The sequence below is a fragment of the Lepidothrix coronata genome, unplaced genomic scaffold (genome assembly GCF_001604755.1).
Source record: "Lepidothrix coronata isolate B3197 unplaced genomic scaffold, Lepidothrix_coronata-1.0 Scaffold111, whole genome shotgun sequence".
In the NCBI taxonomy this organism is placed as follows: domain Eukaryota; kingdom Metazoa; phylum Chordata; class Aves; order Passeriformes; family Pipridae; genus Lepidothrix; species Lepidothrix coronata.
The window spans coordinates 658172-802350 of NW_016690291.1; the positions used below are offsets into that span (position 1 = coordinate 658172).

General features: G+C 37.6%; 1 protein-coding gene across 4 annotated transcripts; it reads left to right on the plus strand.

The window, feature by feature from the left end:
* Positions 1–9287: 9287 nt before the first annotated feature.
* Positions 9288–72098, plus strand: RAB28 (RAB28, member RAS oncogene family). 4 transcript variants are annotated; one of them, XM_017824560.1, is made up of 8 exons: positions 9288–9546; positions 16669–16765; positions 21963–22051; positions 30437–30566; positions 61548–61651; positions 64503–64580; positions 70437–70537; positions 71427–72098. In XM_017824560.1, the coding sequence occupies exons 1-7, from the start codon at positions 9469–9471 to the stop codon at positions 70530–70532; spliced, it is 672 nt and encodes a 223-aa protein (XP_017680049.1). In that variant the 5' UTR covers positions 9288–9468; the 3' UTR covers positions 70533–70537; positions 71427–72098. The 4 variants fall into 4 exon arrangements, 3 of the variants coding, with proteins under 3 accessions (XP_017680049.1, XP_017680050.1, XP_017680051.1); XR_001876341.1 differs by lacking the exon at positions 71427–72098 and adding an exon at positions 68284–68450 and having other exon boundaries at positions 9289–9546; positions 70437–70513; XM_017824561.1 differs by lacking the exon at positions 70437–70537 and having other exon boundaries at positions 9289–9546.
* The last annotated feature ends 72081 nt before the right edge of the window (positions 72099–144179 follow it).

Genomic DNA, 144179 nt, shown 5'->3' on the forward strand with positions numbered 1-144179 from the left:
CTTGACAGTGAGCTGTGAATTTTACTGGGTTAAATAATGTAATATCTAAGAGAGCATGTTTATTAGAGCTACGAGAGGTCAGCTAATGAAACGGACTGAGGTGCCCAGCTGCCATCCAGGACATCGGCTCTCCAGTTTGCTGGATGTCACAGCAGCTGAAGAGCCTGAAGGGACTTGTGCCCAGCTCTCTGCTCATGCCATGGCTTAAGTCACTGATGAAGATGAGCTCAGGCAGAGCCGTGGTGTGGGTGCGGTGTGGGCACGTGTTCACTGCTGCCAAATCTCTTGCTGTGGTGGCAGCAAATCATGGAGGGGGTGTGGATGGTGACATCCTGAATTGCTGCAGCTGTTTGCTCCCTGAATACGAGTTGAAGCCCTCTGCCACACCAGGTAGTGCTATGAATGCCTGTTGGGCACAACAGATATTTCAAAGCTGATTAAGATGTTACATTTAGCTATTAAAATGGGGATCATTTTCTGTAAAAGCACACTGGGGTAGTTAGTGTTTGCCTTAATTTGCTGACATGTGGCACTGAAATGGCACAGCTGATGAATGGCTGGATGGCTTGTGGAGGTAACACTAGGCTTATGCTTCATCCTCTCTAGTACTGTATCTTATATAGACTAACAGTAGTACATAGCTGAGTTAGAGGCTACTAAATGACACTTTACATGTATTTCAAATTAATTTTAGACTGGAATAGTTGTCTTCTCAAGAAAATCATGCTTGTGTGTCTGCAGTCAGTGCAAGCCTACCTCTACCATGAAAGTTTTACAGGAAAGTGTGCATCCAATAATTCCAAACTGAGCTGTACACCTAACCGTATTGCTGGAATATTCATAGCAGCTAAAATTTGTAGTCAGACATGAGGATCTCAGTTCACCAGATGATGTACACAGGTATAGCCAATAGATAATATTTGATCCTTAAAAATTACAAACTGCAATCTAGGGAAAAACAAAGAAACAGAAATTTGCCACAGTCATGGGGGACAACCAAAGAACAGTGAGATAATTTTATACAATATGGCAGACAATTGCACTGGATCATCAATATATTCCAGCTGCCAAGGTACTCACAGATGAGGCTGAGCAGTGAAGGAGCAGAGGAGGAGGCTCTCACCTCTTCACATGTGAGTCCTTGTGTAATCAGACTGGTAATGTTTTTCCCCATACAGTATGGGAGCTTCTTGAAGACCTATGCAGATGCATATCCAAGTCTAGAGAGATCACATTCTGGAAAAAAAGCTCCTGGAACGGGGATTCAAATCACATACCACTTATGTGCTATACAGAGATTAGTAAAATAAAGGCTGAGAGTCTAGAGAACTAATTAGGTTTGAGCACACTGAAAGCATGGTTGGTACGTGCTGCAGTGAACACAGAACTGCAGGTCATGACTATAACATGTGCAGATAAGTGTTGGAGAGAAATGTATATTTGGAGAGTTCAGTGTAGGAAACCCTGAGCTCTGTTCTTGCCTTTGAGGCTGACATCACGCATGACTTTGAACAGGTCAGTTAGACTTGGCAGAAAGGGAATTGCAGTGGATTTCCCACGTCAAGATGCATTCAACTCATAACTGTGCAGTTCCTTGGATGAAGATCAATAATAAGTAATTATTGCTGTGGAGGCTGATCATAAAAATGCTGAAAGGAATATATTCCCTGTCATGGGAGTCTTAAGAAATCATTTGCAATTAACAATTTCTTTAGAAAATTGAGTTTATCTTCTTCTGAATTGTTCATAAGTAGATTATAACTTCAGACTGATAGATTATATAAAGGCTTTAACTGATGTAGTTCCAAGGGATTTCTGTTGGCATACAGTTCAGTGTGAAAAAAATATTCATAAGGACCTCTATGCAAGTGAAAAATTGGATACACTATGACACAGGTTTACTTCATGTGTCAGATTAATGTGCCAGTTGATTTCCTGGAAGATTTTTTAGACAAGGGTGGCATGGTAGTGTATTGCTTTTGTGTGGCCAGTTTTTGGTAGGGGGGGACCTACAGGGGTGGCTTCTGTGAGAAGGTGCTAGAACTTCCCCATGTCTGACAAAGCCAACAGCAGCCAGCTCCAAAACGGACCTGCCACTTTCCAAGGCCAATCTCAAGAGCGGCAGTGCTTGTGCCTCTGGGATAACAGAATTAAGAAGAGGGCGGAAAAAACTGCACAACTGCATCTGAAGACAGGAATGAGAATATGTGAGAGGAACAGCCTTGCAGACACTGAGGTCAGTGCAGAAGGAAGGGGAGAAGGTGCTCCAGGTGCTGGAGCAGAGATTTATTCCCCTGCAGCCCGTGGTGCAGACCATGGTGAGTCAGGCTGTCCTCCCACAGCCTGTGGAGGTGCACAGTGGAGCAGAGACCCACCTGCAACTCCTGGTGGGCCCCCCACTGGACCAGGTGGATCCCTGAAGGAGGCTGTGACCCTGTGGGAACCCCACGCTGAAGGAGGGGAAGAGTGTGAGGAGTCTCCCCCCTCAGAGGAAGGAGTGGCAGAGACAATACGTGATCAACTGACTGCAGCTCCCATTCCCCGTCCTCTTGCACTGCTGCGGAGAAGAAGGTAGAGAATTCAGGAGTGAAGATGAGCCTGGGAAGAAGGAAGGGTGGGGGGATGGTGTTTTAAGATTTGGATTTATTTCTCGTTTTCCTACTCTAATTTGGTTGGCAATAATTAAAACTAATTTTCGCAGGTCGAGTCAGTTTTACCCGTGACAGTAACTGGTGAGTGAACTCTTCCTGCCCTTATCTTGACCCATGAGCCTTTCATTGTATTTTCTGGCTGCTGTCCAGCTAAGGAAGAGAGTGATAGAGTGGCTTTGGTGGGTATCTGGTGCCCAGTGAGGGTCAACCCACTTCAGGTGGATATCATCCTGTTCATAGACAGGAGCTACAGATTAAGTCAGAAAGGTGGAAATCAGTAGATAAGGTGAAGATGGGAGAACTAGCTAAAGAGAAAACCATGATGGATGTTATTGAAAGAAGTATCAGGTTGCAGGGGATTGGCTAACTAAACAATAAGCTTCAGGTGCAATATTGTGCAATGCATTTCTTAATGAGCTGCCCACAAAAGCCAGGATGAGTCTGATTAACTGGTAAGAGGATTTTTAGAAGCTATAGCAGAGGCTCAAGATACTGGGCCAAAAGAACTGTATAACTGTGACCTGAAACCCTTGATGCGAGGTAAGATTCAGCCATAAAAAGCACAACGTCATAGGCTTGGAAACTAGTAACCAGATGTTTAAAAGAAGATAAAACATTCTATCTAACAGCTTAAAAGGAGAATGAGATGGCTACTAGATCTATTGGAAACATGATTTATTTGTGAAAAAAGCAGATGCAATTGTTTGCTCAGTAATAAAAGATGGGAAAGAAGAAGAGGAAAATTTGAGGTTATTGTATTTGCCTTCCCAAGCAGGCATGCTGATGCTCTGTCTTCCAGGAAGTGTCTAAACATCTACCTGCCGATGGAAAGTAGTGAATTAATTCCCTCTTTTTTTTTTTTTTTTTTTTTTTTTCTTTTTTTTTTGTGTGTAGCTTTGTTTCACTTATTAAACTGTCATTATTTCAATCTTCGTTTCTTGGTTTTGTCCTTCTGATTCTCTCCTTGATCCTGCTGAGGGAGAGTGAGCAAGTGCCTGAGTGGGAACCAATCCGTCAGGTGGAGTGTTGTGATTTCACCCCAGCCAGCAACCAAGCCCCATGCAGCCGCTTGCTTACTGCCCCACCAGCAGGACTGGGAAGAGAATCAGAAGGGTAAAAGCTGGAAAACTTGTGGACTGAGATAAAGACAGCTTAGTAGGGAAAGTAAAAGCCACGCACACAAGCAAAGCAGAAAAAGGAATTAATTCACTGCTTCCCATGGGCAGGCAGGTGTTCAGCCATCTCTGGGAAAGCAGAGCCCCGTCATATGTAACAGTTACCTGGGAAGGCAAACATCATCAATCCAAATGTCTCCTCTTCCCTCCTTCTTCTCCCCATTTTATATACTGAGCATGATGTTGTATGGTATGGAATATCCCTTCAGTCAGTTTGGGTTACCTGTCCTGGCTGTATCTTCTCCCAGCTTCCTTGCCAGCATGGCAGAACAAAAAACAGAAAAGGTCTTGGCTCTGTGTAAGCCCTGCTAAGCAATAACAAAAGCATCTCTTTTATCATCACTGTGTTCAGCACAAACCCAAAACACAGCCCCATACTAGCCACTGTGAAGAAAATTAATTCTACCTCAGCCAAACCAGCAAATGGGGTCAACCCACCATATGGAGTTAAACCACCAGGCTCTAGAAAAAAACTTCCAGGAAGACTGGTGAGGGTAAATAACTTTCCTGCTTGTGTGATGGAACTTGGTGTTTTCATTCAGGTATTCGATAAGATACCACTGATTCATGTGAGTTTTTCCAAACCTGCAGTACTACACGCTAAAAAAAAATTTTAGAATTATTTTCCATGTTGTTATAAAAGGAAAAAAAATGGCTTTTTATTGAACTGATAACAGGTCAAGACTGAGAAGGACAGCTTTCTCCATTATTACAACAAGCATTGTGGTTTGGAGACAAGAAACAGGAGTTCCCAATGATCCTCTGTGTTCAGGAGGGAAATTTCAAATTTGCATGACCCTATAATTAGAAGTTAGATGTACTTCTTTTATAAATTTATTCTTGTTCTGAAGATATTTTTGACCCCTTCTCTTTCTCCAACTGTTGTTGTTGTTAGCCTGGCTGTTGCTGGACTTTCTACTCTGAGCTTCATAGTGTGCTTTAGTGAGAAAAAGAGTTTTACCACACTGGAAATGTGGTGTGGCTTTATTAGTAGATTCAGCTAGTGGAAAGACCAGAGAACTTGTTTGTCCATTCACACAGCTGAAGAGAAGGTTTCCAATGTATTTTTTTTCATGTTAGCTGTGGGCAGAATTAGTGCTCATGTCTTAAATACCAGCCAGGTGTTAGTTAGCTATTTCCCTTTCCACAATACAGGGAAAAAGGTAGCACCTTACACAAATTAAAAAACTACTACTCATATTACTCTTCTCTCCCCTCCCCACCACAGACAATGTAGGAGGAGACAGTTTCTTTGGGACCACATACCTTGGTCACTTTTGCTGAAGGGAGGATGTGGTTAGCTTTCTCTTAAACATTTAGCTTGGCCTCCATAATCTTGTGCTTGGTGAGCCTCACTGGTCCGGTTTTACTGCGTAGTTTGTGGGGAACAGCTGGCTAGCGGTTCTTCCCTGTTTTATTAGGCAATGTAGTTTATAAAAGTTGTGGCCTTCAGCTTAACCATATTCCTGTGTGGAAAGTCTTGTTCACTGCAGTGTCTGGGCCAGAGACATTTGCATCGCTGCAATCAACAAGCATTTAAAACTGTTGCTCCTTAAGTGACATTAGGTTAGCAGGAAGCAAGATAGAAGAACGCCCTTCCAAAAGCAAGGATTTCCAACTTGAGTAGGAACCGGTTTTTACATGTATAAAAACAAGTGATTATTTACCATTTCCACTCACTTGTCCGTCTAGTCAGCCTCATTAATCACTGAGTTTCACTCAAGGCACAGTCATCAAGCAGTGCAGAAGAAAACACTATCTGGTAAAGACATTAGAGATGATATTGCTGAAGAAGAAACAGTTTAGATCTTATTTGCAAGTCTGTAGTGCAATTAAAAATAACAGTTGCTTTCTACTATGCTCCAGAGATGAGTGGCAAAATCAACATAATAATACAAATATGTGGTTTTTTTTTTTTAAATGCACTTTCCACTTTTCTGGCAACAATTTTGCTTTTCTTTTCAAAAAGGACACTTTCCTCATTCAAACAGACGTAATAGCAATTTCCACCTTGAAGAAGAGAAGCGCGTATGCATACCAGCACCAGAGACTTGAAATAGAAAAATTGATATGAAACACAAAAATAGAATGTGTATTGTTGTATAAGCACAGGAAGAAAAAGCAGAATAACAGTTAAAAGAATGGCTTGTATTGGTAACAGAGGACACAGCTCCTGTCAATTGCTCTGAGAAATGTGTTGTTTCCATCAAGCACCCGAAGGCGATAGCACAGATGACTCGGTATCTAATGACCCTGCATTCCTGATGCCTGATGGCAAAAAGGTTGCAGGCTCTCACACATGCTATTCCTTTTTCTGTTAGTCCAGAATTCCACCTCATTCAGCCTGATTTCCACCTTTTCTCAGCCTGCGGGAAGCACATGTCTATTTCCTACGTCACCATATGTAGGTAATGATTTTTGGTGCTTTTGAAGATACTTGCATGTAGGGAATGCAACCTTATACTATATTCTAAAAAAACCCTTTCACATTCATAAAGGTCTAGTTTGCACTTGCAAAGTTCGCATTTGCAAACACAGTTGACCATGTATGCTGCAACTACTTAGTCAGGGTAACTTAAGAACAGGGCAAAGGAACCAAAACTGGAACTGTGCTATTTCTTCTTTAAACTGAAACTGATTACCAAAAATGGTTTTCTAGTTAAACTGCAACAAAATGACAGCAAAAAAAAAGACTCTCTCTGACTGCCAGCTCCAAAAATGTCATAGAGCTCTTCCCTCCCTTTTTCTCAAGTATAGACATAGAAAACTGTTTACACCATTTGGTTTCACATATTTAGAAGTAGATTTAATTCAGTAAAAAATGATCAAGTAAAGTAATAGGCCAAAACCTGACAAAGAATGAGTATGCAATTACTTTATAGTTTGTAGTCTAAATGAAATATGGGAATTTTTAAACTGTTGTCATCGCAGTTGTCATTAACAATATTCTGAGTTACCAGTGGATTAGCAGTGAATTTTCATCAAACAAACAATATAAATTTATTTAACAATATATATTTAGGTGATGATGTTAATTTTTAATGAGCTTGGGTGATTTGAGGAGGAAAAACTAAAATAATTTAAGAAGAAAATTAAGTTTGGGGATGTGTATTATAACACACATTTCTTTGTTGTATTTCAAATGACAATATATGTAGCCTGGACACCTGGAGCACCTTTCTTTCTGATCATCCTGATTTTGCACCCTTAACCTTTCATCTTGGGGCTTGAATAAAGCCCTATTTCTCTCCAAAAGCATCATGAAGCTTTGAATTAATCTTTTATGTTTTTTTCTGACTGAGGTAGAATCTCAGGGATATGAACAGTTCCACCAACAATGTATATCAATCACATGTCTGCCCTGGTGTGAGATGTGGAGCTTTTAAATGTTTAATGACGATTGTACATTTGTTCATTATGTCACAAATCATAAAGGAAAATTTTATGCTTATCCCTTGTGTTCTTCCTTTGAAAAAATGCTGTTCAGCCAAGTCCTGATGCTGATCTTGCTTAAGTTCCTAGTTAGAGAACTTGCAGTGTAATTAGGCTAAAAGATGATTTGAAGTGGAAAATAGTTGATGAGTAAGATGTTTAATTTGATTTTAAGTATGGAGTGACAAAAATGAGTATCTCTGGTCTTCCATTAGAAATTTAAGTCTTCTATGCTCCCCTCACCCTTTTTTTTCCTTTTTTTTTTTTTTCCCAGAATGTCATTGGGAAAGCATTTGGCCACAAACATTTGAATACACGAGTAATAAGGAACCTTCTTGATGCTGCTGAAAGTTGAGTAAAAAAGTGTACTTGTAATATTGGAAATTTCAGACACACATTTCAAGAAGAAAGCCTGAAAGAGACTGAAACAAGTATGGTTTCTATTCAGGCATTACACAAGGTTGTTCTAAAAATTCTTTAAATCCACTGAAGTACATTTATATGTTAAAGAGTTCTAGCTGTCTCTATATTCAAATTGTCATGTATATAGTGTCCAAAGAATTGTTGTTACTCGTCATACTGGAAAAATATGTCAAATAGGGCTTGCAGAGATTTGGCACTATTGAATATCAGTATTAATGACTTTTGAATAGGTAATATGGTTCTTAAAGTTGTGGATATAAAAAGTTGGAAGGGATGGCATGCACTTTGGAGGAAAAGATTATAAATAAAGTTATACTGACAAATGGTACCTGAAACATAGGATGAAATTCAATGGGGAAAAGCAGAAAGCACTACAGTTAAACAGGAATAAAACTTCGACGTGGCTGAAATTTCAATAACAGGAGAGGATTCAGAAGTTTTTTAGTAAATCAAGATCAGTATGAATCAGCAATGTCATACTGTCAGAAAACAAACATCGTGCTGGGATATATAAACAGGAGTCTGTAAGACGCATGTAAGACGCATGAAGTAATACTTCCACTCTACTCAGTATTCCCAAGGCCTCAACAGAAGTACTGTATCCAGTTTTTGGCACACCATGGCAAGAAAGTGGAGAGAGGCCAAAGGAAAGCAAAAAGAATAATCAGAAGTTTAGGAAAGACAACCCAGGGAAAGACTGACAGAAGAGCAGTTGTTTAGTCTATGGGAAAGATGACAGGCTGAAGGCACAGTGAAGTTTTCAAATATGGGGAAGGTGAGAGAGGAGATTATAACCTGTTCTCTGTGGATGTGGTGCAAGATAAAGTAAACGGTCTAAAATTCAGCTTGGGCTATGTCAAGTTTTCTTAATGATTGCCTGTATGGATAGAAAAGTTCTGAGATTGTGTAAGAAAGCAGTGGCATCCCTAGAATTGGGATTGTTCAGTCTGCAGAAAAGAAGGCTCTGGAGTGACATTCTTGGGCCTTTCAGCACCTAAAGGGGGTTACGAGAAAGCTGGAGAGGGACTTTATACAAGAGCACGTAGTGATAGAATAAGGGGGAATGGCCTTAAGATGAAGGAGAATAGTTTGGGATTAGATATTAGGAAGAAATTCTTTCCTTTGTGGGTGGTGAGGCAGTGGAACAGGTTTTCCACAGAAGTTGTGGATGCCCTATCCCCTTAGGTGTTCAAGGCCGGGTTGGTGGGGTGTCCCTGGCCATGGCAGGACGGGTAGGAACTAAATGATCTTTCAGTTCCCGTCCAACCCAAACCATTCAATGACTCTATGATTCAGTTTTCACATCTATTTATTTAATTGCCACAACAAGTCACCGGCCTCACCGCGCAGCCCCACGCGGAGCGGACCCGACCCGGGCCCTCAGCCTCGCCCCCGCCCCGCCCCCCGTTGCTTGGTTACCGCGCGGGGCGTCACTGTGGGGCCGAGCCACCGCGGCGTGCGACGGGGAGACGGGCTGAACCATTCGCCTGGTCTTTGAGGGGGCTGCAGTGGGGGCGTCCCGCAGCAGCTGCTGGACTTGTTGCTGTAGCTACCGCCCGCGATCTACCGCCTTCCCCCCTTTCCTCAGCGCTCCTGTTGGTCTCGCCCCGCGCGGGCCATAGCGACGGCGGGCGCGCCGAGGGAAGATGGCGGTTGGGGCCCCTGCGCTGCTGCGGGCTCCGTGAGCGCCGCGCTCGCTCTGTGCCCCGTCCCCTTCTCGCTCCTGTGCCCAGCTCCTCCCGGCTGACCTCCGCCTCTTCTCCTTCCCCGCCGGGGCCGTAGGGACCATGTCGGACTCGGAGGAGGAGGAGAGTCCGGACCGCCAGCTCAAGCTGGTGGTGCTGGGGGACGGCACCACTGGCAAGGTCAGTGCCGGCCCCGCCGGCAGCTCCTCTCTCTCGCCGCGGTGCCCCGTGTCCCTTCCCGGCCTTCCCCCTCAGCGCTCTCCCCTGGAGGGGAGGGAGCAACCCGCGGCGGCTTCCCGTCTGTCGCGCTGTCGCGATGCCCGGCTGGCTGCTCCCCCTCAGCTCCTGGCCCTTCGCGGCAGTCGCGGGCTCTCCCCGCCGATGTCCGCGCCGTGCCCGGCAGCCGAACCCTCTGACGGGGCTCCCGCACCCGGAGAGGCATCATCAACAAGTAGACTTTAATCCAATTTTCTTGAGCCGTAAGGAAAAGAGCGGCGAATCACGTAATTCCTGTGGTGCTGACGGAGTTTCCCGCCGATCCCCCTGCGCTGCTGGTCGCGCGCCGGAGGCAGGAATTGCTGGGCTGGAGTCGCTGGAATAGCCCAGAGTTGCTCTCGGTGGCCGCAGTGACCCGGGCCGGGGCCGGGGTCGGGGTCGGGGCCGAGCACAGGATGCGCGGTTCCCCTCGAAAGGACGAGCTGGGAAGGCTCCTTAGCTGGGTCTCCAGGCGCCCCTCGTTTCGGCTGCAGAGCCACCAACCTCCTGGGGTGGATAGAACCCTTTGCGACTACTGGAGTTACTGTTTCAGAGTTTGGAAAGGCACTGCTGGGTCCATTTGATTTTTGTTTGTGACTTTCATGTTTTAGTTTTATTTCCCTTCCCCCATCTAATAATCAGCATAATGAAATACAGTTTCTAAAAGTTTATTTATCAACAAGTAGTACTTGCCTTTTTAAAAGAGAAATTTTGACAAGGAGAGACCAAAGAAGACAAAAGAAAGGCCGGTTTCTTACCATTAAAATAGTCACTGATCTTTACCATATTCTTGAATGTATCTATTGCCATATGTAACCTGAATAATTTTGTGAGATACACCTGAAAATAGTAAATTTATTATATGCTTGAATTATACAGTTTTTTCCTCTGTTATTAACTGAAACCATAGGGAGTAGAAAGTTTGCCTGCCTCACAGTTCATATGAAAAGTGAGAAATGTCCTTAGAGCTGTTTAAATGAACTGCCTGACATTTATTAGTGAAAGTACATGTGTGGTTTTGCTCACTTACTTATTCAGAGCCCTATGAAGAAACAAAACATTTTTTTGTCTCTGGTGATTCTAAACGCAGTCTGAAGTGGTATTGTGTTCATCTGAGTCAGTAGATGGGCAATTCCAAGCAACTGTGTGATGAGAGTGTAATAAATACAGAGAACTGACAGCTGAAGTGCTGCTTCACTGGTAGCATTCCCCAGGAGTTTTCCATTCAAACTGAGGAATCCTTTCCCTACTGCTGTTCAGCAACTTGTGGCAAGACCTCTCACCAAACATGGATTTTCAAGTGTTCTTGAATTTTGATGTATATTCCTGCTGGTCCCTACCTCCCTCATAAGAGCTGCCACTCACTGGAACTCCTGCTGGCTCTAGGAATCCCGTGCTTCCAGTGCAGGTTATTGGGTGTGAGCAGCAGCAATGCTCTGGTGTGCTGCTTTTCCTCTTGTCCCCCCTAGATGATGCTGTAATAGAAGCTCCTTCCTGCCATCCAAATGGCCTGGAGCACACACATGAAATAATAGGTTTATTGTAAGACCTTGCCTTGAAAAAATAAAGAAGCGATTGGGTCATGGAATGGAAGGATAAAATGTACCTAGTGCTATTTCAAGCACCTCAGAAGACTAAATTGTTGAGGTTCCTCTCCTTCATTGGCTACTCGTTCTGCTTACTTGTTGAAATGTGTATATCTGTGTGTTTTCAACTCTAAATATCCAGCCTCTCACATCTGGTTCACAGCTGGTCTTTACACACATACATACTTAGCTTCTCTTTTACTGTGCAAGGTGTTGGTTTTTCTCTTCCTCTGTTGCTAGGATCATTGGACACAAGGAGTGTAGACAATAATGGCATATATCCAAAATATTGTATCTTGTGTTCAGTGTGAGATGTTCATGTTTGACTTCTGTCCTTTACTCCCTCTCCTGCCAAAAAAAAAGGCGGGGGGGGGGAGATTTTATTTCCTCCTGCTTGGCCATCTGGGGTTGCCTGGTCTTTGCTTCTCCAGGAAAAAGAAATGTTATTGTGAGTCAGGTGTAAACTTGCTTTCTGTTTTCCTCACTCATTGTTTAGAAGAAGTGTGACTCAGGTTCTGTGGAAGGATTGGTAGTAGATTAAAACCAAATCAGTGTCAGTTCAAGCTAAGGGTAATGTACTTCCACTAGCTGGGAATTGCTCTATCCATGAGGCAAGGGAGGGGTGTTGTGCTTCTATTAATTCATTTTAAGGTGCTTAAATGAATAACTGGATACTTAGAATTTTAAGGATTGGAATAAGCACTCCTGGAGCAAACTCTAAGTAGAGAAGAGTAAAAATGGAAGAAGGAATAAGAGGAGTAAGAGTAGAATCTATAAAAGTATTTGGGTAAAACAGAGACAGTAATGAAATGGTGAATTGTTGAAAAGAAAAATTGAGGGAGGCATGACTGGTTAGGAAAAAGATAATAGAGAATGACTTTAACAAACTAGACAAACTAGGAAAGCAATCTAAAAGGCAATCAGAGGCAGGGAGAATGTGAAATGAAGATAAACAGCAATTATTAATATCAGTTGGCTCTTTGATTTTGATTACAGGACGGATCATGTACACACACAGCAGCCTTATGTATCTAGCTTTTAAATCAACCCATTCTTCCTGAGCCAAAATGATTTTCCATTAAAATAAACCCACATTACTAGCATGGATTGAAAAAAATATTATGATCGAGATATTTTTACTCTTTTTGTGCACAGATTGTCTTAATATTGAAGTATGTAGCGATACTGATTTAAGGTAGATTGCTTTGATCTGCTACTGTTGAAAAAGATTTTGGGCCTCTGGAAGCAAATCTTGGAGCTATTCGTGGAAAGGGAGGTGCTGAAGAATAGGTGTACTGAGGTTCTCTTTATTTGCTGTCTGTTGTAGCTGGGACTAAAGTATGGTGGCAGAAACATCCTACCTTTTCCTGTTAACAATGGATGATGAAAATGGAAGAATGAATGCCTGAGCTGGTAGGGGAATTTGCAGAGCTAAAACATAGGCTGGCATAAAGAGTGGTGCTTGCTTTAGGATTTTTTAGGATATCAGATTTTTAAGCATTGAGCCAATTCTGAATTGTCTTGTTACACTTAGGCTCAAAAACTTCATCAATGTTGTAAAAAATAACTGTTGTCACTGTTGAGTCTTGCAAAATGAATCACATGTCCTGTGCAGATTGGCCCAGCTGTGTCAAATAGATCAGCATCAAATATCAAAAAATCATGATAAGTTTCTCTTTTTCAGTGAACAAAGTTGCATCAGTAGTTAGGAGTGGAGTGGAAAGACATCAGCTTGGACAGTTCTTTGTTTTTATGGTAGTTAAAACATTTCATTATTTAGCCTCATGTTTCTTTTCATTTAGTCTGTCCTAACATTTTTCCCAGTAGGATAGGACAGGACTCAGGGGTGAGTGTTGCTGTGCATTGACTTCTGGAAGGGAGTGAGGGAAGGGCTAGATAGATACATGTTACTTTTTGGAAAGTGCATTTCAATTAGCCAGTGAAGTTGGTACGTGCACGGAAAATCATGATGTTGGAATTTTCTGCTTGCATCCATTTGAATTTTGGGTTGAATTTTCTTTCTTCCAGCTGTGATACTACACTTTGGCATTGCTTTCTCAAAGGTTTCTTTTATAGGATTTTACTCAAAGAATTTTCATTGGTGGAATTTTCTCTAAAAGTTTCTGTGTTTCCCTGGTGTGTAGTCAGTATCAGAGCTGGCTATCATTGCTTGTATTTGACTTAAAATTTACTTAAACTTGTTGACTTTTCAATTTATTTCTTAGATATTTTTTGCTTTTTTCCCATTTATTCATTAATGTAGGTGTTAGGAACAGCATGTCATCAGTTTATACTGAGTTGTTGACATTGGAAAATGGAAGCAAGAAGCTGTCGTGCCTTGCATATGAGGTTAAATTCCATTCTAGCTTCTTTCAAAAAAAGCTGTCCCAAATATCCCATTGTATTTTGCACCTAGAATACTGTAAATTTTATGTATGATATTTTACTGGTATCTTGGTCGCTGTATATTAGAGCTCAAAGACCTTTTCTTTTCTGAAAGGAGGGAATTTGTAAAGCCAACCTTCAACAGCGTACTGATATTTAGAATAGCTTGTCGTCATTCACTTTGAGGTATTTAAGACAAGTGTGTGAACCTGCCAAACTGATGGAATTTCTAATGGAAATTCTGCTGTGCAAGTTGGTGGCCTGATTGTCTTAGTAGAGATGTGAAGAAACAAGGCTTTCATACTATCATGCTGTTCTCTGATCTCTGCATTAAGGGATGAAATTGTGTGGAGTAGAATCTTTTTAGAACATGGTCACTGATCACTTATTTACTTTTACAACCACAGTTCTACTGAACCTTTTTTAAACTTTTGTTAGTTTTTACATGGATTATACTCAACATATCCTCTCAGGTGAAATTGTTGTGCAAAATCTTTTATGGCAAGCACAGCAGAGAACACTTTTGGGATTTGAAGGGAGTATTTGCATTGTAGAGGCACTTGAATATGCATTGACAGAACTTGTTTGTTGTTGTAGAGAAGTTTCAACTATTGCTCTTAGTATTTTGTGGATAAATGCTTGTTCTGTGAATAAATAGGACTCTAGTCTGGTAATCCAGCACCTTCTTGAGCTCTAACATTTATTAGAAAAAATTTAGAAAGGAGTTAGTCAATGATTTGCTGCTATAAATTCCTTTGCATTCAAGAGCGCAGTAGAGAAAAACAGTTTAAGAGAACTTTGCCATGCTGTTGATTACTTGCTGCTCTTACTGGTTGGCTGTTAATTGAATGTATGTTGTTTATTTTTACTAACACCCCAAGAAGCTCTCAGGGAATATTGAGTGTCACAGAGTGATAAGCTAATATTTACTGAGCCTTTAAAACAAGAAGGGAGGGGTTACTTATTTAATGAGGATCTAAATTAGTGTGTTGGAGAATGTAGAATACCATGATATAGTCAGATGATACTTTAATCTGTACTGCAGGCACTGGTTACTTTTCCAAAAAAAGGAAAATTTCAAGGAAAAGGCTGAACGGTGTATTTCTGCAATCTTCTTGTTCTCATCTACATCTTTAAGGTCATGACAGATTAAACACAATGTCTTTGTAATTTTGGCATGCTAACTACTGTGATTAAAAGAATCAGCTCTACTGACTTTTTCTATCCTACAGACTGAATCTGTGTTGAATTTTATTTTGTGTGTTGTCAGTGTTACTGTCACGTAGCTGAAGGCAGAACAATATTCTCACGATTCATCCTCCGTGGTGTTCCCCCTTTGCACGCTGATGTTAATATATTTGCATACTCTTGCTATTTGTAGTTTACTTGCGTTTTCCCCCATTTATTTATTTAGTTTTAATCCTCGCAGGGCTTGAGTGCTGTGAAGTAAATGAAAATGTTGCCATAGTCTATAATTGAGAATTTGGCTTACTCTCTAAACATATCTTCTGATATCAAAATATCATGCATTATATATACAGCAGTGATAGGAATATAGATATGATATAGAAACATGAAAACAGTATATAGTTTTATTTACTTCACAGGAAATTTAATAGTTGAATAAATGTTTGCCTGTTCATTCTAGAGCTTTAATGCTGGAGCTCTGGTGATCATGTTTTAATGAAAAAAAAGTAACTTACCTTTTCTTTCTGTGTACATTTGACTTCATTAGCCTAATTTAGATCTTTGTTGTAACCATCCTGTTCTTAGACCTCACCTATTCTCATTTTTCAGAACTATTGGCATTATTTTGCTGTTGAATTTTTGACTAAATGTACTCTAACCACAATTTCTAATAACAATTGGTGTGACTCATCTCTTTGGGTCTTGATGAACAGAAAACTGGCAAAAAAGAAGAACCTTCTTGCCTGTTTTGAGTTTTCTCAGACGATGTAAGGGTTTTGTGAGGCTCTTAGTCTTTTTCCCTCCCTATGTATGTAAATACATATTTAGATTTTTTTATGTAGGTGATTTGTATTTATATTTACAAATGTCATGCCAACAAGAGATTTGTAAGTGTACAGCACTAATTTGATGTAGGATGTAGTTTATGATTTTTAATAAAGTATTTCATTTTTTGGGCAGTACAGACTTTTGTATTCTTTATGATTGTACCATACTTTTCTTCTTTACTTCTTTGTTGGGCTTTCTTTTTTTCTTTCTTTCCCTTTCTCTTCCCCCTCCTTTTTGTTTGTTTTTTTTTTTTTTCTTGCCTTGCATGGAGACCTTAAATTGCTATTAAATTGCTACTGACACAATATAAATTGTCTTGCTTCATTAGTTTATCTAGGTTAGTTGTGTATCCTTTTATCAGTATGTAGTAAAAACTGATTATTAGGTCAGTAATGTATTGGTCTGCTTTCATAAGTGCACAAAATATCAGTTGAAGAAATAAGTTTCCAAAGTTCTGCTGCAAGGAATGAGTCTGCAAATGCGCATTCTTAACATGAATTTAGTTTTCTTTTTCCATGTGCAAGAAAGTATTCTCCCCATATTAGACTTCCTGTAGTCCCTGATCCTGAAACTGATGTACAGTGGCAGGAATCTCGCCACACTTGGTTCCTGTGGGACTCTGCACTGTGCAGATCTCTGTTCTCTCCCAGAAGGTTGGTTTGGGATCATGATGTTCTGTACCAGGGGATGACCCTTGTTTTGGAAATGAACGCTTTTAAAAATATTAAAATCTTCAGGTACAGAGAGTGTTACTTAGATTTGTGTCAGTTTGAGCATATTAATGATTCCTCATTTAAATCCGTGTATTATTTTGTAATATTACTATTACAGTATTTTTGAAATCAGGAAATACGCACCTTGCTTCTTTTTGCATAAATTAGTAGCCTCTGCCTCCTGTTATTATGTTGAAGCTGACTGGACTGCTTGTCAATCCAAATCCATGAACACTGTTAGCATTCATTGATTTAAAAAGTGGTTAACTGTATTTCATACTTCTGGTTTAACATAAAGTTTTTTGCTGTTTAAAATGACAACTTAATTTGATGCTGTTCTGTTTTAGACATCCTTAGCTACACGTTTTGCCCAAGAAACATTTGGAAAGCAGTACAAACAAACCATAGGACTGGACTTCTTCTTGAAAAGGATATTATTGCCAGGTAAGAGAATAAAAACTAACACTGAAAGGTTGGGTGACAGCAAGACTTGCAGAAACAGATTCTTCAAAGTAATGTGTACTTAATAAGCTTAGTACAGTGATTTTTATGGCAAAGTAAATTGGGTTGTTCAGTGAAAATTTTGTTAGTATGTTCTTGCCAGGTGACAGAGTTACATATCTGCAACTTGCATCTCGATTTCAAATAAAAGGAATGCTGTCTATATTGATGAATTTTATTATCCCTGCTTGAGTGCACTCACTGTCCATGTGCGTAGTGTAACACACAACAATGAAATGGAACTTTAAATATATTAATTGAAAAAGTATATGTGTTTTGAAAGAAATATATATATATATTTAATGAAATACACGACTTCTATTTGAGTTGTGTGAGAGAAGAATAATGCAGCTATGGACTCACAGTGCTCTAATATGTGAATGCTGTTTTATGCAAGGCAGCATGAAATTGCTGGCATTTAATAGACCACTAAAATTTAGGGTCCCTCGGCACTCATAAAAATACAGTTTGAGCATTCAAGATGTTTCACTTCATGATGGCAAAGAAACTATTTAGATGCCAGTTGCAGCACACTGCATGGAAAATGCAAAGAAATAATTAAAAAAGAATAGTTGCTGGTACGAGTTTGTCTTTGAACAATTGGGGATTTGAAATAAGTCTTTTTATTGATTTGTGTTTGCTCATATTCTAAGTATGCAAGTATTGAATTAAATGCATTTTCTTCTGGATTCAGAAATCAGAAGAAGTTAGAAAAAGTATGTGTAATTATTAAAAGTTGACTCAAGTTCTGTAGTTCTGTCTTTTTTCCTTGTGAAGAGTGGGGAGGAAAGCAAACCCAGAAATTAAACATTTTATCTATAACCTGTAGTTATAAGAAAATATATGCAGTTCTTGAACTTATTTTTTAAAAATTATATTGCCAATAATTTCTTGGTTATGTTTATATATTTTCTTAAGTGAAACAGAATAATCTTTTCAGACTATTACTGCATTCACTATTTTGGTTTGGTCATTTTGCTGTACTTTTTTACTATCTGATGAGTGATAAAGTACCAAATTCCAGTGCTTATTTCTTCATAAAATCAACAGAATAATTTTTTTATTGTCCTGCTCATGCCTCTAAAAATACCAGTGTACATATTACTTAGCAGCAGTACTTGCAAGTGGAATGTGTCCACAAATCATGCAGTGTGCATGCTGAGAACTTTTATTTTGCAAGTTTTTTTCCTGCTGTTAAGCATACAGAAGCTATTAGTATGTTACTGGGATTTTAAATAATCTTGTTGAGTAGAAAATTTGGAAAATTATCAACTATTGCTTCATTCATTTTTGTTCATAGTTTATTTTGTGTGTGAATTTCGTTCATTCATAGTTTATTTTGTAATAAAATCAGAATAGCACCAAAAAGTCTGTACATCTCTTTTCCTCACCATTAACAAAACAGTAATGTTTGTATTCGTATTTAGGAAGATAACATTTTTCTGTAGGTTGTCATTCTGGTTTTACTTATGCTTATATATGTGTTTAGGTATATATGGCTCTCTGTGTTTTATAGGTAAGCTGGACTGGTCATGGGGAGTGAGAGGGAGGGAGGGAAGGTGGTAAAATATCTAAATACTGGAATGGGAAGCATTACTTTAGTAAGCGGATTTTTCTAATTTCTCGGTTAGTTCTGGGTTTGCAGAGCTGCTGTGTTTGCTTGAAAGGTTAGTTGATACCACTGCACAGAAATTATGTGTGTATCAATAGGAAAAAAAGCCTCGATTTCTCTTATCTAGTAGGAGAAATAATGAATAACTGTGGTTCAGTAGTTGATTTTTTCCTTCTTCAGTGTAAGCAAAGATTTCAGAAGTTAAAACTCCCTATTTCTAGAATTGCTCAGAAGTTTACATTAAGCCACAGTAGAAATACATTTTAGCTTGTAAAATAAAGTACTGTTTTTCTGGGAGTTTCTTGGTTTTTGTAAGATAAAAGTGGCATTTGTCTCCAGTTGTTTTAGCAATTAATGCAGTTTTTCAGTGAAGATAGTAAATATTTTACATAATAAAACAATATAGTTTAATACAAATAATAAATCCTTTGATTTTGAACAATGACTTCTAGTATTCAGCTTGACAGATTCGCTTTATGCAATTTGGTCAATTTTTTTTTTCCAAATGCAAATCAGTTTCATTATATTTATTGATGCAGAATCTTGTATAGTCTGGATGCAACCATGGTATAGGTTTTAGTGCTTAAATAGTGTATCTGTTAGTCAGAGGGTCTGCTGATAGAGACTCCTAAGAGCCGTAGTCATATACATTTTGGAAGGTTGTGAGCACAGTTCAGTAGACAGGATCCTTCTGTTTAAAGGATTTTTTTAAAGTCATTGGTGCAAAAAGTGGGCAGACTTGTGTTTTTAGTTCCATCCTGACCGTGCAGTGCTGTAAGTCAGGTTAACCAGTGCACCACGTGTGCTCCTGCAGGATCACTGCTACATCAGCCCAGTGGCTTCAGTTCATACCAGAAACAATCTAGATACCTGCACTGTGTTGCCTCAGTTATTTTAACTTGCACTTGTGTGTATTTTCTACAGAGTAAGGTGCTGAGGTTTTCTTGTTCCTTATGGGTGTATAAAATGTTATTTTGAGGGGATTCTTCAGTTATTTTTATTGGTATGTTAAGACTGTTTTTAAGAACTGTCTTATGATGCATTGTTTCTTTTTGGTTTTTTAGTAAGTCTGCAGTTTGTATGTTCCTCTTAAATCTATGAAAAAACAGATTTCAAACTTTTTGTAGAAAACTTTGTGTGCTACTGTCATACTTGTTAATTAAATATTGGGTAGGCAAATGCCTGGAGTTTTTAATTTTGTCCGAATAATCTTAACATCCTTCTTTCTTCCCCAGAATCAATTAGAGCACAAACCAAATATTACAAAATCTAACTGAAAAAAAGGGAAAATGAAACATTTTGCCCAGGAGATGATCAACATGAATTTCAGTAGTTAATGAGGCCCTAATTCACAACCAGTTCACCTTAAATGAACATACCGATCTTTTTTTTTTTCTACCCTGTTTCTTTTTTCTGTTGTTAGTGAAGGAAAGTAAATAATTTCTAATAGTAGATTTTTTTTAGTTGAACAGTCACTGTTAGATCATTTAATATAACTTAACTGCATTAAAATTTTTCAGGTCATTCCATGCAGTTATCCAGATACTAAGCCCAGTATGCTGTTCATAATTTTTAGTTGTAGGAGGAAAGATGAAGTTAGAAACTTCTTAAAGCACTCAAACACAAAATTAGACATCTGAAAATTGTTGAGCTTGAAAGTGATAATATTTATAAAGCTTTGTTTTTAAAACAGCTGGCATGAATGACATGGTGACATTCCAGTAGAGTACATAGGGGTAGAATACTACAGCATGGTGAGCCTTTGAGCATGCATAGTTTGTTTACCCACTGAGGATGTGTAGTCTTTTAGACTGCGAGTTCACCAGTTTATCCATGCCAGATGCTTTATGGAAGACTTTCCTGCATTGTTTGCAGTCATTTATGTTCTGAGCTTTTAAAAAAATTGATTAATTCATAGTATATGCACTATCAAAAGAAATAATCTTTTTACTCATTATAAGGTTTTCTTTATTGAACTGGAGTGTTTATGAGGTATTTTCTAAACTCCATTTAGAAATTCTCTTACTATTAGATAAAACTCAGTGTAGCTTAAAAGTGCTGTCTCATACTCATCCTCTATATTTTTGAGACCAGTGTAGTAGTTTTGGAAATCTTCACTTTTAACCAGATTAAAGCCAAGTGCATTGTAAAAATATAATGTGATATATTTAATACTACAAATAACATATGTCCAGCTCTATAGTTCTAATTTGCTGGTTATTTTCACGCAGTGCTGTGATGTGTTTCCATGGAGCACACTCCCTTGTGTAACCAATGTGAGCATGTTAGTTATAAATTGACAGATGAATAGATAACGTTGTGTAAAATAAGGTCGTTAACTATATAAAATATTTGAATTAAGGATATGTCTTTCTTAGCAGCCCAAAGTAATTTGTTCATTTTCACTCAACTCTCACTTGTTGTGTTGTGGAATTCATTGCATTTTTTTAAAATCTAGGAATAAAGTTAATAGGCAGTTGTGATTATTTGTGCATAAGTAGAATTGGTATTAACATGTAATTCATGTGAGTTGTATGTAGATCAGAAAAGGTTTTATCAGTCCTTACTCTATTAGAGTGGTATTCCAAGGTAATCAGTACAGTTTTGAAAACAATTCTCACCTTGCAAAATGAGACAAATTATACTTTAATATATTTGTACGTATATGGTTACATACCTTTCTGTGTGTATTTTTGATCTATGAGTTTCTGAGTTGTTAGCTTACAGAATATGTAAGACTTGTAGGATGTTAAATATTTTGTATTTAACCTGATTTTTTTATTAATTTGTTTTTAAAAACCTGTTAGCACTTTCAACATAGCTTAAAAACTGTTTAGAGTAGGAAGGAAGGTCTATTCTTGGTACAGATTCTTTGAAGATGAAATTATGTAAATCATGCCCAATTTAGCTTCCTGCTTTGGGGTGGTGGGTGGAGGAAGTAATCACAGTTTGCATCCTCAACTTAGATGTGTGTTGGTATTTCCATTTTTTTAATCTCTCAACTATATAATTCTTTAACTGTATGCTACTATCAGCATCACTACCAAAATGAAGTTACCTGGTGGGTTTTCCTCTCTTCTGGATTTGTAAAGATGATTTGTGGTGGGGAAGGGACACACGGTATGAAAAAATGTGGTTAAGTTGGCATTAATTGTGTTACCTTTCAGTTCCCAGTACTGTGCTATAGAATGTTCTCTGTGAAGTTTTATGTGTTTCTTCAGTGGAGTATGTTATATAATTTCTAGTCAGGAGTGTTATACTTTATGCAATTCCAATTATTTTCTGTTACTATTAAATATGTGAATATCTAGCTATAATTTTACTGTATCTTAATGACTTAGCTGGAAACAAATGACTTTTTTCCAAATGATACAATCATCTTTCTGTTGAAATTTACTTCCTATTTATTGTATACTTGTAAAAAGCTATTGCTGTTGATATACTAGAGCTGTATTACCTGCTCTGATAATATATCTTTATTATCTAAATTTTCCAGGTTACACAATATCTATAATTTTTTTTCCCCAGGAAATTTGAATGTTACTCTTCAAGTGTGGGATGTAGGGGGACAAACGATAGGAGGCAAAATGCTGGATAAATATATTTATGGAGCTCAGGTACAGTATAAATGCTGATAATTTTATTTATAGTAATGATTAATTGAAACTTTGTTCTTAAAATTTTACATGCATTATGCAGAACTTTTAGTTTGTTGTGTTATTAATCTCAAAAATTTTATGGAGCTCGGGAAACTATAAATGCTGATAATTGTATCTATGGTAATGATATTAAATTAATTGAAACTTTGTTCTTAAAATTATACATGCATAGATACATTATACATAGCTTTTAGTTTGTTTTGTAAATCTCAAAAATGTTGAATCTTTCTTCTATCTAAACTTAATTGATATTAACATGCTAATTTAATTTTCATGTATGGCTAAGTTCTTAGAGCTGACATGAAAAGCAAAGCAAGGGTACGCATTTGTAGATCTGAATAACTCTCCAGAGCAGATGTTTGTTTCCAGGCTTTGTGTCTTGAATTAAGAAAAGCAATCATAGTAAATGGTAAAGGCTATTTGGATATCCACATGGTAGATAGAGTGGCTGCTTTTAGAACAGCTGCCTCCTGGGGGAAAAAGTAGAAGGAGGAAATTAAGAGCAATCCTACACCGTTAAACTCATACATGCAACTGGGGTTATAAGAAGGCAAACAAAAGGAGGCAACCAGGTAGCTAAATATTTTTGCAGAACTCCTATCCAGTGAAAATTAATTTTATCTTGAGGTTAACTGAGAAACTTGAAGTGAATGGTAGGATCAAGAAAGAGCTAAATAGTATAACATTATAATGTTAATATATATATATAATATTGACTCATGAGATGATTTAGAAAGATGTATTATATACCAAACTTCTTAGCATGAATAATCCTAAAATGTATTCTGTTCCTTAATTTGGAGTTTGTAATGAGAACAATAGGCATAACATATTTTATTAGATAATATTGTACTTAAGTGAAAAGAAAACAAACACACCTATTTCTTTTGTCCCAGTACTTTAAGCAATAGGAATATGGAATCCTAAAACTCTTATTGGACAGAAACTTTATATTAACAAGTATAACACAGAGATTAGGATCTGTTAGTTAATGGGATTAAGTCAAACTTGTCAGTGTAACATTCTCTCACTTTCAAAAAAATGTCTGAATGTTTTTAGCTGCTGCAGCTCTTTTATAGCATTTTCTTTTTTTTTAATAAAACTCGATTTGCTGCCTGTTACCAAGCAATAGGAGAAAGTGGCTTCCATGACAGAGGAAATTTGATTAATCACAAATTGTTGCCATATGCCCAAAGTAAACTCAGTGGAGGAAATAAAAAGGCTATTAACTTTGTTGGCATTGAATTTGGTGATAAACTTAGGTGTTTCTTATCAGAAATAACAGGTCAAAAAGTTAATACCAGTTCCCAAAAGTAGTGAAAAAGTTGATATCAGTAAGACTAACGTTTGATTTTTCTAGTCATTCGGAACACATTAACAAAAAGCCCCCTATGTCCAATCTCTTCGACTTTAATCCTCCCTCAACCCTCATTGTAACCCTAATTTTTTAAATGGACTAGTTACTCCCGATGTCGACATGTATTGCCAATGTGTGTAATAGGCTTCTTATCATCAAAGCTGACTTCTAACACACTTTTCTATTAACTTTGTAACAGTGCCTGTTGAAGACGCATAAAACTATCTCCATTTTCATCTATTCATGAAACGCCATGAAGAGTTTGGAAAAACACTGCTTTCAGCTTATTTCTAGACAGAAGCTTAATGCATGTTGAACATCTGTAGCTTTTTATAAGAAAAAGGGGAAAAGTAAAGTAGAAGAAGTAGGAGTATTTATAAAGGAAAATCCTTTTAAATATGGATAAAAATTCTTGTGAATAGACAACAAAACAGCAGGAAAGTAATGAGGAAGAGGTAACATGGAATTAGCAAGAGTGTGTAGCCAAGGGCCAAGAGTCTGGTTAATGGACTGGGGCATTTCTCCTATGAGGAGAGGCTGAAGGAGCAGTAGTAACTCTTCAGGGTAGAGAATAGAAGGCTTATCTATATATATACATATATGAAGGAAGGATGCAAAGATGACAGAACCAGGCTCTTTTCTGTAGTGTCTGTTGACAGGACCAGAGGCAATGGGTACAAACTGAAACACAGAGGATTCCTTCTGAACATCAAGAAACACTTTTTCCACTGTGAGAATGACTGAACGCTGGCACAGGTTGATGAGAGGGGTTGTAGAGTCTCCATCCTCAGAGATAGTCAGAAGCCAATTGGACATGGTCCTTGGCAGCTGGCTTAGGTGCTTCAACAGGAACATTGAACCAGATGACTTCTAGAGGTCCCTCCCAACCTCAGTCATTCTGTGAAATGGCTTTGTAGTAAAAAGCCCTTGGATGGGTGTCCTGTTGGGGAAAAAAACCCAACAGTTGGATGGGAGTTTGCAGTGCACCTTTGCAACAGTAGAAGCTAACTGAATACTGAGCTGTGTTAGTATGTAGTAGAATGAACTAGAATAATGAAGTAGTCAGATCAAGGAAAGTGATTATCATACTGTCTGACATTTTTGAGGCTGCATTTGGAGTATTGTATTCAGTTTGGGGTTCCCCAGTACAAGAAAGCCTTTAAAATAATGAAGTAACTCTAGTGAAGGTTGCTGCAAAAGAAGTATGTGTGCCTATGATGCGTTGCACTTGGTCAGCATGCGTGGTGCAACTGGGATTTTAAACATCTTGTTTGTAAAATACATGAGCTGCACAGATACATATAGAGTAGATGATTTGGATCTGTTGCAAAAATTGTGTTCATCTGTGTATTCTCCAAATCTACATAATTCAGATTATGTGTGGAATTGTTTGTAGCATACCTACAATATGGGTCATGCTTTTATCCAGTATTTGCAGATGCCCGTAGCTTCATGTAGACTTCCATCTGGTTGATCATTGTGAGATTTGGAAATCATAAGTGGCAGAATTCTTGGTTTTATGCTCAGAAATCTTAAGTGTATGGTAGACCTACTTATAAAATACTATAACCAGCTGGAGATGGAAGTTTTGAGCATCTAAGAAGCAACTGCAAAGATTATCTATGATCTACAGTTCAACTGGATCTTGGTTGGAATTTGATCAGGATATCGGGGGGGGAGTGAGTGGAGTAGTTCATCTATACTTTGCTGCAAACCTTGCCCACTGGAGGTTTCCTTCTCTTTGAAAAATGAGACCTGAATCAATTCTCTAGGATAGATCTTCTGGTTAAGTTACTGTTAAGATGCCATATTTTGATTGAGATCCCTAACTTCTTGTGCCATGTTTTAAAATAAGAATGGCAGATTTGAGAATGAGAACCTATGTAATTTGCTTGCATGCTTGCAGTTGCAGTTGGAGAAAGTGCAGTTCACCTGCTGGCTTGAAGCAGTTGCTTTCCCTAAGCCCATTTTTCCTCTCTGATGTTGCTCATTTAGAACATTATAATTGATGCATCCCGTCTTGGTAGCTGAATTTCAGTGGTGAGTCAGAAGAACTCTGCAAGCTGTGGGGAAAAAAGAGCTCTTTGTTCTTTATAAATAAAAGGTGTTAATAATCAACAGTGAGAGAAAGCTGTTTAAAACTGGCATGTTTATCTCAGAATTGAGAGAGGCTAAGAGTAATTGTGTAGTCGGGTGCCACAGCTGTACTGATAGACAGCAGCTCATTCAATTATGGCAACTCAATCACGTATATTTGAGTGACCATGTCCTCAGTATCAACAAAGACAACAGTGGTTAAGTAAATGTGGACTGTAAACTGTTTTCACTTGCAAAAGTAGCATTTCTGGAAATGTATAAGGTGTCATAATGCAGTTGCTTTTACTAAATGAATACTCTGTGACTAGAAAAAATAATTTAGAATTTTGGTCTGACTTATTTAATGAATATTAATGAAAATTTGGAAGTTAATTTAGTTCCTTCATACTAAAGTCAGTCATAGGATGAGGGTAGCTGAGGATAAATCTGAAGAAGAAAACATATGGTTTTAATTACTGTTTTCTGTAGCTTCCTTTTATTGTGACAAATCTTGATGTAAACTTGACACCTTCTAAATGTTGATTGTCTAATGCGAATGTATTGCTGGTTACAAACACTTCCATAATAGCAGTTCTGCTGTAAAATAACTGCTACTGTTTGTGTGGTAAATCTTTCAGAACCACTCCCATCTCTTATCTGTAATTGCTGCCCCTACCCACATATCTAGTTTAAATTATCTTTAAGATCTAGTATATGCTACCTCATAAATTGGCTTGTTAGTAGAATAAGAGTACTGCAGACTCTACTTTCTCCAGGGATCAGCAAATAATTTCTGCAATATTCTCAGTTTTGAGTGACCTGTTTCTGAAAATGCTCTATAATTCCAAAACAAAAAGCACTCACATATGCACTAATGTAGGCAAAATGTCTCTCTTACTAGAGTGCAATTATGCAAGCAGGGACTATTTGACACGTTGCTGGAGACTAGAGAATTAACGTGCTGTTCTTGGCATGTCAACCACCATGTGTTTCAAACCTTTTTCACTGCAGGGAAATACACTACTTTTGTGTAAAAAGGCCAGTGTTAATTTTCCACCTTAGTTCCTCATACCTAATAGGGAAACAACAACTTTTACACTGTCTACTTGTTCTATACTTCATATACTGTAAGTTTGTGGAAAATATGACATTTTTTTGAAAGCAATGATGGGATTTCTCTATAATAAAAAAAGGCGACATAAATTTTAACCATGGAGTTGTGACTAGTCCTTTGTTAATTATCTGTATCATAGTAAGTTGCTTGTAGAGTGCTGTTGTGATAAAAATCTAAGCAGAAAGTATTCTTTATGACCTGGATGCCATGCTGCCTTTTTTTGAATCTCTAAGATGTCATGCCTGCCATCTTTGTTTCTTAAGTATGGCAGATATCGACAAGATTAAAAAAAAAATAAGAAAAGAATGTGCTTTAGAGGCAGTGTTTCAGATCACAGAGAAAGGGACCAAAGGGAAGTTAGATGAACTGTAGTTGCAAACTTTGTTCAATGGTCTCTTTCAGGGTGAATCCACTGTGAATACCTTTTCTTCCAAAGGGGTGGGTGAGCTGCAGTTGTCTAGAGGACATATAGCAGAGTAGAATTTTGTTGAAGAATTAGTTAGAGTTGTCTAACCCTAAATGTTCAGACTCTCTTAACTTTTTCTTTCATCTAACTCTGGTTAGTGCTGAAGATGGTTTAGTTAGTCTGCTCTTCTGCAGGCCGGTGAGAGAACTTGACTGCTGGTGAAAGAAGCATTGCCGTGTGCTCTTCCTCATTTACAACCTTCAGCCTTATGGCTGGTATTTTTTATTAACCTTTACCATACCTGTCCTTTAGCTTGAGTTTCTTCTTTTTCATTGAGCATTTAATAACACAAGTATGTCCTTCCTAGAGCAAGACTTAGATAGTGAAAGACAATATGTACGTGCACAGGGATTTGGGTAAAGACAGGAGAAGTTAACTGAGATGCAAGATATTAAGGAATAAATTGTACCAAAGTTGGAAGAGGGAAGTGGATGTTTAATATTAGATTTGATTGGTAAAGAAGGAAAGAAAATAAAGATAAAGTTGTGTGTCATAATTTTTAATTTCCTTAAAGGAATTGGTAAAAGCTGTTCCATAGAAAATAGCAGCTATATAAATTTAAGGAACAAGAACTTATTTTGCCAAGGTGTTATTGACATTGGAGGAAAAGAGATAGATTGGTACTGCTGTCATAAGAAAGTAGGAGTTGAAGGGATCTCAGTAGGGTCTGTTGCCCTCCTTCAGAGCTGCATGTATAAAGTCTATTTAATTTTTGGTAACCTTAAAAATTTTCCAGTGTTGGTGACTTTGTTATAGGTGGTGTATTTCAGAGCTTTGACATTCATACTGTGTCCATGGGGTGTTTTTTGTTGTTCATTTGTTTTTACACCTGCTATAATCTTATTGCTGTAAACCTATTGCTACATGTCGTATTGATCACAGATTTGTAAGAACGTTCAGGGTGGGAGGGATCTCAGGAGGTCTGTAGTCAAACCTCCTGCCCTAAGTAGTGTCAACTGTGGGAGGCAACTAGGCTGCTCAAGGATTTATCCAGTTCTTTCCCGAAAACCTCTAAGGATGGAGTCTGGGCAACCTTTGGATCAATCCACTTGATTTTTGTAATGGTAAAAAAGCTTTTCATGATATGTAGCTTGAATTTCTCTTGTTTCAGCTTATGCCCATTGTGTTTCATCCCCCTGCCATGCACTGTTGTGAAAAGCTTGGCTCTATCTCCTTCATAGCTTCTTCATGGGTATAGAAGGCTGCTTTTGGGTCCTCCCAGGGCTACCTCCCTTCCATGCTGAAGAATTCAGGTTCACTCATCTTTTCCTTGTAGGACAAATGCTCCAACCTCTGATCGTCTTGGTGGCTCTCTGCTGAACTTACTCCACTTCACTGATGTCTCGAGGGGCCTTAGGATGTGTTCTGACTGGATGCATTCTTTTAGATATGACCTTACAAGTGCTGAGTAGAACAGTTGCTTGGTTTAGTGGCTGTGCTTCTGCTAATTCAGCCCAGTTGGCCATCCTTGCTGCCAGGGAACATTGCTGGCTCATATTTGGCTTTCTGTCTGACAGGACCTGCAGATCATTTTCAGTTGCTCCCCAGCCAGTCAGTCCCACCAGCCTTTATTATTTATTCATCTGCAGCTGCTGGGCTTTGCATTTATCCTTTTTGAATGTTGAAAGATTTCCGTTCACCCATTCCCTGAGCACGTCTACATAGCCCTGCCGTCAGGCATATTGGCTGGTCCTCCCAGTTTAGTGTCATCTGCAAACTATGTGTAAGATCAGATGCAAAGAGAACTGTTATCTTCTCTTGAAACTTGTACCAGCATCATCATGCCTACTATCAGTCTTGTGTTTGTTAAACTGTCCATTTTTTTGCCCAGTTTTCTCATGTCAGTCGTGGTTTCTAAACCTCTGATATTGTTACTGGTCTCTAGAATTCTGGTCTACCTTTTTTTTTGATACTCAGTGTCCAAAGCTGGATGCATTGTTTCATCTGGAATGTTTCATGCCAGTGTGATATTTGCAAAATAAGCCTGACATGTTCAACTGTGATCTGTAACACCTTGATCCTATTGTATGGAACCTGTTACAAAGCCAGATGCTTCCTAGTGTGCACTTGATTATTGCTTCCTTTGAACTTGTCATGGTATTTATTGAATTGCATCCTATTATTTTTAAATTGTTTCTCATCATATAATCTAAACTATTCTCAAGTAATCTTACAGTCTGTACCATTTTTTTGTCATATGTGAAATTAATTAAGTGTACACTCTGTGTTGGGATCTAAGACACTTCTTGTGAAACTATCAATTAAAGCTGGGCCCAGACAAATGCCTGAAAAAATTTGACTTGAAAAATCTTTTCTGTTGATAGTAGGTCATTGAACCAGCTACTTTTGTGTGCATTACATTATTTCTTCAGAGTATTTGTGAAAATTTCATGTGAGAAACAGTGTGCAATTGCAGGGTTTTTTTGTCCTAGGTGTGAACTCCATGAGAATAACTGCAACTGAAATTCTGATTTTATTCCTCATTTACAAGATACTGACTTTATTAGGGTGTAGTGGAAGGAAGGGGCAGAAGAGTCAATAATTGAGATCTGAGAGCTGATCTTAGAATTGTGGAGGGGACAGGGATGACATTTGGGCTGTTAATAGGCTGTGCTTTATAATATTGGCTATTAGTGCTGAGTAATCCTCAGTAATGTCTGCTTTGAGTATTTTATACCTGCAGCTTGGCCCAAAACCTCTGAAATATATGGGACATCCTTCTTTTTGAGTTCTGACCATATCTTTAATTTTCTTTGGAAAGTTTAAAGCTCACCAGTACTTCTTGCTTGTCTTCTACAGCACTGAAGAAGGGGAGTCTGGTCTTTCTCCCCGACAGACAGCAGAAACATGACAGTCAGACAATGCACAGAAATGTAAAACTGAACATCTTTTTTTTTTATTTTTTTTTTCCAAAATAGGAAAAGTGAAACTACAACTAATATTAGCTAAAAGTCCTTCTCCAGTGCAATTTTTATCTTCCTATTAGTGTGAAATACTTTTTTGAGTTTCCCATAAAGCAAATGGAGTTTTTAATATTTCTGATATAACTAATTGTGCTCTTTACTGTGTTGCCATATTTTTTCTGCCATTGTAGAATTTGAAACACCTGGAATATGGGAGTAATACTGTAATGACGTGTATACCTCAAAAGTTTAGAATCCCTTTAATTGATCCTCATAAGATATGATGCCATTGTTTGTTAATGCTCTATTTTATGATGATGATGACGATGATGATGATAATAATAATAATAATTTAGGCTGATGCAAATTTTACTGTATTAAAGTGTTTTTACAATCTGTAACATTTAAAATATATCTTTTTATTTAGGGTATTCTCTTGGTTTATGATATTACCAATGTCCAGAGTTTTGAAAATTTAGAAGACTGGTATAATGTGGTAAAAAAAGTGAATGAAGAATCAGAAACACAGCCACTTGTGGCCTTGGTTGGAAATAAAAGTAAGTTACTCATATTACATATTATTTTATATACTCTCGATGTGGTTTGCTATTAAAGAAATTACATAGGGTATATGTATTTAGTAAAATGAAACTAAATACTATCTTGTGTGTTGTTGCTGTGTACGGAAGTCAAACTTGGGTACACCTCAGGATTCTGGCTCTAGGCAGACAGGTTACAGGACTTGCTGCACTATTCTTTACCCAGCCTTCAGCCTCTCTCCTGGTGTTCTCTTTGCTTGGAGAGCAGCACACAGGAGTGGAGAGATCACTCGCCCATGCTTGAATTTGACACGGCCCCGGGATATAGCCATGGCACGTGTCTGGAATGGAGATCTGGAAAGCATTCCTGTTTGTAGTAACAGGTATATTTCATGATTCTGTATGTCAAAGGACTGCTAGGTTAAGTACTGGTATATATTTAAAATAACTGCACTATTCCCTAGGTGAAATACTTATGAGTTGTTTATTTGACTTTTTTTTATGGTATCTGCAGATTTGCATGAAGTAACTAACTTCATGTTGTTTTGGGATTTTTTTTAACCTGTCCTCTTTTTGATCATGTAAGTATCATACAATGGTTTATTCTAACCATCAAAATATGCAACTTTAAATAATCCTCGCGTAGTTAGTTTCCTAATTAGATGGATTCCAAATTCCCCTATTTCCAACTAAGAAATCTTACAGAAACATCCTTATTACTGTCCTGGCTCTCCTACCATTTTTCTATTGAAATTATATTATTGAAACATCTAGCAATTTTTGAAACAAAATGGTAGAAACATATACATAATTTTTAAGCTTCATAAATATATTTACTTGAACAGCAGAAAAAGATTTGATTTTTTTCACTTTCCAAGTAATTTGTTGTCATGTTACAGTGACCATGTCGTGAGCAAACCTGAAAAAAGACCTTACCCAGCAAGTTAAAATTGTTTAAAAGGATTTGAAAACAATACAGAGACAAAACATTTTAATTCAGAACCATTAACTGTACTACAGTGATACTGTAACATTTTATGATATTAATTATGAAAGACTAATTTCCTGTGAAGAAAACAAAGAAGCTCTTAGAGTTACAATATATAAATAGCACTTCTGAAAGTGTAACATAGACAGTGTTGTACTCTAGCAGACTGGAGTCAATAATACAGATTCTGTTGAAGTTCAAATGAAAAATATTTTTCACTGATTTATATTTTACCCCAAAATATGATTTCTTCTCTGGAGTTCTGCAAATCTTATGAAGTATTTACAGTAAGATACACTGTAACATAGGATAAAAAATGTTTTTTTCCTGAAGTGACACCATAAAGGTAGAAAATCAGACACCAGTTTCCATTTGGAGGAATTTTATTTCTGTTATTTTTCACATAGGCATGCCTGCATATCTTTAATATCCAAGTGTTTCCTTGGAAGCATCTGGAAGTAGAATCTGGTTTCCTAGATGAGTTTTCAGGTAGTGGCTGACACTGGCTAGTGAAAGGGCTTTCATTTTATGAAAATACCAACTGAAGGAACAGTGTACTTGCAACCTTGTTTTCTTTCAGAAGCTGTATATAAAGAAAAGAAGCAAAATAGTGCTTTTGCATAATGCTGAGTTGTTGCTGTTGTACATGTTGATTATGCAGGGGTTACTATTTACAGAGGTATTTTTTTGCTTTATTTTTGTTTCAGCATGATAAAAATTAGATTTTAGAAGTGTATTGCTTTTCTGAGATCTGTAGGAGGAGAAGAATATCTAGGAGGACTTCCACCCCAGTATTAAAAAATTAATGGCCTGTGAGAGGAAACTGTAGCCAGGCTCCTGTTGTTACATAAAGAGAAAACAAGGTGTTTACACAGAAGTATGATGTTGACTCTTGTGTATTATGAAAAGATAAAAGTACCAGTACTAACAAGCTATTGAGAAGGAATCACTTGTTCAACTTCTTTACTTACTTAGTGATGAAACACCGAGATACAGTGCAAGAGCAGTAACAGGTTTAAAGCCAGGAAAAGCCATTTGATGAATTGATGAACTCACTTGACCTCCTGCATCATACAAGAGAAATACTTTCAGGCAGTAGTTTCTGTCACAGGATTGTACTTGGTTTTTGAGCTATACATGCCTTTTAGGAAAATATCCAGGTATGCTGACCTAAAGATTGGAAATGTCAATGTACACAGACAAGTTATTCTAACACTTAACTTGCTCTCTGATAGAAGTGTTTAAAAATTGTGAAGAATTGAGTTATTTTCATTCACAGCAACTGGAAAGCTTTGGGACAATATTTAGATACCTAGATAAGAATTTGGGAGCTCAGCTGAAACATTCCGTTTTGAAACCTTGGCCTAAAGTTAGTTACTTAATTTGGGCTTAGGCTATCCTTTGTCTTTTTTCAAATAGTAATACTTTATGAAATATATGTGTACTTTTCCATTTTGGGGTAGATACCCCTGGGATCTATTTCTGAAGCTCTAGTGCTTCAGAAATAGGAGTAAAGCTATAGTTAAAAAAAAAAAAAGCTTGGAAGAAAACAAAAATATTTTTCTTCACAATGTAATGTAGAAAACTGTATACTTGAATGCTATTAGAGGAAAATAATTTCCTTGAGTAATTTTGTCATTGAAAGTAAGTTACTTGAGATATAACAGTATATGGTGCATAATTGGGTACTAGCTGTTAAATCATGCAGTTTTAGAGGTAATTTATTGTTGGTTTCTAGTATAATTTATAATCATTCTGTTAAATGTTAAGTTTGCAAGGATTTCTCTAACATTCCACAAAACTTGAAGAAATTGTTCAGTGCTAGTTTTGTTTGTGTTATTCTGTTTCATTGTACATTGAAATAGATTAGAAGCATGAACACAGTAAACTGCTGTGTCTGTTTAAAGTGTGGTTATTAACTTCAGAGTGGTGTTGATCTATTAAAATGTCTTATTGTGATTGCAAGAGATTAAGATTTAGTCATGAAACAGTGGAAAGGTAATTTCTACTTTAAAAGCTCCAGTCGGTCACAAGTCTCTCATTCGTCAGAAATTTATTTGAAAATAATAGAGCAGTATGAATTGACATCTAAATTCTGGACCTTCCCCTCTTTTTTTTTGGTGTTTGTTTTGTTTTTGGTTTTTGTTTGGTTGGGTTTTTTTGGTTTTTTATTTAGTAGTAGCTAAAATGAAGGACTGTCATTGTCCGCTAATTTATTAAAAATAATTGGTAAAACAAGAACTTCAGAGATGCAGACCTTAGTTGTAAAAGTAGTACTTTATTTAAGGTTACTGGCTTTACTCCTGGATGCTTAGTTTCAGTTTTCATTCTTTCTTCCTTCCTGTACATTTTTCCTTTTTTTCCATAGCTTGATCTACATGCGTGGTCAGAGAGAGTAGAAAACTGATTTGAATCAAGATCTTGGCCACACCTGCTTTCTGCACTTGTGTTATCAATTAATTCTCTGTCTTTCCATAGATTTTTGTCTGTGTGTTTGGTGAACAACAGAAGAAATTGTAAAATTTAATGTAAAACTTCTTTTTCCCTATTAATTATAAGTCATAAGATGTTAATAATCCTGAAATTTACAGCTGATATTGAATCTTATATTTGCTTTTCCTAGTAATTTACTTTGTGTTATTACATTCTTATTTAATACAAAGTATATTTGAAGTGTGCTTTTTTCAGTGTTGCTAATACCAATTCCTTTGCACTGGAAGTTGGGGAGTAAACCTTAGTTTAAACAAATGCTTTTGAGTTTCAATGCAGTAGCTTAAAACTTCTATAGATATGTTGCTCTCAAATACTTTGACTCGTATAAATGAAACTATAATTATCAAGTGAATGAATTGTGTTTTGTGCACTTAGGATCTTTGCTTAAATTTGGTATTGATAAAGTTCAGTGATCACAATGGGTCTTCTAGTCATTAAGTGTGAATGAGAGAGGGTTTACTGTGTTTTGTGTGACTGATGTATTTCCTTCCTTTCTGCCTTGACTACTTTATATATTTTCTTCTGCACTAATCTATAAGCAGTCTCCTCAAGTGTCCTACCAACATTTTCAGTGGATGTATTGTAAACAAAAATTAACCCAGGTTGCTTGGGAGCCACACTCGTTTTGATTTATAGCTACCAAGATGGTCTGAGGACAGTGGTTATCTGTAGCTTATGTAGGGGGTAGGAATTATCAGGTACCAGTGTATAGTGGCTAGATGAATGATTTCTATTCTTACAGATATTAACCAGATCCATTCCTCAATAAAGACTAATAACTCAGATTTTTAAACAGTCTTCATGACAGATGAGGGCACAGAGGAGAATGCATCAGCACTAATTAAGAATGTTGACCATTTGTTCGTCTTAGCCATGATTAATTGATCTGGGAGTGCTATCTCTGAACAGGAAGTGGTGTGCTGTTACATTGTGAAGTTTAAAGGTTACATTTTAGTGTACCCTTTAACTTGCCTTTGCAGGCAACCTAAAATGTTTTTACCTATCTTATCTGAGTGCAGAAAGAAACATTTTCCACCCCAGATACGAGTTAATATTTGGTGTACTGTGTACTAATGTGAATCTGGCTGGTAATGGGACATGCCCAGTCTGCTTTTGGACTCTATTGCTGCCTTATATACTTAGTCTCTGAGTACATTTTCTGTACTCAGAAAATTTCTTCATTAATACTCATTTTGAGATTCTGGCTTATTAAAATTCAGAGCCGTGTATTCACACTCTTGTCCCTCCCAGCCTCCCCCAGCTATTTTCTGTTCTTGCTTCCTGTGGGCTTGTACTTTTTAGGTATTTCACCTGTAGTTAAGACAAGCGTTGAGCAGGTAATGCAAAGACCCCTGTTCTTTTGAGTCTTGTGCCTGATTAAACTGAAGTTCCTGTATGCCTGACAGCGGGTCTGGTCACCTGAGCCTCACACATGCTCCTGGGATTGGAGGGTAAACTACTTACATGTAGAGACTCCTTCAGAAAGAGAACCTTGTCCTGTGCTACACTCAGTTTACCAACTGATTTGAATAAATGTAGAATGATACCCTGTTTTTAAAATATGTATAGCATGTTTGTCTCAGCAAACTTGTAAGATTAATAAAAAATTGCAATCTTATGGATTTTTTTGTTTCAATAGCCAGGTAAATTCATAAAAAATTATTTTTAACAAGAAACTTAAATTAATGAAAGGGAAAATCATGTGAAAATGATCTTTTATTCACCATAATATTATATTTCCAACCCAGTGTCTGAATGTGCTCTGTAACTTTAGTGGTGGGGGCGACCTAGAAACATACGCATTTTTTCAATGAGAAAATCACCTTGCTTGTCTGAGAAAGTATCTGTCTTGCAAGATTTTGATCCTTAATCATGCTTGGCTTAATATTAATGGTGCTGGGTACCATCGATGCTGAAGACATCTATGTAATTATATCTGTTAAATTCCAATGTGGACAAACCTCCTAAACAATGATTAGTAGACAGAGCCTGAGCCTCAAGTGCTATTTTTTAGAAAGGATCTGAGCTCACGGAAAATTATACAGAACAAAAGAAGGAAGGTTTATTGCTGTTGTGTGGTATTTACCTTGCCATATTCCATTGGCTGAGAAGGAAAAACAGCTGGCAGGAAAGATCACAAGGATCTGTGCATGTGTTCCATTCTGGCTCTAGTCTTCATATGATCTGCTGTGATAAAGGTATTTGTTGCATCTGATTACAAATCAGCTCATGTTTTACTTGGACCCTTCTTTCAGAATCCTTCATAAAATGATCTCTTGGATGGGAAGGCACAGTGGATACAGAAGCCGCTAAGTAACCCCGTTAAAGGCAAATTTTTAGAATTCTGTACTTTCTTCCAGTGCTGCAGCCGTTACTGAAGCATGTATACAGGATAGGTTTTGATGGTGGCTCTCAAAAGCCAAGTGGCCTCTGCCACAGTACCCACACCAAAAAAAAAAAGAGTGGAAAGAGGAAGTCTTTTCTCTTGTGCTGCTCAAAAAATAATTAATAATCCTTATTATAGTTTTCTGCCCTGCCTGTATTAAGCCCAGATAGCATTAGTTAGTAGTGAGCTTACTTTCGATTTGTGGTCTGCTGAACTGTGGGGTTCTGTACAGGGTTGAAGCTGAACAATATACACAGCTTGCACACAGAAGATGTGTTACTGTTATGCGACTTGTCTGAGTTTGAGAGTTGTACAGCTAGACAGAGCCCTGATATAAACAGGTGTAATTCTATGAAAATCAGTGAATTTGCATTCATTTGAACCAGGACAGTTTAGATATATGCAAACTTTGGAAATTGTTTTCTCATTTGGATCCTATGCTGCTTTAACAAGAAAGTGAGGATAGTCATGCACTATTCCAACTACTGGAAAATTCTTTTGTTCTGCTTTTTTATTTTAGTGACTATGAATAAACTGGTTTCTTCTTCCTACACTTAAAATCTTGGAGCTGCACTCCAGGTTTTTGTTTTGTGCATGTAAGTTTTGCCTGCTGAGACCAACTGAGAGCTACGACCAAGGTCAAGGACCTGGTAGATTGCTGTTAGTATAGCTGGAACTCAAACACCAGTGTGACAGAAGTGCCAGTAAATAATATATTCTCGTTCCCTAACAGTTGTGCTTAAATTCAGAAAAATCTTTAAAAATGTCATTGAAAAATGGAAATAGAAGTAAACTGTTTAAATACAAAGGTTAGAACAGTATATGTATCGTATTTTTATAATACACAAACGAAATGCTGAGAGATCTCTTACTGTTTCCATGGATTTTGTCTGTAGTTTATTTAGCAATGTAGACATACGTCCAATAAAAAAGATGCTGCATAAACTATAGTCCAGGCTGAATGTGCTTCTGTTTTTGGTTTAGGTAGAAATGTTTTTTCTGGCTGCGTCCTTCATACTTAAGTCTTCTTACAACAAATGGAAAACCCTTAATTGTACCTAAGGGAATAGTTAATCTACGGTGGACATATGGTGGACAAAAGCTGAGTCTAGTAAATGAAAAAAATTATAAACAGAAAATGTGTGAATGTCTGCACAGTCTGAGTCATGGGAGATATTGTGCTTTTGGATTGTAGTTTATTTTAATTCAATTCACTGCTCTTTTCTATCAGTATATTAATGGAAGTCAGTGCAGCATAAAGTATGTAGTTTTAAAACCCAATCAAATTCATGTGTTTTTTATTGGATTGAAAAAAATTCCTGGTTTTAAGACAGGACAGAATTTCTTTTCTTTGCAAGTTGTCCTGCTCCCACCTTTGCCATATGACATAAATGCAATTTGATTTCATTAGTGGAGGGAAGCTCTCTGAAATTTTTAAAAGTTATAACATTTGATTGGGGGCAGTTAATCAGTGTTAACCCTGAGCAGCTCTTGGGCTTTATGGATTCAAGCATTATATGTGGTTGCACTGCTCCAGCAAAAGGTTAAGTATTAATGGAAAATGTTCACAGCTCTTTTACTCAAAGAAAACATGTTACTTGTAAGTTTTCTTTTGATTTTACTTTTACAGTTACATTGAATGTCTTCATTCATTTAGCCATCCATAAAGCAAATATTGTTGCACATGCAGTGGATAATAAGTCTTTTTAGGACTACTTGTGTGGTATGTCACAGATCATTAACTGCAAGTAACCACCTGACTTGAGGGAAGTCTGGAAGCATCATTACAGTGAAATAAGCTTTTATTTCTGTATCACTGCAGCACATTGATTTGTAGGAATGTCTCCATTAGCTACTGTGGAAATATATTCTCATATATTATTATTGAAGAAAGTTGATGAGAGAGGATAACCAAATTTTGGGTGTGAATAGGGCATTAGTATTAGGATTTCGGACAAAGTGAGGGAAAAGACAAGTGCTATTGTAGCACTATTTTCTTTTTAAAAACTAGAGAAGTCAGTAAGCTAATCTTTTTGTAAAGCTTCACAGTTTCAGAGTCAGACTGATAAATATAGTAACAGTTGTACAGAATTTATATGTACTCTGCAACTTCAACTGAAATGTATATAGTAATTGAATATATTTACTACTCTATATGTGCAGAAAGTGTGGAAGAGAAGTTTCTTCCTAATCAGCGGGGTAAACTTAAGCTTTTTCTGTTTATTTCAGTGAACCACAAAAATTTAAGACTTTTATTGGAGGTAACCAGCTCAATTTAGAGGATGAAGGATAGTCAATGCTAATATGGGGAATAATAATAATGGATAACCTTCACTCTCTTAGTGCTATAGTATAAGCTCTGTGCATGCAGATTTAAGAACAAAGAAGAAAAGTTATGGGAAATGCATTTATATGTATTTCAAAATAGTGTAACTGTCAGGACATCACCGTGTTTATTGGGGATTTGCAAGAGAAGTGGAATAGTGCTGTGTAAAGTTTAGTCTACAGTTACAGCTCCATACATGAGACATTCTGAGTTTATTACGCCCATTTCAGTATAGGAACATGTATACCCTGCTAAATGTGTGGCTTTTTTGATAGAGCTTTATTAAAGCCTTCAAGACATTAAGCACTTATGGTTATGAATTCTTCACTGTTCCAGTATTTGAGATGGTATGTCTTGATGAGGTACTAATTGTGCTGCCATTTCTTTCCACTGTCTACTTTGGTGTATTTTATAGGTCATGTTTTTTTGAGGGGAAAAATGGTATTTAGAAAAATAAAAAGATGTTTCATTACTTATGTGTGTAGTTGAGCCTGCGAAGGTGTTACCATGGGAGTAACTACTAAGCCAGTATCAAACTTTGATCGTAACAGATCACTGAGGTAAGCCAGGTAGTTTAAATGCAGTCAGCATTATTGTTATTGTTGTTATTTACACTCTGTGCTTCCAGCCCTCATGATTTGGAGGATAACCTCAAAATATGCTTGTTTTCAAAGGAGAGATCTAAGATTCTATAGCATTAAATTCAGTTAAAATCAGTTAAAAATCAATTAAGATTTACTGAAATGTGTTGATTAAGGAGGGGGAGCGCAGTGATGATGAAAGATAAATTAGTAACCTAAATTATTTATTTTAGAAAAGGTCTTAAGAGAGGAGAGCTTTTTGTATATTGCACATAGTTTCTATTTAAAAAATACTGAGCTCCCTATGAAATTTTCATGATACATTTTTGATTTTGTAACTAATTTTTTTTGCAGAAGTAGTGCTTAAGATAAAAAATTTTGTTGTTTACGTGGATGTGAATTTAGAGCATGTTTAGCGAGCTCCTCTGAGATTACTCTGATGTTTTCATGACTAGCCTCTAGATTATAGTATTCTTTTGGATTACACTTTTTAATCTGTATACTTTGTGGTTTTTCTTTTGCTTGTGAGTATTGTCCAATCTTTGCTTAATTATGTGTAATAACAGAAATATACCATACTAGTATAATACTAGTATGTGATGGTATAATTCACTAAAGTTTTGAAATATATGTACAGAAAGAAGAATAACATTACCTTTTTCTGACTTTTGACTCAATCATTCCTATGTAATAGCATTTGAAAACTGCTATCAGGACCATTGCACTTTTGTTTCTTATGGTAAAGAAACACCAATTCAAAAAAAGCTACAGACTAAATAGTTGAATGGAACACACAGAATAATAAAATGTCTTGAGAAAGGCTTGCTTTGGAAAAATACAGGGATATAATCATTGTGTATATTGAGAGCAACTTTAAATTGTTGGATTTTGCAATCAAGCATTTTTTTGTGGTAGATAATTTAAAATGAAGACTGGAAAAAACAAGATTCGTACAGATAGCGCACCTTTGATGCTGTGGACAGGAAGAGAGACCCTCAGTTGCTAAAAACTTACTTTATACATTAGCAGGAGACTTTGAAATGTAATTTGCTGTAGGCATGCAGAAGCAAGAAAGCAGTGTATAGGAGTTGTTGGTCAGGCTGCTAAGCTGAACTGTTTCAAAAATATTCTGTTCGCGTCATAGAAAATGGTGGCATTTTAGAGTCTACTTCCCAGTCCCCCTTCAAAAGCATTATGGAAAAGCTTGAAGGTATTTTGGTTTGGAGATGCCACTGCTATGTCTCATGGGATGTGCAGTGCTGATGCTTCTCTTCATTATTCATTCTCCCACAGGCTGTGCTCCTGATGCTGTGGGTAGCAAGGCTGGTTTTGTTTTTATTTTATTTTTCCATTCATGTCTTCCATGATGTAGGTCTGCCTTCCCCCTAGGTGTGATAGGACTTCATGAGAATAATGCATCATGGATACTGTCCAACTGGCAAATTGAAACTTGGGAGAAAATAGCAGTGTAAGACAAACAAAAAAACCCTCTCATGAGGCACCATACTGATCTTTCTGAATCAAACTGTTTGGTTCTCTTGGTTGGAATTTTTTTTAGGGAGTTAGTTTTACATGGAAAAAGGAATCTATTTTGTCAGAAAAAGTAATTTTCAGTGTAATAGGAAACCCCTAGCAGTTCTGACTGATGATTCTGGACTAGTTCAGCTGTAGAGAGTATCCAGAGTTTTTGAGTTTGATTCGTTGTTCAATTCTAAGAATACTCTTGTGGTAGTTTATTTTAATAACATTACTCTCTACTTGCAGATAATGAAGGAAAAAAGCCTAGTCTGGTTGTATTGTAATTCTGTGAGATTAAAAATGGTTCTCTATGAACATAGAGTGTTGACAGTTCTTTCATAGTAATATTCAGTAAACAACACTTGAAAGAAAATTTCTAGAAAGCGCTCTATAAAGCAGTTCTAAAATCTTTTATTTCTTAAGTTGTCTCAGGCTAAACAGTAGAAGTAAGGGAAACAATGTATTGAAAGAATGAAGAACAGTCATAGAGATCTCTATTGCCAGCTAATACACAGCCTAATTAATAATTTAGCAATTTTCTTGGTCTAGCTTTTTAAATTACATCTGTTAAGATGACCTCCTCTTACATCGTAAGTTTTGCAGTTTTATTTTGGGAATGGTGTATACAAAATTTTATTAGAGAATGGTTACTGGTGTAGTTGCATGTTTCAGTGGTTGATCACTAGGGCAATAATGCTGGTTTCTGAGCACAGCCAGTACTTTTTCCAGCTGCTTTATAGTGATATCATGAAGCTTAAAATGTAATCTATATGGGTAAGCCACAAAAGCCACTATATATTAAAGCAGACTCTGACAGTAAATCAAAATTGAACAGCTGGCAACACTACTAAAGTCATAAACTTATTTATTAAAAAAACTAAACAGAAGAATTATATTAAAAAGAGAGGAATATGTTCTACAGACCAGTGGATATAGCTTAAAACCTGGAAAGTGCTGCAGATTAAGGGCCCAATTTATGAACATCTGTTCTGGCACTTTCTGTGAGATTCTCATGTTCTTTACAATAAAAGTGTGAAACATGTTTCCCCCCCCCCACTAATCATGCTTTTCTGCAGTTCATAAAACCTGCATTGAGCCTTATGCAACTGGGCCTGTCTGCTTTACACACTTGCAGAGTAATTACTATTCATGAAAGGGCACTATAGCAACGTCGCAGTCCCACCGTATACATTTGTCCTCACTTGTTCCAAGCAGTCTCACTGCCTTCAAAAGCAGTGAAGGAACACTGAAGTTTCCTTCATATTTTTAAGCTTAGAGCGTGGCAATGAACTAATAATGGAAGCAGGAACTAGAGTGCAAAGTGGACAGAAAACCATCTTGAAGCATACTTATAAATCCACTGTTTTGGTCTTTAGCAGTCACCAAAGCAACTGTTAACTCTTCTCATATCTTAATTTTGAAATAAATAGGTGAGGATAAGCTTTAGGATTTGATCTACTTTGAGAGGGAACTGAAAAATCATAAATTTAAAACTGAGTTTCTAGTTCTGTTGTCAGCAGTACTGTTTTGCCTTTGACATCAGTGTGACCAAGATTTCTTTTAGAGATTTTAGCCTTGTTTTATAATGAACTGCATGGCACAGGGCATAATATTTTGTTCTCCAGCTCTTGCTTCATGTTGAGTAATTCAGACTGAACTAGAACAGATCATTTTGAAATGCTGTCAGTTTTTCTCTCATGTTAGACTCTACTAACATTCTAAGTCCTGCTGCCATAAGGAAACAAAATCAGGTTCTAAATGAAGTGATGTTCTAAACCCAGTCAGTGATTAGGAAACCAAGGATCAAAGGGAACATTGTGCAAACATGCAATAAAACCACTTCCCTTGTTTTGAGCAGATTATGTTGCTTTATTGATGAAAATGGTTATGCTTTCTTTCCATTTGAATTTGATTACTTTTGCTGTGTTATGCTTTATTTGTTAGGTTGCAGAACCACGTGCTTTTATAATTGTTTAACCTGAGGGGAACACTTCCAGCTAAGAATTCTCAGGACAGAAAAATATCTGTGTTCCTTTTGGGAACTAACTTCTCATACATTTAAGCTCAGGCTCACTGACAGCAGGGAAAAGAAAGGACTTTTGGTATCCTCTTGACAAAGAAATATCTTATAGTAGCAAGGCATTTTATCTTTCTGTGCTATCCTTTTTTGAGCATTTTATAGTATGAGTTCATCTCTGTCCTATTTGTAGAATGTATCCATTTCTGAGTTTGCTTGGCCAGTTTTTTTCCAGCTCATTAGTGGAATATTAAGGAACTGTATAAAAATGTATATTGATCATTGATAGTTCCTTTTGTCTTTTCATTGAGCGATACTTTTATAATTGATTTATATATATGTTTGTAGTGCTGAGGATAGTACTATTAGAATCTAAACAAAAAGCGACTTATAACCACTTTGCAGTTATGGAAATTGAGTTTCCTTCTGCTCTTTCTACAATGAAACGTGTAAATTGGTGCAGTATGAATCATTTTGTCTGCAAGTGTTGTACAGTATACTAATCTTGGTTCTTAAGTCATGGTGGGTTTTTTTGTAGAAGATTCAGAAATGTTAATACTGTATTTGCTTTGTCGGTGTGTTTACCTGTAGTGAACTTTTATTTGTTACCTTTGATGTGTTAAAGTGCACAAATGTAATTTATATGCACCTGCATAAAACGTTTTACTTGTGAATTATATTTCTTTTGTCTGACTGTACCTTGGATTCAGCAAGGAACTAACCCAACAGAAATCAAGGCTTCACATCATCAAAGACGAGGAATGTCCCAGGGGAACCCTAGGCAGGGATCCAGGTCGTAGTGTTTTATTGGAAGTGATGAGAATATTCTGGATTCCTGGTTTTGATTAGCTCAGATTTTCAGATTTATTCTGGGTAGTTTATTTCTCAGTCTTGAGTCTCTTGTATGTGGGTGGATAAGGGAGGCAAACAAATGATTGGATCACTATAATTTTCTTTTCCACCTGCCTCTCTCTGTTAGACTCTGCTGTCCAGGCTGGATTAGATGTCTCTCTTCTTCCACTTTTTCATCTTCTCCATTCTCTTTACACCTAGTTCCTTGTGCTTGGTGCAGAGGGAATGCTCTTGATGTTGTTTGGTTTCTTTTTCATCCATAGATGATCTGGGAGTGTCACTTCATCAGCCCAGTATGGACACCAAAGTTTTGTTTTCCTTTTTTTTTCTTCTTTTGTTTGTTTTTGTTTGTTTGTTTGTTTTTGTTTGGTTTTTCTTTTGTTTGTTTTTGTTTGTTTGATTGTTTTTTAAATAATTACATTTTCAGAAGTGTGGCTTACTTTGCATACTTTTGTACTATATTAGTCATGGAAGTTCTAGCAGCTTCTTTGAATAAGCTTGATGGATGAACTACCGAAGTCTTTTGGTTTCAATAGCAGCTCTACTAGTGCACTGGAAAAGATTTCTTTTGGAGTTGTTACAGACTGCGGGGTACATAATCCACATGAATTAATGTGGCATTTCCTTCATAATCCTATGAATTTTCTGCTTTAGAAATGCTTTTATGTTTTTCATAAGAATTTTAGTAGAAAAGACCCTTTAAATATCTGTCTAGAATTATTGTATTGTCATTGTGTGCTTTTGTACTTTATGCGTACAAGTAGAAATAAACCATGGAACCTTTATTATTTCTGTGGGTTGTTTGTTTGAATTTATTATCTAGTGCTATGTGTTAAGTAATTAGGCCAAGAGGAAAGAATTTTTTGAGCATACTGGTGCTTAAAAATGTAGACTGCTGTCTGGTGAGACTTTCAAAGGTGGTTAAGCCATTGCCTAGTTGGTACTTTTAAAAGTGCTCCTATGAATACCTGCTTGCATCTTTCAGTCTCTCAGTACCATTGCAAATCTGACTCTAAACATTTAATTATTCTAAGATGTTTAAATGCAGGGGAGGTTGAATTCTTTTGAGAACCAAACAGTAAGTAAATATGGCAATATTAGCGAGTTAGTTCTGAGTTGTGTGTCTGAGTTTTCTGAGTTTCTAAAGGAATATGGGAATAATTGGAACCTGTGAAGCCACTTCATTCTGGAATTAATTTTAGAATTGCTCTGAGGGAAAAGCGTACTAGATATCCAAATTGTATTATATTTGCAAAACACAATTTAGTTTCATTTTGAAAAACATTTCTGAAGACACATAGAGTTAAATTGCTGTTAGCTAAAAAAGAATCACTTAATGTGGTGTGCACTTAGTGTTGTGAAACTTACTTCATGTTTACTCTACCTCACTTCTTGTTCTGGAATTCTTTTCCCTAGCATCAGCACAGCTGCATCATCCATTTCCATGGTCCTTTTAACCTCTGCTTTTAATTAAAAAAAAATTAAATCAGATGCTGTTTAAAGCTTCCCATTTAGTTTTGGGAAAATAAAAGTTCACATCTAGCTTAGGCGTGTGTGAACAGCTGTTAAAAGCCACAAGCAAAACGATACTTATAAAAGTGGTGGGGGGAATTTTAAGAGCAAGCTGCCAGTTTGACTCTACTTTTCAATAGCTCTTCACTTTCAGCCAAATGGTTTTAACAATAATTTTCTTTGAAAAAAACCCTGTTTTATAGAACCAGCAGCCCAAGCAGTTAGACCAGTGGTAATAGGAGGCAACTTGCCATTTCTCTTTAACTTTTTATGAAATTTTTCTTTGAATCTGAGGAAATTGCTCATTATAGGGGTTGGAGGGGCTGATGTCCACCCATGCCCACCCACCATGTAAGTACATCTGTCCCCATGTGATTCTAATGAGGGATCTTGTTCATTGAAATTCCCAAGTTCCAAGACTAAGCATAGAAGAATAATACTTCCCTTGTGCCATGTTTTGCAGGCATTATAGTCCTGCTCATGTTTTAAGCATTTTGAGGTAATCATAGGATTTCTTTTTTTTAGTCCAGGTGACCAAATCTGACTAATCTGTTGGACAGAAACAGGCAGAGAATTTATCAGATGTTGAATATTTAAAAGAAAGAGGAAAGATTTAGGCTGTTCCTTGTTCAATCCACCTTTTATAAGGAGCTTTCAGAGAAAAAAAAGTAGTTCCTTCAAGAACATTTTGTCTTTACGGATGCTGGGGGTGGTGGGGCTGGAATATAAAATGCTCTGTGACCTAAGGACCATGCATATGTATCTCTGGAGTTTGGGCAATTTCCTTTGAACCTGTCCTAGCTGGTCTATTCCATAAGCGAGACATTGTCACTGCAAGGCCTTCCCAGATGTGGCATGTACGGTGGCAGTCTGAGCAGGTGTGACCTGTCCCACCAGGTTACCCTGTGGTAGGGGGACACTGAGTTCACTTAGCTCAAGCTTACTGTGTCAGTGTGCACTGATGCTCTTCAGAGCATGCATTTGGATGTGGAATTGTCTTCATACAGTTTGGAAGCCTGGCAGATACATGGTTGTAATCTTTGACTGTTTTGTGTGGCAGCAGAATGTTAATTAATAATCAAAGACGCTTTTGAAGTTTCTTCAAAGCTGCATTTTTTTTTTAATTGAGTTTGTTGAGGTGTCTGTTGGCTTTTAATCTTAGCAGATTACAGCATATCATAACTGATGCTGTCACTATCTTGGTCTTGGTATTTGTTGCTTTGTTACACTTCCAGCTGCTGTGTTGGGGTTTCCACACTTGTGGATACCTTCAGTATCATTTTTGCCCCCAACAGTATAGCCTGTGGTGTGCAGCCAAATGTTTTGGATTTGAAGGTTTGGTATGGTTTCCGTTTGACACATCTATCTTTGCAATATGTCCTTGTTTTCTTTGCATGGGCAGCTGGTGAAGATGAGCTGGGTTGCAATGCAAATTCTTTTAAAGTTATTTTGTCATTGTTTTCTGCTTATACGTGTAAGTACGTTATGACTTCATAACAAACGTGTTTAGCAAACAAGAACCCAAAAAGTTGATCTCTTCCAGTTTCTTGCACGTCTTGTTTTTGTGTTGTTCAGTTAGAATTCCTTAAAAATTTCCCACTATCATTTCTGAAATGAAAAGAAGGAACAGGTAGGACAAACAAAATGCCAAGTGAGTAGTTTCGTTCTAACACAGTGTGTATCCCTGGTGCCAAACTGTAAAGCTCTTATAAGATTGGGATTAGAATTTTGGGTAGGAATCACAGAATTATCCTGAAGAATTGGGAAAAGTTTAGGTGATATGTATGTATATAGACAATGTAAATAGGAGAGCAATAATGACAGAAGAATGAAAAAGCATTTATATGACGGACAAAATAGATGGAGTTCCTTAGCATAGGAAAAAGACAAACAGGTGTATAAAACCATGAGAAGAGAGTAGAGAACCATTATACAGCATCTTTTCAGTACAAACCCGAGAAAATCTCATGCTTTTTTATTAAGTAGCTTAAAATAAACAGATGAAATTACTGTTTCACATTGTGAATGTGTGGAAATTCTATTCATTGTAGAAGCCAAAAGTACACATGGGAAGGGAACCACAGAGACTTGTGAAGGGCTGGTCCACCAGTGCAATGAAACATTTCAGATGTATTCCTGAGAACCTGGAGATGTAGTGTCAGGCTGAGGAACGCAGGCTGCCTGAAAGTGGGGTGTGTATCAAGGAATGATCACTGTAGTTGCACTGTTTCTTATTTTCCTGCCTCAATACCTGCTGTTGAGTGAATGCTCCTTGAGGCAGGTTGCTGGCGTGGGTTATACCAGACCTTCAAGTACCAGATTTAAAAAAAACCAAACCGAAACAAATTCCTGATCTCGAGGTGTTACAATTTCTTTTCCCCCACTCCAGCCTCCAAAAAACCCTCTAGAACAAACGCCCCCCACACGCACACACCCACCCCTTGCAATTTTGACCTCAGAGCCTTAGGTCTGTAGCTGTCTTTATGCGTATTACTTTGTAGCTGATTGGTTCGAACAGTGCAGGTGAGAGAACGTGAGCTGAATTCTGGTGGTTGCTTCACAGTCTCATTTATTTTTCAATACAACAGTCTTTGGATAAAATAATTAAGAAGTCCGTGGGACATAGTGAAGTACTGAGTATTTGAGTAATCCCGGTGATTAATTTTAGGCCCTCAAGGTCTTTCTTTACAGTATCTACTCTTAACAAATTCAGCTGTGTGAATCTCACAGACTCCTGAAAACCCCACTTCTTGCCTAGTCTGTGTTAAATAAATTTGTGTTGATGAAAAGTTCTAAAAATCTAACGTGTTAATATAATTTTAGAAATATGTTTTAAATGGAGTTATGACGTTGACATAAATTTGTAAAAGAGTGCTCAATGATGGCCTAAACAAATGCTTGACCATAAACTAAAGTCTCTTTACTATCCTAATTCATAAAATTTTACCCATGGAAATTGTACCTGTGGCTCCATGCCCTCTTAATGTATATTGGAAGAGGAAGAGTGTACTAAGTCACAAAGAAAGTAGGTCATCATGATAGCCATGCTCAATTTTTAGTAGATAATATCTTGAGGCTGTTTATAAGGGACTTGTTAACTTCTTGACACATATTCTACCTTTCTTTTTCAAACCTAGCAGAGAAAGTGCTGCTGATCCCTGAGGACTCTGAACTGTAAAACGTAGAATGGATTTGTTTAACTATTTGAAGTCATAACTGACCAAATGATCTGGGAAAATACACTTTCAGCAACTAAGTTCTGCTTTAAGTCAGATACAGATGATTTCTCTACCTTCAGCAAAAATGGGATGAAGCAGAAACTCTTAAAATCACCTTTGGTTTTAGGAAGTTTTAGAAAAAAAGTGTTAAAAAGTTTACAAAAAGAAGTCCCAGCTGAACTATAACTTATGTGCTTAATATTTTCAAATTAGAGTGAATCCTGACAAAAAATGTATTAGGATGCATATATGTGTCCAAATTTAGCTATTCTCAGTGATGTATTCCCCACAACACAGCCCAATCTGAGGAGGTGATTTCATGATTGACTTAACCCAATTTTGCTTTTAGCATCTGCAGTCATGGTAGCCCTGCACAGAGAGTCGATTCCAGCCTCAGGTGAACAGAACAAGGAGGAGTTCTTGTTAAAATGTACTTGTGGGTTCCTTTTGTTCTAAGTGGTACTGTCACATGAGAAGGTTTGGAAGTGCTCAGCTGACAGCACTTGTGGCTCAATTTAAGAATTAGCTGATAAATGTACTATCATTGATCTGAATATGATTGGGTTTGATTTCTCCTTTTATAGTTAATTGAAGTATGTTATGTTTCTTTGCTAAGCAGTTGTTTTCATATAAAAAATAATTTAATATAAAGTTGAGTTGTACAATTAATTTTTTAACTGCCAGTTGAAATTAGTTTGGCTTAGTAATAATTAGTTACAAGATCTTCCAAATGGAAGAAAACTGGGCTTCTGTTAAACAGGATTTGATACACATGGAACAGTTAAGCAATAATAAATTGCCTAGTAACTGAGTAATTTCACTCAGATATGTGCCAATCTTGCCTCTACATTGAAAAAGGTTTGGATGAAGAACTGATGTTTGAAATTGCTTAATGCTGGAGGTTTATTGTAATAACAGTAATACGGACTTGGCCCGCTCTTTGAACATTTAAGGCTTGCTTTTATATCCCAGTGAATGATTTAATGTTTATTTATAATTTTTGTTGTGGGAGAGTTCCCAGAGGGATATGTAGGAGAAGCACTAAGTGTCTCCAACTCCTTATTACATCTGCTGGAAGCACAATGGAATCAGGCATGGAAGGGCCCTGGAGCTGACCTGGGTTGGCTTTGTTAGAAGCAAGTAATTCAGAGTATTGGATAAAAGCATCACACTTGAGAGGACAGCCAGTTTTTAACGTGGCTGCTTGGCGTGAAGTCAACAGAAGCATACCTGTGGAAACAGTCTGTAGAGATGGATGCAGCAGTGGCCATCAAGAATGCTGGCATGGGTCCTCTGAGGAATTGTTATTTATTAGGTAAATGCTTTTTATAGGAGCAAGCTTGGTATTAATAGTTTCTTTCCATGGCTTCATGAAATATATTACTCTGAGATATGTTCCTATGCATTATTTGGAAAACACTGTTTTAGGAACTGCTAGGTAAGGATAAGGCTTTTTGCTTGATGTTTAAGTATGTCCGGATTTACTATTTTTGGAAGAAATTACTTGTACAACTTGAACCTAGTCTGGAAAGCACTGTAGAATGGTTGAATTATAGGCAGAACTGCAAATGTGTTCAAGATTTTGTAGGGAATTGGTGGGGGGAAGGTAGGTGGTTTGTTTTGATTTCTGTCTATAGCTACAGACTGCATCTAGTATCTTAATAAGTAGATATCTGCCTTTAATAATATGAAAAAAATAGTTTTTCATATGCAGTAATGAGACTGACTTTGTTAACTTACCAGCCCTTTTCAATGCTGACAAGGAATTCAGCCCTTCCAAGCTCATGGAGGCTGCAGTTCTGCAATTGGTAGGTTTTGTGCTGAAGCCAGTTTGCAGCTTGAAGTTGGCACCACTGCTCCATGGGAAATCGGATCTGTGACTTCATCTGGGTTAAACGGGACGATGCAAAAAGAAATGGTTATTTTTAACATGGATCAGCTCATTGAGCCTCATAAGCTTGTAGGAGTTGCATGGCCTCCTAAGTAGGTGATGGGAGAACAGTGCTCTGTGACATGAAGGCAGGAATGAAGAGCCAGGAGTGGGACAGGTGAGATTTTCCAAGCTTTGGTGCTGGCATTGGTAGGTCTTGAAAGGGTGACTTGAAAGGCATTGGTAGGTCTTGAAAGGCTTTTGACTGCAAAAGGAGACAAATGTGAGTGATTGAAAGCAGAATGTAAGATATGTTGTATGAGTTTTATTGAGATCCCAAGACCTTGAGTTTATGAAATTACAGTGAACTTTATATTTTATGCCTGTCAATCCACTAAATCTTTGTGAATTTTAGAATTATATATCATTTAGTAATGTTCTTTAATATTAAATGAAGATGACTGTACCTTTTACTGGGATAAATTCAGTGATGATATAGTAGGTACATCAAAATTGGAGAAAACATTTGAAAGAGATGAAGGAAAGCTGATCCACCCATGGCTTGTGGATATATTGGACTAGCACCATCTTCTGAATATTTAGTACATTGCAGCTTTATGTCTTCACTAATGTACTAAAGAACCTCTTAAAAAACATTCACTTAACTTTGAATTTCAGTAATTGCATCACTGTTATAACTTTTTTTACACTCTATTGAGCTTAGGTAATTGTTAAATTCAACCAAAACAAAGGATATCTATAGTTAGATTAGTGGGAAATTAAGATTCTTGTTTTTTACACTTTTTTAACCTCTGTCCTAAACCATAAAATGTTAATTATTATACATTATTATTATATACATTATTATAAGGAGGGAATTTATTTTGTGAAAAAAGCTGTTGTATCCAGCAATTTGCAACTAGTAGCTCGACTAAATCAATTTAAACATTTTTTTTTAAAGTTTCAGTGATCTTGATAAAATTCATTTCATGTTGAATCAAAGAAGAGTCTCTCGGTTTTTTGTCTTGTTTCAGAGCGCTAGGGCAGTCATTGAAGTTCATTATAGGGAAATTTGGGAGCTACTGTCAAAACCAGCAATGTCTAATCTAAAGAGAAATGTGTTTTTTGAAGTTAGGTTCATAGAAATTAACTTTTCCATAGTAGTTCATATGAACATTTTAAAAAATGTATTGCAGTCATCACAGTAAATTACAAAGCAGTAAGTTGATGGTTCAGTGAAAGTTCTTGTGATCTTAGCAAGGCATTAAATTTATCTTTTCGTACATGTTTCATTTTCTGTTTGTAAAAATCAGAATGATATTTGCCTAATTTATTGGGAAGTGAATTAGTCAGCAAATGATCTATTAGTAATTGCAAAGGGCTTATAAACTGGCACTGGGGCCATGTGAGAATCTGACTGACTGGATAAAAAGCTACAGTGAACAAACTGTCTTCTTTTCCAGGAGGAGCTTGTAATCTTAGGATATGTTTCTCTGTGGAAAGTAAAAACTAATTAACCAAAGGTGTGAAATTAGAGAACATTAAAGTCCTGTGAGATGATGCTTTTGAGAGTGACATTAATTTTTTGAAGCCAGGCTATTCATTCTCTGTACCAGAATGCACAAAAGTGTTTCATGTTCTTTCATTCACAACCCCACTTAATTTGTTAAACTTACCCTGAGGGCGTATTTGTTTAGGTCTGTACACTGCAGATGGTAAACAGAGATATGTGGTAAAATCATCTGCACAGAAGTCTGTGTGCTACGTCTGAACTCCTTGTGCCCAGATTAATGCACTCTGAGTTAATTTGGCCATATGTTTGCTATGCCACTGTCTCTACATGGATAGATCTTCAGCCTACTTAGTTACTTGAGTTGCAATGTGGGGTGGAGACAGTCAACACATGCCTTTAATCCACCTCTGTTGCTTACTGTGGCCTTATGATATCCTTTTAAAAAGAAAAAAAAAAAGTAGAGTTGCTCCAATTATTGTAATATTCAAGGTGGCTCAATTTTGTTTTAGTTTAATAATATAATATTTTCTGAATACTTGTTTCCAAAAATGTCAGCATTAGAGTTAGGGATAAGGAGTATAGGTACCTAGCAGAAAGGATCAGATTCCAATTGTCAGTGTAGTCGTAGTATGTTCAGTCAAATGAGAAATGATTGCAAGAATTTATTAAGAAATAAAAACGAGAAATGTCTAGCTTAGAAAAAATTATTCTTATTTTCTCTTTAACTGTCTTTTCAAGCTGTGTAAGCCAGTCATCTGTCTTACTAGTTTTGAAAAGAAACTTGGGTATATTGTTTTATTCTTCATAAGAAAATTTACTCTTGTATGAAAAGATGCCTGCTGTTTGTATTTGTAAAGGTTAACATCATCTTAAAAATGACCTGCCATCAACCAGACATTAAACATGCTTGTTATTAGGCAAGAATCCTGTCACATTGTGTCCTCTTTACTTAGCTGCACTTGGTGTGCTGAGATGGAGGCATTTGCTTCTGGCTGCTTTTCTTGGTTTCTGTTGAAACCTATTTTAGATCTTGGAAGTGTTAACTTCATTAACCTAAGATGCACAAGAACCACTGTGTTTTATAGCTTCAGCAAAAGTACTGCAATTGTTTATTGTTTAATAGTACTTGAAAGTCTCATTTAATATGGGGTATTTTTATAAATAAAAGTATAAAGTAAAAAACTTAATATAACAGCTACTTTCATAAATCAGAGATCATGCAAATTGTAGAACTTGTCATTCTTTGTTTCCTGTGCTGGAACAAACTGTCGGCGATAGCAATGTGATTTTATGTGAAATATCCTTATTCCAAGAAGCTTATGGCAGATTTTGTGTCTTTGTATGTCATTTCTTGAGAAGACACAGAATTTCACATATCTTTGTACAAATAAGTGGAGGTCTGTAAGAGAGAGTGGAGGCCTATAAGAGAGATGTGCATAAAACCAGGCAGACCTCATTCACAGGAAAGATGTCTTTTTGTTTTTAACTGGACCTAGGAATTGTTCACCTTTCCTTTCCCATATTAGGCATACATTTTCATGTCTTGTGTCTGTAGGAATTTGCCTTTTGGAAGGAGCTCAGATCATAGATTTGACATTTAGAAAGCTGTATTTTTCTTTAGTTATTGAGAAGCATATTTGCTGATAATTCCAATTTATTTTTTTTTTTAGAGGAGGAAGTGTTACAGTGTTCTGTGTAAATTACATGAGTTTTTAAGCTACCTTTTTTTTTTTTTTTTTGCTTTCTGAAACCAGTAATTTCCTGTTGTAGCTGGAAATGTTAAGTATAGTTTTTTAAGTATTAAAGTGCAGCGCCAGCTATTATTCTGCCTTACCAAGTCTTCTAATACAACGTTTGATTTGTTACTGTGTCCTCATAGGGAAGCATCAGCAGTAGAGGGTACATGACAGTAATAAAGTAAACACATGCTTGCAATCAAATTAATGTATTTCATCTGTCTTCAATTAATAACACTCTGTCATGCTATCTATCTGAGAAGCGGCATAAACAGTTTATTTTGTGTTTGGAATAACTTCCTGGAGGTAGTTAATGTGACATGTAGTTTGTCTGACATGAGTATAACCAGATCAACACTCTAGATGTTTTCTTGATAACCTAAAAAAATTACTGAGAAAATCTGTATGGAAACTATATTTATGTTTCGTTTTGAGCTTCCTTAAATCAGAGTAGTGGCATAATTTTCAGGACTTCCATGGAAGAGTTTTCTTTTCTTGGCAGTTATACAGTTTTAGTGTGAGAAAAAGATTGAAAGTGTTAACAAAAAATTAACTACGAAAAGCTGCAGTTTGCCCTCTGACATTTGGGATTGAATATTTGAGAATGTGTGCTGTAGTAATTTAAAGTACCAGATCAAAATAGATTTTCAAAAAGCTAGCTAATACGTGAAGTTTGATAGTGCTGTAGACTCGGTACAATTTATTGGCAGATTAATTTATTGTTATTTCTGTATAAATCTGGTTATTCTTATGTTATTATATTGGATAATAATAATTATTAATACCACCAGAAATTAGATTTTTTTTTATTTACACAGAAAGAACCTCTGTGTCTAAATAGGAAAGGAAAGTGCACTGGCTTTAAGTTCTAAGTAACCTATTGAAATATTCTTTAAATACTGAAATGTAATGAAATAGCTCCATCTTTTAGTTGGAAAGCAGTAGGTTACTAGTAAGCTATGCAATAAAAAGCTAGAGAGGGTTTTTTTTTCTTGCTCTTTTTTTTTTTACTTTTTTCTTTGGATTGGTGGTAGAATTCGGTTAAGACTGGGTAATACTGCTTATGGTAGAAGAGGCCTGAGAGGGTTCCTTCTGGCCAGAGCAGTGGGACCTGCTAAGCTATTCTCTGCTGACATGCTACAGCATAGAGGTCTGATGATCTGGAAAGTAAATCCTGTTGCCTAGAATGCTGCTCTCAGTGTTCAGCTTGATTTCTGGTTTATTCTTTAGAATAGTGGATATTTGTCACCTCTTGGAGAAATCCCTTTTTATTCCCTTTTTCATGCACATTTGATTATGCATGGGAGAAGCAGAATCTTCACACACTGGAGTTAAACTGACTGCACTTGTTGAGCAGCATGTATTAATGCTGTATAACACTATTGTTGTCTTCAGTCTGTTAGGTCTTCAGTTGCTCAAGCTATGTGTGTTCTTACGGAAATCAGTCTGAAATTATACAAAAAAATAGGATGAAAAAGGGATTGTCATATACATATACAACCACCTTTTTTATGACCCTGGAGTATTTTCAGAAGAGAAAATGTGTACATAATTTTAAGCACATGTAAATCAAATTAATAAATTATTAGAGCATTTTACTTGTCATGTCTGTGTGGGCTAATCGTGATAGCTCATTATTTAAACATTATGTAATTGTATACCTTGTGTGCACAGCTGCAAGTGCTTTGCAGAAAGATTTATATTTCATTTTTCACAGCATACTATAAAAGAATATATTTTTGTGTGGTACCATAGATTAATAAAGATATTTACTCATAACTTTAAAAGTACCCTTAATTTTACTGAAATATGAAATAGTTATAATATGTAAGGTAACTAACAAACTAGAGAGCTGTAACTTCATTTATGTACTAATACCAGTTTTAATGGAAAATACTGTTATCAATAAAAAAAAAGTTCATCTTAAACAGAACTGCCCCTTTGCAACAGAATCCCTTGCAGTTATTACAATTCAGGGTCTGGAAGTGAAGATGGTCAGATTTGGGTGGAGAGACGTCCCTTTACTGAAACACTCTGAACTGTCATGTTTCTTTTCATACATAAGGTTTAAAAAGTGGTTAGGTTAGTTATCACTGGTATAATCATTTGAAAGGGCTTACAGTTTGCAAGTGTAATCTCACTATCCAGGAGGAATGCCAACAAATTTAAACAGTCAGACTTACTTCCCATGCGTTATGTGTGGCACTGAGCTGTTAGTGCCGTTCTCAGCAAGTAATGTCACTATTTTCTCAGGTGTTTGGAAGTACCTGTACAAGTTATCTATTTGTGTTTCTTCCAGAATTACATGAAAGGAAGATTCATGCAAAATGGATGTTTTCTTACTTAAAAAAATCCTGTAGTTTTACATGGAGTTCTTCTCCAGTGATGTTATGAAAGAAGAGACTGGCAGTCCTGTGGGAAAGGGAGATAAATAGAATGATGTTTATGTATTTATCATCTGCATAAATGATGTTCTGTTGTCTTTTTAGAGTATGTGCAGTTATTTACTTGTATAATTTTGAAAGATTATAAAACTAGAACATTGATCATTCTTCTAACTGAAGATACATATTTTAAAATGCTTACTGGCTTTGTGTTTGTACCAGTTGTATTACTCTGGTAAATTGTTACATGTATTTTATTATTGCCTTAATTTTAAGACAGTGCAGTTCTGGGGTTTGATATCACTCTTTATTCCTCAAAGCAAACTCTGGTGAGCTAATTATATTTGTTCTAGGTAATTTAGCAAAGCAGGTGAGTTAAAGTAATATTTAAGCTGCCTGACCATTGGTTTTCCACATAGATAGGGTATATTGGAATGGAAATGGTTGTTCCTGCGCAGTGGTGCTATGTGGCTCATTGCAGGCCATTTTTTATCTTATGGGATTACACATATATCTAAACAGTGTAAGAGAAACAAATTTGACATCAATTTATTTACCATTAGTGGTTTCAGAGTGAAGTCAAAAGCAGCAGAACTATTCAATCAAGACTGAATTGCTGTTGAATGGCTGAGTGTGGGTAGATTGTAAAGCACCCATTTGTGTTTTATCTAGCACTTTCTAAGATTTTTTTGTTCCCTTGCTACTGCCCAATAAACTGAAATTTCAGGGACTTACTCTTAATTTCTCAAGTAAATTCATATGGAGTTTTGACTTTGAAGAACAGTTTTTGCTGTCTCAAATGTTTGCTCAGAATTTATTAATCATTGGATAGATAGCTAGCCTTGCAGTCATTTAAAATACAGTTTCCTTTCCCATTTTGATTTAACATTGTCTTATCAGCTTTTCACTGCAAATAAGTGATGTAGAGTAGCAATTTGAAGGATAGTGAAAATGTTTGCGTAAACAATCACCTGAAGATGTAACCTAATCAAGTCTGTCTGGTTCTAACTTAAAATTACTATTTTGTCCTTGTCTTCTTTGAAATGCCACTTGCTCTCCACAAAGGTTGCCGTGATGGTGTTTGCATCTCTTTGCTTACCTAAATTCTGCAGTGTTGTTCTTATCTGTTTTTTTTCTGCTGCGCTGGTTTTGGCTGGGATGGAGTTGGTTTTCTTTGCAGGAATTTTCAGGACATCTTCAGGAATGCCTTAAAGGGAGTATCCTTGGGATTTCTGTGGGAGTTCCATACTTCTCATTCTGTTTTCTTTTTTTACCTCACTAGATCTCTGTTTAATCTCACCTATAAATCAAAATTGAACTCTCCGGAATTCATGAGGAGCAAGTATTTTAGTAAGCCTTACCTACTTTTGCTGATCTCTGCTGGTTTATTCTTGGAGGGGAGAGTTTGACTTGGATCTGTTTGGCTTGGTCAAAGTTCAGTCTGGATTCCTGAATTTTCTAACCTATTTTTGTTGTGCTGGTGTCTTTATGGGAGACCTGTACACACAGATGTGTATAGATCTGTTAGGTATGGAACAGCAATTTATCTTGCTAGCTTTAATTGAAATGACTCTTCGTACTAGACAAGCTTAAAGGTGAATGTTTAGTCTTATTTTAGAGAATCAACAGGATGGGCTCTTGATGGATTGCAGGAGAGGTTAAGTAAGGCAATGGAGATAATGTTTGGAGAATATCTGGCAACCCTGGGGTTTTTTTTGTAGTTGTTGCTTGAGATTTTTAGTGTGCATTTCAGGCATAAAGATGAGCAAAACTACAATGGCCCATATTGTGGATGCCTTTGCTTAGAAAGGGATTTCAAAGGTACTTTGGGGGCTGATGAGCCCCTTTTTCCTGTCCTCATCAGGCCAGTCAGGGAAACAGTACTGTGACCCCCTCTTTCCTCCATTGCTTATGATGTCCTTCTGCTTCTCCTGATTTGAGTTGAAGTATTCCATTTAATGCAAATATAAGTATATAATAAGTATAATAATATAATGTTCCTTCTAGCCAAAGAATTAGGAATGTAATCCTTTGACATTTTAACTATTGCTTTGCTAATTTATACTTTTAACTACCCTTTCTGCCTGTTGGTCCTATTTTTAAGAAGTTTAGAATTTTTGAAATGATAGGTCAAAGAAATACCCTCACTACATTCTCCAAAGTTTACACACCCTGGGCTTGCTTTAGCTTTTCATGATCAGGAAACATAATTTATTAATGTAGTTAGCAGAGCTTGTATTCAAGTACTTGACCCAAACTACCGATTTGCAACATTTGTGTGCTGTAGAGATTCACTGTTCGCAAACAGTTAAATCTCTTTTCACTTTTCAAACTTGTGACCTTGTGTCCTTTATACGTCCCATTGTGAATCTCTAGCTATTCAGTTTATATTCTACTTGGTAAAAATGAAGCTATTAATTTTGCCATGCTGTTGTCTTCTTTCTCATTCCCTTCAGATGAGGAGGATGACTGTACCATCTGGCACGTAAACTTCACTTTCTCTAAATGTTTGTGTTTGATGTGTGGCCAAATCTTACAGATGCTTTCTTTGAGACCTTTGTTAGATATGGCCTATTACTACAGTTAAAATGTTCTCATTTTGTATCTTAATTTCAGTAATTCCTTTTTTCTTGGCCAGTGACATGTTATCTAGTCATTTAGAATATTCTACAAGATCATTTTCCTGGTTTGTAAAATCAAACTGTATTTATGTATCTTACTCATTTTCTTTCTGTCCAAAATTTAATTGTCCTTGCCTTTAAACTTTTCATGGTTTAAGTGTATCCTCATATCATCCTTCATCCCAAAATATCTATTCTTGCTGTTAATTGGCTCATCATATGAGTCATTGGCCAGCTGTTAGTTTTCTTTCTATAAAATCCCTGCATTCCTTATAAACATCTTTTTTAGAAAATAATTTTTCTCCTCCAAAGCTCTCTTTAAAGTCTTTTTGCTGTGATGTCTAAATAAAAGCTGGACAAGACTTATCTCCTGGTGTGCTAAGAATTCTGCCTGTCGAGCTGACCAGTGTCAGATACTCAGAAAAAAGTACTGGAGGGTAACTATTCATGTCTTTTAGCTGATCTTCAGTAACTGATTGTGCCCTTGGCCTATGGGCAATGCAAAGGAATTGGAATTAGGATCATTGCCCTTCACTGACTGCACACTGCAATTTTGTAAAGTTAAATATTTATTAACGGTTGAAACTCTTTCTTGTACTAAACCTGCCCTTTTTCACCAAGAGCTGATGTAATATGAATTACCTGGAATTACTGTGGGCTGAGAATGTGCAATGGACACTCACCTGGCAGTCACCTGGCATAACAGTGACTGTACAGTTCACAGCAGACTGCCTGAAATTCAGGAGGCATAAGGTGCAATATTTGTAAGTGGGAGAAGGACTGAGAACTACACAAAATTTAGAAACATAATTTCACCTTGATTTTTTCACTTTCAGTCTGTTATTTTCTACAGTCTTGTGTGCTTTAATTTCTCTGCTGTAGTAAAGTATGTGCTCCCCTGACCATATAGTATTCTTGATGTTTCTTCATAGATGAGGCATTTGAGGATATGATTTCCAATATGTCAGTGGTGTTTTCTTCCTTAAAATTCATCAGCCTTTTAGCCTGCTGTTTTGTTCATCCACTCTCTATTCTTCCCTTCCTGGGAAGGAGAGTTTGAGAGATTGTAAATTGTGAGCTTGTCTTTGTGGAGTTACGTAAGCATGTCATGGTATGTTAGAGGAATATAGTGTAAATACTGTCTGTCTATCTATCTATCTATCTATCTATTTATTTTTATCTCTATCTATCTATCTATCTATCTATTTATTTTTATCATAACTGTGTGTAGGTGTTTGGAATCCAAGTATAGTCAAAGAAATACGAGTGAAATCTGGAGGTGGGGTCAAAGTTCCTTTAAAAGCTCATGAAATAAAACCAAAGAAAATATATATTTATTTTTCCCAAAAGAGTAATCTCACTGTTGTGTTTTCCAAGCTGCACTTGAAGCTAATATGTGAAGCATAAAAATAATAGTTAACAATGAAATGTTTTGGGCAGGATGCTGTATTTTATTCTTAAAAGCATTTCAAAAGAGTCTCTCTCATGGTAGTTATTTTTCAGAGGAAAAAGTTAAGTGATTGCATGAGTTTTTAACAAAATTGTTGCTGACTTTGGGTTTTATTTTAGTAAATGTATTTGTTCTTCCTTTTTTTTTAAATGAAACTATATTATATGCTCAACATTTAGTATTATGGAAAAACCATACTACAAATATTAGTGTTAATAGCTTAGTATTTTAGTCCTTTACAAATTAATGTCTGTGGTAACTGGATGATTTTAGGCCTGTTCTTATGAACAAGGCCTTACTGATGTGCAAGGAACAGTACTATGTGGCAAAAACTCCACATTAACCAAGGTAAGCAGTATAAATAGAGTGTAGGAATCCGCTGTTAGACTAAAAATCTCCAAGAGAAAATCTCCAGAGCCTACAAATTAAAGACCTCCAATATCATTTAAAAATAAAACCTTTTATGTAGTAGGAGAGCATTTTTTCAGCTGATAATCAAATGACACTATTATACAGGCTTACTAGATTTGCAAATTTACAAGTTTTTACAAGTCAGTTGGGTCCCTTCCTCAGGAAATCAGTTTAAGTTTTTTTTTCCTGTATTGACTCAAAGAGCCTGGTTGTCCTTAAATCCTTCTGAATATATTTGCCTTATAATTTGACTGCATTGAGTCAACAGCCTTATAGAAACTGTAATGCAATAAAAAAAGAGAAACTGTTCAATATAGTTTCCAATTACCTTAGGATCAGATTTGGAGAAACTGGAATGTACACAATAAAACTGTGCAAGACTTGAGTTCCATGAGGTTTTGGAAGCAACCAGTGCTTTTCAACATAACATACCGTTTGAAAGCTTTTCTCTGCTTTCAGTGGTTGTAAAATGATAAAGATGGAAATATATGTGCATCTCAAAATGTGCATTTTACTTTTTTAAATTTTCTGAACCATACCTTTATAGAATTTCAAGTTTGATATATAGGTAACTAAGCATCACTGTTTTTACTCAGTTAATTTTTTTATTATAGTGAATGCTTTTGCTCTGCCATGTTCTTCAATAAAATTCTTTGTAACTCATTTACATTTTTTACTTAGGAAAAATGTGTCCATTCAGATGTGCTCAGTGAACTTTATTTTGTAAAAGTCTTTAGGTTACACTGGAATCCCCAATATGTATCATGCTTGCAAACAGAATATACAATATTTAGTTCTGTCTCATTTTCATATGTCATTAGCAGTAAAGTTATTACAAATTGTTTTAGTGTAGCCAGAAACAAATTTGTCCTTTTTTGAGATACAAATTTGTTGCTTTTGTCCATACAGTTTTAATTGTGTTTTCATTTTAGTTTTGCAAATAAAATTAATCTGATGTAATTCATTACCTTTATTTTGGCAAACGATTATAAAAAGACTCTTGCATTTGCATACACCTGTAAAGGAAAATACTACGTCTGATGTTTCCAATGAATAATTTCTAAGACAGGTAACTAAATGGGCTCCAGTGTAATAATTTTTCCTTTCTTCAACTTATTTTTAGTTGACTTGGAGCATATGCGCACAGTGAAATCTGACAAGCACCAGCGATTTTGTCAGGAAAACAATTTCAGTAGCCATTTTGTGTCAGCCAAGACAGGAGATTCTGTAAGTAAAAAAAAGAAACTTCTAGATGTCTTTTTTTTTCCAAGATGCAGCAGTTTTATTGTACTTCACATAACAAACCTTTGAGAATTTGGGCTGCTGCAGGTCCTTTGTTGCTTCCCTAGTTGCACGAAAAGTAGATCTTTCTATGAGTATATATTATCGTTATTAAATTACAGTGGCTTCTCCTCTGATTTTCAGTTTGAAATACAGATTTTAATGGAAGTGGTCTAGCTTACATGTCAGTTTGAGAACCGAGACCAGCTAAATCTCTTTGCTGTCAGCCTGTAATTAAATATATTCATTCCAGGTGGAATCCTATCTATAGAAACTTCCAACAATTGCTAAATAATGTGACAAGACCCTATTGCAGTCAAAGTTTTTAATATGAGTCCTGAGCCATGAGAAACACTCCCTCTGCAGGCCCATTGAAATTTGAACATTCTGACATTCGTAGCAGATGCTTTGCAGAGTGCATTTTTGAACAGTCTTTTGACTCTGAGCTAACTGGGTTATTTGTTTTAGTTGGACGCATACGAAAGAAAACATTCCTTTTCAGTTGACACCATCAGTCAAATAAAATCATATTGTATTGTTTTACTTGATTTCTGTCACTTGCCTAATATGTTTGTCATTTCCATAAAAGAGTCTTGTATCTGTCTCCTTAATATTACTGTTGACAACAAAATTTACTTTATTTTTATGTTATTGAAGAGTTAGACCATGTTCAATTACATGGAAGTATAGTTCTGTAACACAAATGGAATCACTTGTTGTTTTAAGGTCTTTGATGAAACTTCTGCAGTGGACTGCCTAATTTTATAAGATAATAGTTTTTCTGTAAAGTATAACTACTGCTGTTATAAATGCAGTGAGTTGTGATTCTCTGTATAGTTTGTGTTAAATCTTTGGCATAATTTTTTGTTTAAAGTGGGAAAATACAGGCTTTTTATACTAGAAACAGAGAAAAATTTTATAATACTTCACTCAATGAAATGTGCATCTGATAAAATGTATTCTTTTCTCAAGGAGACAACCTTTCTGTGGGATTTGGTGATAAGGAGAAAAATCAGTTCATTTTATAACATTGGCATATTTATCATTACAAATTATAAAGGAATCTTCATTACATCTTTTTAATTGATTCATGAATTACAGCAGCATTACACTATATATACTTATTGTACTTTTCATAACTTACTGTTTAAAAACAAAAGTAAATCTGAACATACCTAGAAAGCATTAACCAGAAATCTCTGCCTAAATATCTACTAAGAAAAGTAGTTTACAGTAGCTCATTTTTAGTTTCAATGTAAACTTAGTTTCAGTGTAAATTTGAATTAGCCCCTTCACTGTTACTGCACACTGACTTTTCAAAATCTTCATATGTTTTGGTAGTTGTGTAGAAAGGATGGGGTTTTTATCCTAGACGCTGATTTAAGAAGAGGCCAACCATTGCTAAGGTGAATATAGACTAGAGGAGTTTTACTCAGTTAAGATAAATGGTTTGTTTTGTTTACCTCAGATCTTTCCAACAGATTTGTTTGCAAAAAATGATTTTATGTACATATGAAAGCCCAAAAGTCTCCTCGGGGGAGAAAAATTTTCATGAAAGGTTTAGTATATAACTAACTGTCTTACTGTCCATCAAATAGTGTAACCAAAGCACTGAACTTGAGCCTGATGTTTTGTGCACTAAGTGTCTTCAGGGCAGGTGATGCATCTCAGAACACCTGAGATCTTGGTGTGGGTTAAAGGAGGTCTCTGGACCACAGAGTTTCTGTTCAGTATTTCCTCTCATGTTGTGTGGATGTTAGTAGAACAGACCAGTACTAGACCATGTAGTTCAGAGGAAGAGAAATTGTTTTGGAAGCTACCAGAGTTTGTTGATTGTGCCACTAATTTGTTACTGGTTTCCATCTTGGGTATAAGAGATTGTGAAAATGTTATTTACAGAATTTTCTCTCAAAATTGGAAAATGACTGAGAACACATACACAGGCTTTACCTTTTGGGTGTGACGAAAACCAATGTTTGTTAGTAGTTTAGATCGTGAGCTCAGACGAACAGCCCAATAGATAAAATATAACGTGTAGCTTGACAATAAGTGTTCAGCAGCAGTGCAAGCTTAAGCTGCTCCTCTTGAACATCTGTTGTTTTCTTTAATCTCATTTAAAATGCAGTTGCCTAAACAGGTAGATAGGTGGAGTGCCTTGAGATGAATTAAAGGAGTTATTTAAGATAGCATTGTCACCCAATATTATGTATTAAATGTCCAGAGTCTAACTCTGCGACATTGCTGCTGCAGGCTGTACTACATCTTGTTTGTTCTAAATACCTCTGTTCAGTGTAAATAATGTTTTGTAAGACTCTTCAGAAGTCTTTCATGATTTTGTTTTTTAAAATGTGTGTAGTAGAGATTTTGGTGATGTTGATGCACCGTTCTGTTGTTCTAAATTTCAGAAATCAACTTCTCTATTGCACAACACACTAGTAATATATTTTTGTGCTAAACATTAGTGAATACCCTTATTCATATTTTATAGCACTGAGAGTAGTATTTGAGAGGTGGGTTGTGTAAAAGCTTGTTTAAACTTAGGTCTCTGGAGGCAGAGTAGAAGTGTTGCTTAACAATCCAGCATACTGTTCATTCCTTGTACCATTGTTGAGTTATTTTCTCAAATTTTTAAACAAAATTGAAAGTACCAGATGAGGTTATTTTCAGATCTGCTTTGCACAGGTCATAATTTTGTATATCTCATTGTTTACAGTTCAAGTATGGTTTGATATATTTGAAAGAACCTCAAGGATGTCTGGTTTTAATCATTTAAATGCAATTTATTTTTTTTCCATAGGTCTTCCTGTGTTTTCAGAGAATTGCTGCTGACATACTCGGCATCAAATTAAACAAAGCAGAGTTGGAACAATCACAGGTGATTTTCCATAAAAACTTAATTTTTCTTAGTATTTTATTTACTATTAAAAATAATCTAATTGCATATTAATTGCTGTCCTTTAAATCAATCTTCATATGTTGTTCTGAAGATAATTATTTAATTTCACAACTTTTTAAAAATAAAATAATTCTTTATTTATCCATCAGGATAAACTTGCTGAAACAACAAAAAACGTGTTCAAAAAATTAAGGAAAAACTTGAATTTTAGGGATTTTTTTTAGAAAGAGCACTTGAGTCTCTGTATATATATGCATATACAGGTAGCAAGGAAGATATTCTTATATATACATTAAATACTGTACATTCATGTCAGATGCAGTTTTTATAACAATCATTCCTTTTTAATTCTATATGCATTTAAAAACAAATCTCATTTTAGAACACTACAGATTTAAGTCACAGAAGGCATGAGCTTCTGGGAGTGGAAATATTGTAAATCAATATTCATTGCAGTCATAGAGCAAAATTTATTATTTGTCAGTCAGGAGTTAACTATGTCAAATCCTTTGTTTTGTTAATCTTAGGTCTTAGTCTTCACTGTGTGCCTGTGTAATACAGGACCTCAGTAGTGACCATCTGCCTTGGGGAAGGACAGTTGGCTTTGTAAGGTCACTATTTCCCTTTTTATTTGGAAGTGCAAATTCTGAAAACAGAATCCTGTTCTGGTTCAGTATACCCATTCTCAAGAGCAGATAGACTTGTGGAATCATGCTTTTTGAGTAGCTATTATGGCTCCCTGGCATCTGCAATGATATTTCTCACTGTAGCAGTCCCCAATAATCTCCCCCTAAAGGAGCTGTATAATTTCTGCCCTTGCGTTTTGTGTTTTGTTCTTTGTATTATGAGTGTTATTTTAGGGGGTTTCTGCCATTTCCTCTGTACGAAAGGGCTGAGAGACGGGAGAATGTTTCCCAGCGCTGGGTAGGAAAGTTGTCAGGAAGGTTGTCCCCCATCTTTTACATTGGTTTGTGTTAGGCAGGGATGTAAATATAGGGATTCTACCGTAAACATGTGGCAAACCTGCTGCGTGTCCTGCTCCAAACTGTAGCAGAGCTTTGTTGCAGTTCATGCTGTTCAGTAATTGCTGTATGCAAAATGGCTCTAATGAGAGCATTGGTTTAGCACCATATAAATTAATTGGAAAAAGGTGTTTTCACTATTTTAAAAAATTTGAACTGTAACTATATGATTTAAAATATGAACACTTGCTTAACTGTATGTACCAGAGTTGGAAGTCAACTGGTTTTTGTCAGTGAAATTTAGGAGATCAAAAATGTGTTAATTGTTCAAATAAGCAAGCAAGCAAGAGGTTTTCTAATATAACCCCTTTTCCTTTGCCACTTTCTTCTTTCTAGTTTCTGCTTCTAAAAATAACTTTTCTGCCTGTAAGACTGTGTGCATAGGTTTAAACCAAAAAGTTTTTCTACAAACCCAGTTTCAGAAACCTCAAAAGCAAAGATTATGCTACTGAGGCAATCCTGCATAATGACGTTTGAGATTGCAATTATTTAAATTTACTTATTGAACCAAAAGGTTGCTGTTTTAATGGCGTAATATCCTGGAACTGCTAGTTACTACCAGTATTAAACAAGTACCACAAAATTAAATCAACAAGTTTATTTAAAATAAAAAGGCCAAACATTTCTTTTATGCAGCTTGGTGTCTCCTGCTTTTTGAAATATACAATAAATATGTAATTTCTGAAAGTGTTTTGCCACAGCAGTGTTTACAATCTGTGTTGGAGTGGTTAACTAGAAAACTGTATTGCAAACAGTAAAATTGTAAAATATACTTACAGAGCATACCCATCAAGCAAAGTATCTTCAAAAAGCTGTAATTTATAGGTAGAGAAATATTGAGTGTGTCTTCTCAATGATCTGGTACTACTAAGGTACCATCCATCTGTTGTTCTGAGCTCTCTGATTATTTGCATATAAATGGTTGAGCATGCAGAGTTCTCTAATTATTCCTTGGTCATTTAGCTAGCACTGGAAGATTGGCCTTAGACCTCTCTGTGCTGTGTGGTGTTGTGTTCTGTGATGCAGGTATAAGGTTGTAGAAAGGTATGCAAATACCTTAAATTTAAAGGAAACTATGATAAAAAGGGTTATACAGAAAGTTGTAGCTTTCTAAAGAGTGTGCCTGTGTTTAGTTTTTTTTTTAAAGTAAGAACCTCTACATAGCTTTGACTCAAGAGTACATAACTTTCTATGTCATATTGATATCAGCTTTAAGTAGGCTTCCTTCTACCTTAGTATTGTAATTAATTTTTAACTTTGTTGAGCAGATCAGTGGAATATGCAATATGTGGATCAAAGTAAACATTACACAAGTAGCATTAGCAATAACCTATAAATAGTTAATATGCATAAATTAAATACTCACCGTGGCACACATTACTGTTAATGTGAATCCAGGCTCTAGTGATTAAAAAAAGGTAAAAATCTCTAGATAAAACTGGAGAAAGAAAACTTTAACGTTCATATCCTTGAGGAGATGACTAGAAGGGCATGTCTTGAGAGAAATTCATTAGTCTGCAGTACAAAAGCCTAATTAAAGTAATATGCAGATGCTGTTTCCCAAAGGCATGGAGCTGGTCTCATGGCTAGAAGGATGTGCTGTTAGATGATGTTGCCATTATAGATTTCTGGTGTACCATATACTCTTATATGACAGGTACAGGTACCTTAGTGTGGTGATGGTTTTTTTTCCCTATTCCATTGATAAAATGGGCATATGATTTCCTTAAATTGTGGAACAGTTATGTAAATGTGTTCCTTAAAATTTTTAGGCATTGAATACTCTGACTCCTGGACTGTAAAAGTCGATTGGTAAATGGATGGATGCTAGATAAGTGCTATAAAGAATCAAATAGAAACAACACAATACCCAGTGTGACTCATCCTTAAAGTATGCAAGTGTTGATTTGAATTTAATCTTTAAATAAAGAGTAAAAAACATTGTAGTTTTTATAAATGTGCACAATTTACATGCTGGATTTTATATTTGAATTTTCTGTATTTTTTGTAATGCGAGATTTCCTCATTTTGAAAACTGAGAAGGTTGCTGCCTGAATGTGTTTGTCAGAGTATGTGGGGATATGTTCATTCAGTCTAGGTGATAACAAAGAATAAGATGAAATACTGAGTTTATGTAAAATGCCAACAGTCGAATGCTTTGTGTGAATCATGTTTTATTGTCTCGTATTGAGAATATGCTTTATAAATTATTTCTAGCACTCTTGATTTTATGCCTGAAGATCATATTTGTCATTTTTAGAATCAATTACAACTGTCACAGTCACTAAGAAGATCTTAGATGTGACTCATAGGTGGATAGAAATAAGTAATAGGAATCCCATTATTTTAACTTGAATGAATTAGTGGAGTTTGGCTCACGACTTTTGAGCTTTGACGACTGGCAGAACTGCAGAAGCTCTTGTGAAAAATGGGTGGGATTCTCGGTCCCTTTCAAATTAGCAGCACAACTTGTTAATTAACTGCAAGAAGAAGCCTTAGAAATTGAGTTATATTTACCCTGCATTGTTTTAGAAAGCAGCTGCAGCGGTTTAAGATATTAATGCAACCCAAGCTATTTGCTACTGCCCTTTTGCTGGAATGTATCGCTCCCACAGCAGAATCAGAAAATGGAAGGTGATCATGTGCTTTGGCCACATCAGGGTGAAGTTGAGCAGTTTAGCTTAAACTGCTGCTGAAAGTTGTTTCAAAGTGAAGCTGCCAGATTTTGTGCCGAAGTGGATGAGGTGCAAGTACATGTTACATTCCACCAACTCTCCTTTGGCAGCAATGATCTCCAGCAGAGGAATAGGACAGACATTTGAGGGTGGTAAGTTTTTAAACTGTCTCAGCTAGAGCTACTAACCCTTGTCTGTTAACATGCTGAGATGACTGTTAATCAAACCTTTATTTGGACAAAACTGTGGTGAAACAAAGAACTAGATTACTCTTTATGCGTGACTGGAAAGCAGAGCATGTTTTTTGAAATGGAACGGTTCCAAAGTAAGAAAATTGCAGTTTCTGACTTATTTTCAGTCCTCAAAATACTCTCCCTTTTAAATTGAAAGGGTCTGATGAAATTTGAGGAAATAGCTCCTTTACTAATCAAATGTTTTTCTTTCTATATTTTTTACTTTCAACCGTAGTGTAAAAACTGCATGGGGTACAGCTTTGTTCCTTGGCATTGGCAAGAGCTAGCATTTTTGTAAGTGATGTGTAGTTTTCTCTCTAACTAAATGCCAATTCAGCAAATTAGTGTGTGTGCGCCAGCTTTGTACAATAAAATGTTTGGCAGATAAGTCAGACCTGGAATACAGAGCACCTGCACCAAGAAAGGTTATTTCTCATTATTGACAGTGATTTGAACCATGGCAATGATACGCCTCACATAGAAACTGATGCAAAGAGGCCCACTTTTTTAATTACCATGAAGTTAATAAAAGAAATGTTGCAGTGGTATTTTTTTAGTCTTATTTGGATGAAATTCCTTTAGAAAATCCGAGTCATTTATGATAGTCTGTTTCTCGCTACAGTGTGCCTAAGCATGGGTCACTAACCTGCCTGTGTTTACAGGATGGGATTTAGACCAATGTTTGGAGGAACAATTAATTGCCTACTGATTGCAAGACTATTTTTTCTTTTTTTTTTTTTTTTCCCCCTCAGCTCTAGTCAAAAGGTTGGTATGAAGAAACTAGGTCCTGTGAGGTCAGATAACACTGTTTAATGCTAAAACTACTACTTACTGCCTTACATGGGATTTGGAAACCTTTCCCTTGATAACATCGGGCCAGGAGTCCAGTAAATCATGAGTGTTGTCCACTAGATAAGATAATATGAATGTGATCAATTAGACTCAAGAAGAGTACTTCAGCAGCTAATAAATCCAGGTCCCTTACCAGACAATTCAGTTATTGTTGTTTGCTTGACATAAAGGTTTTATTTACAGAGGTAATCTTTAACATATACTGTTTATATATTCATATAATCCAGTTTATACATTGTTTCCTTTAAAATAATAGTATTTATTCGTTTGTTCATTTTATCCTTGAAGATATGTTGCATGAAAGTTGAAGAATTTAGGAAAAAAATATTAAACTGGTTTACTGTATCTTTCACAGCAGTCCTACCTCCTCTGCTTCTCCTTTCCTGAAATTGTTACATGAATTTTACTACCCTTTGCATGAATTTTCATTAATAATGAAAAGCTTTTAACAGTTTTGTTTGTCTTTAAGGGGAAAAATGAGAATCTTTTATAAAAATGAGAACCTTTTACTTTTATATGAAGTAAAGACAAAATCAAAGCGTGGAGGAAGTGAGGTTGTTAATTTATTTCCCTGGTTTGGATTATAATTTTAGGTATAATGTAATTGTTGCGTCACTTAAAAAGTTGAAAAGTTGCTTGTGTAAGGCTACTGCACTTGTTACAAGCTGACAATGTAGTATTTATCTTAGACTTAAAGGAGGAATAGGCCATTGTCATCTTTCTCCCACTGAATCGCCTGCCTTTTAATTCTGTCCCTTCTCTTGCCATTTAATACACTTTTGTTGATTGCATGGACCTTTCGCTTCGGTGCTTTGAAAGGGCATCTCCTTGGAGAAGCTTGAGGAGCAGCCCTGGAGCTGCTTTCAGCCAGACATGTTGCTCTTATATCAACCTAAGGCCAGAAAATGCATTCATTTTGCTTCTGCGTAGTCTTCTTGTGTTATTAATTCATACTTTTCAACTTCTGATTAATCTCTCCATTGTTTTCCTTCTCTTTTCTTTTTACATTCTTCTCCTTGCCCTCTATCCATCATGTTGATACATGGTTAACAGCATGTTGTCAGGGCAGAACTAGTGAAATATCCTGAAGAAGATAACCAACCTCAGAACACTTCCAACTGCCAGAGCAAAATCTGCTCAATGCAGTAGTTCAGGTATTGATGGAAAACTTGGGTGGTTTCTTTTTATAAAGTGCGTTGCTGTTACGTGAAGGAACAAGTGTTACAGTAAGTTCTATTGGAAAATTATGTTTTATATATGTAAGCACTTTGGAACTCTGTGTGCAATTAATTACACAGTGTTTCTAATAACCAGATAGTTCATAGAAACCTTGAAATACTTTGTGTTACTGTATTCAGTGCTGTGCATTCAAAGTATTGCATAGCTGTCTCAGATGGAGATGGACAGAAAATATTCTCATTTCCTTCTCCTCGTGTAGGAGAGACCATTAGTCTTATCAATTGCTTTGTAAATAGTATGGGTAGTATCTGTTGTATCTGTATTGGAAAATACATATTTATGGTATGGAGAGCTTCTTTTTATGTTAATTTAGTCTTTAGCCAGTATGCTTGTCAAAGGTTTTAGTGAAACAGGTCTGTATTTGAAATATTCTTTGAATTCTATCCATATTTTCTGGTGAAGTGCTTTGAGTAAAGACAAAAACAAAAACTTAGGTACAATTTCCAATTACAATTTAAGCAGTTATTCTTAAAGAACAAATGACACCATCTTTGCAAACAAATAGTTTTATTATTTTCATACGAAAGAATTTTCATGAAAGTAGAACTGTCTTTACTGTTTGGCAAAAAAGTCATGTTCCATTTGTAATGTTGTGAAAACCTACCAAGGCAATTGCTTTTGCTTAGTATGGATAAACTGATAGAATGAGAATTAGCACCTGATAAGACTTTCTGTAGGGTAAGGACAAACCTCCTGTTTTATCTGTTATTTTTCCTTCATGTTTCATATTAAAATATCCGTTGAATGCTTTGCCAGCCTGAAGATAGTATTTTCTGATTGTTACTGTGTTTTCTTTTGTGACAGAGGGTGGTGAAGGCAGATATTGTCAACTACAGTCAGGAGCCTGTGACGAGATCCATTAATCCTCCTAGAAGCTCCATGTGTGCAGTTCAATGACCATGCTGTTCTTCTCTGGTTTGATACCTCTGCAGTCCTCCTGCCTTGACACAGGCTCTGGGATTACCCAGAATTTTGTTTTAACAGTGACCAGCGCAACAACGCAATTAGAGGTTTCAGAAGGGTGTTGCGCCGTTGTGCATTAGGAAGCATCAGCCAGTTTTTTGACTGACTGAAATTAAAATGTGAGAACACATATTTTGAAAAATTAAGATCTATATTCTTTTAAATTATATTTAAATAAAACTGTATAATGGTATAACTGTTTATATGTTTCCTCCTGTCTATTTGACTGATACCAGAATAAAAATGGATGAAACAGCCCTGCATTCAAAATGCTTTTACAGACATTACTATGGAAGGGTATTTTGCCAAAGCATTTTTAATATTTTTTTCTCCTGTGATCTGAACTAAGACTCAGCAAAATGTAACTTGGAAAAACTATTGCTGGAATAATTTTAATCATGTAATATATTTTATCTAAGGATAATTTCTAAAGTATTCCATTAATATATATACCTAGCATAAAATGTATAAATTGTATCCAGTGAGAAACAGTGCTTGAAATAAAGTTGTTATAAAAATAGTTACTTCTTTGAAGTCTGAAGTTGTCTCTATGGATGCTCTAAAAAATGCTAGTGTTTTTGTGTATTTTTATTACTACAGCAGCATCACTTCTTACAGTAATAGATGAGCTCATATGTCTTTATGAATATGGATGAATCTCAGTCAACAGTTTGGTCTGTAAATGTTGAGTGATATATTCAACATGCATTAGAAACTGTTGATAGATCAATTAGGATCGGTCACTTTAAATAATTAACAGAATGACTTTTCTCCTGGTACTCTTTTCTTTCTAATTCAGAGTAAATGACAAATAAAAAGCTGTCTGTACACTTCTCCTCCGTTCCTTTTCTAGCAGTCTCTTAGGCATGCAGTTCTCTGCTGGCACATCTGAACAGAAAGCTAAGGACTGAAAAAAAAATTAAGCTATCTCAATTCCAAACTAGAATTCTTTTCCTATTTAAACTCTAGAGTGTGCTTTCTTATAACTACAAGAAAACATTTGGAGATTCAGAAAATTAATGAGGCTGTGAAGGAAGCTTATATATCACAAGTGAAAATTACGAGGTTCTTCAAGTGAATGTTCCTATTAAACTGTTCAAGCTTAATAACTGGAACAATTAAACAATTAGTGGCTTAATAAAATAGTTGAACTATTTTAACCATGTTAAAAAAAGATTGCAGATGGCAAAAAAGTGTGATTTGTTAGCTTGCCACATGGTTTTATAACTCCATGGTATGACTTAGTGTGTAATATTTTATCATTCATATGTGGGAATTCTGAGAAAGCAGCTAAGATATTGAGAAATTATCCTACACTAAGGTAGGTATGAATTTGCAGTAAATTATTTATTCTGGGCTTACAGTCTGTTGTTGCTCCTGTCCCATGGAGTTCATGTCCCACTGCCTGGCTTTACCGTATAGTTAACTGCAACTGTAAGGTGAATTCTCTTCCACTACCACCAGATGAGAACTTCTCTTCAAAGAGTTTTTCTGAAGTAGTTGGTAAATTTCACGAATTTATGGCGTCCAAAGCAGGTGGAAAGTTTTTTTGAACGTTCAGATTTTCTGTTGTGTTTCTGCCCTGAAAGCTGCCCGTATGTTCAACTCTTGACTTCATAGTCCTGCTTCTCAAGTAATATGTAGCATGGTCTTAAAGACCCAACAGTGCTTTTCCCTTAAAAACTTCTGTAATTTTACTTTTCAAAAGACAGTGCTTTTTCATGAGTTAATATGCTGAGCCCGTTATTACCCTGAATAATAAAAAACTTTGCATTTGGGGTAATCCTGCAGTATGAAAGATGTTACACATGTCCCACTTCAAGCTCATTTTTAGATGGATTTTATGTCTCGATCTCATCACGATTTTTTATGCTCAGTGCCTGTTTTTCTGGCTGCCTTTGACTTGTACATCCTTTTGTGTTTTATTCCCATTGATCTTTTCACCAACTGCTATGTTAAAGGCCTACCTTCTCTGAAGATATTTTTGTTTACATTTCCACACTGCATTCATTCTTCCTCCCTAATGTACATGTATATTATTTACACTAACCAGGAATCTTGGGTCTTCCATGCCCCCAGCCCCTCCTTTTGCTGCCCCTCTTAACCTCCTCAGATTTTTTGTATTGTATACTGACTTCCACTCTCTCTGCTTTTCCCTACCCTTCCTGCCCCATTGAGATCCATTACCTGTCCAAGTTTTAATCCTTACAAATGAGCTTTGCTCTTTTCCTTCAGCCCTGGGGACCCCACGTCAAGCCTCCGGATTCCAGCTGCAGCCTAAATCCTTAGCTGTGGTAGCTGCCTTTGAAGTGCTGCAGCAGCTGTGGTTGAAGATTCAGCAGTGCCTTTGCTGGCACTATGGCCCAAGTTCCTCCAGGCTGAGCAGAAAGGTCAGAGTTAATTCTGGGGGGTTAAGCAATATGGAGAGAGGTAGTAGACACTGTTCTGCAGGGAAGGCAAGGGCTCTCTGGTGACTGGAGGGATAGAAGCAAATTTAGTTAGAGAAGTGTGTAGGGGAGGACAAGCGAGCCACTGCTCTGCGTCCGGTCACCTTCCATAAGTAACGTCCTGCTACTGATTCACAGGATTCACATATGGTGGAGTTGAATGGTGTACCGTATTAATGCTCTTAAAAGTTTTTCCCAGGTGAGAACTGGTTGAAAGCAATTCAGCAAACAGTAATGAAGTTAAATAATGCAATGCTTTCCAAAAGTGAGGTGACATATGCTTAATGTCCAGTGACATGGGGAGTGGGATGGGGTGAGGGAAGCATGTTTTTTCCTGAAGCTGAGGCCAGATGAAGGGAAGAAACATGTTCAGGCTCTGATCTTACACAGATCCACACTGGTGAAATGATCTGCCTTCTTAGAGCTGTTGTAACTAATCATCTCAGTAACAGCTCCACAGTTAAAGATTGTTGCTAAGTTCAGCTGCTTGGGTCAGTCTGGTGTGACGCAGTGGATACCAGTGGGTACGTTGTGTCTGGCTCTATGTTAGAATACCAGTGCTTTTCAAACACAGATATGAAGTGTTATTAGGCTCATGCAACTTACTGCCTTTTGTGGTTCAAAAGTTTGGTGGAGTCTGATTGAATATCTTTCACAGACAACATTGTGAAGGTATTTTCCCTTGCCACCAGCTGCTGTTAGTGCCAGAACCTGTGATGAGCTCATGATCTCTCTGAATACAGTGTTCTTTAACAGTTGACACAGATTATAAACCCACGAGGCTGCTTTTTAACCAGAATAACTTTTTTTTTTTTTAAAGATTTAGACACATGTGAGGTCACTAGGATCATTATGTGAAGGGTGCTCTTTTGAGGAATTTGAAAATTGTCAGGACTATCTGCATAATTAGGCATCCAAAAAAACCCTCTTCTTTAAATCATTGCTTGGGTTTCACTGGAATTAAAGGGCTTTTGCATCAGGAAGTTTTTTTTAAATGCAGAGCTAATTTGCTTGTCTGCAGGTGCACCTGATAATGAACCTGATAGCCTGGAAAATATGAAAAATATCATAGTAATATTTGAAGTTGGTTATTCTGCTTTTTGGTGATGATGGCAATTTTAGATAAATTCCAATTGTATTTTTTCTTTTTACGTTTATGTTAGGAATATGGTTGTTTTTTCACAAAAGGTTTGTAATCTTTGTTTCATGATGTTCATGACACTTTTACAAAGTTGTAGTAGAGAGCACTGTTTAGAAGGTAAATGTTGGTGTATCTAACTAGAACTTTACTGTGCTGTTTACATTTTGTCATTGACAGAAGACTAAAGTGCTATTCTTTAACATAATTGAAAAATTTATAATAATGGGAAATTTTCTGCAGGGGAATTTTTCCTATTTAGAATACTTGCATTCATTTCTGATGTAGCTTAACAGTTTCTATGAGGGACCTGATAGATGTATTTAAAGCAGCACTGACTTTTATAGAAATTATATTTACAAAGCTACATGATTAACTACTTTTCTTTCTGGAATTTGCACATTAGTTCCCCAGCAAAGAGGTTATTGTATAGTGCTGTATTATTTTCTTTCTCAGTTCAAGCACTACTGCTTAACATATAATCTGATTTCTTAGGCTGTCTTTTTTTTTAAAACCAACTGCTAACCACTTAAAATGTCAAAATAGCTGAATGCTGCTGAAAAGAAAAAGCCAAAATTTATCCATGTTTGTATAGGGGTAATGGCATACGTATGAGATTAAAACTCCGGTCCAGATAATTATCCGTAAGAAGCAAATTTATACTCTGAATTCACATGCTATGAATAGAATGTGATTAGAATTTAATGTGCTGAAGTTTAACTTGCAAAATACACAGGTCCTGTATAAAACCTCTTTTTATAAAGTACTCTCTAGAAGCCTTGGGGATCCCTGTTTAACTTGCAAATGCCGAAGTTTGATCTTCCCCAAATAGAAGATAGTGAAGCTCCTGAGTTCCATGAACTGATTTCTATTTTCAGCTTCCCATAGAGAGCTGACTGTTCAGCCAATTTAAACTTTTTTTTTTTCCTAGTCCACTTCATCTTCATTCATTTTGGCACCATTTTGAACTGGAAAACTTCCAGTTAGCTAATTGGCCATTTGCCTTGTTTTATGTGGGGGTGATGTCAAGTGCTGAAATAACTGATTGACTGAAAGCAATCTTGTTTCAAAAGCTGGTCAGAACCAAATCTCAGAAGGTACCAATTTTCAGGTTTGTTTTGTATTTAACCGCTACACAGCAGTCCTTATCCTGATGGACAAACCTCGGAGAAGAATATAGATTTGAGGTCAAGAGCTTGTGTTTGCTCGGATACCACATTTAGGGTACTGAATTCTGATGGAAGTAGGAATCCAGAATTTTTTTTAATACCGCTTTCAAGACTTTCTCTACTTCTGCTCTCTAATGCCATATTAGCAATCTATGTTTTTAAAAAAATATTAATTCAAGTCTCCATTTAAAAATCAAAACATGGTAAGTAGACTTTGGTTTAGGACAATTTTTCTTTTGAGTGGAAAAAACTGCTTATGTTGTATGAAATATCGCTGGCATAGCTGAAGAAATTTAATACACATTAATAATAATATTTGCTTGTTCCGATCTGCTACATATCCCATATCCTGCTTTCCACTTTTCTTATTTAAAATATTGTTTAGAATGATAATGATTATAAATGCAAAATAAAATACCAAACTGTTTTTACTTAATTCATGCCTCAGAAAACGTCCTGCAAACTGCTTCAGGCAAACATTTTTTTCCTTGGTAACTAAGCTCCGTTTCTGTCCTTTCCTGGGCTGATCCATACCAGGTAGCTTGGAGGATCATGACCTACTAATCCTTTTTGATTTCTGGTGAGCTTTTAAAAACAAAGTAGACCAAGAAACATCAAAGGAGGATTTAAAAGACACACACCGTGCCCTGAAAAGTAAATGTTGCTTTGGAAAGCATTCTCTCCTTTAAAAAAAGGAGTGAATGCTGTGGTTCAATACTATTCACCAAAAGCACTTAAGCATATGCTCAAAATTAAGCGTGTATTTAAGTTCCCTTGAAGTCTATGCTATTTAAGTACACACTTGAAGCTAAATACGTTCTGTCATACTTTGCTGACACAGAAATTCTGGCTGCATTGAAATAAATGCCTTTGAGGCTAAAGTTCTTTCGGGAATTTCAGTGTTGTTTCTTAAATTTTTTACCCATTGTGAAGAGTATAAACTAAAGCCACTCCCAAGTTAAAAACAAAAAAATGAAAAAAGGTGTTTCTCATATGTTCAATTGCTTTTTTGATATTTTCTCTAGCATGAATGATATGAAAATTGAAAAAAGTTGAAATATGGTTCAGTTTTATGATCAGAATGTACTTGACATTGGGCAAGTTGCTGTTTTTGGAACAAATGCCCCTCAGATCCATAATGAGTCAGAAACAGAAAAGAATCTGGAGGTGCTTGGCAAGCCTCATTGCAAACTGAATTCCGACTGATAGTGCAGGAAAACATATCAAGTTCCCATTTGTAGTGTCTGAATTGCAGATCTGACATGGAGGATAAACAAGAGCTGGTACTTCTTGCTCAGATTTGGGGAGGTATTTGATCACCATCTTGGAAAAAATGAAGTGTGATTTCTGGATATATTCCAGTATTTGTCAAAGAATGGTGAGGCAATGTATAACTGCATAATGGAAACTGGAGAGAAATTTTGACATCCCACTCATCAATCCAATTGCTCTTTTATCTCCCCACTGTCTTGGAAAGAGAGCAAAGTGTAAACCAATGTTTGGCATAAATGGGCTGTCTGTGCCATTTAGGAGCAATTTGCATCTAATTGGTAACAATTATACAGACAACCCATTTATAACAGGGAATGAGCTCACAACCTAGCATAAACTACAAGAAAACGGATCATATCCCCCAGGAACCATACACTGATGTAAGAAAGGAAATGGAAGTCTTTCAGTTTAACCTTTTTCCTGGTTTTATCACCCAGAAATTCAAGGATGCAAATAAACCTGTGCTCAACAGGTTACACATTCTCAAATTAAATACAACTTGTGTTTGAGCTGATTAAGCTTGAATATAATCAGGAGTCTTGAAAGTGTGCTCCCTATTTTTTTTCCTGTGGTTCTGCTAATCTTCCTGATTAAATGGCCAACCTTTGAAAGTTAAGAGTTTAACTCTGTCTCCATATAGTCAGCAGCTGAGCTGCTAAGATGGCTTCCCAATTGCTGCTGTCAAGGGCACCTGGTGCCAGCCAGGTCCCCAGCAGCAGAGACTGGGGTGACAGGTAGTGGTGATGCTGAAGTGCAGCTGAGCAGGCTTGGAGAAGGTTCAGCCATATTTTGCAATCAGGGAAGTGTAAGTTAATTGACTGAGATACAATTAGTTTGATTTGTACATGCAAGCAGCAGTTGAGTGTCTTCCATTACCTTTTGGATAAGCACTAACTGACTTTTTAAATTACTATTATTATTTTTTTCAGGTGAGTGTAAACTTACTGTTGTTGTTGTAGTTGTGACAACAGGTTGGATGTTTCTGCATCCTTCTGCTGTGGGCAGTCCTTTCCTCTTTGGTTGAGAAGCTTGTTGCAGTGCAGAGTCACTAACCATACTGATTCAGGTTGGACACTATCCAGGCTGTGGAAGTCTGAAAATATCAGGTGAATGTTCCCATTCCACATGCAGAGCAAGTCCTGATTCTTGCAGCTGCTATGTAGCTACTATCTACATGACACTTGTGCTGTTGTATTATACCTAATGCTGTCTTCTATTGTTGCTACCTTTGCATGTACTGCAAAAAGATGTATGAGTCCATATGATTTAGCCCTCTTACTAGATCTTCACTAAAATAAATATGAGGGAAACCCTCAGAATAATTGATACCCGGTAGTGAGAAATCCATGCCCTCCAGAGACAAAACACACTCATGTAAAATGCAACAATTTCAAAATAAAGGTGGGTTTGTGTGCATAGTAGCCCAAATCATGCACATGAAAGAAGACTGTGTCAGGGTCCATGCAGGGTGTTTGGTATCAAGTCCTGTATTGCTCTGTAGAGTGGCCATGTGGAAAGGTAGAGAAATGCTAGATAGTTTCAGCACAAGAAGTGGTCTGTTGGCCCTGTATTTTGTAATATGGTAAAGTCCTTTAACCCCTTTAGTATCCAAATACTTCAAAGTGGCTACTCATAAGTCATTACTACCCTCTGTGCACATGAACGTCCATTATTCAAATTTCTCTGTCAAGGCACATTTGGTGGCTTTTGTTAAAAAAAGTTTGTGTTTTCTGAATCAGATTCTTAGCATTTTCTATTTTCCTAGACTGGAGTAGCAAGGATGGGGTCAAACTTCATCCCCAAAGAGTAAAAGAATATTAATTCCAATGTCTGTTCATATGAGGAGGAAGCAGTGGTACAAATACCACTCCAAGTGTGCTTTGAGGTATTTGTCTAGCAAGTAAATTCAACAACTTTCAACATTTTCTGGCACCTAACTGCAAACCAGTATAAGAGGCACAAATTTGCTAAACCATGGTACAGATATTTGCAACTATGGATTTGCCTGTTATGGCAAAGCATTTATGCTGCCAACAGATACATGGTAGTTTATGGCAACTGTAATCCATGAAGATTCCCCAATCATAAACAATGATCTGCTACTGGTAAAAATCCTCTTTGTCATTCAGCATATGAAAAATAACTTTCCTGTCATGTTGCAGAAGGCTACAAGCAAGCTAAGTTCTTAGAAGCATCATTATTTGTTTCTGAGTATGAAGTTAATTAAAGCACTTTGCTGTACCTGGTTTGAATCATCAGCAGGGAACTTAACTGGAAAGAAAGAAGGAGGTAAAGGTGTTTTTCAGAGATCAGTTTATATGTGGAAACTGCATTTTGCAACTTTCCTGTATTTCTCTTTGGAATTTTACAGAACCACGGCAGGTTTGTCAGACTTGCAAATTTCCTGCTATAAAGAAGTGAATTATTCTCCAATGGGAAAGGTATTTTCATCATGGCTACGTTTCTGACTCAGCTTTGAGAAAGTTTGAATCCAGATCCTCTTGCAGGCACTGACCTCATTAGCTGACTCTTTGAGTAGTCCTTATGATGCTGCAGTATCCATTCAAAGAGGATGTGATTGTTCCCCTATTCTTAATTCCCTAGCATGGTAGAAGTGCTGAGTAATGAGAAACGGTGAATTGCTGAATTGTTTTTTGCATGTTTATAGGGCCTTACTCGTCTAATTCATACCTATTCACTAAGAAATTCAGATTACCATGTCTTTTAAGTTTTTTTGGAACTGCCTATTGCAGATGGGCATTTTCAATGGAAATTGGCAGAATTGGCTCTGAATTGGAGGAGCTGTGTGCATTTGTATAAACCACTTAAGCTGCCTGTGTTTTGGAACTCTTTGCAGGGTGACCACAGTACTCCATCCAGTGGGACAGCTGTGGATATTTGTGGGAATGTCCTGTGCTTGTGTACTGTGGCGGAGTGGTAGTTTTGACTGGTACCTTGTTCAGACATGAGAGGCATCAAGCTGTATTATCTAGGAGTCTTGTCAATGCTTCCACTGTGCAAGTGTGCAGGCTTACAGTGTCCCTCTTATAGCCAAATACTTGGGATGGGCCTGGACGAGGTATATTTCAGGTAACAAATAGGCTCAAGTTTATAAAAGTTATCCCAGCAGGATTAGCTGACTGTTTACATCGTACAAGCCAGTAACATTAAAAGATGTTCATTTCTGCTCAGAAGACGCACAACTGACAGCTGAAGGCTAATGCAGGTGATCACTGAGGTATTCTGGCAGCTCACTGTCACCTCAGCCATTGGAACATTGTTGCTTGCAGTGCTGTGGTGCAAAAGTGACATGCCTGATAAGAGCTCACCTTCTGCTTTTAATTACATGGTGCAACAAGAGCTGCAGTGGGAAGCAGGGCGATGGGAAGATGGCTGGAGGTTAGTAGTGCAAACCAGCTCACATTGTCATTTCACCAAAGCACTTGAATGCTCCCAGTATCAGCCTACAGTAGTTCAAATCCTTGAACTAATCCTTGAACTAATCCTTGAATGCTCCCAGTATCAGCCTACAGTAGTTCAAATCCTCCCGCTACTTTACTGTCACTAAGACAGCACAGTTATTTATATGTTATGATCTAGACTGGGAAAATGTGGAAAAGGAGCGTAAGAGAATTATTTTTTATTAGAAGGCAGGATTGATGTGACCTTGCACACATTCTTTAAGCATGGCTGAGGTGACAGTGAGCTGGAGCACAGAAGAACTCCTGGTCAGTGTTTAGGTGAAGACAACTTCTCATGGAATCGCAGACGTAGGAAAATGTGTAGCTTTTTATGACCTGCAATCCTCAGGCCATCCAGAACTTGTAAAGAAAAGTGACTTTTTTCTCATCCTGCTCATCACTGTCTGACCTCCTCTTGGCATCAGTTCCCCCTGCAGAAAATCAGTCTGCAAACACATCTTTTCATGGGCTCACAGATATTCTGTTCACTTTTTTTTTTCCTTGCATGTTACTGTTAAGGGCAGAAACACAGCAGATAATAATGACCCCCCCTCCTTTTTTTTTTTTTATTTTGTGAAACCAGCTGCCTCATCAAAGAACATCTGGCACCAAAAGACAGGTCTGACTGTGTTACATATAGGGGATATTTCAGTGATGCCTAAAATAAGACACCAAATACATCTGATTGCAGGGCTAGGGTTACCCCAAGTTTTGAAATTTGATCTCTTTAACTTCTTTCTATATAAAATCATTTGTGGCTTTTTTTTTTAATATAACATTCAATGAAGGAAGATGAGCGTAAAATGACCTGTCCCTTTTCTGTACCTCTAAAGTGGTTTCTTGAAACAGCAGAGAAGAGAGAGAGGAAATGCAGAGTGCCCTTTCAGCCTATCTGAAATCCGTTCCAAAGAAATACTTTGCATTCCTCCCTGGGTTTTCTGGCACTTTCTTTTCACAAAAGGAGCAGTTGCTGTTTTCATCGTACCTTTCTTTTATCTTCTTCCATCTGAAGGTGAATAAGTGACTTCAGGAAGGGAGTGTAACTTAATGGCATAGATGACTCCATACTGGTTAGAAGCTTTGTTGTGTAGTTTTGTTCCTGGATCAAGAACAACTGTGTGGGAAAATTGTGTGTTTAGCATATGGCTGCTGCTAATGTCACTGTGCCCACATGCACAAAAACTGAGGTCGCCCCCTTGTATGGAAACTAGAATCCCTAAGCATAGCCTCGTTATTTATATTTGCAGTGTGAGTATGTCATGTATGTAAATGCTTATGCCATACAAGTGATGATGCCATGTAAATCATATGCATTTGGTCAAATCAATCAAATCTAGGCATTCCTCTCCCTTTTGTGGTTTGGAGCTTTTTGTTTGTTTGCTAGGGGAAATGGGAGAGTATCTGTTATCTTTATCAAGAAGTGCTAAACCCTGTCTTCTGGAATTGCCAAATCCTGATGCTGTTCAAATGCAGAAACAAATGATGGCCTTGTTGCAATAAGCTGACATTGTAAGTAGGATTCGGGAACCAAACGTGTATGCAGAAAGATAAGGGTAAAAGAGAGGTTCAGGTGCACCTTTAGAGGTGGAAATGAGAAGCTCTGTAGGTTGGATTTTGACAAAGGCAACAGCCCACTCTTCTGTGATCTGTGATGCTTGGTGGCACTGATTTTGCTCATTAAAAGTACTCATCCAGATGGTAAAGGCTGAGTAGCCTTTCTGTTTCCAGCTCTCAAGGTGGAGGCCAAACAAGACCTCATGGATTCCCAGAGAGACCAGAGGGAGTCTGTCTTTAAATTCCTACTATTCAGAATGGTACATTCATGTGTAGTGTGAATACTAATACCTACACTATGTGTGCTGCACAAAGAAGTTGCATGGTGACATTGCAACACCTTCTGAGTAGGAGGCAAGAGCTGGGCACGTGACTTTCATGTTTGATGACATTGCCTGAGGCATCACTGCTAGGATCAGTGGATGTGTTAACTGTACGGGAACTTCTGTGTTATTGACTGAAAAATTCCCACTTCAGTGCTAAATGGTGATGTTAAGCCAGATCCCCTATCAGAAGGGAATTCTGGTTAAATGCTGTTCATCAGGCATTTAAAAAGAGAGCCAGCTTCCACGGATGGAGCCCTTGGATCAGGGCCAGGAGGTCTGGACTTCTCTCTCTGGTTCTATTACAGACATGCAGTAACACCTCTGGAAAGCTGTGCCTGTTGTTTGGTGAGATTACAAGGTTTCTATTCCTTCAGATCAACACATCACAACCCAAGGAGATGGCTGGCACCATGCTAAGGAGGGTTTATGTCCCTCACATGCAGAGTGCCTGTTTTAGAGTGTTAAAACCAGGAGCAATGCATGTAATTATGACCAAAAAGCAGAGGCTCCTTTATTCAGTTGTTTCTACACTAAGTTGTTGTGGCCTTCAAACATTTGTTAAATTTTAATAAATAATAGATGCATAAAGGAATAAGAGTTTATCCATGGAGCTACATGGTACTTAATCTCCTACTTAATACATTCAGAAGATGGATTTCATAATAGTTGGACTCCTGCCTTTGATTACTAATTGGTTACCATTTACACTCACAGAGTCATTGACCTTTCAATTTGTAATTTATGAGAGAGTCTTACATCTGATGATACTTCAAAATATTTAAGATTTTGCTTTTTATCCAGACCAGCTGAATAAATGTTCCAAAAATTTACTAGGATTTGATAAAGCTGAAATAAACCCTGATCTGTTTTTTTGTCTTGTTTTGTTTTGTTTTGTTTTGGTCAGGATGCTGCTAATTTTTTTTTTTCTTGAGATATTGTACTCGGTCTTAAAGTTGCAAAGAGGAAAGATTTATCTGCCCTGTTCTATGATATTTGGAGGTGGGGAGGCTTTCTGTGGAGTCTGAATGCTCCTGGTTGCTGCGAGATCTCTAGAAGATGGCATTGCAGTGGCAATTCTTGTATAAATTATTTGATAAAAGGAAAAGTGAGTTTTGTTCACACCTCTAACAGAGGTTTGCTGTCAGAGCTGATACTGCACAGTGGAAGGCCAGTACCTGTATGCTGCCATGGCATTTTTCAGTTTACATAAATGAAAATATTTTGCTGTTGACTGTGTGAGAGCTCACAAGGAGCTCAGCTGCACTGGTGTCCTCCTTGGGCGAGTTGCAGAGGGACAGCAGTGACCGATGGAGTGCAGATGCCTCCAGCTTGGAACACTTGGATCGAAGGCTGCCAGTCTTGGCCCTGAGAATCTGCACTCAGACCGTGAACTCTGAGATGCAGAGACAGTGCCAGGATCATCTCCTCTGACTCAGTGTTTGAGAGGCATTTTTTCAGAGGCCAACAGAGAACAGAGCGCTGGGTTTTAGGACAGCAAAGATTTAAATTAGTGTAGTATTCCCCATGCAGCTCTCTGTTTTCCTCTTAGGAGCTGGTGATCAGAGATCATGGAATCACAGAATCACTGAGGTTGGAAAAGACCTCCAAAACCACAAAGTTCAGACTTGGAATACTGCAGAAGAGACATATTTGATCTGAGGTGTGTATCCACAGCTGGTTTGTCTGGGTTGTCCAGATCAGTAATGCAGGTATGTTTGTCGTGTCCAGGAGAGCCTACAGGCAAGGATGCAGAGGAACACAGCCTTAATAATGAGAATCTGGATTTGTGTTTGTGGGTGACCAGCTCATCAACGCAGGTTGTTCCTCAATATGCAGGAGTGTGCTGATTTGACCACCAAAATCTGTGTTAATGGGAGAAAGTTTCCAAGAACATTTTTTCCAGTTACTGTAGAGACAAGAAGTTGTAACACTGTGTGCAAGTTTAACCCCCTCCCGTTATATTATCCCTTCCTGTTCCCTGCACAGTTTATAAAAATTTTACTAAACTTTGGCTGTTGGGGTTGATTTTCTCCTCTTGAATGGGTCTGTGGGAGCTGGAGAGGAGCTTCATCAGAAGGAATTCAAGGGAGCCGGGGTTAAACACCACCTTTTCTAATTTTTTTGCTGGAGTTAAGACTTGGATGGAAACCTCATTCTCTAGGTGTGGCTGAGACTGAGATTGCATGAGGAACTGGGTGACTGGGGAGTGAAACTGTGGAAGGCAACAGCCTGCCAAAGGGATTGGGACCAAGCGGAGAGGCGGAGGAGGGAGGCAGGAGTGCTGTGAAAATACGTGCGTGGTTGAAGCACAGTTACTATGGGGATGTGCAACACCACATTCACCACTGAGGAAATGAATCTTGCCCTTACAGCAAGGCTTTCAGGCAGTAAATAACAGAATGCACTGCGTTTCTGGGTGATGGAGGGGGAAAATATGCAATATCTGGGTGACAGTTTCTGTAGGGAAAAGAGTAAGTGGTTGTGTGAGGGGAGATGGTGTCAAAATGTATAGGCATGAGCAGAGAGCACTATGGTGGAACAGGCAACTTCAGCTCTGTTTCCTTTGCTAACTTTTCTGTGTTTGGCTTTGGAACCTTAATGTTTTTCCATATAGCTTTTCTGAATATTATATAATAAATATAATAGAATATAATATATATGTTGAATGTAATATACATACATAAATAAATAAGCTATGGTGGAGCCAAGGCTGCCAAGAGAAGTTTAGTAGACTTTAAAGCAAATTATCTTATATTTTTGTTGGGTTTTCAGTTAGATTGAACTAGCAACATTGTAAAAAGGGACCTTTTCATCTTCTTAAAATATATCCCTCAAGATTATTCCAAGTTACCACAAACAGGTTGTGTTGGGAATGAGTTCATGTTCTTAAAGTTCCATCAGTAATCCATGTAAATTAATTTTAGTCTGTGGGTTTCTTTCTTATGGTAGTTGCTGCAAGTTTTTCATGCCACAGGATCATTTGTTGGTTTTGCACATTATTCTTTTTGTTTCCTTATGGAAAGCATAAGACTGAAAAATGTGCTATCTTATTCTCTGTTTCCAAGTTGAATTTGTAATAGCTATTTCTATGCTGTGAAGTAAGAGCCTTTTTTTCTCTGAATGTATCCATGGTTTGCATGAGATAGCTTCCAATCCATGCATAGTCCCACTGGCTGGCTCCATGTGATCAGTAAATTCTGGACATAAGCTCCAGCAGGATCCAGGGTGTAATTAAACAAATAGGTTGCAAAGACCAGTGGAATGAAAAAGCAAAAGACATAATCAACAAGGGAATAGTATTTGCAGATAAACTTTTATGTATTTGTCTAGCACTATTAAAATAAAAAAAGTCTGGAAAAATTAACTGCTGTGATTATCTGACAAGTGAGCAAAATTGCCAATAGTCACTACCAGTTAAACTCGGAATTAGTTAGTCATAGCAGACTGAAGGGTAAAGAAATTAAAGTACCAATATGGAATGCCAAAAATAACTGCAGATAAAACAGAAAGTTAATAATTTTTTTCACTTTCTCTGGCCTTCTTGCCCCTCCCCATCTGGTATTAATTTTTATTTGATTTGAAATAATCTTTGAGACATCAAGGGCATTAGGGCTTTGTAGCTTTAAAGCACTAGGTCTGCTTTTCACATTGAAGTGAAAAGAGCGTACCTTTGAAGTACACTCATGGTTCAGAAAGGAATACCCCCACCCTCTCTTTTAGAGCAGAGTGAACTTCAGATGGCTTTAAATTTTGGCTTGATAGGTTAAGATTGAAAATGTTTTGGAGCAGTTTCGTTTCCTCTTGAGCTTTGTGTCACCCTTGAGGGGGATGCTGCTGACTCAGAGACAGATGGAAAGATGTATTTAACAAGTGCAAGATTTAAATTAAATTCTTGCTCCCACCCAATTCTCCACTGCACTGTCTGGATTGCACTGCATGTTCCCGGCTCCATAATTGCTGTCAAAGCTCGTATTGCTTCTCAGAGTGCAGAATGCTGAAGGTCGCAGTCGAGAGACTACGTTTTTATACCAGGCAAACGTTCTTCCTCTGAGTTATTACTTGTGCTTAGCAGAATAAAAAGTATTACTCGTCACTCAGAGGTTACTAATCCTAAGGCGTACTGTGACAGCAGTGTGGTAGCATACTCTGCTAGTGAACAAGGCTTCATTTTATTGGTTGCCTAAATAGTAATGGATTAGGCCACTTAGATGTGGTGCTCATGCTCATAACAGGGCTGATTCTATGACAGGGGAGAGATGCAAGTTTTATTCACATTTTTGCCTGAAATTGCTTAAGCTGGTCTGTAGGAAGATGCTGTCACTCAGCTGATTAGCAACAACTGTGCACCAGGCAGCAGCAGCCCTGATAACTTCTGTAAGGTTTGCAGGCACTCAGCTGGAAAGAAACCTCCTTCCTTGGTGAGACTTGCCCTTTGTCTGGTGTCTCACACCTCTGGAGGAGGATGGCAGGGAGCTCCTGTGAGTGCTGCAGCTCTGAGTGTCACTTTATCTTGGCCACGTGGGCGTTCGTCGATGCTGCAAGACGGTGGTAACACGATGACCTGCTGCAGACCACTGCACTTCAGCTGCTGTGTGTTTTGATTAGTGGGGGGTGAAGCAGTGAGTTTACTTTTCCTTCTGAGGGCAGCCTGGGAGGTCCAGGCTGATCTAAACTGAGAGGTTTTCAGCCTGTACACCCAGAGCTGTTCTCAGATAGCCGACTGCAGGTGTGCTGAGCCCCAGTACCATGGTACCAATGTTCCAGAGACCATGGAGCACTAGAGACGCCCTGGCCGGGGTGCTGCCTCCGTGGGCAGGCAGTACTGTGGTGCCATCTGTGAGAGGGAGGGTCAGCAGTGACATAGTCCTCTCTCCTGTACAGCACAAATCATCTCTTGGAGCCTTTCCTAGAATATCACCACATCCCTGGGTCAGATTTTGTTTTCATATCACAATTTTTTGCATTTTTTAGAGTGGTAATGGAAAATATGAAATCAGAGCAGTGTCTCTGCTTTAACAGTGTGCTGTGAGATTAGATGGTAACTGTGAGGTCTGCCTTTTGGGGAATTTCACTGTTTGCTCATCAGTGTTAATGTGAATTAATTTGCAGCAGTGCAAAGCTATGAAGTTCTTTAAATTAATAAAAGAAAATTATTTAACAAGAATGACATATATTAAACCTGTCCTTTCTTTACCATGGTTAAGAATGCTGTATCATTAATATTTTCTATGTAGTAGATAGTTTTGAGGAAGGGCACTATTGTAAGATTTACAATTCTTTTGTCTAACTTCATGAAACAATATTAATTTCTCAAGCTACTCCCTGAAAGAAAACATGTCACTGTTGATTTATAGCCTTTGGTCAAATACTTGCATAAAGTTTGATCCATCTGTTAGATTATATAAATTTCTAGAAAGAAGCATGTAAATTACATCTTGTTGAGGTTTCTCCTTGTCTATGTGTCTGTCAAATAGATAATTACACTGATTAAATTTGTCAAGAAAAAGGAATTCTAACCAGATGTGTGAATAAATGTTTTGTGCTATTATAGCAATTAAAATCTTCAGTTGAAGCAACAACTTTAGGAAGCACTGAATTTATTAGCCTTAATAAAAAGGGGGTATTTCCATGAAACCACACAGATTTTACAGCAACAAAAATATTTAAGATATTTGTTACGTTTCATTACGATGGTTTCATTTCTCTTCTGAGTTTTTCTTTCAACGCATGTAGAAATACAGTGCTTTGAAAAAATTGTTCACCTGTTTTTGGTAATCACATGTTGAGATGGGTAATGTCAGGCCTGTCGGACCAAATATGTTACACAGTGGTGAGTTTATGGATTGAATTGCTGTATTTATTTAGGAAGCAATAAAGTCCTTAACTAATAGCAGAATATGAAACTATAGGAATCTCAGGGGCTCTCATACCCTATGGAAAGCAGATGGGCCTCATAGGCTCTTCAGATAAAGTCCATAAAGGCTGATTTAAACTTCTCAGCAGATGTTTAATACATCCTGAATTTTATGCCATGACATAATTTGCTTATCAGACAAATATTAAAGCATATTGGTTCCAAGGGAGGACAGAGCAAGTCCTTTTGAATAAGATTCACAAAATCTAAAAATTTAGGTGTATAATTTTGCCATTTACAGAGTTATCCTGGGGAAATTCAGCATGGATGTGCATGTGGAGTCTGAGAACAAAGAACTTATTGTAAGGATTGCTTGTGTTTGAACTTTGTTTCTTTGTGTTAATCAGAAGTACATTTTTATATTGACTTACTATGGGCAAGAATATCTTACCAAAAGGAGTTTTATTTTATATATTATTGTAACAAAAAAGGAGCAGAAGGGGGTTGTGTTGAATAGTGAGAAGATGAGAGAATAAAATCAACAATGATAATTGTCCTGACTTCTTAATACATGGATGTGAATAGTTCCAGTAGTTGGAATGAGACTGCTTACAGTAATGAAGTATTTGCCTGCACATTGTGGCTGTGTTCATTTATACTGTTGCTGGTGTTTTTACAGCCATACCAAACACAGAAAATTTATATTGGACACAGAAAATGTAAAGCTGTTCATTGTATACTCTCAATCTACTTAGCTGATTTTTCCCCATAAAATTATATTGGAAATAATGCCTTTAAGATTTTTAGCCGTAAAATTCTAGATTCACCATGAACAGAGGTTGGCTAATTCAAAAACTGTATGTTTCTGTTGGAGGTCTCTAGAAAGTGAGAACATAACTATTGTCCTGAGCAGATGTGAGAAGCAAGGAAGAACCTAGTGATTTCTAAGAATCTAGATGTATTTAATCTCTAAATTTTACTGGAAATTAGCATAGGAATTTTGATGTGAACAGGTAAACGTGCTTGTGGAATTGACCTCAGCTGAATTTCAGAAAAAGAACTGAAACCAATGTGTGTAAACACAACAGATTGTTAGGTGTCTTCTGCAGGATACATACATAGCATAAAAGCTCAACAAAAATGGACTTAAAAATAGATCATTCAGTTGGATATTGTGATTTAAAAATAGTATGTTTATGTTTGTGACTGTGTACACTACCAGAATTTTAGATAACTGATCTAAACACTGTAACTCCTGAATCCTTCTAGAAGAATACATGATCCTGCTGTTTGAATGCTCGGAAAACTGAGGAAAATATTTATTACTTTTTCTGTGATTCGGCACTGGGAATGGAATAATGTGTTTAGTCTTACAACTGGTTTTCATCAAAATGACTTAAAATTCTGTAGCTATATCATTTTAAGGGAAGTGCTCTTTTGGAGACTAGTTTTGCCAGAGTTTCTTTCAGCAATAGGGTAATTCCAACTTTAATAGTTTAATTATTTGTTGTAATCTATTTTCATCTTTTGAGCAAAATTAATCTTTGTTGGAGCTCCATATCAGGGTTATGCATCACCCAATATTTGTCTTGTGATTGTATATGCAGGATACTATAATTCCTACTATTATTTTATTATTCTATAGAGTTCAGGGGTTGGCAATCCATTTGTTTATAACTCAGGGCATGATGATATTTAGTCTTGCTGAATAACTTCTCTCTAAATATTTCTGGATAGAAGAACAGAAGAATTGTTGTCAATTGGGTTTTGCAGTAAACTTGAGAAACATTCAATTCCTAATAGTAACTATAACTAGATTATTTTGATGTGCACAACAGTAGATTTAAGACAAATTAGTTATTTCTAGTCCTGTCTATCATAAGGAATTTTACATGACAGCTGGCTGAGGAGGCATAAATTGCCATTCTTCAGTGTAACTGAGACGACCCATCCTTGCTTCCAGTATTTGCAGTCCCTCTGTTAATCTGACAGCTCAACAAAGGTGACCGGTGTCTTTGGCTTTTAAATGAGTTCAGGTGATCTAAGCCCAACAGCTGTGTGTTTTCTCTCATGAACATCTGGCACTCATCGTGGTATGTATTGTTGTATGTTTTGTTTTACATGTGCAAATACTGCCTTTAAGCTAATAGAAGGCCAAAGTTTATTTTGGCTGAGTAGTCAACTATTTGAATACACAATAAAATGAAACTACTCATTTCCCTCCAAACTCCTACAGCTGTTTTGATAAGTTATAGAGCAAAGAGGAAGAACTAGACATGACTGTAACTAGAAGATGGATTCTTTGGTGCATCTGTAGTGGGCTCACAGCTTGGGTGGTTGCAGGTCATACATAAAGGAAAAGAGATCATTTCAAACTGGTATCCATCATTAGTAGTAACTTAGGACAAATATTAATATTAGTGAAATCAAAGCTCCTTGAATTTTGAATGGGCTAGTTACGTGTAATAAACTACTTAACACATGATGAATAGCTTTAAAATGGTAGGTAGCCTCCTCAGCAATTAAATGTCCATTAAGTAAATTACTTGATCTTTTTAATCACCGGAACAAATTATTTAAAATTCAATATATCAAGATGAAACCACTGATGGCAATAAGGGTAAACCTACCACTGCTTAAAATGTGGGAGGTTTTCCTGAGCAATGCACATGTGACAGAAAGATGATTCTGAGGTAGTCTTTTATTACAACGACTTCCAAATAATTTGTGACTGTAGTAGCTTCTGTAATAGGGGAAGAAAAGATACATTTCTAAAACAAGTTAGAATTTCCATCCAGATCATAAATTTATGCAACTTCAATCAATTAGTTAAACCTTCAGTCTAAATATGATTCCTGAAAGAAAAAGTTAAATCACTGTTAGTGGATCACAAAGCAGAAACTATTCTAGTCTGTTCTGGAAATTTGTATTTAATGTCTGGGTATGAATTTACTCAGTTGTCTGCAATGGAAAGTTCAGGTAGTACATTCTTCCCTTGTTCAGTTTCACATATTCTTCACAAATTACAGAACTGCTCAGTCCTGTGTGAGATACAAAATGGAAACAGACCCTTGCTCATTGAGTTTAGTACTTAAAGATGGAAAGAGAATATGCATTGGGAAACCCACTGGAAGGATTAATTTTCAAGTTTAATTTTTCGGCAGAAGAAGATGGAATTAATTCAGAAGTGAACATGGCATCATATTTATCATAAACTCCAGCTTTGTTTCTCTTTTACAACATGTGTCAAACTGTCCATTGGACAGCCCTTCAGAGTTATAGGCCCTACAGGACCTGCCATCTTTGGGTATAATCTAAGACAAAAAAAGCAATTTAGCATAGTACAGAAACCTGCTAGCAATTATATGTAGCAAGGAGAAATTAGCTTGCAACAGAAATACATTTAAGGGTATTCTGCCCTGTCTAGTTGGAAGTTATGTTAAATTTATGATAGTGTGGAAAAAAGCCACAGTCAGAAATGGGGCAACAAGAAGATACTGCTGTCTGGGCAAAGGAATGAGATGATTGTTAAGAGGTGCCTTGAAGGTAAAGGCAAGCTCTATTTTTTTGTTGGAAATGCTTAACATAAAGGTGTTAGGAGAGAACAGTAGTGTTTGTGTTAAAGGGATTGCAAGGGAGAGGCATGGGAAAGTTTCGTGTGTTTTAAGTGACTCTACATTGTACTTATACTTTCAAAGCTGCTATCCTGCCTCTTGGGTAAATAATATTTAGAAAATATTTATAATATATACAATCAACTTGATGTTTAGGTCTCTCAGAGCCTAGGGGAAAAAAAAAGGAAGTAGCAGTAGTGTTAACATAGTTCAACCCTTGTGTATTTAAATTGTAAACTCATGAAGAAAGAATTGTACAGGGATGTGTTTGCACGGTGCTTGATACAGTGGTTTCCTGGCTTCTGTATCTTATTATACTACAAAGGGCAAACAAGAAACATAACTACATTACAGTCACTGTATTTTAGAATTATAGTTCAGACAGTAGTAATCAAACCAGTGGCAAAATGGGATTTTGGTCTGGTTTTGCACATGTATAATTTGAAATTAAATCCTCAAATAAGCCAGGAGAACTATAGCTGTAGGGAAAGCAGATGATCAGAGTTCAGAGGCCAAATAGTTAGTGGAAGGAAAAATGGGCTTTGGAGTTTACTTTGTTTTACCCCTATATATCCATAACCCATACAGCTGCAAAATTGCCTTAGTTTGGCCAACTACTACCTCCCTGTTCTCTCCCCTCTCTTGGCACATGGCTTCTTTCTACTCATACAAATGACATCTGTAGAGCAAGTAGCACACAACACTAATGCTGGTGTTACACTAGCCTTGCCATTCCTGTGCTTATTCTCTTCAGTACCTGCATGTAGCCTTCATCACTGGAAGTGAAGGCCTTTCCTAAAGCCTTATGCATTATTAAGTGCTTTTGGGTGCTGCTCTTAATACATACCCGAGATATTATACTCAGGTATGTGTTAAGATACAGGATAGTATCTTTCCTTATCCGGGGGAATGTGGTTTGTGTGTTTGTTTGTTAATGATAAAATAACCTGATAAAATCTTGGTGAGGTGGTGGAATGGAGCCACGAGATTTGTTCACAATCCTCCTGTTCTTCCATGTGTACGGCTGGAGTGGGATAAATCCATTTTTCATGCTGGAGGGAACTGAATGTTTCAGTGATAATATCCATTCTGATCTTCCTGGGCAGCCTGGTTAAACTACAACTTCTTTCCCTGAGGAATCAAGAGAAGACCTTGGCTGTGCTATTCTGCCTACTCTGCTCAAGTGGGAATCCCACCAACTCTGCCCACAGGAGGAGAGCAAATAGCAGCAGAGATGAAACCCAGTGTGCATGTGAAAGAGGAGAATTTTGCTTAAGGCATCTGAAGTATCATGGGAGGCTTAAGATAAAAGTTTTTTTTGTGTGTTTGGAGTGCAGCTGTGGAATACCTGACCTCAGGCTCAATGGCTACTAGGGACTTTCAGCTTCATTATTTGATGGTATAAAGTTTCAAGAACCTTGATTCTGCACTGCTACAATGAGATGCAGTGGATGCTCCCTCTAGTTCTTTAGCTGAATTTGCTGGAGGGCATGAACTCAAGAATTTTTCTCCTTGTTTTGTTGGGTAGTAGAGACTGACACTAGCTTTACATGCAGATGAATTTTAATATCACTTCTTACAGGGCAGAAATTCCTATGAAAACCTCTGTGCTCTCTGTGCTATATGGGCAGTCACTGTGCTGCATCCAAAACAGTTTCCTTATTCATGAAGGACAGGTTTCCATTTAACAGCACAGTTAAAAAAATAAATTGCCCCTAACATAATAAAAGAGGCAAGAAAGAAAAATTTTGGAGACTTTGATCCCTCTTACTACTAGTGTTCACGAGGAAGATTTTTCACAAACTTTTCAGCTTGGGAAAACTTTTCCACCTCTTATCATAAATTTATTTCTTCAGTGTTCCAACTGAACAGCTGCTGCATGTCCAAGTCTGGCTAAGGTGGGATAGTACTGGCTTTCAACATTTCCTTTAGAGTCTATCTCTTTTGCCTATTTCTCACCTCTCCTTGCTGCATAATGTGATATATGGCAACTCTAGTGCTAATGGCTAAATTTCTTTGGTAAAAAAAATAGTTTGCAAGTATGTTCTTCTTGTTTTCTTGCAATATGTTGCTGGTATTCCTTACTTGCAAAAAATGTTATAACTTGTGCTTAAGCTGTCTACAGTGTAGCCAAATCCAAGGGACTGTCTGAGAACAACAGAAAACTGGAAGATTTGTTCTGCTTCAAGCTGAGCATGTGTCTGAACTCTGCTTTGCTTTCCACTGCGGGATGCCTTTTCAGTTCAGGTGCGCAGCCAGGGAAATGTGGAGTGTGGAAGCTCTTGTAAAGAAGATTGAAAAATCCAGGGATTAATGCTTAAACAAATGCACTCAGTTCCTCTGTCAAAAAAAATTATAACTTCTGGACCTTAGTAATTTCCCATTTTGTAGATCAAACTAATTGGGCAGAATCATCACTTTGTGTCTGCACCTACTGATTCTGTACCTGTGTCACTCTGTCAGGAGAGCTGACAGTAAGCATGCTTTTTGACTCCCAGTGTCAAAATCATATAAAGTTCATTAATCTTTTCATCCTGAATGCCTAGAGTTTACTTTCTTGATATATTTTAACTGACTTGTAATATAACAGCACCCTCTCTCTGTATGGATCCTGATACTATAATCCTGTAACGGTATTTAGGGCAATGGTGTTCTGATTAGCTTCCAGTGGTGATTAATCCTTTTTTCCTCAAATGACAGTTGTTTATATCATTGGTAGTGCTCTCAATTCTGTCCAGCCTTTTCTTATCAGTCAAGTCTTTTTTCAACACCTGGACCTGGCAATGGATTTCATGCATCAATGCCTAAGAGCTATTTTAGAGCCATTAACCACACCAGTGCTTACAAATGTAAATGTTACATTCTCCAAGCAGCATTCTGCTTCCCAGTCCCTATGTTCTTCTTTCTTTCTCTCCTCTCCCTGTCCCTATCCCCTCAAATTATTTTAAAGTATACTTATGATACAGAGTAGCCTGTGATTTTCAGCAGCCAGTCCTGCCTTTCCAGTTTCCAATCATACCTTGACTTCCAGCAGGAAAAAAAACCCCAAACCCTAAAAGGAAAGAAAAATAGTTTAAACTTTACTGGGTCTGTCTTAAACATCTGCCTACTCTTGGGAATTTGGGAATTTAACAATTTAACAATGCTGTATGTGGATCTGGCCAGTAGGTGTCAAAATAACCTGTCATTTGTACAACTGCAGTGTGTTACCAATGGGTGACTGATCATCTTTTCTCCCTCTTGGGGAGGGTTTATGAAGAGCTGGGCTCAATGGTATCTTGTGTCCTTATCCAAGAACAGAGCTGATGCTGTGGCAATTTATTGAGAGTTTGGCAATGCTGTAGGTAACAGTATTAGAGATGCTGTGTCAAATCCAGTGAAACCAGTAGGTGCTGGAAGTTCACCCGGGTTAGTGATGCTGTGCAAAGCCATGCACTTCTCTGACTGCCTTTTTGTCTCCCCCAGTAATACTTAGCAAACTGGACTTAAGCTTTCCAATAGGCTGCATGTAGTGCTGCCATAAACAGAGATGAAAACTTCATTTTGCTGGTCTTCTTTGCTTTGATTTCTGTCCTTTTTCCCACCATGTTTGACCTCAAACCTGATTGTTCTGAATGTCTTGACCTGAGAGCAGACATGACAAGATGAGTTTTGCCCTTGGGGGTGCATGGTGGCTCCTGCTGGCTTTAGCACTCAATGCCACCTTATGAAGTGAAATACTTCAGCTGTTGCATGTGGAGTCTCACTGAGAATTTAGGGAGCCCCTGTATGTTCTCAGTGCATTTGGATTATGAACAATTCTCATGCTCTTTGAGAATTTCAGTTTAAAAGACAGAAAAATTATTGATGTTTGTGTACTGTCTTCAAAATCAACAGGAAAATTATTGATGTTTGTGTACTGTCTTCAGAATCAACAGCTCACTTAATATCCATATGTGTTTATTCTTTTCAGCCTGAAATGCTTCTGGTTGTTAATTCATATAGGTGCATTCTGTGTTCTCAGTGTACCAGGATGAATATAGGCACAGGTTTGCTTGTACAATTCTAGTTTAGTATTGTGAATGAAAACATTTAACTGGGTCTATAATTTTAGATTTCATAAACCAATTTTTGTTTTTCAGTTTACTGATGAAACAGAGTAAAACCATAAGCAATGAACAGAGATTTAACGCATCTCACTTGGAATTGGAGATTTTCTGATTTTCTGGTTTCCTCAAAATACTGTGTGTCAGTCTGTCTGTGGATGAATTGATCTTTGTGAGGGTGCTGGTATCGTCAGCTTCAGTTTGTTTCAAGTTCAGTCACTCATATGGGTTAAAACAGGCAACCTTTGGGCTCAGTGGGGATTCCAGGCACAAGGTCAGGCTGGAAGATTGCCCTCCTAAAAGTCAGTGCCTGCCTTTGGTCATGATGGTGATGCACTGAAGTAGCTACAGTACGTGAGAGGTTTAAGGACTTAGCAGAGGCTTCATTTAGAAAAAAAAAAATCTGCTTTTATTTGGGTTAGTCACTGAAAGAGAAAGCAAAAGCTGAAAGCTGCAGTGACATGAACAACAGGCAGGTATAGATTGGTCATAAAAATGCAGTCAGGTGGGAAATGAGCAGGTCTCCACTGCTCAGACCAGTGAATTTCTTAAACAGTCTTCTAACGAAATGGATAGGAGAAAATAAACCAGTAGAAATTAAAAAAGCCACAGATTATTTGAGGCAAATTATGTAAAAAACAATTGCCTGAATTGATGCTTGTGAGAGTTAGGGCTGGATCTGATGACCTGGATGGTCTTTCCAAGCCTCTTTACCTTGAAAACCTGAAGCCATGTGTTCCCCCTCTGATGCTACAGAAAAGCCTGCATTCCTGTCACAGGACTGCCTGCTGCTTGGTACCATGCAGACTTAGATAAGCAATTGGTTCCTCTGCCTGTCAGAGTGTGCCACACTGGCAGAAATATGACACTGAAACATCTCACCCAACAGTGGGCAACTTGTCACGAATAGGGCTGGTTATTGCTGATTTGACCTATGCCAGTGCTTCAGCATAAGTATGCATGGCCCATCATGCTGTGGGTCCCTCCTTACTTCTTTAAGTTTATGGGTGATTGTGGTGGAAAATTTGTTTTTAGTTAGTATGAGATCAAAACCAGTAGAAAATATTGAAGTATGAGGGAAAAATCAACTCTATATGAGTCCAGAAAGTGCCTTGGGTAGGAAGTAAGCTGAAGTACAAAGGCCAGTCCAAGGGAGCCTCTTCAACTGAGCAGAATAATCAGGCAGTATTTGGTTTGAAACAGAGAGCTCTAATTGATGAGACCTTAGAAGACGTTATACATCTAGGGGATCTGTTGGTTCCTTGACCTGTTGGGTAAATATAATTTATTTTAGTAAGATTTTAAAATGTAATACAATGTAAATTGACTCCTACCTTTTCAGCTTTCGCTTATTTCAGATGAGTTTCTGATCCTTAATGCCACACTGTAGTAACAATAAAAAATGTTTTTTTAATTCCTTATAGTAACTGCCAGTAATAACACTGGTCTATAATAAAGCCAACAAATACTGAAATTTGAACAATTTGTGAAGTCAGTAGAAAATGTGTAACCACATACTCAGGCAAATAGGCTTTTCCTACATAATAATCTTATAAAAAGCAGATGCAATTTCAAAGCAATAGAAAATACGTGTTGCATATTGGAATACGCTTCTTTAAGAAATCATCTCTTGCAAAGTCCGTGGCTTCATGTGTACTGTCTCCTCCTTTTTCTGAGTGAGATTGTTTTCTGGCTTGCCTCTCGCCCCCCATCGAAGGTGCACACCACCCACCACGATGGTGCTCCATTAAGCTCTTGTGCTAAACAAAAAAGTTCTATGGAGCTTTCATTTATCAACTTTCCCCCAAAGTGCTTTATGCATTTCATCAGGGATTTGCAAAACTATTCACAGCTTCAGAAGCCCAGCACTGGAGTGCCATGATCGATGGGAGAGGAATCCAATAACTACCCAAAACTGCTGGGCAATCATGAGTAGTGGATTGGGACAGGAAGTGAATGAGTAGATGATGATGATCTGAGGTAGTTGATTAGGTCCTCATTTGAAATGGGTTGGGATTTTCTAACTGCTCTTGGCAATTAGAGCCTCACTTTTAAGTCTCATTCAGAAAAAGTTATTTTTGAGAAACACATAATTTGACATGCTGATGGGGTATTGGTTCAAGCCTGTCCCAAGTATGTATTTTACCTTCCAAAGATAGGTGAAGTGCAAAAATGTTTCGTTAACACAAGATATTTATTTACATATGTTGATTTTATAAACATGATGGACGTGTAAAATTGTCCACAAGACAGATAGTACTGCTTCAAGACAGAATGGTGCCCTGAAAGTACAAAGCCTTGTTATCTGGATTTACTTTAGTGCTTTCTGTCTGAATACAGTTGCAGCTTAGTGCTGCTTATCTTAGATATCTTATAAATTAAAACAGAAGTGCCTTCATAGGCAACATTTCCCCTTCTCTCCTTCAAAGCCAGGGCTGGTGTAGTGTAGTGTGATCTCTCAGTCGAGGAATAAGAGGGTTTGCTTTTGCTAACAGCTTTGGATTGTGTCAGTCTGAGCTTCTTTATTCTGCTCTGTAGATGTCTGGAAAATTGCTGCATCTCCTCAGCTGGGTATTCTCATTGCTTAGCACATTCCCTGCAGCCCCTAACAAGAACGTTACTGTGGGAACAGGGGAATGTCCAAAGCACACGATGTTCTGGCAAATCCCAGCTGGCAGGCAGCCCTTTGGGGTCACAGCTAGCCAGATGTGGCGTGGGCTGCTCTAAATCAGACCATTGGCAAGCTCCAAGGTCCAAGAAATTTTTTGCTACATCCACTTACCCCCAGCAGATACTGGGGCAGCTGAGGTTAGAGGCTAACATAGTGCTTTTAGCAATTTTGAGGTGGAACATCGATCACTGGTTTCCATGAAGGATTAAATAGAACATTCAGTTTATTGACAGGAGAGACTACATAAAAACATGTTCTCATGTACATGGGAGAGAAAATTATGATGCTTAAAGCATTCGTTCATTCCAGTTTCTATCACTAAAACAAGGGGCTGACAGCAATGTTGTTTACAGACCTATTTAGCTGGAGTTAAATGGGACTGTTCTTGTGGCCAGCCATAAATAATGATGAAACCACTATAATTAGGAGTTAAATTATTTCTGAATTGCATAGCTAGGATTGAGGTCCTGTTGTGTTAGGTTATTTATAAACATGGAATAGAAAATTCCATTTCTGAGCATTTAATGGCAAAACCGGACAAGATATGACATGGAAAAATAACCAAATAAAAAGTGGAATAACTAAGTGAATGTAGTTATATGAATGAAGGAGATGATCCTCACAGCCCTATTTTAATATGCTTTTTCATCATCATAGGTGAAATTGTAATTACAATGAACAATCCATAACTGTTTTTTAAAATGTTTGTGTGTTGTATTTAAACAAAATCCTGCTGGAGTGAAGACTTTGCAGAGTTTTATTAGATTTTTATTAGATTTCTTCATTAGAATTTGTTAATTCTTATGCAGACTATGTTTTTCTTATGTTATACACAGTTACTTGCATATATTATCTCCTTTAATTAAAACAGCCATGATTTTTAATGTTTCTTAACTTTCTTTGAGTTGTTTAGTTTAGTTGTGTTTTAATCACAACCCTAGTCAAGTGGTGAAGAATAAATAGAAGATAACAGTGATGAATGAAGCTGAGTATCACAGAACATAGGTGTCTGATCCAGCTTCTGCTGAAATCCAGGAATAGATTCCTATTGACCATAGTGAAAACAAAAAGAGAAATGATCTTTCAGTTCCAGTTGCAGGCTTTATGAAAAATTAGTCTGCATAGTTAAACCTGCATAAACCCCCAGCCATGAGGCACAAAAGTACTATAATTTTTAGACCTGAAAGGGGTTATTAATTGAAAAGAAGTTTCATTTGTCTGAGAATAGAAGAGTTGTCCTTTTATGTTATTGAATATGGGTAATTTAGGAAGTTCTATGTGGTCTAATGAAAGACAAAATAAATTATGACAGAATATGTGTAGATGAGGTATGACTGTATGGCATATCATGAAACAGTGCCATATGACAGTGAATTGTGTACTGCTATTTTACTTTTTGCCTAAAAATACCATAATGCTTCTCAGAAAATAATTTTATGTGATATGAGGAAAATAAATACGAATGGTTCTGTGTCCTGTGCAGTCTAGGAGCATTGCTTTTTTACAAAATGACAGAATGTTATAATGTTTTGAATGTAATGAATTTGCCTCTTTCACACACAGCTGATAAAATTATTCTGCTCAAGAAATTTGTGTGGATTACAATTAGTTACATTCTTCTGTTTTCTGAAAGAGATGTAATTTTATACTAAATAGTTTTTTTTTTTTCTGACCAATCTCTCTGAAACATGTTTATTTCTAGCTGGAAAACAGAGTATTTTCCTGCATATATTTATTTTCTACAAAAAACTCTTGCAGTTCTGATTGACAGAAATTTCAGTATAACTGACATGTTCCCATGGTGAAGACTGCACCAGCTCTAGAAGAGAAATTAAGTGTTGACCAAAGGCTATTTGACAAGAGACAGAAAATTAGTGGATACAGCAAAGACATGAAGTGATGGACATTTGAAGACAGCTCTTGTTGAATCAAAAACCAAATACTGTTTTGAGGATGTAAGAAGAAAGCAAGAGGAATACTTTAGACACATACATTATTACATGCATAACCTGGCCACAGTGAAAGTTACTCATGCAAACAGGTAGAGGATGTAGAAACTTGATAGAGAGAACATTATACTAAATTTATGGTTCCCCACACAGAGAAAGGCCATTCAGCAAATGTTTTTGGGCAGCCAAAGGCAACTCTCTTACAGGGCTGTGAACTCAAGAGAGAGTGGGGAGATAAAAATGACAGATAAAAACAGGTATGGAAGCTGAAGGAGAAAAGGCACAGGCAGAAGATGAAGTGTTTGGATCCTGTGTTGAAAGTGAGAAAGAAAAGGAAGGAGATGTGTTGAATGCCTAATCAAAACACAAAAAAGCAAAGGAAGGCTGGATGTAAAGAGAAGCATGAAAAGTGATGAAAGTTAAGGGACAGTGAAGGTGGAACAAGAACATCTGGATTCAGGTAGGAGATGTGCCTCACTGTATCTGGAAGGATGTAATTTCAAGGAGGAATTCAGACTGGACTGAGTAAAGAATGAAGTCAGTGGGGAAGAATTCAGTATGACTGTTCATGGCAACTGTTGAAAAGGCAGGATAAAAGGATGGAAACCAGAGTGGGTTTTGTGCATTTCTTCTTCAGAGTGTAGGAGAGTAAGGCACATTTCTGTCAGAAGTGTGAGGGAACTAATGAAAGGGAGGTTGAGGAAAGGTAGGGAGAGTAACAGGGCAGCAGGAAGGATATACTGGGTCACTGTCTGATGGTGGATATTAGAATGATAGTAACAACTCCCTCAGTTACTGTGGTAGAGTGAAGGAGGAATAAATTTAATATTAATAGCCTTCCCTTCAAATGTTCTCTCATTTCTCTAATGGCTCTGCTTTGTAACACTGCTGATAGCCTTTGCCTCTGATATCACAGGCAAACCAATGCACAGGCCATAGGCTCCTCTCCTGTTATGCACACAATGCAGACTGTGTTCCAGTGTTGTGTCCAACACTGATGTTAAAAGAAGGCTCTGCTTTTTATTTTCAAGGACTTGGGCTTTCAAGGCTTTGGATTGAGTGCCAAAACCAATTCATCAGGAATGCTTTACAACTCAGCAATACAAAACCTGTTAGGAGACAGATCACCCACAAGACAGAGTTTGGGGAGGAATATGTAAAGCACTGGTTGACCTCAGCATGATTAATGTTTTTTAGCACATTGAACTCTGTTACTTACCATGTGAGTTTTATGCTGGCTCACCCAATAGTTGTTTATTTTTATTTTTTGAAGGAGGCAGAGCCTTCATTTGTGAAACTTTCATTCATATAGAAGTTAGTGACAGTACATGTATAACAGCAAAATATTTATATTGAGACGTGATTGTCCCGGCTGATTCTAATTCTCAGCAGTTTGTTCCCTTCAGCAGCCTTTAAAGATTGCAGACTTTGCAGAGTCTGTGTCAATCCTCTCTGTCATGAATGGATTGTTTATGGGATATGAAGGTCATTTACTGGACTAGAGCACTGATCGAGATCTGTTCCATTACTACGAAGCCACCCAGTCCCAGCTCCTTGGGTTAATAACATCCTGAGTTGGAAGGGACCCCTTAGGATCATCGGGTCCAAATCCTGTCTTCACACAGAGTAACCTAAGACTTAAACCACGTGTCTAAGAACATTGTTCAAACACTTCATGGACACTGGAAGCAGCAAGTGCTCCAAGGTGGAGACTCGTCATCGCACATCATCCAATTCCTTGTACTCAGTGTTGCTGAGTTGTGACACATGGGACATCGTTTCCAGTTACAGACAGGGCACTACCTTCTGGTTCTGGCAGGTTCTGCCTTCAGAAGCACTTGGCCACCTGCACACAGTGCATGAGATTTGCAATGATGTGCTGTAGCTGAAATGAACAAGGCTGAGCCTGTGTGTGCTGACCATGAATGGGATCCTGCTCTTCTCATGTCCTTCTGGGGTGAGGCTGTGCAGCAGCTTGCAGAACAATTTCCAGTCTGCGAGCTCAGCACTCCAAGGCTGTCCTGGACCATGGGCCAGTCATGTGCTTGGGTGTCTCAGGGCCAGGCACACCGTCCTGGACACACAACACAGCAGAGGGAGCACCACTGCTTATGCCTTCTGAGCTGATTCATCATCTCTGTGACAGGACTCACAAACTCTCAAAGCCAAAAACTCCTTGCTCTGTCCTAGTTTCAAGGAGGCCAAAGAGATCATAATTCTTTTGGGGCTTAGCTGAAAGGGAATATGCTCTCTTTCTGAGCAGTATTGGGAAGGGAGAATAAACCGGGGGACTGTTGTTAGCTATGAATCACATATGCAGTCAACTGGAGGGCTGGTTCTTTTCTAGAGGTTTCTGCATCAGGTTAAAGAATTAAGGCCCCATCCTTCTTCAAATCACTTCAGTGCATAGCAGTGAAAACCAGCAGCAGACAAAAGCCCTCTGTGTTTGAAATGCTCTGGTACCAGGTGAAAAGGAGGAAGGTGGCACCTGTTTCGTAAAAATGTACCTTTAACCTAGAGCTACAGCTTTTGTCTGGTTGACCCCTTACATAAGCAAAAAGTCCAGACCTGTTTCTGTAAGCTCGTACCATGCATTCATCTCCCAATAAGACAGTTTCCATATTTCACCCTTGCTCTGACTAGTGTTGCTTGTTAATCCTGAGCTAAGTTTAGAAGAGTGAACATATTACACAGGGCTTATACTAGCTAGTTCAAGTGTAAGACTCCAACACTTTACATCGTATTTTCCTTATAACATTTTAAATAATTGCTTAAGTTCAATTTCAAAAGATACATTTTTAAGGTCCTTAAAAACTAAGATGTTTTTAGAAACATTACCTAACATTTTAGAAGGTTTACTGATTGCTTTTTTCTTGTGGAGATCATGCAGTTGAAATCTGAAGTGGTTAACTACAGAAGTATTCACTTGATATTTTGAAGTGGTAAGTCATTATGACACAGTATTGAAAAATATTAAAATTAATGTATAATAATTTATGGATAGTTTTCCAAGTAGTCAGTACTACCATCATAATTGCAGCATTTTGTATCTGTTTTCAACACAAACTGTCTTAACCATGTGATTTACATTTTAAATACCTAGCATAAGCTAGAAAGAAGTGGTATTATACAGAAGTATTTCTATGCTCATAGCTGGTCAAGGCCAACAAATAATACAGTGTCTCATCAGACCTACAGCAAGTTGTTTTCCCTACCATTAAGACAAAGCATACAAACCCCCACTGGGTTTTACCATATCTTCTGTCTTCCTTTCTGAAGGTTTCTCAGAACTGTGTTTATGAGGAAACATGAGGTTAATGTCTAAAGAAAACATGGTGCATGACCATGGACACAAGGGGAATTGGTGAGAAATGGAAATTTCAGGAAGCGAAAAAGATAATGGAGGTGCTGAAATGGCAGGTCATGTTTCAGATGTGGTAATTGCCTGGTGATATCACTGTGCAGTGAGATGGTTTTGGGGAGGTTAGAGGAGAAGGAGGGAAGCATAACACAGAGGTGATGCCTTGAGGCTCATTTCAGGATATAGCCAGTTGGCTAAGGCAAGTCACTGCTCTTTTGAACTCTGACACCAATCAAATATCTAGGTTCTTCCTTTATCAGTTCTGGAAATGACAATTCTATCTTCATGAGAGCTCCTGACTTTGTACATATTTGCTGCTTTCTGAAGAAGAAAAGTAAAAAAAAAATTTCTTCAAATTACCTGTGGTGAACGGGATAAAAATGTGACAGGTATTATTGGTAAGTGGACATTTTGAATTCTGGAACATTGCAGCCACCAGAATACATACGACTGTAGTTTGGTTTCTGGTGTCTATTTGTAAATGGAGGGTGGATACTGTGTCATAACAAAGATAGCATATCTTTGGAGTCAACTGAATGCCATGGTGACACTTGGTACAAATCCTGCCTACTTCTGATTCAAATGTGACACTGAAGCAAGAGCAAAAGCAATGCCGTGTGTCTGTTCATCTGCTCTTTCCATGTTTCATAGTCTGAAGTTACCCTAATTCAGGGTCTAGGTTCTGCTGAACTCTTGCAAAAGGGGTAGGTTACTGGTTGATGCCAGACTCATAAGTGTTAAGCAAAAGGTGTTTCTCCCAAGAGTCTGATTGTGCACCATGAAAATTCATGGAAGTAGATTTCAGCCATGGTTTACAGCCATAATACTTCCAAAATACTGGGCTTTCTTTCCTTGTAAGTCTTCCATCTTAAGGTTGATCACTTTAACTATTAATTCCAAACGAAACTCTGGCCCAGTACACTTTCTTCTGAAAAAGAGAAAGAAAAAGGAAAATAGCTGAAACCTCAAATGAAGGATTCACTTCCATTACTGAATTTTATAAGGTGATATGTGGCATATAAAAAATCTGTATTGGTAGCTTGGGATCACATGCTTGTGTTTCTGCTCTCTCTCATCTGGAATGAGCTTGGACTATCTGTGTTATGGTTTGGACTGGAGATGGTTTTTCCCTTTCTCTTAAATTGGTGACTACAGGATGTGGCAGTTCTGATTATACTGAAAATTGCTGTAATTGTTATCAGGCAATAAACATTCAATATATTTTTGTAAGAAGTAGAGCTCAGTGGAAGTTTTCCAGTGTTTGAGAAAATAACTGGAAGCAAAATGGTAAGGATACAAATTGAATTTGGACTTTAAATACTGAGAAAGTTGGCCTGGGTTGTGCTCTTCAGAAACTGAGGATTACTGTAGCAGTCACAGCAACGCAAGACATGTTCTCAGCTAAGAATGAATATGAATGTCTTTTTCATATAAAAATACATTGTAAGTACTGCAGGAATGCATACCTGTCATAAGCATAACTGCTGTACAGAAAACAGAACAGGAATGTGAATTAAATGTTCTTACAAAGGACATAATTTTCCTCTGGTTCTCTCAGCAGCCATATATGGGCAACTTCTATCAAATGAGTCTGCAATACAAACTCTGTATTGCGCATTCACCTTTAAAGCAATCAAAAGGTAATGTTCGTATAATTTAGGTGAGAGCTCTTATTTATTACTCTGAAATTATAGTACTTTTTAAAGTACTCCATATGTGTAGATGTGAGTGAAGATTCTTAAGTTGTTAACATTTGATCTCCTGTTATAATTAATCAGATCCAGAATGTAGCTTAAATAATGTGTTTATATAGTGTTGTCTAAGAGTTTTACTTACAGTACTCCTTTGAAACTGACTGTATTGAATGGGACTAAATATAGGTGCACTCTTTCTCCTTTTGATAAAACACATTTCCACCGGATATTCCTCTTACTTTATTTTAAGAATTGATGATTTTAGAAAAGGTAAAACTAATTCTGAAATCCTGTAAGTATTTTATCGGCCTAGTAATGCCCATAACTCACTCACTTGAAACATTGCAGGATGGGAATTAGTTTCTTGGATTATAAAGCTCCCTTTTAAAATAAACAGGAGGAAACATAGGGGAGAGACAGAAGTGTGTAACTTGTTTAACATTTAACAAGCCTCTTGATCCATTTTCTGGACTAGTTGCTGTGCTTTTGAAGATAAAAGCAATTACATTAGGTATGGGGGTTGTTTTCATTCTCTGGGGCTCGTGAGAATTTTGTTTCATTACAGGAGCAGGAATGTGAATGCTTGGCTGTCTTTAGGGTGATTTTTTGACCATTTTTCTGAGTGCATCTGGGAGAAATCCAGGTCTTGCTGAAATCAGTGAGAATTTGCTCATTGCCTTTAACAGGGCCAGGATTTTGTCTGTGAATGTTCAGGTTTTCAGTCACTGGCCAGCTCCAGTGGAGCTACATTTAAGCTTTCCTTTTTTACTACTGCAAGTTGCCTCATCCTGGCCCTAGACTGCAAAACGACTCCCAAGAAATTTTCTTTCTGGAAAGTACAATGTTGATGATCTTAGCATGGACTCTGGTTAGCTGAAGCACACCAATATTTTGATGAAAGACTGGGGCCCAGTAATAAAGTCTGAACATTTGCTAGGCAGTGGATTATATTAGACTGAGTTGGGTCAAAGCGCTGTCTTGTAAATTTTGACCAGTAAGTGGGAAGCTCCTGCGTGAGACCCTAATGTTAAACAAAGAGCCTTGGTCAATATTGGGATATCTGACAATGCTGTAACAAAACTAGCAGTGGTAATGGATCATGCAGGAGAGGAGATTTTAAATCTGTGTATCTCTAACAGAATAAGGGTTTGCTTTATAATGCCTTTGCAGAGAGAGAGACACACAACTGATGCAAATTTGTTCAGCTTGGTCCTCTGACATGTGCCTGTCTCCAAAATGGTTTGAAGGAAACAATTTGTAAAAGTCAACTCAGAAATAAGGAACTTAACACAGGTTTTCCAAAGATTCAGTAGTGTTTAGATCTAACTTTATTGCAGACCAGTGAGTCCCGAGGTTCCTGATACCTTTTTGTGACTGAGAAAAATGGAGCTGGACACCAAAGCCATCTATCTACTGATAAGCAAAGGTGAAAAGGTGACACTGTATTCCTGTGCCTGACTTCTGGGATCTGCTCTTTGGAAGAGAAATTTTCCAATTCAAGGTAGGTGCCAGAAGCCACACCATACAATGAATAAAAGTGCCAAAGAATGGGTTTGCAGAAGGTGACTGAGAAATGAGTTTTTCCATTTGCCTGTCAGGCTGTCTTTTGGTCCCTGTCTGAGAGCTGGATGTGGGATTCCTAATTTGGCAGTCTCTAATGAGGTTATGTGTAGGAGGCTGGTGGTACTCATGAGGCCAAGGTGACCTGTGGGCAGGTGGGTCAGGCAGTGCTCTGCCCAAGCACGCTGCTCACAACACTCATGCCAGTACGTCCCCTGTTCAGTTTGCATTCCCACTGCTTACCATTGGGCTGCAGTCTTTTTGGGTCTGACCTGGAGTTTGTGTATTACTTTCTCTGGATTGTTTTAAGAAAAACTGGGGTTGAATGAAAAGTGAATTCCATAAATCCTTCCTCTGTGGTGTATCTTCAGTGGAAGAGGAATCTGTCTCTTCTGAGACAACTCAAATATCATCATTCATTGCAATGGTTATATTCAGATTTTAATTTACTCTCCTAATACAGTTATAAATCTGTTGTGCAGTCATCTGGTGGTTGCATATTAGAGTAATGTTTCCCAGAAGTTTCCACTACTCACAGTATGTTCCATAATTTTCAGGGGTTATGTAAAATTCTGAGATTGGTTGTGATCTACTTTTGTTGGTTAATGAGAGCGTAAGGAAATAGATAGTGGTATACAGTATTTCTGATAACATGGGAGAGTTGAAAAGGTAATTTTAAGTTGTACTGAGTGCAGAAGAAGATAAAATACATTGGAAGTTTTAACTTTTTTTTTTTTTTTTTTTTTTTTTTTAAAGAGCAGAGCTCTAGCATGGGAACTATCTAACCCAAAGCAAAAATGTAGAGTTCTGAATATTCGGTGTGTATGAAATTGTATATTTAAAATATAATCCTTCAAGAAGGTGTGTATTTTGCTCCTATTAGTTTCCTCTCAGAATTGGCAAGGTATTTTGGATTAAACATATTCAATTTCTGTCTGCAGAAGCTAAATGAGTCTCCACTATGCATTCGCAGCTTGCCACTCTGACATTCAAGTCTCAGATCTGATGTAGTAAACAGAAATGTTGTTTTTATTTTCTTAGTCCCTGTACAGCATACCAGCCTGCTATGTATTAGCCACATGAGTAGCTCTGTGACAGTTCAAAAGGAAAGTACACCTCTCTGCAAACAGTGTAGGTTATTCCCATCTCTTTCCTGGACAGTACTGGAATTTCCAGGTCTTTGTGACTCCTGTGGCTATTTTCCTTCTCTGCTGACTCTGTGCCTTGGACTTCTTGGTTCCTCTGTTCCTTTACCTGTAAGAAGCAGCTAGGGACAGGTCTACGAGGGAAGGCAAAACGCTGCTTGCAAGTGGACAGTTTGTTTCAGATAAAGGAGTGAAGGGTGTGAGGTGGTTCAATATATTACCCCAGTAGGGGTTTGCTGGAGCCAGGAAAATCCAGCTCCTGCAGACCAGCTCCAGTTTCCTTTCACCCCCTCCTGTGAGTGATGTGAGTTGTTTATTTCTTCATCCCTGCCTTTGCAGAGAACAACTAGGCGTTCATTTCTCTTCCCGCCTCCTCCTCTCCTCCGCCTCTCTGTTCCTTGGAGAAGTGGGAAGGGAAAGGGAAAAACTGTGAGGAAAAACACCTTCACTCCTTTTCCTTGCTGGATCACAAACCACAGGAGGCAGAACCAGATGAACTGCCTGAGCACAAGAGAAGAGGAGGACATTGTGACATGGAGATTAAACCTTCCCCTGGCTGGGTCTTGCAGCTCACTTCAGGAGCTCTCCTTCCAAACCTTGAGCAGTGGGTTTGATTCCTTTGCTGCTGCTGCTGTGTTTCCATACAATACCCTACTGGATATTTCAGCTGATTTTAAAATGAATTAGAACCTGAACTTCATCTTCCTTTGATAATTCTTTTAGTAATTTCATCCTTCTGTTTTTAAATTTCTAAGTAATTACTGAAATAGATGTTTATTTGATAATTTATAGTTTAAAGAGGATTTTGAAAAGAAACTAATCTCATTAAATGGGAAGACACTGTAATCTTCTCCGACATTCCAAGTTTCCTCTTAATATTTTACAGTCTTTTTACTATTTATTTTGTATCTCTTTTCGTGAAAGTGTTTATTTTGGGAAGGCCAAAACAAAATTCTCCCTATGTCTCTCATCAGCTGTAAGATGAATGCACACAGTTGGAATAAGTTCCATTGGAACTCTCATGCAGAATAAACAAAGTCCTGACCGAAGTCTTGACTCATGATAGATATTTAATGACTATTGTCATGAAAAAGTATTTAACATATTCTCCATCAAAAGAAGGGTGTAGCTTTGCTGCGGAGTCAGCAACACATCAAAATAGGGGCAACTGAGGGAGAGATTCAAAGGCCAAAGCTGATATGGAGCCGATGGACATTGGAAAGGACTTGAAGATCTCTGTGCTGATTGAAGAGGGCGATGTAAGTGTGCTGGGGAGGTCGAGTGTGTCATGGGGAATTTCTGATGTTATAGGTCAGGTTTTTCAGGTGGAATCAGCCTACAGAAGGGGCTTGCAAGTGTGTTGTCATCCCTTGAGCTTTTGTACGCTGTGTCATACCACCCTGTGGTAAAGCAGTTTTGCCTCAAATGTTCACATACTCTGTGGGAAATCTTGGGGATTGTTTTGGGAAGAGAGGTTTGGTATTTCTATGGATGAAGCTAGAGAGCAGGGAGATGCCTACAAAATCACTGCATGTCCTTGAACAAAGCAGATGTGTTTCCACTGCCTTTTCTACTTGTGTGACACTGTAACACTTGGCAGTCAACAAACTCTGCGTGCTGCTCTTGTCATCATGCGGTGGGGCAGGAAAACTGCTGACATGGAAAAGTGCAGACAAAATCAAGCAAAGTGATTCATGGCTTGGAAGGCTCTGTGTCCTGGGGAAAGATTAATCAAAACTGGCCCAGAGAGCTCAGGGATAGTAATATGCATGCATATTACAGTTACTGGGTGATAGAAAAATATCTTTGGGTGAGTTGGGCCAGACTCACAGATGTTATTTTAGGAGGTACATTTATTATTACTGCTGTTAAGAAAGGTCTCTCTTGTAAAAGTCTAATCTCTCTGTGAGTAAGGGGCTAGGGAACCTGTGCTGTATAGATTACAGATCCATGGCATTCACAAACAGTCATAAGGAGGACTGAGTAGAAAGTCCAAGAAAATTACACTTTTAGACCATTGCTTAGTGAAGAAAAGATGCTGTGAGAGCTGTGGGACAGGCTTATCAAAAGGAAATAAAACACTCTGGTCCTTGAAGAGTTCAAGTAAGAAGAGTGGTTCAGATTGTAATCTCATTCCCTGTGGCAGTAAAAAAATTAAAATTCTCATTTTAATTTTAGTGCTATATGGTACTCAATAAATTTTGGAAGGTGTGCAGTTATGTTTCTCTAGTCCTCATTATCTTTGAGATGAAGAAGACAGTGATTGGAATGGTCTCAAAGATTTAATAGTAGTTAGAAGAATGAGAGAGAAAATGTCCTTTTAACCAATGAGAAAATAGATGATAAGAGAGTAAGGAACAGTTTAGACTAACTTTCTAGAGGAACATATCTAATAAAATCATTTACTGAGTATGATTAGATAATTTTTATTCCAAAGAAACTTTTGAAATTTTGGGCCCTTTTTAACTGATTTTAAGTGCCACTGTTTTCTGAAAATTGTGAAGTTCATCTTTGTTGTGAGAAAACTAGAGCTGGGAAAGACATTTGTACACCTATGGAAGGAAAAGTTTCAGCACACGTATTCTGGTCAAGCAACTGGCATGCACAGTGTTCAGAAACAAGCACAGTGCCTCTTGCTTGACCTGGAGCTGATGGATACAGGAGGGATGGAGGGGGGCAACATGCATCGCAGGGAGATGAATTTATCAAAGGAGTATGGAAAAGGGGCTTGGACTGTTGCATTACAGAGAGGGGAATGATGCAAGCCACAAATCTCTAGGAAACCAGGCTTTATTAGTTCCACTGCTTTTGGAACAACTTGTTTAAACTTCCCTTGTAGGTAATTAACTTTCTAATGGCACTGTGAGATAGGCCACCTGCAGAACCCTTGGGCAGGGGGATTCACAGGCATGTGTGGTTAAAAATAAGGCCTCATGGAAAACTAGGCAAAAGTGCGTTAGAATAATATTTACATTCAGTAGCATTAAGTACATCTGTTTGTTATTAGTGGGAGGCTGAACTGGCTAAAAATCTTCCGCAAGAGTGACCCAGCAGCAGAAGGCCAGGTACCTCTGACAGCTTTTCTACAGCTACCAATAGAGTTGTTTTCAAAAGCATGACAAGATTTCCCTCTCAATGTCAATTTGAATACAAAGGAGATAAAATTTAGATTACTGGAATATATAGATGTTTCATTTCTGTCCCTTTATGTGTCTAATGTTGTCTTTATTTTCTCTGTTACTCCTGTGTTTACACGGGTGTGAAGTTTTCACCCAAACTAAGGGAATGCAGCTCTGGTTGAAATCAGTGCAAGCCAAAGATGGTCAACTTGTTTGAAAAATCAAGGGTGATAGATGACAGTCTTAAACCTAATAATTTAAAAATTCTCTAGAATACTATTTAATGCAAAGATATTATTACATGTTATTTGGTCAAAAAAAAAAGACACAGAACATGAGGATTTTTTTTTTTTTTGTAGTTTAGAATGCTTTAATATAGCTTTGATGTCTGAAGACTGTACACGTAGTCGTGATGATTTAAGCAATCTGGAAGTAATGTTTAGCTTCAAGTGGAAAAGCTTTGGCATAGCTAAGAACAGAGTCTAGATTTTTCAATCCTATGTCTTAGACACATGTCATGTATGTGTGTTTATGCACAAAACAGTATTAGAGAAATGGGTTATTCTATTTTAAGCTTAGGAATACTACTGACCTGGAATCCAGGCTTTTGGGTTCAGTTTCATGTTCTACTATAAGTTTATTCAATGTAAAATTTGGTAACCATCCTTTTAAGTTGTAACCACTATCTGCTTGTTATATATATCCCTTTTTCTTTCTATTGTAAGAAGAAAGAATCTGAAGGGCAAGGAAGGAAAGACATTTTATGTATGTGTCTTTACACAGAACACAGAACACATAGAACCTTGGAAACCCCTCGTCTTTGTTAATTAATTCTTTCAAATCTTAAGTATCCACAAGTTACAGGGAGATTTCTAAATCTGAAAGCTGTTATTGCAAACTCCTCTTTAGCCACAGATTATTGTTGTCTTTCCTCTAAATTATTAAAAATCTCTCCATCTAGCCCCTCTGCAAATTTCCTTTAGCTTCCCTTTAGATTCACACTCCTTGTCGAGAACTGCCTTAGTCCCTGGTTTAGACCCTGCTGCCTCCAGTCCCTGAATGCTTGTGTTTACTGCTGTTTCCTGGCCAGTTTACATCCTTAGTAGTCTTCAGGGTACAAATATGCTTAGACTTATGTTACACCTTTGTCTTGAACCTCTAAATTCTTGTGCTGTACACTCTTTGGGGTGAAGGATCCTCAGGCTATTTTATTTTCATGGCATATTGAGAGCCTGATATAAATGATAGAGTTCAGTTCTGTGCCCAGCCATAGGCACTCATGTTGTTAGAATTCCCTAGCCTGTGGGACTGGCAGGCATCACACAGAAGCTCTGAAGGACTCATGTTCCCCTGGAACGGTGTATCTCTCATTGTAGAGCAGGGGATACCTGAAGGTATCTCTGGTGGCACTCAGTAATGTTACTCTCTTACCTCAAAATCACAGAAGCAGACATTTATTGATTATGCAGCTTCCTACAGTTAAAACCATCAGGAAAACATTCTTAAAGAGAGGATAAAGCAAAAAAATCCTTTTGATGTGACCAAATCTGGAAGAAGTCTATCTCGGTTATGCTCACAGAAAAGGAGCATGGGAAGTAAAACATCGCCAAAGAGAATTAACACAACAGCAACAGATGTAAAGAACTGTGTGTCTGGAGATTAGCAGCAGAAGTAACCACCTTATGATAAGGTTCAGAGTGTTGTTTTGTGGTTTAGGAAAAGCAAGTAGGTATGACCAAAATGCCTGTCCTTTGGGAAGATGGAGTCAAAGGGCACATGCTTGAGACCCACAAATATGAGCTATTCAGAAAACAAACAAAGACCTCTAAACTAAAATGTGCAGGTGACTGGAAAGGTCAGCCTGTGAAAAGCACAAAGAATGAAGCAAAGGGAGGTGATGAGGTGTGTTTGAAACAGTGGCCTCATCTCCTGTGTAAGTGCACCAGATGAGGAGCAATGTGGGTCAGTAGATCCCACACTGAAGTTGAGATCTCCAAACTCCTCCAGTCTGCATGAGACCTTGGGACACAGCTGCTCTTTTAATGACTGGTAATGTGGGTGGGTAATGTGTTCAAAATGTGTTGGTTTCTAGAGCTGTGCTATTTAAACAGCACAGAATGGCAAGACTTTGAAACAAGTCTTAATATTTTATAGGCTGTGTAGCTGCCTTAAAAAAAAGGAAGCAAATGTTCATTCAAAAATGGGAGACCACCTACTTAAAGTATAACCCTGCAAGTAAGACAATAATTTCCTAAACAAAACTAAATGCAAGCAGTGAGTCACCCTTTCACTTCTATAAATTCTTGTGTGGTGTATTTCTTTTGAAAATAATTTGGATTCAGAAAGGTATGCACCTGATTCTCTGCTTTCTTGTACTAACTGCTATTAGTACTAAGTAGGTAGATTACTTCTACTCTGATATTATGCTCTCTGATACCAGCTCTAGACAGTGATGCTACTTGTTTCCTATAAACCCTTTCCATGATCATGTGAAAGGCGATGGACCTGCTGATATCAGACATCCTTTTTCAAACAAAATTTTATATAAATAAGGTAAACGGGGTTCCACTCAAACCTACCTGGCCTGTTCTAGTATGCTTGCTTTTCAGTCTGTTAGTTTTGTTAGTTTCTTTTATTTGCTCCAGTTTGTTGTTGTTGTTGTTATTGTTGTTCTCAGTCTGTTACACTATTTTGATGAGTTTCATTCTGTTATGTGTGGTTACTTATCTGTTGCAACCCATCTACTGGCTTCCATATGTTGCTAAAATGTGTTTGGAAGAGGGGATTGAGTTACTGTTTCTAGCTGCGAGTTTGTTTGATCACTTGGACACGTTCACTGGGATGTGAGATCCTAGAGTCCATACAGAGCCTTCCAACTGGAGATTTTCTATTTTTTTCTTTGCTGTGGAGGACCCCCCACATGCTTCCCTTGTCAGCCCTGCTTCGAGGAAATGTGTGTAGCATCACAGCCTTACTACAGCAAAGTGAAATCTTTGCAACCCAACTTCTGGTATTCACTGCCTGTGGGATATTATTTGAGGTGCCTCCCTCCGGAGGTAAAAGAGAGAAACAGGGATCTTGAAAGGTCTGTCAAAACCCTTAATGTCCATTGCAGAAAACATTTCTTGAATAAGAGCCTACAAAATTGGTTCAGTGAGTGAACCATGTCCTTGCCTTTTTTTTGAGTTAAAATTGAGGAATTAAGAATTCAAGTAGGATATTTATTTGTGAGTGACCAAAGGAACTTCTGTTTAAACTGTTTTTTATGAAAGTTCCTTGTAAGAATTACATTAGAATTACATTGCTACTTTGAGAACTTAAGCATTGACTAGGTCATATTTTAGTCAAATCTGTTTCCTTGTGAATGTTGTGACTGATTTAGATTCTACTTTTCTGTATCAGCTTTTTGCTGATGTCTTCATACGACCATTTTTTTGTATATGAGTGTGTTTGGAGAAGATGGCTGAGAATCTTGTGATTCTCAGGAGTTCATAAAAATAAACAACATGTAGGGAGTTTGTTTTTGTACCAACAGGGATATTTACCCTATAAGGTTCTGTATAATTGGCTTTGGGCATAGCTTTGGGAGTGAAGAGTTAAGGCAGAAGCAGAGATGAAGAATCTGTTTAATTTACTTGATTATTTCCAGCCAAGTGAATATGCCTAAGCAGCACAGAAAAGAGAAGACAACAATTTGGTCCCCTCTCCCACTGGGGTTTTGCATGGATTATGCACCATGCATCAACTATCAGCAATGGCCACATGCAGTAGAACCTTCACGTGCCAGTGTGGCATTTATTCATAACATGAAGTCACATAGGTTTGTCATTTCCAGCTTGTTTCAAATAATCTGCACTTCTGGGTTTTCTACAGTTGTGTTCTTCCAACACCCTTGGAAGATACATTAATTTCTTTGCATGATGTTGCATGGGATTGAACTCAGCATTTTCCCAAGTTCTCTGGTAATGGGATTCTGAAATTAAAAAACAAAACAAAACAAGAGAAGTTACGTTTTATTTACAAATATTGTCTATCATACAGCAATAAATGAATACTAACGAAACAGAAATCAGTGGATTCAGTCTCTGCTCTTGTGAGTGGCAAAGTATCTGAATATTTGGAGTACTGTTTTGTTTGAAGAGCTGGGTATGATTTGATAGGAGATGCAGAGGCTTTCTAAAACCACTGGGCACCCAAATAACTGAACGAGCCTGTCATGAATTTGAAGATAATTTTCACATCTTGAACTGAAATGAAGAGGCAAGTACCAATCTCTTCACTCTTGTGACCAGTGCCAGGACTCAAGGAAATGGCATGAAGGTGAGTCAGGGGAATTTTAGGTTGGATAGTGGGAAAAAGTTTTTCCCCCCAAGGGCACTAGAGCAGTGGGACAGGCTCCCCAGGCTCCCCAGGAAAGTAGTCACAGCACCAAGCCTGACAGAGTTCAAGAAATGTTTGGACAACACTCTCAGGCACATAGTGTGATTCTTGGAGATGGTCCTGTGTAGGGCCAGGAGCTAGACTTGATGATCCTGATGAGTCCCTTTCAGTTCAGCATATTCTGTGATTCTATGATTCTATTGTTCTATGACTATGTATGTACAGGCAATTACTTGTGTGAATGTGCAGAGAAAACCAGAATGTAATGTTTGCTAGGCAGCCAATAAACCTGAATTGTATCTTTCTGTTTCCCTCAGCCAGGAAGTCACTCAGCTATTTTTAAATCTGTATCCATGAATATAAGATTCTTTCTTGAGGAAAAAAAGGACAGGAAATAATTTAAAATACCTTGAAATTTCCTACCCCTGTTTATCCCTTGCTGCCTCTCCCTTTCTTTCAGAGGATTTACAGGTTTATTCAGCCCAAAGGCAAGAGTCCAGCAGTTCTTTCCAGAAGTCCTGCATTTTAAAAGGGTCTCTACATAGCAAGTAGGCAATCAGAGAATCTTTCATTCAAGTCTTTTTACTTCTGACGTGTGGCCCACCTCTTGGCAAATTCCTAGGAAGTTTGCTAATATTTAGATACTAGAGGATGGTGATGACAGTCAGATGACAGCATTTTGTCACTAGAGTTGTCACTACTCTCTGGAGTACTAGGCTGTGAAAAACATGTCTGTATGAAATGTTCTCTGTCAGCTGCACTTTGCAAATAGAAAAATGAAGATTTAAAGATCTGATCTCTTAAAAGTTTCATATGGAATCCAGTTCTGGGTTTTCCATCTGTTTATTACTGTAAAAGAAAGCTGATCAGTTTAGCTAAATCCTTGGGCTTTAATTTGGACAACCTAGCTATTTTTCTAGTACAGATATAAGTTGAGATTTTGAACAAGTTACTCAAAACAGATAGTGAAGTATATAGTGGTATTTATTACATATAGTAGTAACTGTGTTTAGCATGTATATTTTTAGTTAGTGTCTTTAATTTGGACAGCCTGTAGTACAAATGAAAGCCTGTCTTCAAGAATTACCTGAAATTATACAAAAGACAATTGTAAAAGGAAAATATTTATCTATAGTATCTGATATCCTGCTGCTGTATGTAAGCAACATCTTTGTAGCAAGCTAATAAACAGCTGTGTGCTAATGAAGGGAAATAGCAAAAAGATGTAAAGGCCCATGTGAAGACAGAAGAGGAAAAAGGTAGAAGAAAAGAATCAAAGAAAAAGACAATAGATAATGGAGACCTGGGCTGGTTACTAACTCTTTGGTATTCCTAACTTGTCTTTAATATTGGAGTTTTAAACTTCTTTATGTTCCTACGACTGATGCCCAGGGTGGAAGGCAACCAATCTTTTACACTGCATGGTCAGAATGCCCCTGCTCTGTTCTGTACATTCCTATCACTTCAAAAACATTGCTTAATTACTGAGAACAAGGAGGATATAATATATTATCATTATTGTGTTCCTGAGTGATTCAAATTTCTATTATATCTACTGATTGGTGAACACTTGGGTATAAAACCCAGAACCATGTATATGAGACTGTTACTTTTTGCTGTTAGTTAAAAACAAAACCAAAAACCCAACAAACCAAAACCCCCACAAAACCCCACACCAAACACCCCATCAAAACCTAATCATAACCAAAAGCATGGAAAGGGCGTCCCATGACTTGTGTAGAGGTTGACAAGTGTCTTTGTCATGGTACTGCCATTCACACTGGAAGAGCTTAAACTCTACTAAGTCTTTTCAACATTCCAGAGACTCTATTTTTAGTGACAGCTTTAATCCTTTGCACCCTCTCTTCTCAGTTAATGAATGGATGGCGGAGAACAAGGGTCTGGGAAGTTCCTGGATCCACTCAGTGTTTCAGGAGCTCTAGCCAATGGCAAAATATCTTGCCTGAAATAACAAACCTACTCAGTAGATGTTTCTGCTGTACTATGTTGTCATTATTCTCCTGCACCAGGCTTTACTCTAGGATCTGGAATGGGGAAACACCCCATTAACAGCTCACCTGGAGAGAGTTGTGAGGCCACTCTCTATTTGGTCCCTGTATTCCAGTGATTAGCTGCAAATCTGTAACTTTGAATTATGCTACACAGTGTTACACTCTCAGGCATGACGAGGGAATCTATTGGGTCCTAAAATACCAGTCTTTTCGCACAGCAACCATCCCAGAACCTCAAGAAAAAAGATTAAAATAATTAATTCTTTCTAAGCATGATCATTAGAAATAGTTAGATAATCTGAAATATGCTAAAGTTAAAATAGTGAAGACAGGCATTTTCTGGTGAAACACATTGCATAGAAAATTCCAGCTTGTGGAAAAAGAAGTTGTCTGTAAGACAAATGCAGTTTAGCTATGTGTCCTAATATGATTTTTCTTAAAGAAGAGTTATGGAATTGTTGAAATGTGTTCCTGACCTTTCTGGAAGCAAATTAATCCCTTTTTCAGAAAAATTTTTATTATGAAATTTTAATGTATATAGTTTCTTAAAAATTCTCTTGATCTGAATTTTTGTTCTGGGGTGGGATGAAAAAGAATTCAAAATATTGACAAACTTTTATGGAGTAATAAAACATATCAATACAGCTTGGCAATAATCTGCTGAGTAAAACCAATAATTTTCCTTTCAAGCAAGCTGAATTATGATGTCAGATTTCTTTATGCATATTTGAGAATTCTATCAATTGTTTTAATGAAAAAAAATTTCTAATAAATTTGTTAATTTTAATATTGTTAATTTCCTAGCAGAGCCATAAAGAAATTTTTTACCACTAAGTAACATTTATTAATAGTTGTGGAAGGATGAGTCGTATGCTCATTTTACAGTTTTGTTTTGGGGTTATTGTCTAGGCTTGCAAATGGCTAAAAATCTGGCTTAAAAATCTGTACTAAATGAGTGATCATGGTTTAATAGCAATGCATGTTTGTGCTAAAGATAAAACTCTTTAAAATCCAGCAAAGAACTTGGACTAGTCATGGGGTATGTGCAATCTCTGCATGTTGCAGAGTTTCTCTTTCAGTCTGGATTAGGAATATATCATTTATGAATAAATCCAGAAGATCTGAGATGTTCTGAGCATCACGTATCCACGACCAGATTTATCTGAAATATATGTATTTATTAAGGAAACCAAGTATTAGTTATTTTTATGAAATGCACATGGTTCATGTAGTTATTTAATGCGTATTACTGATATTCACAGAGAGAAAATTTCATGCATTTTACTTCTTCTTTTTGGGTATATATATAAAAAAAAGACTTCTTTTGCCTTCCAACGTGATGAGGATTGTCAGGTCTGGTCCTGCATTGGAAAACTGGTTGATATTTCTGTTTAAGAAGCAAAGCAAATAAAACTCAATCCCTGGAGTGGATACCTCTGCCATATTTCCTTGGAAAGCTCCTAATTGGACAGAGGTGCCCTCTGTCCATGCACAGAGCCCAGCGATCCCCACATGGGGAATGAATTCCAGCAGACTTTATAGCCACCTCTGCACAATAACAATAAATAATGAAATAAATGCAGGGCACTTTTGCTGGTTGGTTCTCAAAGCAGTCTACAGACCATTTAAACAGTAGCGCATTGATTTTTCTCACCCTTGGAATACAGCGATCCTGTGTCAAAACATGGCTGCTGCTTAAAAGCACATAGCAAAATTACAGAGTGTTTAGGGCAGGAATTAATATTTGTGGTAAAAACTACAGGATATTTCTAAGGATGCAAAATGTAAGCGTTATTGAATATGGACTATGTCTTTTTTGAGGTATGTCTGTCATTGCTTTTTGACTTCAGAGCTATGAAATAATTTTGCAGAAAACAGCTATATTGCCAATCCTTAGTCACTTAGCCAAGGGACTTCTCTTGCTCCTCTGTGGTTGCCCTGCTCTTTTTTTTTTTTAAATTTTTGATACTGAACTACTTGCATTATGCATACCTACACTGTAATCCATACCAATAGTTGGACCTGACCAAACCTGGAGAAGCAATTGTAGCACTATTGGCCAAATCTGTTCATTTTATCAATCTAGTTGGGTACCAATGGCAAACAAAACAAAGTGCAGGAAGTCCAAATAACACAGAAAAGATCCTGATCCCCAGCTGTGTTTGAACAGCCTGCACTGAAGTCTGTGCTTTCAGAACTTAGCTTCTCTTGGTACCTAAGGTAGGCTGATGGGAGTCACCTGGGCTCTGACATGATCATGCTTGTGAGCACACTCTTTAACTCAGCACTCCTAAGGTTGAGAGCTCATTTACAGATGTTACTGCAAGCTGTCAGCCCTTCTCCAGGACCTTGGAGCTACCACTTAATAAGTTTTATTCAGTATGTCTGTGATACCAATGTATTTGTTTGCATTTGTTCAGAATAAATGCAGATGTTTTTTACTTTAAGACCTTGGTATCTTTTGGTTCTTCCACAACTATAATATTTCTTTCAGTGAGGCCGGAGATGTAGTGATAATTTCCTTAATTTTCATTTCTCTTTCTCATGTGTATATTGTTTGCATATCTATCTCAATTATTCAGTTTCTAGGAAGAAGATGTCCTGGTTTGTTTTTTAAAACTCTCTTGTCAATAGTAATTTACAACTTTTCCTAAGTTCTGGATCCTACATAAAAATTTGAATTTGAGTACTTTATAATTTCTAGTACTGAGTTGCCTCACACCATCCTGTTTATCATTGGCTCCTCCATTACTTATAGGAAACCAATGGAAGAAGGTTAAAAAACTTGATTGTCTTTTTATTTTTTAAAAATTAAGGGGACAAGAGTGTCAAAGATTATCTTTCTTCACCCCCCTCCCCATATTTTTCTTGAATCCGGAAAGAATATTCTTGATAATAATAATTGAATGTTCAGAAATCATACATTTTAAACTCTTACCCCGGATAAAATTGCAAGGTATTATTGATTTCCACTGCCAGCAGTTTAAAGATGTAGGGTTTGGGTGGTTTTAGTCATGGTAAGCTGTAATGACACTCTTAGAGGATCTACTGTGTGTTCAGTAGTGAGGAATGAGGCTCTAAAGGTCTGGAAGTTTGGAAAAGTTCAGATACCTCAAAATGCTTGGATTCCTCTCAAAATTTTTTCTTAGCTGTATAAATCTACCACCCAGCTCTCATCCTCTGAGGAATTAGCAAAAAAGCATATTTATCAGACAAATCATTTGGGTGATGGTGAGAAATATGTTAGCAATATTTTTTTGATTCACATTTGAAAGTGGAATATTTCTTCCATTTCAGTCAGAAGTCAGGGCTGCAAGTAGGTTCTTTCCAACAAACTTACAAAAGCCTTTTTCTTTCTGCAGGCATTTAGCCACACCACTGTGGGCTGTGATCTTGTCAGTTCTCATAAGCTACTAACACCAATGGTAAGAAAATACTTTCCCTAGTTATAGGATGTACGTTTCCATGAATTGGTTTGGTTCATCTCGTATATGAAGTGTCAAATCTTTTTTTTTTTTTTTGAAAGCATGAAGAACATTGGAAGAATTTGGAGCAGTTTTCTCACTGTTAAAAGCTAGTTATTTGAGTAGAAGCCATATCTTATAGCTAATTCAGTAATGGCAAAAACCTATTGGGCAGAGACGTAGCCTGAAGGGCTGGTAGCCCCTTTCTCTGTAGCTGTCCTGCTGAGGGAAGCTGACTAAATGAGACAGGACCAGGCCCAAAGCATGTAAATGAGCTGGTATTTCATGGTACAGAATTGTGCATCTTCTGCAACATAACCCAGCACTTGGGGCAATAACACCAGCAAAGACAAACTAAATGTAAACTCGCTTTCCTCTGATACATGAGCAATTATCATTCAGGTGGATTTAAAAGGACTTTACAGCCTAGCTCTTTTATACAGTGTGTTTATGTGTGTTGCTTCTCCTGTCACTGAGAGCCAGCAACTTATGGACTGAAACATGACATCAGTTCAACAGCCTGCAGCAGCAACAAACTGCAGTATGGCAGGCACTGAGCACAGCAAACATCTTCAGCTGAACATGCCCAGAGAGCAGCAGGAGAGCGGATTTAGATTGCACAGCGTGTATTTAGACAGGACATGCAACTTGAGGTGGCTTGTGGCAAAAATTACCCGGGGTGATTAGTGATCGGTGATGGCCATGATCTTGAACCTGAGCCTGGCTTAGAGGCTCTGTTTAGACGGCACTGCTGTTCTGCGGCGCTCCCTGGCACTGCAGTGTGGTGGCGCAGCGTTGTTAGCTCAAAAGGAAAAGAAACTCGAATGTGTCGCCAGCATTACTAGCGGGAGCGGCTGAGTTTTCTCCTCTTAAATCGACTTTGCAAACATAAGTAGAGCTAAACATCTGAGTTCCCCTGACAACTCTTATTTTCATTTAGTAATATTTCAATTGGTAATACCTCTTTGAATAGGTAGATTTTTAGAGAGGGATGCAGTTGCTGCTCTGCAGCAATAGGTCTCTCTTCCTGTGAAAGCAAAGCATTATGAATGCAAAAGACTTTTCTAGCTAACACGGTTGAGAGGATGGAAGTTCTGGTGGGAAAACTTCCAAGTGAAACTTTGGCTTCACTCAGCTGGAGTGGCACAGGCTCCATACTAACAGCACCTTTCCCCACCGCCCCCACCGCTTTTTTTTTTTTTTTTTTTTTTTAAACCACAAACTTCCCCGTGTCACAGCTCTGTGCAAATATTTCCCATATGTCAGCTGGCTGATCCAGTAATCACTTAGGGCTGGAGTGTAAATTACACAAGTGGCAGCATGCACACAAATATCTGATTTGTATGATTCTGTAGTTCAGTGAGATTTAACTATGGTGAATCGAACTGGTTTTAAATTAAAAGCTTTCTTTTAAGAGCTGTGTAGATTCAATGCTAGAAGGGCTATTATTTTGTCTCCCACTTTATTCCTAGCCAATCTAGAATGTCTTGCTTGTGTTTTAATGGTGCCTCTCTTGCTGTTTGCTTTCTCCATTTACTTTCATTTCTATCCAGTGAGCTGTCATTATGCCATGAACTAGATTCTTTGGGTAGGAAACTATCTTTTTTGAACATCTAGAATGTGCATGGCTTTTTGTGAACTAATTAACAGCGTATGCTATTGTTAAATTTATAACTGCTCTTGAGAAGTTGACTGTAATGTTTCATACAGGATAACAGAGTATTTTGATTTTAGGAGGCTTTAAATTAATCTTTTCCTTCAAGATAGTAGGAGTGCACTCCTCAGCATGAGGCTCACTGAGTACATGTTGGCGTTCGTGGGCGGAAGAAGGAATATAATAGTGCAGGGGACTTGAATTTCTGGCACTTTTTAAAAATAAAAGCTTTTCAGAAAAGAATGCTTTGAACAGCCTTGGCTATAGGTTTCCCTCTCTGCTCATGTGTGTGTGACTGTGTGCACAGGGTTCCCCTGGTCCCCAGCAGTTACTGGGTTGGGAGAGCTGGTGGCTGGCTCCAGGCTGCAGTGCAGAGGGCAGAGCAGCCCCTGCTCCTAACTTTGCAACTGTGAGAAGCAAAAGCTCTTCCTGGTGGAGTCGCCTTCTCCCAGCTCAATACCACTTTTAGTGTTACTCTCCCTGCACCCACAAAAGATTTTGAAGTATCTTTGCAGACACTTTTTACTAACCAGTCTTTATGCTGACTGTTAGAGTTCCTGTTCCTGTGCCATGCTTGCCCCTTTCCCTCTTGCTTTCCTTTACTTGGTTTCCTATGTTTTGTAGGTTTCTGCACTTTCAATTTTGTTTACTTTGTCTTACTTTACCTCTTTTACCTCCTTTTTTTTTTAAGTTGTTTTTTACTCTTGTCTCCCTCTTTTATTCCCCAACATTTTTTTTTTCTTTTTAGTACATGCAGGCATCAACATTGAAAACAGCGGAAAAATAGAATAAAAATGATTTTCACATTGAAAATTCAATAAATATATTTGTCCTTTGCCCCTCTTTCACAGTCGTATTGATCATAAAAGCATATATTTTCAACTGAGCAATGCTGTGAGTGAATGTAGCCTACAGTATGTCATGAGCAGATTCAGTCACAAGGACTGAAGTGCATGTTGCATTATAGCTGGCAATAAAGAGGTTGTAAATGTGACATTTGAGTTAAATTGCTTAGCTAACATTTTTATGAGCCTTTCTTTTCTTCTTTTCTTCTATTTTTGTTTCCTTGTTTCTGGAAGTAAAAAAGGTGCAAGCTTTCTGTTTTTACTGGATTGTATAAAAGAATCAGTCATTAGAGGTAAGCTCTAACCTCATCCTCTAGATTTAGGAGGAACAAGTCCAAGCCCAAGAGGTAACGTGGTAGAATTTCCACATTTTCAGTCACAGTTGATATGAATTGGCTGAGCATGCCCCTGACAGGAACACCCACCAACATGGACCTCTGCATGATGTGAATTTTTGAGTAAGTATGCAGATGTCTGCAGTCTTTCCTCCTCTGGGGACTGCCACAATCCAAGGAGTTAGTGAAATTGGCTCAGATAAGGATCATCTAAGCCAAGCTGGCTGGTACCAGTAGACAAGGCTTGTTCTGTACATCCCTAGAAAGATTTATGAGTAGTTCTGGAGCTTCTTTGGGGATGATTTGGAGTTCAGGGGAGTTTTAAAGTGTGGGGAGAAATGAAAGTGCTGTGTGATTTTCCTTGGGTAGAGAGAAGAGCTATCACAGAGAACAGTAGTCCTTGATCATGCATGAAGGTGCAAACTGTTTCTCCCTGCACCTGCTGGAATAAAACTGGCCTTAGATTTATTTTTTTTTAAAGTTTCTTTTAATATCCATGTAGCAGCTCTGCAGAAATCATGTAAGAAAATGAATCTCTTGCTGCCTGCAGTTGTAAGAGGAAGAAGCAGAGCAATTCTTTACCATACTTTCTATAGCTCAGAATTATTTACTATAGCAATTATTTTGGGAGCTCAGGGTAATTTTAGGATCTTTTTATTTTCTGGCAAAAACCCGCAGAGATAAAAATGGCTCTTGCCACTCTGGTACAGTGGCAACCACTGCAAAGCAAAGTGCTCCCCTGAGATGTGAAACTCAGCAGTTTCCCACTGAGTGCTGGACCAGCTGTGGAAGGAGGAGGAATAAAAGGTGATATGAGTTAGATTTATGCTGATGTATGAGGTGAGTGTAGGTTTTTGCTTAGAAGTTGCTAGAAGGTCATGGTATTTTACCAACTGAGATTTATACATTTGAAAATGAACCTCCAAATGGGAATGTTTCCAAAGTCTAATAAAGCAGAGCTATGCTCATACACTGACCTTGGCAAGCCTGCAGGTAAGTTCCACAACTTCTACCACCTTATAAACACTAAGATGGGTTATACAGAAAAAACTATAGAGGCTCTATTTAGAGACTTATGGTAGCAAGTAGGCAGAAAAACTTCAAAACCACCAATTTAATTTATTGAAGGTCTCAACAGGAATATATAGGAAAAAATTCTGTCTTCCACTGCAAATATTCCCCCAGCAACCCAATCTACCTGCCAAGAGTACCCAGAATTTCAGGCAAGGAGTGGGGGAGCAATGTCAAACCTATTCAATAACACCACTGAACAAAATTTGAAGGATGAACATGAACCTGGATCTGTATTTTACCTGATTAGCTCACAAGGAAGCCTATGGATGAGAGGTTTTTAAAGCTGTAGTTTACTATTTATGTAGTTGTATATCATGGTTGTAGACAACACAAGAGAACACCCACTGAGACTAAGGTCCATTTTTTAAAGTTTTCCAGCCTGTCTCTGGTCTTCATAAGGGTTCTTAAAAGTTTCTTTTGTGGATCCAAGTTGGGAAAACATGGGTGAGATCAAAACGTTGTTCCTAGTTCCAACTAAAATGTAGGTAATGGCAGTTAAGGGTTCAGGATCTTCACTTCCAGTGAGACAGAGCATGACAGAAAAAAACCCTCAGGGCACAAATTAGAGCAGTTTGAGGAAATGGCAGCTCTCACCAGCAACCTCCCAGCTTGCCCATGCAGCAGGTCACCATGGCTCCACCTGTGCTTACTGTCTGCCACTCCTGAACTCTAGGAGTTCTAGGAGTTTCTAGAGGCTGATTTATGCTGCCTTTGCTATAGTGGCACAGGATAAAGAGGCCACAGAGAGTGATGGAATTATTTACTTGTATTTGTATAATTGCCGAAAATTACAGGAATCACAGTCCTCACACCCATTTGTAATAATGTGGTATCAAACTATCATTAGGTTTTTCTTTAAATAATTTTTTTCATCATCAATATGGACAGTGGGATTGAGTGCACCCTCAACAAGTTTGCTGAAGATACCAAGCTGTGTGGTACAGTTGACATGCTGGAGTGAAGGGATGCCATCCAGAGGGACCTTGACAGGCTTGAGAAGTGGGCCTGTGCAAACCTCATGAAGTTCAACAACACCAAGTGCAAGGTCTTGCAGCAGAGTCAGGGCAATCCCAAACACAAATACGGGCTGGGTGGAGAATGGATAGAGAGAAGCTCTGGGGATACAGACCTGAGGGCGTTGGCTGACGAGAAGCTCAACACAGCCCAGCACTACATGCTCACAGCTCAGAAAGCCAGTTGTATCCTGAGCTGCATTAAAAGACACGTGTCCAGCAAATCAAGGGAGGTGATTTTGTCCCTCTAGTCTGCTCTGGTGAAGAACCCACCTGGAGTATGACATCCATCTCTGGGGTCTGCAGCACAGGAAGGACATTGACCTGTGGAGGGAGTATAGAGGAGGGCCATGAAGATGATCAGGGAGCTGGAGCACCTCTCCTATGAAGACAGGCAGAGAGAGTTGAGGCTGATCAGCCTGGAGAAGAGAAGGCTCCATGGAGATCTTAGAGCCACTTCTAGTACATAAAGAGAGCTTATAAGAAGGCTGGAGAGGGACTGTTTACAAGGGCATGTAGTGATAGGCATGTAGTAATGGCTTTAAACTGACAGAGGGTAGGTTTAGATTGCATATTAGAAAGAAATTCTTTACTGTGAGGATGGTGAGGCACTGGAACAGGTTGCATGGAACAGTTGTGGATGCCCCACCTCTGGAGGTGCTCAAAATTAGGTTGGATGGAGCTTTGAGCAATCTGGTCTAGTGGAAGGTGTCCCTGCCCATGTCAGGGGAGTTGGAACTTGTTGATCTTTCAAGTCCTTTGGTTCTATGATTTTTACAAGTTCATTCTTACCTTGTATTGCCTTTCCAGGATCAGAAGAAAGGCAAATCATATTTTACGTTAGTCAAACAAACAGTGTTTTAAATTTTAATGTATCTTGCGATATGTTGTGGTTTTGGACTTTGTATACCAAAGTTGTACCTATACCTCTGATATATTTCAATGTGAAAAGCTCTTTGAAATAGCTAGGTACAAGTAATATGTCTAGTGCGTTTGCATGCAGCCTTCTGCTATAGTAAACCTAAAGAGCTGCCCCCTTCATGGCCTTTCAGGTTCTATTTGCCAGAGACATGAAATATTTTAGCATGAATAAGAGGCAGAGTGCACAATATGATGTGAATAAACACGTGTGCTCTTTGGAACTGCCAGCGTGTTCTGTCTTAGCAGAACTGCTGAAGGAATGGGATTATGAATAGGGTCCCAACTGCAGGAATTTTTGTTACATTATGTAATTACTACATATTTTTTCCTAATTTTTCCTTATTGTTTTCTAAAAGTTATTTTTTTGTTATAGTTTTAACTTTGCAAAATGTACAAGGTGTTGCTCTTCAGCTTAGTGTATATTGTGTAGCTCTGACAAACTGGTTTATACTTTTGGGCTGGGTTTAGTTTCTAGGAGTGTATTTCACTATGAAAAACTGATTTGGTTTGTGGAGTCTTGCCAGTGCTACCCATAAAGTGGACTCTCACCTAACATAAACTTTTTAGGGCTTAGCCTACATCTGCAGTCTGTGATTTGTGGAACACACAGCCCATGTGCTGGGGGATGTATGGAACTCCCAGCTGGTTTCATTAACGTGGGTTTCCAGTTGTGTGTTGGAGATCTACTTTTGTCCACATTGTGCAATGGTTTTGCAATGATTTTGGTTCCTGTAGCATCAAGTCTTTGAAATGGTGGAATTTATACTTGATTATATTAATAGAAAAAAAAAGCAATTTTTTTTTCCAAGGGTCATACCGTTGCTCTTATAAAGGAAGCATCATTCACCATATATTGATCCCTCTCCTCTGGTTAGAAGGACTGGCCTTGTAGTTCCATGAAACAGTATCCGGGACAGCAGAGAAACATTTTGCATTTAAATGTAATTGGTCTCTCATGAAAACAGAGTATAGCACCAAAAATTTGTGCCTGTATTCCATATCTTTTACAGAAAAGATTGAATCTTGCCTCTCTTTTGGTGTGTGGGGTTTTTTTAATATGTATTTATTTTTTTAACTTCTATTTAAGTAATGAAGTCAATTTTGAGTAGGACATCTTACCTCGTTCCAATACTCACTTCAGTCTTGCTGACTGTATTGACTTTGTATTTTGGTAGTCAAACCTGAATATATCTTTTTTTTCAGACTGCTGTGTGAATATAAGCTCATAAATTGGTGTGACCTTAAGTAAGCCTCAGTGCATGCCAGATGAGGCATCCTGGGACTGTCATGTGTCAGCACAGACCTGAGTTTGTCCCTCTCTGGAGGAGGGACCTGTCAGGTGCATTGCAATCAGAGCTCTCCCGTGGTACTCTTGTATGATTCTATGTCAGGCAGATAAAGTGAATGTGAGGTCCTTCTAGAAGAATACTAGGGAGCTAAATGGGATATTTAGGCAAAAAGTGTGAAGGCTGGCCTTGTAGCATAGAGGATGCAGTGCTCTGAACAACAGCTTGGCAATTTGGGTACCTTAGACAGACAAGGTTGTCTTTCAGGTTTTATTATATTTTTATATACATGCCTTCCTAATCTGCAACACAAGCTAAACCTTTATAACCAGCAGGACTATTTTGTGAAATGCAGAGTAGAGGGATCTAAAGGCTATAATACTGTTTTCTCAATTTTAATGATTTATTTAATTTCTATTTCCTCTCTGCTATACTTTTTCTCTGGAATTGGATGTAGTTTTTGTCTTTCCCTATACTTCAACATTATTAAAACATTATTATCATTACCTTATTATTAATGTGCAAGAGTGTTTGCACATTATTTTCTCTCACTTCCACAAAATCCGTGATTCTTGACTAGTACAGAATTTTATATGTCTGCTGTTACATTCTCTTTTTAAAGTATTTAAAACAGTGAGACCTAGTGTTTTGTCAACAATACATTTTGTAGGTCAATTTGAATTTAGTCTTAGAACACACCAACAAAGGGGAAGCAGCTTTGAACTGCATGGCTCACTATGCCTCATTCAATGCAGAGCCCCATACACTGAAATTTCTGGAACTACTTCTATAGTTGTAGACATCCACTGTGGTTATAATTTATTGAATACACAATTCCCTCATCATTAGACTGAACATTAGAGACCTTGAAGGTAAAAAACCCCCCCAGTTATCATACTTTCCACCAGTTTTCTCACTTATCTTTTTGATAAAGTACAAAATCTTCATATGTGTTTGAACATACTGTCTATAGAAATGCTTTTACCTTGGAAGACAGGTATTCCAAAACTGAGAAGGCTAATTGCTTATGTCTCTGGAAATCAGGGAAATCATTCTACCTTCCCTCAAAAGGTGCAACTACATTAGTAATTCAGTGTCCTGGAAGAGCGCTTTGGGTGCAGAGAGCCACTTTCTTGAAGGTCATGCATGCAATAAAAATTGTGCTATTAGCTGAACTGAGCAGTCTATATAATGGGGCAGCATACTGTTTCTTATATAAGTTGTATTATACCTACAGAAGTCATACATTGATTGAAATTTTGAAACAAAAAATTATAATTAACTACTAATTAGAGCTAATTATTTCACTACTAATGAATAATTAAAAACACTAAGAGAGCAGATGAAAAAGTGTTGTCAGCACTTGTGAATGAAGTATAGGACATTTTGGTGAAGCCATTTGACATTCTGCAACACTAATTTCTTGGGAGTAAAAAAAAATATTTTCACAATTTTCATTTATCTGGGACTTCATATCTAACTGTTATTAATCTTTCTGACAAAACTAGAGAGAGATTAGAAAGAAAGCATGTGAGCTGGGTAGGGGATACTTTATGAAAAAGAATCATGGGACAGGTTGAAACTGTGGATGTGTCAGAAAGTTCAGACCCCTGACTGAGAAGCTGCTACTCAAACTTTATAATGAGGATCTTTTTCCCTGTCCTGACCTCTCTCTCCAAGTCTGGCATTTGGCTTTACAGCACACTGGTCAGTTCTTCAGTCAGCATTTCCTTGAACGTTTATGGCTCCACTTTAAAGGTGGAATTTTCATCCTGAAGATGATAATCCTTCATCATGTAAAAAGACCATGCTGTAATAAGATCTTCTTGCAGGGTACAAATGTGTTATTAGGTGTCAGTCTGCAGGCTCAGGTCATCCGCCAGCTGTTATACTGCACAGGTTGTATTTTTTTGCAACATTTGGTGGAACATTTCAGGACTATGGGATTATCTGAACCAGATGTGAAAAGGCATCTCCCTGACACAAGTGTGCAATTAGTCATAAGTGATTACCCATGACCCCTTATGTGCAAGGGGAGAGAAACTTAGGGTTAACTGCTGTCTGCACCTTAACTGAAGAGGGCTATAAAAGTTCCTCTTTTTTACTTCTCAGACTTCAGCTGGTTTTCTGCTTGTTCTTCTTTCTGAGATTTTTTCAGGGACATGTAAACCAGGAGACACCTAGACATCTGAGTTGTACTTGGAAAACTGTAACAGTTTTGAGAAAGAGACCTTAGTCCTAGTTTTTCTACACCTTTCTCTGCTGATTGTGGTTACAAAGTCAGTGTAATATCACAGTCTTTTCCCAGTGAAGGTACTGGATCTATTGGTCCAAGGGCAAGAAGCAAATTAAGGATGTCCCTTTAACTAGAGAACCTTTCTTGTTTGTATGGAGTAGGACTTCCTTTTGGGTTACCTCTGCTGTCAATAGCTCCAGTAACATGATAAAGGCAGAAATCTGAGACTCTCATGGATCATTCACACCTTGACTCCCTCTGGAAACTGGTAAGCAGTCAGCACAATTCCAAAACCACTGCTCAAATGCCATTTCTGAGAGCTAACACAGCCTAACTGTTTCTGTTTAGATCTAAGTGGCAGCTCTATCTCTGTATCTGTAACACTCATTGTACAGTGGGCTTCCTATACCTGCTGAGATATGGGAACATGTCTGCTGTATGTTTGTTGACATAACTGAAGACTTCATAACAACTTGTAGAAATTACATAGTTGTGATGGCATTGGAAACCCTATGAAGCCTTTTATTATTTAGAGACAAATGGAAATCTCAAATGCTTTAGGCAAGCTGCATGTTATGTTCTTTAGTTGATTAATGATTTCCTTTTGTAGGACTGGGGTTCATCTTTACCTATCTAGTCTGACTTTCACACCTGCTTTCCCTCAGTTATGTTTGTAGACTATGTATTGGTCAGGAGTCTACGTTTATTTATGAAAGAAAGGGCCACAGCTCTGACACAGTAAAAGAAAAGAAAAAGGTAGCTGGTGCTACATAAACTTTGAGCAGCAGGTGGAGATATAAACCCCTATAGGTTGCAAGTTGTTGTCATAGAAGGTAAATGTAGTCAAAGACCACTAAATCCAATTGTGTTCTAGCTACTTTCTTCTCTTCAGCCAAAATTGCTCAACACTGAGCTTTACTTGTTAGTTCCCATCCATGTCTTTAAGGCAGCTGATGCAGACTGGGCAAATGTGGGGAAATTGCCTGGTACCATCTGCTTTCTGAGACATTGTGTGAAAGCAGAGCAGCTCGCTGACCCTTTCAGAGGACCTGTAGAGAAGGAGTCTGGGACAAAACATGTCTCCTATGAGATCCTCAACAATGAGCACAACAATTACCTCCGACTGGCTTTGGGAAAGGAACAGACTTTCACAATTTTCCTTGTGATTTGTAACCTCCCTAACAGCACTGCAGCTCGTGGAAGAAATCCCTGCTGTAGCACTAAACTTTCAGCCACAGCCATGAGGACAGATGCCAACAGACCAGATAATATCTTCTACCCTATTCAGGTAAATAGCACATGGACAATTAGGCTTTATGAGAGCTGTCTCATCACAGCTACTTTTGTGGACAGTGGAAATTTGAATTATCTGAATGAAGTGATGGTTTCTTAAGCATACTGACTTTACGGGAAATCAAGAGCTTGCCTTTCCTCAATGAGGTATTTAAGAGCTTTTAAAATACTCTTCTCCTCCTTCAGAGTGGGATATAAACCACAACTTGGCCAGTGAAGTCTTCCAGACAGCTTTGGGTACCCAGAGTTGGCCAGGCTCAGACAAAGAAGCTTTGGGATTTCTTCTCTGGAGAAATTTTCCTTCCCTTCAACAGTGGTCAGTTCTTTCTGAATCTGCATGATTTTAAGTAAGAAACATCTCAGTTTAGACTTAAGCCTTTCATCATCTTTTTTGAAGGTTTTTTTTCCCCCTCAAGTGCCTACCATCAAGGCTAGTCTGCATGTAACACATTACTTCTGAGTTTTTGAGCACTGCCTGCACTGTAAAATTTAATGGACATCAAGGGAAGAATATTTGTTGGTCAAATAACAATTTTTCAAGATTTATAGTTTCTATCACTCCTGGTTATGACCTTACCCTCCATCCCAGCCACCCCTCTCAGCATGCAGCTGAATTTTTCCAGTTTCATGGTACACTTGAAGTTTTTCAGAATTCAGTATTCATACCGAGTCCTGACAAAGCATCAAGTGTTTGCCGAATGTTCAGATAAATATCAGATCCCAGCGTTGCCCTCCAGATGGAGAAAAAAAACCAAAACAACCTTTGGAGGTAAGGTCAGCTTCATCCAATACTTCTCTGTCAGCTGTCACAGTTATGTCCTGACTGTGCATATGTAGGTCCTGATCCTTCCCTCTGCAGCTGAATGGCTCCAGGTACAACCTGAGCAGAAGATGGGCAAGAGGTGGTGACACCTGTGTGTGGACATGGTCTCTGGGTAGAAAGTGAAATGCTATTCCAGCAATAAGGGATTAGCAGGAGTAAAAGAGAGCTCTGACTGCAATTTCCCTTTGGCAGCTAAGATACATGCTTAACTTTGAAGGTGGAAGCCAATCCATGGAAGCAAAATGGCCCTTTTGCTTTCTCGCAGTGTGATACGTGCTGAAGTCTTGTGGGATCAGCACTCTTGTTTGGATTTCTGAATTCCTGCCAGATCAGGGCATTTAGTTTGGACCATAAGAGAAGTAGAAGCTGTTCACAAGGCTTGGGTCCAAATTTCCATACCATCTGCTGTGTTTGTAGATCAATGTGGAGATTTGAGCCTGCCATAAAAGTAGAGGGAAAAGAAAGTAATGTTTAATAAAGGAATTAAATGAACAGGAAAAATATGGAACAAACCCAAAAAGCTTCCATCCATGTTCCTGGGTATCATAAATTAGGAAGGGAGTAGCACTGAACAGAGAAAAAGGACAGACAGGGGACAGTGAAATACTAAAACCAAAGGTAAAATGAAGACAGTTTCCAGTGGTGTAGTGAAAGTGAAGGTGATCAAGTCTTGATTACTCATCTGGAGTTAAAAGTTAGGACTAATGTCTTCTTTGACAACTTTTGACTACAGGTTCTGGAGACAGAGATAGAACATGAGAATATGGCAGCTCTGAGACCCTGGTCTTGAACCAAGTCAATGTGAGTAGCTCAAATCTCTTCTCTGGGACTACTCCTGAAATTTCCAGTTTAAGCCCTTGGTGTGTGTGGTCGGGGAAAATCTGAATATGTCTAATGGGAAGAACATTATATTTCAGTGATGAGGCTGATTTATATAAACATAAGATATTGTTAATGAATATTGTCATGTTTAATTAAGATTGGAAATTGGAGAATTAGCAAGAAATGTAATACATTTATGTTTAATTGGAGAAAATATTATCTCTGTTACTCTTTTGAATCTTATTGCAGGAAATTGCTTTCAGATGAAATTACCATACCCATTATTTTAATTGGAAAATAACTTTAAGAAGAAAGGTCTGGTACTTCATAATAAAGGTAGTGTAAATTTTACAGTAGGGCTTAATAGCCAAAAAAGGAAAAGATTAAAGGAAACATCTATATGTCATTGCATAAAAGCCAAATCAGGAGAAAAGTCATTGTTTTCCTTCTGAACATCACTTCCTTAATTGAAGTGATTTTCACTGTCTTTCCAAAAAAACTAGGAATGTTCTTCAAAATTTTAAGTTGCCAGTGTGGCGATGAGAGGTTTAAACGTCATTAAAGCCCTCTTAATACAAAAGAATGAGTCATATTATGTGCTGTGAAACCACAGAACGTGAATCACCTGGCACTGTCTCTTTAACTCAAGAACCACCACATCTGAATGTCTGGGGTGTTTTTATTTTCCTATCAAGAGGCTACTGCTTCTCCCTTCTCCTCTTGTCCATGTGAGTTTATTTTCCATTCTGTTTTTTGTTGTTTAGGTAGGTGCAGTAATGGCATTCCCAGGGCAGCATTGGGAAGCACCGGCTTTCTTTCTGGAGTAGGAAAGCAAAAGCTATTTCAAAGCTGAAATCTGATTATGCAGCGCACCCTGCATTTGGGGCAAATTTTCGTGAGGCTAAACATGTACATTTCCTCCAATGGCCAAGGAGAGATAGATATTAAACAATCTGATCTCTAATCCTTGGTATTAGATTATTTATTTGTTTTAGGCAATGAGGAATGTTATTTGATCTTTTGCTCACTGCCATTTGTCTTGCAGTCTACACTACAGATGCACTGGGAAAAGATTATGTTCCTTCATCTCCGAAATAAGCTTTTTGTTTGTTTGTCATGGCTTTTGTACGGCTTTCAAGCCTGAATTTCTGTGTGGGCTTAGGTAAATTTTTGTTCTCCTTGAAGCTAAAGAACACAGTAACCTGCTTAAAAGAATCAAGCTATGAAAACACCACCTTTTTCCTGTGTGCCAGTTAATCCACAAGATATTTAGGAGCATGGAATCTAAGTGGTTGGACACGCCTTTGACAGATAATAAAAATAACTTGATAAAAGAAAGAAATGAATGTAAAATACTGAAATAAGACCTTTAAAATGTTCTTTGCAACTCCTCAATACAGGATTTAGAAATTCTGTTAAATAAATACAGTAATGCATGCACACACATGTGTGGCTTTCTGAAAGAGATGGGACTTGAAAAACAATGTTACCTTTCTCTGCTGAGAGCATCTAATACCCTGCCTTACATCTTCTTCATCTTTAACTCATTAATCCTTGCTACACCTCCCTGAGGAAAAGGAATATTGCTACCATTTTATATGCAGAGGCCTGACACAGGAGATATAAAGGCCTGGGCTCATAAGGGGATGGGCTTAAATTCTGCTTAAAAGCAATTTTTTTAAAAATTTCCATTTCAAATTTTCCTTTATCTCTACATTTTGTATGTGAAAGCTGTCAGTTGCATTTTACTCCTTTGCTCTGACAGACTGTCACCTTAAAAATTGTATAAATTCTACAATTCCCTGATTCTTTGCTAGGGAAGCATACGAAAGATGATATTTTGGATTAGAAATCCCAACTGAAGCAACACCATTTCATTGTTTACTTAGATTAAGCTAAAAACATTTGTCATTAGGAGCGCAAGAGGTAATTTCCTGCCAGAACACCCAAACCTTTGACATTTTTCCTTCAAAAATCCTTAAATGTGTGGTAGAGTATCAAAGCTTTTTCCCTGCCATCATCAGAAAAGGTCAATGGTTTCTGACAGATGCATATTAGGCCTGACTTAATTATGACTGAGTGCCACAAAGTTCTATAACATCTGTTATCCAGTGACTAAAGAGTGTCTATAATTCTATTTTTTTAAAGGACTAGCAGATGAAAATGACAATTTCAGTTGGGAAATCTGAACTGGCAGAAGGAAAAAAAAAAGTCCTATTTTCCTGGAATATTTCTAGTAATTGCTATAATTTTGAAGCAACTCAAACATTAAAAATTCCCACACGTGGCCTTGACAAGGTCAGTGAGGCCTCAGTAACTTTTATGTTTCCTGCATGATCCCTACAGGTTAAAGAGAGGGCCTCACTGAAAGGAGGCCAGACTGTGGAATAAAAGCTTTCCTATAGCCCTGAGGAGCAGCTGTTCCTGGGCTGCTATAACCACTCTCCAAAAAGCCTATTTTCACAACTCGAGCAAAAATCTACCTGCTAGATCATTAAAATGTCAGATTGCCCAGGTCACGTAAACCATTTCACAAATAATGACCCTTGCTTGGACTCTAGCATTCAAGAGGACAAGTGTGACTGCCCTTCTTGGGCCCAGCTCGTAGCCATGTCAATTTTAGGTTGCTATTTACTATAATGGTACTTAAACATCTTTTGTATAAAATAATAGTAATCAACAAATCTGTATTGAACTTCATGGGGTCCTTGCTGCCTTTTTGTGTTAACACCAGGGGGTTTATTTTCATTTCTTGATTTTTTTTTATTGCAGATTTTATTCATTTCTCTTTTAGGAGGGCTCTGGTTTCAGACTAGGGTACTAACATGCAGTTTTGGACATCACAATGTAAGATATAAAGCTATTAGAAAGCTTCCAGAGGAGGGCTACAAAGATGGTGAAGAGCCTTGAGGAGAAGCCGTATGAGGAGCGGCTGAGGGCACTTGGTCCGTTCAGCCTGGAGAAGAGAAGACTGAGGGGAGACCTCATTGCAGTTACAGCTTCCTTGTGAGGGGAAGAGGAGGGCCAGGCACTGATCTGTTCTCTGTGGTGACCAGTGACAGAACCTGAGTGAATGGCCTGAATTTGTGTCAGGACAGATTTAGGTTGGGTATTAGGACAAGAGTCTTGACCCAGAGGGTGGTTGGGCACTGGAACAGGCTCCCAAGGAAAGTGATCACAGCACCAAGCCTGACAGAGTTCAAGAAACATTTGGACAACACTCTCTGGCACATGGTGTGATTCTTGGGCCAGGAGGTGGATTTCAATGATCCTTGTGAGTCCCTTTCAACTCAGGATATTCTATGATTCTATTCAAGTGTCTTGTAGGTAAGGGCACATTAGAAACAAAGCCTAACCATCCAGAAGATTTCTCATGGTCTGTGACACTCAAAGAGTTTATATTTCAAGTGCAGTGTTACACAAAGCATGCTCAAGTCTCAGAATTTCTGCTCAGCATTTGCTGATGAGGCCTCAGGACTATGTCTGCAGAGCACAGCAGTTGAAATAGTGAAACTGTTCATATTTCTAAGGCACAGATTTGGGGCAATATCCTGGCTCGGAATCATTAGAGGTTGTAGCCTGGTGGGGGTCAGTCTCTTCTCCCAGGTAATGAGTGACAGGACAAGAGGAAATGGCCTCAAGTTGTGCCAGGGAAGGTTTAGCTTGAACGTTAGAAAAGATTTCTTCACTGACAGGATGGTTGGGTATTAGAATAGGCTGCCCAGGAAAGTGGTGGAATCACCCTTCCTAGAAGTGTTCAAAAGGTGTGTGAGTGTGGCACCTGGGGATATGGTTTAGTGGTGAACACAGTGGTGCTGGGTTAACAGTTGGACACTATGATCTTAGAGGTCTTTTACAACCTCAGTGGTTCTATGATTCTGTGACATACTGCAAGACAGCTAGGATTTACTAAATTGTTTCCATTTGTAGCTTTGTTCAAACCAGCCTGTACTACCCCGAGCAACTCATTTGAACTCCAAGGCCCATGTTTGTCTCATCATCATGGCTAGGCTTCGCAAATGAAGATTTAGGAAGGCTCTATCCACGTTTGTTACAAGCATGCTGGTGGCTAAAAAGGCCAATACGAGATAGACATGTCTGGTTGCAAAAGGCACAGCAGAAAGACCCCTTAGATGGTGTATTCTGCAATACACGGTTCTTTCTGCGTTGTCTTTTCTCCTCGAGAGTGATCCTGCGTGTGTTCTCAAAGGAAACAGCAGCGTTATAGATGGTGTGTCTCCAGACCTCCTGATTGGAGGCCAGAGTAGACCAGTTATGTTGGTCAATATGACCAAGGCTGAGATGTTGTTTCAGGGAGTCCTTGTATCTCCTCTTCGGGGCTCCTCTCTTGCGGCAGCCGGTGGCAAGTTCACCATAGAGCAGGATCTTAGGGAGGCGGTGGTCCATCAACCTTGAGACGTGTCTTGCCCATCGCAGCTGCGTTCTCAGCAACATGGCCTCGATACTTGTGACTGCTGCTTGTTCAAGAACAGATGTATTAGTCACATAATCTGACCAGTGGATGTTTGTTTAGGATTGTATGGAGACATATTTGTCTACTCCAGTTCTAAACATCTAAACAAGGTACCTAAGGTAGGAGCTTGGGCACCCACAAGTTTTTCAGCTTTCAGTGTAGAGACAGCATAGGCAGGACAGCTGAACCAGGTCATTAAGGTTTGGAAATATATACATTTCAAAATGCCTAAGGTTCATATGGGCTGCACCTATATAATACCTCTGAAACTTTTATCCCAGAACAGTGGCCTATGTTTGTCTTTCTCTGAACTTGAAGCTAGGAATCTTTATGAGATCAAATTTTACTTCACTGTTCTTCCAGAGAAATTTCTCTGAGCTTTTTCTCTGCATTTCTGAGTTAATCTTAACATTTGTAAATGTTGATTTGCATACAGAGAATCCCAATCTAGAAGCGATAATAGGATCTCAGACTCTGCACATGTTTCAAGATTTGGGAGATGGAAACTTTTCTGCTGACTAGAAATACTCATTTATTACTCAGCAAATCACAAGTAATTTTTCTAAGTGGTAAATTCAGGAGCTAAGAACTAATGGAGTGACATGTGAGGGAAACTACAGACCATTTTAGAACTACTGGAAAATTAATCAGGTCTTGCTTCATTTGTCATATATGTACAAAAGCTGCTATACATTATTATGCCTATGCTGTTCTGCTCTCGAGTGCCCTAAGTGGGGATGACTTTTCCTGACAGACAAATATTGAGCTTCTACTTAGTTTGAACAGTTTTCTTATTCATAGAGATCTCTCAGTGGCTCTAGCTAAAGTGAAAATGAAATATTAGAAAGTTTACTACAAAGTAAAAGGGAATGGGGTTTAGTGAAGTAGCTAAAGGGAATAAAGAGATTAGGATTTACTACTGACTGAACAATTTCTTTAACTTGTCTGGATGATTTTAAAGGTTCCCAGAATTATTACCCCATTTGTTTATTAATCTATTGTATGACAACTACTAGTATCTTGTAAGCATCAACTTTTATTTACTATTTACAATTACAATAAACCCTTTATTAAAACTTATTTGTACCTTTTTGACACCGCCACAAATAGCTACCAGAATGCCTTGTACTAGGGGGTTAGGTGAAAATGGTGGAGGGCAACATCTAAGTACTGTTTCTTTGTTAGTATTGCCATTTACTGCAACACCAGCTGAGAATGGATCTCCCTGGGAAGACAGGACCATTAATCTCATCTCTTTGGACTGGGTTACATTATCAGGTAAAAATAAAAGCACAAATTTAATGGATGGTGATAATAGTGCAGGGAACAATACCTCTTCAATATTTTTATTAATTATGCGTTTCCATAATTACTCACTTTGTTTTTTACATTCATTCGTTGCCTGTATTTTGATAATGGTCTGTTGTGTTATTGAGAGCATAAACCGGATTTTCGATTGTTTGGTTTTGTTTCTTGTTTGAGACAAGGAAAGGGCTGAAGGTCATGTCCATAACTCCTGACTGCAGGAGCTACTGATAACATCATTCAGGCAGGGTGATATGCAGATCCTAATTTGCCTTTGGCTGTTGATGAATTCTGGCCCACTTGAAGGCTAAGACAAAATCCTTACCCACTTAAATAGAGTCAGAGACTTTAGATGTGGGTGGCTGTTAATGATTTCTTTCATCCATTCTTTTCTCTTATTTACACTACTGTACATTTTTGTTTCTACTGGCAGTGTTGAACAGCTGATTTTCAGTCTGACCATTTTTGTTTCAGACGACTGTTATCTATGATTGGGATAAGAGTGAAAGAATACATTATGCTACAGGTGGCATGGGCTATGTATGTCAGGCCTCTGTTCTTAGGACAAGGGTTAAAACTGAGGTTGTAGATTAATTGTGTAACAAGGTGTCAGAAAATATTCCACAAATAAACAGAACATGCTTAACTCAACGCTTTGAATTTATAGAAAGTCGAAATTATAGCCTTAAAATAACATGATTATTGCTAAATTCTAGCCCGAAGCTAAACTGGGGTTCTACTTTGAATGAAGGAGCTCCCAACTGGCAGGAACTTAAAAGGTAACTTAATATGCTGCACTACTAGAAATATAACAGATTGCTTATTGGGACATGTTTAAAAAAGAGAATGTAGAATATTTTCTGATCTCACTGATACGTATTTCTACAAATAACACCAGAGACAAGTGAAATCTGGTTTATGGTTTGCAAGAAATCAACTGGACAAGACCTGAGTTTCAGTTCGAGCAGTTCTACATATACAGAGGACTCCCAGCAGAATCTTTAAAAATAAGCATATGTTTCCCCAATGACATCATATTTTTGTTATCTACATTGTACCATAGCATTTTTTTTAAATAAAAGACAAAGAAAGCTACAGAAAAGTTAGACACCATAACATTTCAGTTTAGTTCTGTTTATTCCTATGACTACATTTAAAATATTTTGATTAAGTAATGGTGTAGTTAAAAAGCAGGGATGGTGAGTATTTCCAGGGCTGAAAAACATGTAAACTACTGAAGAAATTTGATTTAATATTTTATTTTTCCTACAGATTATAAATAAGATAGCCATATACCTGCTCACTGAATTATTTAAGGGGAAGTAGCAAATAAAGATTAATCTGTTAGTTCTCAGTTAAATCTTTAGTTTTATTTTTAGTTCTGTTTTTGGGACATTAAGCTTGTTTCTGTTTATCCAGTATGCTTGGTGGAATAAGAAAATAACAGATAAGAATAAAGAAATTATGTGTGTAACCTTAGTATATTTTATGTGAAATAGCATATAAATAATTCCAGGTTTTAATGGTCACATCTGATAATTCAAGTCTGTATGTGTGTTTATAAATTTTCTTGTCATTAGTAAAGGGTTTGCTTCTGCGATGTCTATGGGCTTGTTATATATATCCATATCAAGCACACGTGAAGGTGAAAGGTTTCTCCAGGGTGAGCTGAATCTTAGTGTTCTATAGCTGATGGAACAGCTCATTTCATTTAAGATGTATGCTGTCTCTAATAAAAATCTGCATGAAAATCTGTGAATGAAATTTGGTATTGGTGTCTAAACCACAGGTTTTCATCTGGTTTAGCTTTTCTTTCTCAATTGCCAAAAGAAATTAGAGTGTTCTGGATGATTCAATTTCAAAATTTTATTAAACACCCATTCCCCCCTGCCCCTGACACACACACATTAGAAACATGGTCATAAAAAATCCTGTACCTATTTCTTCTGGCTTGGAGCACTGAGTTCCCTTTTAAGTTGCTTTTAAAAAGGATAGACATAATGGGACTAAATATACCCAAGAAGAGATGCACCTGTGGTGCAGAGCACAATGAAGCCTTGTTTTGAGCTTGTATGAGAAGATGCTGGTATAGAGAGATATACAGAAATGCTGCCTAGAGCCCTAAAGCTCTGTATGGGCCATCATGGTTTATGACAAGTTCGCAAGGATCAGTTTCACAGCTAATGCACAGACACTGCATAAAACATCCATGTCCGGCTGTACATCAGCCCAGATCCTAGTTTTTGTTTGTAACACTATTATCATTTCAGCTACTTGAGCTCGGATAGCATCAGCTCACATAAATCAGCTTCGTGTTCCTGTTGTCAACACAGATATCCTGAGTGGTGCCACCTAAGACTTGACTATAAATTACATGGATCTCCAATAACTTTATCCTCTGTGTATGCTAACTACTATTACCACAGTCTCCCATGGATCGGGTTAGTTTAAATGAAATTTTTACTCTTGAGCATCTAAATCATAATTCTCTGTCTGGCACTAGGCAGAACTTATTCATCTGTCAATAGCCTTCTTCGTAAAATAGATTGAAGACAGTGTTTAGGAGAGGCATTAACCATTTCAAGAAGCAGATTTGCATTTGGATCCAAAGGTTTTAGGAGGTACTTGCAGATCTTACATGAAAGAGCAATATATAAGATTTGAGAATATTTCCCTTCACTTGCATCTTCACTTTTCCATCAGTTTGCATAAAAAGGAAAACCCAAGTAAGCTGAATAGGACTTGCAAGTGCAAGTTAATGTCAGAATTTTCCTAGTATGAGCTCAGCTTATAGTGTTATAGAGATAACAAGGAAAAACAGAGAGACAGAGCAAACCTGAATACAGCAATCACTGCTGTCCTAATGATTCATTCCAGGCTGTCCACCGACGTAATGCTGTATTTCCATCCACTGCTTTCATTGGAAGTTGTGCTTGGCATGACTACACTTTTAAGAGCATTTGGACAAATAAATAACATCCCTCTTCGTTATTTATTTGCCTTCAAATTTTAATCAGTATTTGTGTAATCAGTAGTAATTTACCACATTCCTATTCAAAGAAATTGGCACAGTGTTTATACATAATCACCCAATGTAGCTGTTTTATTTGAGTACTGGGTTCTAAATACACATAAATTCAGCAATTATCACTGGAACAAATTTTAGACTTTGAAGTGAATTATATGAGGAGGAGTTTTCTGTAGTTGAAATTGGAAAAACAAACTCCATTTGCCCAGCTGGGGAATCTGTGACTTTCATGCACATGCACTTGGTGTTTGATTTTTGAGTGAAAAATGTATAAAATTTTAGGAAGTTTTTCAAATGACAAAATGCAGGACTTCCCTCAGCTGCATGTAAGTGCACTGTTTGAGTTGTGAGGTTATGAAGTATGCCTTTTCCTTTGATTGATTTTTCTTCTACAGAAAACAGCTAAATCAAATGCAAATACTAAATCAAGTGCTGATAGTATTTTAGCCTTGTTTTCCACCCTGGGCTTAGTGAGTGTGGACATCTTTGCCCATGGTGTCTGAGGCTCTTTGTTAAATCTTTCTAACCCAGTTTACAAGGACAAACCTATTCACCTGAATTGGAGCTGATGTGAATGAGTCCTCTGCCACTCTGCACCAGAGCAGCTCATTCATATGTCTTTATGCTGTAGTTGGTTAGAGCCGAGAATAAAGTGCCAAAGTCAGCAGCTGAAATAACTAGAGTAAATCAAGTTAAGAGGCAACAGGACAACATTTTGGAAAAGGAGGGAATATGGGGTAAAACTATGACCTAGAAGTTCAGGGTTAAGATGATGAGATATAAATTGATAGGTATTTCCTGGTTTTGTAAGGGCAGACCCTGGTATGTGCATCATCATCTGATGGCTTTTCATATTGCCATGTGCTCGCTTGGGCTGCTGGAATGCCGCAGATCCTCCTTTCCCTTTGAAATCTACAAGAATTTTATCTGAACAGTCTATGAAGGATCAGATCCTTTACAACACTTAAAAAATATCTTATGATGGTCATAGGTCATCGTTGCTGGTGATCACAGGTTACATGCATGTGGACCTCTACCATGTAAATGTGCTTCAGGCTTTGCAAGACACATGAGCTTCAATAGCCTGGGTTTAATGCAAATTCCTGACTGAGCATACACATTTCTGATTGAGTGACTGGTTAGGTTACTTTGTTCCCAACTGACTCAAATTTGCCTACAAATAAGCTATGTTTCAAAAGGCACGCCATTT

Excerpts from the sequence above, each read along its gene's own strand:
- RAB28 (XM_017824560.1), top strand. The coding sequence starts at position 9,469 with ATGTCGGACTCGGAGGAGGAGGAGAGTCCGGACCGCCAGCTCAAGCTG. Across the intron at positions 61,652-64,502 it reads CAGCCAAGACAGGAGATTCT|GTCTTCCTGTGTTTTCAGAG; the intron begins GTAAGTAAAAAA and ends TTTTTTCCATAG. Across the intron at positions 64,581-70,436 it reads CAGAGTTGGAACAATCACAG|CATGTTGTCAGGGCAGAACT; the intron begins GTGATTTTCCAT and ends CATGGTTAACAG.